The sequence below is a fragment of the Trachurus japonicus genome, chromosome 21, assembly GCF_045865225.1.
Source record: "Trachurus japonicus isolate A0001 chromosome 21, Traja_1.0".
Classification (NCBI taxonomy): Eukaryota; Metazoa; Chordata; class Actinopteri; order Carangiformes; family Carangidae; genus Trachurus; species Trachurus japonicus.
In genome coordinates, this window is record NC_140927.1 from 7,073,738 (window position 1) to 7,217,916 (window position 144,179).

Below are 144,179 nucleotides of genomic sequence, written 5' to 3' on the forward strand. Positions count from 1 at the left end.
GTGAGGGAGGGAGGGAGAGGAGGCTGGTGATTGATATGAGATCACTTTTTTACCAAAATGTTATTGTTGTTGACTTATGGATAGTGGAATAATATTGTACTGTGGAGCTATGGTGCTATCATAGTGAGATTTTGATATCATGTTACCTTATTATACTGCAATAAATAACATGTGCTTGTTATTGAGGTGTTATTGTGAGATTTTGATATTGTTACATCTCTATAGAGAACAAAGAGCTAAAAAATAGTGGGATGATACCGTTAATCTACAGTAAACACTCTGATATTCAAGGATTTTATTTTTCTTTGCCGGTAGGGCCGTGAAATAGGTATCCACTTTTGGTAAATGGTCTTAAAGGGATAGTATCATTTTTTTTAAAGTGTGGTTGTATGATCTCCAAATAGCCCCTAAGTACTTTAATTGCAGTAGAAGACTCTCTGCACTCCTCCCGTTAGCAACGCCAGCCCATAATAGCCCTGCCCAGAGATTTACAACATACAGTGTTGTGAACAGACCCAAAGAAACTGCCTATTTTCACGGCCACACTAAAAACATGCTACTATCGCTTTAAAAAGACTTGAATTTAACTTGAAGAAACCTGCAGGAACCCTGTAAAAATGAACCTTCTTAGTGTGGTAAATGTAAAGATGTCTAAGATGTGTCCATAATTCCTCCAACTTGTTGCTTATTGCAGGTTCTCTTTGGTCACGGTCAGAGATTTTGAAAAGCATTTTGGAGATTGTTCATCGTCATCGTCGTCGTTGAGATTCCTGGAAGTTCATCTATACAACACACACACATCTTTCTCTCTCTCTCACCTCACTTCATCTCTACTCTATCCTTCCTGTTTACATATTTACACTACACCACACCACATCACACCACAATACATCACACTACACCACATCACACTATACTACATCACAGTACACAACACTACACCACACACATCACAGTACACAACACTACAAATTAACATAAGATTAGATTAAATTAGATTTGGAGTAAGTATTTCAGGTTAGGTCAGGGTCACATTAGATTTAATTTGTTTTAGATTTAATTATTTTTGTAGACAGTTGTTTTTGTGAGTTAGTTGTCTCCAGCAGGATGCCGAGGAAGGGGAGGCGTGTCCAGGCGGCCAAGCAGCGGTGGAGGAAGCCCGACCCCCCAGCCGGTGTGCCCAGAGAGGGGTCCAGGACCAGAGAGACCCAACCCCCCTGCTCCCCATCTCCAGCTAACAACGTATGTTCCCATTACAAGACACACACACACACACACACACACTTGTTTTGAACAACACACTGTGTCAAAACTGAGACTGTCTGAGGTTTAATGTGTTTATTATTATCTGTCCTCAGACCTTTGGAACATCACTCCCAGGTGCTCGTTTCTGGAGATCGGATGATGTGCGTGTCGACTTCCGTCCACGTGAGTGTGCAGCTGTTTTATCTTCAAGTATTAAATAACTACATTAATTAATCATCTATTCATATTCTGTTTTGTTTAAAGCTTTTAAACTGCTGGTGTTTTTTTACTTAAAGAAAATGTACATTTATTTTAGATGTTTGCTGTTTTCCTTCATTCATTAATTTTTTTAACCTGTATTTGTTTTGTTTATTTCTAAACAGGCCACGGTACTGGTTACCGTCACAGAGTGAAGTCATGGCCAGTTTCAACCTTCACCGGGCATCGACACCAACTGGTCATGCCACCAGAGTCTCCTGACAAGAAGGTATTATTATTCCTCCAGTTTATGAAGAAAACGGTTGATGTTGGTGAGAACTGTCATGCTAAAGAAATTATGTTTGTTGTTGCAGTTTGTTCTGATTGTCGGAGACTCCCATCTACGTGCCATTGTAGATGGTGTGGTCCGGATGCCAGAGGAACCCTTTTCCTTTGGCTTCATGTCGACCCCAGGGGCTGCTGCCTCTGCACTGCGGACCGAGGTGCTGAACGCTGTGCTTCCTCGGGTCCCTGACGCCGTGTGTCTTCTGGCGCCCTGCAACAACCTCAGAGCCAGCAGGACCATCGACGAAGCTGCCGCTGACTACGCCGAGCTCCTGCTCAGCCTTCACAGCTGCTGTCCCAACGTAAGCTTTTTTCATGTCTTGATTGCTTCTTCATAGTAGTAGTACATTAGCTGGTCTAATTAGGGCCACGGGCAATCGCACCGGGCACTGGTCCCAACAGCTATGAAATAGCTGCAGGGACCAGGGCCACGGGCAATCGCACCGGGCACTGGTCCCAACAGCTATGAAATAGCTGCAGGGACCAGTGCCCGGGCGAAGCCCGGGCACTACTGTTATTGTGTGGATTTTTTCTTCTTATTAGTGTGAATGCTGGAAGCATTCACACTATTGTTATTCGGTTCGGCCATTTTCTGCCTTTCTTTGTCATGTAACTAGTCCTTCATACTTTGTGCTATTTCAACAATTCAAATATCAAAATGTTCAGCCTTTTCGGGACAGGTGTGCTATGTCTTTTCTCTTTTCAACTATTCATACTTTTTGCAATATTCAACTATTTCTGATTTTTTTTTCCCCATAGAGAATGCATTGGAACAGTCTTGAAACTCTTCAAATCTTCTTACTTCTTTCAGCCTTTAAAGCGTCCACATACTTTCAGCTAGAGACTTCATTCAAATTCTGAGCTGTAGACAAACTTCTAATGTATTCATCCTGTATTTACAACTTTTTCATAGCTTGCACCGTTTTTGAGATAAATCCTTTAAAAGCACATGAGGATTTCTGACAAATTTCACACTTTTCAATGAGTGTGTATGGGGTTGGGTCAGAGTGAGTGACATCATCGTTAGAGTGAGAGGGATCGAAAAAACATTCAGGATTTTTTCTGGATAAATTGCCAGCACGGCCACAAATTAAACTCTAGACACATGATTTCCTCACCGGTTTGTAGCCACACTTGTTGTGTCTCATTTAATGTGCTCAAAACAGCAGACAGACTTACAGAATTGTCTCAGTGAGCCTAATTGTGCAGCTAGACCCGCTCCAGTGGCTCATCCACTTCAATATAAAAGTAGGAGCTGATTTTTTTAGAAAAGCAGAAATGCCCCCCTTTTCTACCTTGCGACCCTGAGAAAAGTTTTTGCCCTACAAACATTTAATGCACATCAATGTGCTCAGGAAGGTCTGCTTGCCCAGATGGTCAGGAGGACCACATTCTAATAAGAGGTACGGTTCTCTTTTTCTGGGCTGTTTTGGGAAGCTGCTCAGAGCACAAATCTCTCTGCTCTGCTCTGCTCTGTGTGCAGTTGGTCCAGCTGTTGGGGCCAGCTCGTTATCAAAGTCTATAAATAGAACAGGTCAGGTGCAGCCTGGCCGCTCGTTAAGATGTTTTTAAACACAGCCCCACACACACACATGATAAACCAGACTGACAGAGGGTGTCCACGCACAAACACAGGCATCACACTCACACAGACAGACACACACAGACGCTCACACACAGTCACACACACACACATACACAAACAGACAAACACACAAACACAACACTGTTCCACACAGTAAAATGTAAGCATGGTAGTCGTCATGGCAACTTCTGAGGGCAGGCTGCCAATCAATCAGATCATTAGGGAGAGAGGAGTTTTGTGGCGCTTAACAGTTTTACTTTCTGCACATGTACACGCAGACAGAGAGACCGTCAGACTCACACACACACACACACACAGGTTTTCAGCTCAAATTCATCAGGCTCTCAATTATTTTATACTTTTGATGTAAACATCTCCAACAATTTATATTTTTCTCATGAATTTAAGTTCAGACGTTTAGTCTTTCCAATTCTATTAATAGTAGTACAATTACAGGTGGAGCCTAGGACATAGGATGCAGCTTTTAACATGTGTCCTATCTATCTATCTATCTATCTATCTATCTATCTATCTATCTATCTATCTATCTATCTATCTATCTATCTATCTATCTATCTATCTATCTATACCCCTCCCTATTTTTTAACCCCTCTGTCTCCTTTTTTTCTTTCTTTCTTTCTTTCTTTCTTTCTTTCTTTCTTTCTTTCTTTCTTTCTTTCTTTCTTTCTTTCTTTCTTTCTTTCTTTCTTCTACTCCTTCATTTGTATTTTACGTAACTTTTTATATCCTTCCCTCTCTATCCATCCATCCATCCATCCATCCATCCATCCATCCATCCATCCATCCATCTACCTCTTTCTATCTATCATCCCCCTCTCTCTTTTTCTTCTTTCTTTCTTTCTTTCTTTCTTTCTTTCTTTCTTTCTTTCTTTCTTTCTTTCTTTCTTTCTTTCTTTCTTTCACTCCATTTCTGTCTTTTTACTTCTTTGTTTGTTTGATTGTTTCTTTCTTTCTTTCTATTCCTTTTCTCTTCCTTTGTTTTTACTCCATTTCTTTCTTTCTTTCTTTCTTTCTTTCTTTCTTTCTTTCTTTCTTTCTTTCTTTCTTTCTTTCTTTCTTTCTTTCACTCCATTTCTGTCTTTTTACTTCTTTGTTTGTTTGATTCTTTCTTTCTTTCTTTCTTTCTTTCTACTCCTTTTCTCTTCCTTTGTTTTTACTCCATTTCTTTCTTTCTTTCTTTCTTTCTTTCTTTCTTTCACTCCATTTCTGTCTTTTTACTTCTTTGTTTGTTTGATTGTTTCTTTCTTTCTATTCCTTTTCTCTTCCTTTGTTTTTACTCCATTTCTTTCTTTCTTTCTTTCTTTCTTTCTTTCTTTCTTTCTTTCTTTCTTTCTTTCTTTCACTCCATTTCTGTCTTTTTACTTCTTTGTTTGATTCTTTCTTTCTTTCTTTCTTTCTTCTCCTTTTCTCTTCCTTTGTTTTTACTCCATTTCTTTCTTTCTTTCTTTCTTTCTTTCTTTCTTTCTTTCACTCCATTTCTGTCTTTTTACTTCTTTGTTTGTTTGATTCTTTCTTTCTTTCTTTCTTTCTTTCTTTCTTTCTTTCTTTCTTTCTTTCTTTCTTTCTTTCACTCCATTTCTGTCTTTTTACTTCTTTGTTTGATTCTTTCTTTCTTTCTTTCTTTCTTCTCCTTTTCTCTTCCTTTGTTTTTACTCCATTTCTTTCTTTCTTTCTTTCTTTCTTTCTTTCTTTCTTTCACTCCATTTCTGTCTTTTTACTTCTTTGTTTGTTTGATTCTTTCTTTCTTTCTTTCTTTCTTTCTTTCTGTCCTTTTCTTTTTTCTCTCTTGTTTCAATCTTTCTTTCTTTCTTTCTTTCAACAATTTCTTCAGCTCATTCAGCATTGCTTCCAGCATTCACACCATTTCCATTCTTGGAAATGTTTTTTCTAGTTATTATTAGTGTGAATGCTGGAAGCATTCACAGTATTGTTATTCTGTTCGGCCATTTTGTTTCTTTAAACTTATTATTATTCTGAGTCTTCTTCCCTTTTTCTGCGTTTAACTAGTCCTTCATACTTTGTGCTATTTCAACAATTCATATATCAAAACGTGCAGCTTTTTCAGGACATTTATGCTATTATTTTTCTCTTTCATACTATTTATACTTTTTAAAATATTTAACTTTTTGTGCAATTTTTCTCTCATAGGAAATACATTGAAACAGTCTTCAAACTCTTCAAATCTTCTGCTTCATTCAGCCTCTAATAGCTTCAGCATACTTTCAGCTACAGACTTCATTCAACTTTTAAACTGTTCACAAACCTTTCAACTATTCAGCTATATCTCAGCTTATTGATATCTTCAACAGTTTCAGATATATGTATAGTTTTAAAATCATTAAAATTTCTGACAAAATTCAGATTTAACATGAAAGTCAATGGGACGGAATGTTCGGACGTTGGCAGTTGGCAGAGTGACAGAGGGTCTAAAAATCCTCTCACATTTTTCTCTCTATCCTGTCAGCACGGCCACAGATTACACTCTACACACATAATTTCGGGCATGCTTGTAGACAAGCTCATCCTCGATCTCTTCATGTGCTCAAAAAACCAGAGAGACGAACACAATTTAAACTGGGAGCTTCCGAGTGCAGCCAGGTCCCTCTCTCCTCTCATTGACTCCCATTCAAAAGTAGGCGCTGATTTTCTAAACGTCCCAAAGTTTCCAACCTGCGACCCAATCAACAATTTTTACTCTAGAAACACCAAAGTGACATGGACGCGTTCAGCAAGGTCTTATGGTTCGGAAAATGTAAACCTTTTGCTCGTACTAAGTACAGATTTGTCGTACATTAGATCTGTTTGAGGGTGTCACAGAGCAGTTAAAGCCTATGGTTAAAGCTGCGACCATGCCTTAAAGCCACCAGCCCAACAGTTACATGGTAACCTCAACATGGCAACCTCACCATGGCAACGTCACCATGGCAACGCACACACATTCTCTCTATTTGACTGTCTGTCAGTCACACACACAAATGGACACACACTGACCATACACACATATCCAACACACACACACACACACACACACAAATGGACACACACTGACCATACACACATATCCAACACACACACACACACACACACACACACACACACACACACAAATGGACACACACTGACCATACACACATATCCAACACACATATCCAACACACACACTGACCATACACACATATCCAACACACACACACACACACACTCACCATACACACACATCCAACACACACACACACAAATGGACACACTCACCATGCATACACATCCAACACACACACACAAATGGACACACACTAACTACTACACACACACACACACACACAAATGGACACACACACAAATGGACACACACTAACTACCACACACACACAAACACACACACACAACAAACATACAACCACTTACCAAACACATACACAATTTACACAATTACACGCACATACAACAAACACACACACAAATGGACACACACTAACCATGCACAAACACACGCACACGTCCAACACACACACATTTCATACAGTTGTCAGGTCAGAACTTTTTGTATATCTTTCACACACACACACACACACACACACACACACACACACACACACACACACACACACACACACTTTTCCTACAGTTGTCTGACTGTTTTGTATGTACCTCTCTATCATCCTGTTGTAGTTAATGGACTCGTTGCTGTTAATTTTGTTCTTTAGCTATTTAAACTGAAAATACACATTTCCCCATTTTGGTCATGTTGAACACATTGTTTTACACGTATCCTAAACTACTGAGGCTCTTCTCAACCATTTCACACCATTAAACCCGCTGTTTACATGTTCTACTCCTCAGCTAATGCTCCATCTATATTCTTCAACAATGTTCTTCTGCTGTCAGTTTACAATGTATTTCAGTAGGCATTAACTTTTTTCCTAATTCAGGAATTTTTCAAACTCTTCTTTGACAATTTAAGTAATTTCCAGCCATTTCATACAAAGTCTCACATCTTCTACTTTTAAATATATTCTCAGCCATTGCTTCGGCTATGTTAGTGCTGGTTCATCAGTTGTCCTTCCTGTCAGGTTAGCTGCAGATTTCAACTATTTAACCATTACATTTAAACATGCAGAATTTCAATGTTTTCTTCTCCCTTTAGCATTTCTACTGCTTTTTACCTTTAAAAAGGCATTCATCTCACACTACAAGTTATATGTTTCAGCTTTTTCCCTCCTAGGGATGAATAAAGTATTCCTCTACTCTCTACTCTACTCTAGCATTAGTCTTTTCAACATTGCTTTAGCAGTTTCGTCAACTAATTTAGCATTGATTCAACAATTTCTTCAGCTCATTCAGCATTGCTTCAGCAACAGCGTTCAGCTGCTTTCAGCATTCACACGCATTTTCTGCAGGAAATGCTATCTTTTTCTAGTTAGTGTGAATGCTTCCAGCATTCACACTATTGTTATTCGGTTTGGCCATTTTCTGCCTTTCTTCGTCATGTAACTAGTCCTTCATACTTTGTGCTATTTCAACAATTCAAATATCAAAATGTTCAGCCTTTTCGGGACAGGTGTGCTATGTCTTTTCTCTTTTCAACTATTCATACTTTTTGCAATATTCAACTATTTCTGATTTTTTTTTCCCCATAGAGAATGCATTGGAACAGTCTTGAAACTCTTCAAATCTTCTTACTTCTTTCAGCCTTTAAAGCGTCCACATACTTTCAGCTAGAGACTTCATTCAAATCCTGAGCTGTAGACAAACTTCTAATGTATTCATCCTGTATTTACAACTTTTTCATAGCTTGTACCGTTTTTGAGATAAATCCTTTAAAAGCACATGAGGATTTCTGACAAATTTCACACTTTTCAATGAGTGTGTATGGGGTTGGGTCAGAGTGAGTGACATCATCGTTAGAGTGAGAGGGATCGAAAAAACATTCAGGATTTTTTCTGGATAAATTGCCAGCACGGCCACAAATTAAACTCTAGACACATGATTTCCTCACTGGTTTGTAGCCACACTTGTCGTGTCTCATCTGATGTGCTCAAAACAGCAGACACACTTACAGAATTGTCTCTATGAGCCTAATTGTGCAGCTAGACCCGCTCCAGTGGCTCATCCACTTCAATATAAAAGTAGGAGCTGATTTTTTTAGAAAAGCAGAAATGCCCCCCTTTTCTACCTTGCGACCCTGAGAAAAGATTTTGCCCTACAAACATTTAATGCACATCAATGTGCTCAGGAAGGTCTCCTTGCCCCAGTAGTCACATGGCCACATTCTGATCAGAGGTACGGTTCTCTTTTTCTGGGCTGTTTTGGGAAGCTGCACTGAGCTCAAATCTCTCTGCTCTGCTCTGCTCTGTGTGCAGTTGGTCCAGCTGTAGGGGCCAGCTCGTTATCAAAGTCTATAAATAGAACAAGTGCAGCTGCAGCCTGGCCGCTCGTTAAGATGTTTTTAAACACAGCCCCACACACACACATGATAAACCAGACTGACAGAGGATGTCCACGCACAAACACAGGTATCACACTCACACACAGACACACACAGACACTCACACACAGTCACACATGCACGCATACACAAACAAACAATTCCATTCCATTCTTCATTCTTCCATTCTTAGATAATAATTTAAAATATTTTTTAAATGCAGCCAGGGAGCTCTCTGCTCTGCAGCAGGAGAAGGAGCTCAACTTTGTAACTTGCTGTTAAGTGCTTTTTAATTCATTTTAATTCACCAAAAAATAGTCACAGGTCACAAAAAAGTCCTCTTCTTGCTTGGTGTGGCTAATTTCTGCACTTTCCTTACTTTTTTTTTAAGCATCATTGAAAAATCTCACATTCATCAAAGTCTCAACCTCTTTTGCACAACACCACTGTAGTGTAGGGGTTAGGGTGGCCGTTTGCCAACCCCAAGGTCACTGGTTCGAATCCAAGGGAAGAACTCTTGTTATGTTATGTTGAATTCTGCTCTCCTCCCCCGCCTTCAATTGGTTACAGGTGTTTGTTATCTGCTTGATTACTCATACCAGTTTGCAGCACATCATCACATTACAATGAATGACAACAGTCTTGAAAGCAGTGTGCTCTCTGTAGCCGAGTGGTAGAGTAAAGGCTTTATGATCATAAGGTCATAGGTTCGATTCCTGCCTCAGGCATTTCACATCATTGCTTGAGTTTTGATTCCAATTATTCAGCTGTCATTGGACAGTCTTTGATTCCTCATAGTATAAAGCTCATTGTAACTCAGGTTCTCTGTGGCCGTATGGTTAGTGTGTTAGGTTACCACTCATGGAGTTGTGGGTTCAATTCCTTCCATGGACATGTTTCTTGTATGCCATTCCGCATGTCTTTGTCAATTTATTCTGCTAATTCAGCATGGTTCAGCATTGGGTTTCAGCATTCACACGCATGTTCCGTTAGGAAATGCTGTTTCTAGTTATTCTTACTACTTTCACCCTTTTTCAGACATCTTCTACTCCTTCATACTTTGTGCTATTTCAACCATTCATATATCAAAACGTGTGGCTTTTTCAGGACAAGGGTGCTATGACTTTTCTCTTTTATACTATTTATACTTTTTAAAATATTTAACTTTTTCTGCAAATTTTTTCCCATAGGAATGCATTGAAAACGTCTTCAAACTTTTAAAATCTTCTTACTTCTTTGAACCTCTAAAACTTCAGCATACTTTCTCCCACAGACTCCATTTGTCTTTTAAATTGTAGACAAACTTTTAATCTATTCCCGTATGACTCATCTTATTGATATCTTCAACAGTTTTAGATTGTTGGCTGTTTTAAAATCATTAAAATTTTTCACAAAATCCAGCTTTATAATGGTTGTGTATTGCGCTTAACGAGCAGGGCTTAGAGTGAGTGACATCATCGTTAGAGTGAGAGGGATCGAAAAAACATTCAGGATTTTTTCTGGATAAATTGCCAGCACGGCCACAAATTAAACTCTAGACACATGATTTCCTCACCGGTTTGTAGCCACACTTGTTGTGTCTCATCTGATGTGCTCAAAACAACAGACAGATTTACAGAATTGTCTCTATGAGCCTAATTGCCCAGCTAGACCCGCTCCAGTGGCTCATCCACTTCAATATAAAAGTAGGAGCTGATTTTTTTAGAAAAACAGAAATGCCCCCCTTTTCTACCTTGCGACGGCAAGAAAAGTTTTTGCCCTACAAACATTTGATGCACATTGGCTCGCTCAGGAAGGTCTCCTTGCCCCAGTAGTCATGACCACATTCTGATAAGAGGTACGGTTCTCTTTTTATGGGCTGTTTTGGGAAGCTGCACAGAGCTCAAATCTCTCTGCTCTGCTCTGCTCTGTGTGCAGTTGGTCCAGCTGTAGCGGCCAGCTCGTTATCAAAGTCTATAGTGCAGGTGCAGCCTGGCCGCTCGTTAAGATGTTTTTAAACACAGCCCCACACACACACATGATAAACCAGACTGACAGAGGATGTCCACGCACAAACACAGGCATCACACTCACACAGACAGACACACACAGACGCTCACACACAGTCACACATGCACACATACACAAACAGACAAACACACAAACACAACACTGTTCCACACAGTAAAACGTAAGCATGGTAGTCGCCATGGTAACTTCAGAGGGCAGGCTGCCACACAGGTGTAATCAATCAGATCATTAGGGAGAGAGGAGTTTTGTGGCGCTTATCAACAGTTTTACTTTCTGCACATGTACGCACAGACAGAGAGACCGTCAGACTCACACACCCAGACACACACACAGGTTTTCAGCTCAAATTCATTAGCCTCTCAATTACTTTATACTTTTGTTGTAAACATCTCCAACAATTTATATTTTTCTCATGAATTTAAGTTCAGACGTTTAGTCTTTCCAACTCTATTAATAGTAGTACAATTACAGGTGGAGCCTAGGACATAGGATGCAGCTTTTAACATGTGTCAAATCTATCTATCTATCTATCTATCTATCTATCTATCTATCTATCTATCTATCTATCTATCTATCTATCTATCTATCTATCTATCTATCTATCTATCTATCTATCTATCTATCTATCTATACCCCTCCCTATTTTTTAACCCCTCTGTCTCCTTTTTTTCTTTCTTTCTTTCTTTCTTTCTTTCTTTCTTTCTTTCTTTCTTTCTTTCTTTCTTTCTTTCTTTCTTTCTTTCTTTCTTAACTCCTTCATTTGTATTTTACGTAACTTTTTCTATCCTTCCCTCTCTATCCATCCACCCATCCATCCATCTACCTCTTTCTATCTATCATCCCCCTCTCTCTTTTTCTTCTTTCTTTCTTTCTTTCTTTCACTCCATTTCTGTCTTTTTACTTCTTTGTTTGTTTGATTGTTTCTTTCTTTCTTTCTATTCCTTTTCTCTTCCTTTGTTTTTACTCCATTTCTTTCTTTCTTTCTTTCTTTCTTTCTTTCTTTCTTTCTTTCTTTCTTTCTTTCTTTCACTCCATTTGTCTTTTTACTTCTTTGTTTGTTTGATTCTTTCTTTCTTTCTTTCTTTCTTTCTTTCAATCCATTTCTGTCTTTTTACTTCTTTGTTTGATTCTTTCTTTCTTTCTTTCTTTCTTTCTTTCTTTCTTTCTTTCTTTCTGTCCTTTTCTTTTTTCTCTCTTGTTTCAATCTTTCTTTCTTTCTTTCTTTCAACAATTTCTTCAGCTCATTCAGCATTGCTTCCAGCATTCACACCATTTCCATTCTTGGAAATGTTTTTTCTAGTTATTTTTCATCTTCCGGACGCTTTTTCGATTCGCATCTAGTCGCATCTAGTCATCATATTATATATCAAAACGTGCGGCTTGATCGGGATCGCTGTGCTATTACTTTTCTCAACAGTTTACGAATTTTTCGCGACGTAGTCGCGAAAAACTGCGCAAAAATTTTGCATGTAAGTCAATGGGACGGGCGGAAAAAAAAGACCGAAAAAGACCAATCATTGGAGTTTAACAAACGTCTACTGCTCAGGCATACTTTCACCTAGAGACTTCATTTAAACTTTAAACAGTAGACACAAGTCTTGTGTATTGTCGTATTACTCCACGTTTTGATAGGTCATATAGTTTTTGATCAATCCCTGATCAATGACCATGATCATTTTTGGAGAAATTATGAGATTATAATGGGTGTGTATTGCATGGAATGTTCGTGTCAGAGTGCGTGACATCATCGGTTAGAGTGGGAGAGAGTGAAGAAACATTCTGTATTTTTTCTGGATGAACTGTCAGCACGGCCACAATTTACACTCTACAGACATAATTTTTTCAGAATTTGTAAGACAAACTTGTTATCTCTCATGTCATGTGCTCAAAATATCAGAGAGACTTACAGAATTGACAGAATCAGCCTCTGAGTGCGGCCACGTCTGTCTCTGCTCCTCATTGAGTCCAATACAAATATTTTCTGAGAGGAGCAGAACGGCCTGATGTTTTAAAACTGCCAGCGTCGCCAAAATATTTACTGTAGAAACACCAAATCGTACCGAAATTTTCAGGAAGTCCTTAGAGCAACGTTGATCTGTGTTTTGTTCTGATAGGAGTTACCGTTTTGTCACGCTAAGCCTAAATGTGAGACCGGTGCAGAGGCAGAAAATGGCTCTTTTTCTCCACGTTTCTGTCTGTCTCAGCCTGCGGGGGCCCCTATCGCCGTGGTAACCTCTTTGATCCTCAGGCCAGAGCTCATTAACTTCATAAACAATCCACCTGGCGCTCGTTTAAATGTTTATAAACACAGACACAGCTAAATCAGACTGACACAGGATGCAGCTACTAACTAACTATGTGTCAAGTCAGTCACACACACACACACACACACACAGACTCTAGAGCCAGCTTCATGTGATTAGTCACACACACACACACACACACACACACACCATGTGATTACAGTCTCACACACACACACCATGTGATTACAGTCTCACACACACACACACACACACACACCATGTGATTACAGACACACACACACACACACACACACACACCATGTGATTACAGTCACACACACACACACACCATGTGATTACAGTCACACACACACACACACACACACACACACCATGTGATTACAGTCACACACACACACACACACACACACACCATGTGATTACAGTCACACACACACACACACACACACCATGTGATTACAGACACACACACACACACACACACACACACACACACACACACACACACCATGTGATTACAGTCACACACACACACACACACACACCATGTGATTACAGTCACACACACACACACACACCATGCGATTACAGTCACACACACACACACACACACACACACCATGTGATTACAGTCACACACACACACACACACACACACACACCATGTGATTACAGACACACACACACCATGTGATTACAGTCACACACACACCATGTGATTACAGTCACACACACGCACACACACACACACACACACACACACACACACACACACACACACACACACAACCTAATGTGGTTACAGCTCCTCCATATCAGTGCTTATAGAAAGATGATCATGTGTCTGTCTGATCAGCTCTGTCTTGACCTTAAGATCGTGGGTTTGATTCCCATGTTGACAGAGATGGCACAACCGGCAGTAGCTCCCGTGGCCCATTCAAAATTTCCCGAGAGGAAATGTTCTAGTTAAGCATTAATATATAAACGAATGTGTTAATTCATGTTGAGTAATGCATACATAATGATAACAATTACATTATTCAACTTTTATTATTACTTAAAGCAGAAGTAAGCGATCCGGTCGTTTTGGCTAATGCTGCGTTCCAGGCAGGCTTTTGAAACCGTAAATTACAGCTTCAAGTCACAACTTACGACTTTGTAGCATTCCAGGCAACCCACCCGTGTTTTTCCGACCTGTTTTACCTGTGAAAGTCACTATAACGGCCACTCGTAATTTCCGACCCGTGAAATCGTACCAGTACGTCTTTTATTACAGTCTATGTACCAGATCGAACTGGTACGACTTCACAGGTCGGAAAAATACGAGTTGCCTTGAACGCACCATAACAGTCCTCGTCCCTACGTCACCACATTCACGGCGTCCCTTGGCTGCACACACAGCCCTGCATGCCATTCTCTCTCCTCATTGGATAAAAACTGTAGGATACGAGAAAGGTTTTCTCCTCGGCTCAGAGCAGAGCAGAGTGACTGAGAGACCCGTGTTTCAGACCAAACACTCTATAGAAGTGATTGCTGTCGGAAGATATAACTATTTAAGACTTATATTAACACAAATATATCACTCACTTCTGCTTTAATAATTTATGAACTAACTATAACTTTGAGTAGTAAACATTAATTAACTGCTTACTAATAGGCTACATGAATTAATGTGTTTCCTAATCCTAAGTAATACATAATAATGATTGTTAATATATCTGTAAACAGTAAGGGATAATGTACAGTTCGGAGGTTGTTATGGAGAAATAAACCCCGACAGGTTGAATGGAACCCCAACGTGAAGCTACTGCTACAGCTACAGTATTTTGTTGAGGTCAGCAAATGAGCTGTAGTTCCCTCCTCTACAGCAAGCTTTTTTGTTGTTTCAAGGAACAATATGTTGCAATCAGAGGAAATCTGTAATTTCCTGTGTGCCGGGTGTTATAAGGGGTCATGAAATGGGAAGTGGAGGTAACTCTTCACTCTAGACACCATGGAGACATCAGTGGACAGGCCAATGGATCGAGACTCGCACACCCACAGTAACCCGTTGTTTGGCCTGTCACTCAGCAGAAGTGATCTGTACAGCTTCCAGCCAGAAGGTGAGCACTAAGTGCCAAGTTTCTACTCGGAGAGGGAATTTTAGGTTTGAAACAGTGACTCAAATGTGGCCCATCAAGACTACATTGTAATTTAAGCTGCTGCTGCTAAAATCCAGATAATTATAACCACACACATCAGGCAAAGACGTAGGCTTAGCTGTAAAATAATCGCTTGATTTTTAAAAAAAAATACAAGTGGAACTAGTGAAAGGAAGCTGCAAGCTCACGCTGACACCACAGAGATGCCATGACTCATGTCTCATATGACAGAGAAAAAAAAACAACCGACACAGCAAAACTGACTTCCACTGGGAGCTTTACTTGCAGGTACAATGGATTTATTATATAAAACAAAGCTGTGTTGTCACACCTGTGCTGCTTCAGACACAAATCTGTCTCCAATGTTATGAGGTGCTGATTCAGAGACAGTGCCACATCAAAATGTACACAGGTCAATTTTAACGTTGAAAAATAAGAAATGAGGAACTACCCTATCAAGCTCACGTGCAGAAGAAGACAATAGAAATATGACTGAGCACATGTATTTCAGAAAATGCTTTCATATCATCACTGTTTTAAATAAGATTATCAATGGGTTATAGGAGGTGTGTGTTGTAATGTTTTATTTCTTAGGTCAGTTATTAAAGGCAGCACAGACTGGACAAATGTAAAACTTGTGTTGATCACATTTACATAATCCCTGTTTGGCACTCAGCTACCATTAGAAAGTTAATGTAGTAACAGCCATAACCAGCAGGTAGCAGCAATGATCCATTTTTAGGCACAGCTGATTCCTACTGGAAGTGTCTTAATTGAAAGCGATTAAAGTATTTCACAAGCAGGTATTGTAGAGAAGACAAATGAATTGCAGTACACAGAGTGGGTGTTTTGCATAAAATCAGCCATACTCATTATTACAAAAAGAAAATGTGTGATTTTGTTAATTTTATTTGATGAGCAATACAAAATTGCCCGTAGTGCATGAATGTGAGTCTCTGTGTGTTGTTCAACTCTCCAGGGTGTAACCTGCCCTCGCCCTATGGAAGTTAGCTAATCTGTATGAAAATAAATTCTACAAATTATGTAACTGATATGTGAAGATGAAACTCATTTTGAAATAAACTGAAAAATATAAATCTTCACAGACCACATTGATATCAGCTCATCTGTGAAACCTACAGAGGGAGCAGGAAATTCAGTCAATTTGTCAACTTTCCAGGCATAAAAAGAAATCCCTCTCTATGGACCCCGAGCATGACATTTCTATTGGTTGTCCACATATTTTATAATAGGCATTTTGTAGGTATGTGTACGGGCTAACTGGGATACCTTCTGTCCCTTGGAATCACATTTGCTGCAGGACACTGATCTGGTCTTTTAAACACTACCTGTTTGTGTTTCAGCTGTGAAGCCTGTGAGGCCTAAAAGGCAGTGGTGCTTTATTGGAGTTGTCATTTACCTGATCTTACAGACTGTCCTCAACATCTTTCTCCTTTATGAAGGTATAACTCCATATATAACTATTACATTTCTTAAGTGATACTATGCATAAGGAGAATGAAGAGTATTTTTTATACCAGATTGTACTGGACCTTTTTCACATCATAATGATAGATTATATTGTAAATACATAATAAAGGCAGTTACTAACGTAAAAGTGTTGTCCCAGTCTTCAGGTTGAATGCTTCATTGTCCAATCCCAGGACAGAGAAACTGACATCCAATCATATTTCGCTGGGTGAAGACAACCTCCAAACTCTCATCAACAACAACAGTCAGGAAACCAGGACCCTGAGAGGCCATCTTTCAGCCCTGCAGAGTCAGGTATGCACCGGAAACAGCTTCTGTTAAATTTTGAGATCATATTTTCAATTCATATTCAGTTTAGTGTACTGTACCTCTACTATATCCATTCTATATACAGTATCTCACAAAAGCGAGTACACCCCTCACATTTTTGTAAATATTTTATTATATTATATCTTTTCATGAGACAACACTGAAGATTATGACACTTTGATACAATGTAAAGTAGTCAGTGTACAGCTATAAATTTGTTGTCCCCTCAAAATAACTCAACACACAGCCATTAATGTGAGAAAACAAAAGAAAAATTAAACAAAAGAAAAAAAAAAGAAAAATTCCAAGGCACTCTCTTACCTATAAAATGCCTTTATTAAATTATGGCATGGTCAACATGACAATTAAAAACTCCGACGCGTTTCGGCGTCTAGCCTTCATCAGGGAGTCAAATGAATTAGACTAGAATTAAACAACGAGTCCACGAAGCGCTCCTTTGTTTGAAGATTTTTTGAACACAGCCATTAATGTCTGAACCGCTGGCAACAAAAGTGAGTACACCCCTAATAGTCAGGGGGCTTAGCAAAATTACCGTTACAGAGCGGATAAAAGCGTAAAATATCATATTACAAAATCATCATTATCAATAAAATATTTCCAAAATACCTGCTATTTTTAAGCCTCTAAGCATCATAAAATGATTTAAAAAAATATATGAATACTCACGAAATGTGTGTACATTACATACGTGTGTGTGTGTGTGTGTGTGTGTGTGCTGCATATGTGTGTTTATTACATATGTGTGTATAGCACCTTTCACAGAAATAAAATTCACAAAGTGAATGTAAATTTTTGTGTGGCTACCATTATTTTTCAACACTGCCTGTTACGCCGCATTATGAATTGAATTGATAATGCGGCGTAACAGTATGTAATAATGTAATAAATCTTTGCGTCATTATGTAATAACGCCACATTTTGTAATAATCTGCTACATTTTGTAATAAAAATCTTGAACACAATATGTGATAAACTTAGCCACATTTTGTAATAAGTTGTTAGATTTTGCATCAGTTATTACAAATTGCGGGTGTTGCACTTTTTTTTATGAAGAAAATGTAATAATTTGGTGCATTATGTAATAAACCACCAACACCCACCAATGTGTGGCAGTAGCCTATATGAATATCTACATGGACTGGACCATGGACTCCCAATTAGGGATGCGCATTTAGAATTTTACTTCTGACCGATAACCGACGCTCATTAACTGAATTAACCGATGAACAACGCTCGCAGGGGGCGATCGCTTTTTTTTTTGGGCCGTTAAACATACACGTGCTCTGCAACAGCTGATTGCTGCATCAGCTGATCGCACTCATATGGAGGTTAGATCATCCAATGTTTAACTGTTTTTATACTAAGTGCAGCCAAACACCGGTACACATAGTAGAGCAGATAAGGGGAAAAATACTTCAGTTTGTGATACAAACATGAAAATTGGCATCAGTGCACTCTTTTTAAAAGTTTGGGCGTCCACGCAAAATTTCAATATTTTAATTTTAAACACTTTCAGTGCCGAATTTTTCATCATATGTGGTCATGATGTTGACACTAACATTAGGAACAAATACTTGCCAAAAAAAAAAAGTGCTCATTCCAGAGGCTACTTACACCTCACATTTGCAGCTACATAAAGCTGTATATGCTATTCCAAGCCTGTATAGCATCTGCCACAACAGGCAGACTTGCAGCCACATTTAGTGAGTTGTTCACAACTCTTTGCAATGGGGGAGATGGCTGTCCAGAAGACTTTCCATTCCTCACCAACCTTTTCTCCATGCTTAGGGGTGGCAGTGGCTCAGGCGGTAGAGCGGGTCGTCCAGTATTCAGAGGGTTGACGGTTCAAATCCCACTCTCTCCCAGTCTCTGTCGTAGTGGGCAAGACTTGTGTGAATGTACGAATGATCATAGTGGTGGTCGGAGGGGTCGTTTGGCACACATCACAACATCAGCCACGCTTCTGCCAGCTGTGGCTACACACGTAGCTACACCACCACCAGTGTGAATGTGGTACGAATGAATAATGCTTACTGTACGTGCTTTGGGTATCGGGAATCAATAGGAAAGTGCTATATAAATGCTATATAAATGTAAACAATTAATTAGAAGGTCTGTGTAATTGACTTTGACCATGATAGACTTGCTCTGGCATGAACAAAGATGCGGCTGTGTGCCTCCTTGTGAGAACATGTGTGGGAAACACTGTAAGGTTACTAGTCTACTATGTAGCTTATCTGTGTGGTTACAGAAATTAGAACTTTTTCAAATGCAGTCTCACTCACATCCCGCTAACGTAACTATGGACACAAACGTGTTGATCAATTCAGTCAAATGCGCCTTTACGCATCCGTTTTCAGCACCATGGATAACAAGAGGCAGGGTTAGAGAGCAGTAGATAGCCTTTCTGACAAACGCAATTTCGCTCATTCTGTTCACTTCATTCACTGTGTAATTGCAACAATATCACGTGAACATACCAGGTTAACTTAAAACTGTTAAAGTCCAAATGCAAAGAGGACATGGAGGGAGGGAGAAGAAGAGAGTAAGAGAGAGAAATCATATTTCCCTTAAGCAGATTAATAAGAGGTCCAATACCCATCACCTGCCTTTTTTGATGAAAAATGATTCCAAAGTTCTCTGCTTCCTTTTCATTTTACTTTAATTAGCTCAGCAACACAAATTGCGCTAATAACAGCTCTGACCTCCGTCGTCTCGTCAGGGGGTGCTGGGAGATACCACATTTCAAAATATGGAGGGGGGATACAAGTGTGGGGAAAGATAATACCTAGAGAAATCGATTGTGTTGTTCTGATTTTCATTTGTAGTTAATTTATATGTATTAAATAATAGAATAATCAATACAAATTGACACAGAGTAATTCCATACATTTATTTTAAAAAACTAACATTTACATTTTCCCCTGGAGCCAAGGTGTGGCAGCTGCCATACCTTGCCATACCCAATTGACGCGCATGTGTTAAACAAAAAAAAAATAGATCAAAAGATGACCAAAGGCAAGTACGTCCTTCGCTATAACCTTGACTGGTGGCCATATAGAAGAATGGCGACCATTTCAAAATTTTGAGTGGACACCCAGGAATTTCTTTAAATTAGTCTATAGAGAAGGTATGTACAAAATTTCATAATTGTATCACTAGCTGAAGTATTGAAGATTATTTCAAAATGCGGCGTTATTACATAATGACGTGAAGATTTATTACATTATTACATAATGCGGCGTTAGACTGCCTTAACTGTCTTGGGCATGGAGTTCACTAGAGCTTCAAAGGTTGTCCCTGGAAACCTCTTCCACTCCTCCATGATGACATCACAGAGCTGGTGGAGGTCAGACACCTGGCGCTCCTCCACCTTCCACTTGAGGACATCCCACAGATGCTCAGTAGGGTTTAGATCTGGAGACATGTTGGACAGTCCATCACCTTTACCCTCAGTGTCTTTATCAAGGCAGTGGTCATCTTGGAGGTGTGTTTGGGGTCGTTATCATGGTGGACTACTGCCCTGGGGACAGCTTCTGAAGGGAGGGGGTCATGCTCTGCTTCAGTACGTCGCAGTAGGGTTTGAGGACAGGCATACCCCCCCACCCCTTCAACCTCTGAAGCATTGCTGCAGAGGTTGAAGGGGTGGGGGGTCAGCCTGTCAGTGCTCAGACCATACGCTGCACACTGCATCCAATTGGTCTGCATTTCAAAAGAATCTCACTGTACTGGCTGTATATGTGACAAATAAAGTACCTTTACCATGGCTGTCGTCCCAGAAGGAAACCTCTTCTTTTTTTTTTAAAGTATATTTTTTTGGCTTTTATGCCTTTATTTGATAGCTATAGTATAGATAGACAGGAAAGGGGGAGGCAGAGAGAGGGGGAATGACATGCAGGAAAGGTCTGCCCGATGCAGGATTCGAACCGGGCACGCCTGCGTTGAGGACTGTAGCCCCTACATGGGGCGGCCACCTTAACCACTGCACCACGCACCGCCCCAGAAGGAAACCTCTTCTAAAGATGATGCACAAGAAAGGCCGCAAAGTTTGCTGAAGACAAGCAGACTGGGGACATGGATTACTGGAACCATGTCCTGTAGTTTGATGAGACCCTAACCCTAAACTGGTGCACAGGAGCCACATTGCTTAAATTGTTCTTCTGTTCGGCCATTTTCTTCCGCCTTTTTACGGTCTTCTTCTAGTCCTTCATACTTTGTGCTATTTCAACAATTCATACATCAAATCGTGCAGCTTTTTCTGGACTTTATTGGATGTATTCAAATTTTTCATACTTTTTATATTTTTTCAAATATTCAACTATTTCTGATTTTTTTTTTTCCCCCATAGAGAATGCATTGGAACAGTCTTCAAACTCTTCAAATCTTCTTACTTCTTTCAGCCACTAAAGCTTCACCATACTTTCTGCTAGAGACTTCATTCAAATTCTAAGCTATAGACAAACTTTTTAAGTGTTCCTCTATGACTCAGCTTATTGATATCTTAACTTCAGAGTGAGACAGAGTGCAGCTCATCAACAGACAACAGTCTTTGCAACCGTGTGTACACTGTGGCCTAGAGGCAAAGTCAAAGACTACTGACCATGAGGTTGTGGGTTCGATTCCTACCTCGGTCAAACATTTGTATGGTGATCACTGCTTGCACTATTTGCTAATTCTGCAACAGCGTTCAGCTGCTTTCAGCATTCACACGCATTTCCATCAGGAAATGCTACTTTATCTAGTTATTGTTCTTCCTCTCCGCCATTTTCTTTATACTTATTATTAGTGTGAATGCTGAAAGCATTCACAGTATTGTTCTTCTGTTCGGCCATTTTCTTCCGCCTTTTTACGGTCTTCTTCTAGTCCTTCATACTTTGTGCTATTTCAACAATTCATATATCAAAACGTGCAGCTTTTTCTGGACTTTATCGGATGTATTCAAATTTTTCATACTTTTTATACTTTTTCAAATATTTAAAGCAGATAACAGCGGCACGGCCGTTTCGGCTAATGCTGTGTTCAAGGCAGGCTTTTGAAACCGTAAGTTACAGCTTCAAGTCACAACTACGACTTGGTAGCGTTCCAGGTAACCCGTAGCTCGTGTTTTTACCGTCCTGTTGTCTGTGAAAGTTCCCTATAACGGCCACTCGTAACTTCCGACCCGTGAACTCGTACCAGATCGAACTGGTATGACTTCACAGGAAGGAAAAACACAAAGTACGAGTTTCCTTGAACGCACCATGAGTTAGCAGCCCCCGCCCTTGTCAGGCATCAATTGGTCCTCGTGCTACGTCACCACATTCACGCGCATCCCTTGGCTGCACACACGGTCCTTCATGCCGTTCTCTCCCCTCATTGGATAACACTTGTATCCCACAAGGAAAATTTTCTCCTCGGGTTACAGCAGAGCAGAGTGACGGAGAGACTCGTGTTTAGGCTGAAATACTTCATGTAAGTGATTGCTGACGGAAAATAGGACTATTTAGGACTTATATTAACAAAAACATTCCACTGATATCTGCTTTAACTTTTTCTGATTTTTTTCAGCTTTATAATGGGTGTGTGTTGCGTCTAACGAGCAGAGCTAGAGTGGTGCCAGAGTGGAGAGAGGCAAAAAAACATTCTAGAGTTTTTCTGGCTAAACTGTCAGCACGGCCACAAATTAAACTCTAGACAAATAATTTTCTCCAGTTTTGTAGCCACACTTGTCTTCTGGCTAAAATTCTGGTCAAAAATGCAAAGAGACTTAGATAATAATTTAAAATATTTTTTAAATGCAGCCAGGGAGCTCTCTGCTCTCATTCAGCCCAATGCATTTTTTTCAGAGCAGCAGGAGAAGGAGCTCAACTTTGTAACTTGCTGTTAAGTGCTTTTAAATTCATTTGAATTCACCAAAAAATAGTCACAGGTCACAAAAAGGTCCTCTTCTTACTTGGTGTGGCTAATTTATACTCATTTCTTTTTATTTTAAGCATCATTGAAAAATCTCACATTCATCAAAGTCTCAACCTCTCTTCTCCACAACTCTGTCTCTAGTCCAGTTGGTAAGGTGGCTGCTTGCCAACCCCAAGGTCACTGGTTCAAATCCAGGTTGAGCAATCTTGTTATGTTATGTTGAATTCTGCTCCCCTCCATCACCCTCAATTGGTTACAGGTGGTCGTTAAGAGACGCATTAATTGCTAGTGCCACAGTTTGCAGCACATCATCACATTACAATCAATGACAACATGCTTATGTGTGTGCTCTCTGTAGTAACTTTCCTTACTTTTTTTTTTAAAACAGAAGCCAGTGATCCTCTTATTAAAGGTTTTCTTTGCCCCTCACATACTGTCTCTGTCTGTAGCCTAGTGGTTAGCTTGCTGGGCTGAAGAACCTCTCTTTTCAACAACTCTGTCTGTAGTCCAGTTGGTAAGGTGGCCGCTTGCCAACCCTAAGGTCACTAGTTCGAAACCAGGCTGAGCAATCTTGTTATGTGATGTTGAATTCTGCTCCCCTCCCCCACCCTCAATTGGTTACAGGTGTTCGTTAATAGACGTGTTAATTGCTACTGACACCGTTTGCAGCACATCATCACATTACAATGGCAACATGATTATGTACTAATTTCTTTTTATTTTAAGCATCATTGAAAAATCTCACATTCATCAAAGTCTCAACCTCTCTTCTCCCCAACTCTACTCTAGTGTAGTGGTTAAGGTGGCTGCTTGCCAACCCCAAGGTCACTGGTTCAAATCCAGGTTGAGCACTCTTGTTATGAATTCTGCTTCCCTCCATCACCCTCAATTGGTTACAGGTGGTCGTTAAGAGACGCATTAATTGCTAGTGCCACAGTTTGTAATTTGCTGTTAAGTGCTTTTTAAATCATTTTAATTCACCAAAAAATAGTCACAGGTCACAAAAAAGTCCTCTTCTTTCTTGGTGTGGCTAATTTCTGCACTTTCCTTACCTTTTTTTTTAAGCAGGAGCCAGTGATCCTCTTATTAAAGGTTTTCTTTGCCCCTCACATTCTGTCTCTGCCTGTAGCCTAGTGGTTAGCTTGCTGAGCTGGAGACCTGAGGGTTACTGGTTCAAATCTTGCCTCAATAACAATTATAGTGAATTATTTTCCCAGTCGTCCTCTGTTGACTTCTGATAACTTGCTTCATGTTGAAACTGCTGCTCTCAGCCTGAAATTCACAGACATTTTCATTCTAAGTCATTCAAGCTTGACTCTCAAGCTTTCTTGGTGTTGACACAGTGTGTTTCCAACAGGTGCAGCTCGTTAACTTCAGAGTGAGACAGAGTGCAGCTCATCAACAGACAACAGTCGTTGCAACAGTGTGTACACTGTGGCCTAGAGGCAAAGTCAAAGTCTTCTGACCATGAGATTGTGGGTTCAATTCCTACCTTGGTCAAACATTTGTATGGTCATCACTGCTTGCACTATTTTCACAAAAGTGTCCTCTACTTACTTGTTGTGGTTAATTTCTGCACTTTCCTTACTTTTTTTCTCTCTGTCTTGCTGTTAAGTGCTTTTTAATTCATTTTAATTCACCAAAAAATAGTCACAGGTCACAAAAAAGTCCTCTTCTTACTTGGTGTGGCTAATTTATACTCATTTCTTTTTATTTTAAGCATCATTGAAAAATCTCACATTCATCAAAGTCTCAACCTCTTTTCTCCACAACTCTACTCTAGTGTAGTGGTTAGGGTGGCTGCTTGCCAACCCCAAGGTCACTGGTTCAAATCCTGGTTGAGCACTCTTGTTATGTTATGTTGAATTCTGCTCCCCTCCATCACCCTCAATTGGTTACAGGTGGTCGTTAAGAGACGCATTAATTGCTAGTGCCACAGTTTGCAGCACATCATCACATTACAATCAATGACAACATGCTTATGTGTGTGCTCTCTGTAGTAACTTTCCTTACTTTTTTTTAAAAAGCAGAAGCCAGTGATCCTCTTATTAAAGGTTTTCTTTGCCCCTCACATACTGTCTCTGTCTGTAGCCTAGTGGTTAGCTTGCTGGGCTGAAGAACCTCTCTTCTCCACAACTCTGTCTGTAGTCCAGTTGGTAAGGTGGCCGCTTGCCAACCCTAAGGTCACTAGTTCGAAACCAGGCTGAGCAATCTTGTTATGTGATGTTGAATTCTGCTACCCTCCCCCACCCTCAATTGGTTACAGGTGTTCGTTAAGAGATGTGTTAATTGCTACTGCCACTGTTTGCAGCACATCATCACATTACAATGGCAACATGCTTATGACTGTGCTCTCTGTGGCGAAGCGGCAGAGTAAAGGTTTAGTGATCATAAGGTTGTGGGTTCGATTCCTGGTTCAAATCTTGCCTCAACAACAATTATAGTGAATTATTTTCCCAGTCGTCCTCCGTTGACTTCTGATAACTTGCTTCATGTTGAAACTGCTGCTCTCAGCCTGAAATTCACAGAAATTTTCATTCTAAGTCATTCAAGCTTGACTCTCAAGCTTTCTTGATGTTGACAGTGTTTCCAACAGGTGCAGCTTTGGGCTCGTTAACTTCAGAGTGAGACAGAGTGCAGATCATTAACAGACAACAGTCTCTGCAGCTGTGTGTGCACTGTGGCCTAGAGGCGGAGTAGAAGTCTACTGACCATGAGGTTGTGGGTTCGATTCCGACCTCGGTCAAACATTTGTATGGTGATCACTGCTTGCACTATTTGCTAATTCTGCAACAGCGTTCAGCTGCTTTCAGCAGTCACACCATTTCCATTCTTGGAAATGCTTTTTCTAGTTAGTGTGACTGCTGAAGCAGTCACACTATTGTTCTCAAGCTCATTGTAACTCAGGTTCTCTGTGGCCATATGGTTAGTGTGTTAGGTTACCACTTATGAAATTGTGGGTTCAATTCCTTCCATGGACATGTTTCTTGTATGCCATTCCGCATGTCTTTGTCAATTTATTCTGCTAATTCTGCTAATAATAGTCACAGGTCACAAAAAAGTCCTCTTCTTACTTGGTGTGGCTAATTTATACTCATTTCTTTTTATTTTAAGCATCATTGAAAAATCTCACATTCATCAAAGTCTCAACCTCTCCTATCTACAACTCTACTCTAGTGTAGTGGTTAGGGTGGCTGCTTGCCAACCCCAAGGTCACTGGTTCAAATCCAGGTTGAGCACACTTGTTACGTTATGTTGAATTCTGCTCCCCTCCATCACCCTCAATTGGTTACAGGTGGTCGTTAAGAGACGCATTAATTGCTAATGCCACAGTTTGCAGCACATCATCACATTACAATCAATGACAACATGCTTATGTGTGTGCTCTCTGTAGTAACTTTCCTTACTTTTTCTTTAAAGCAGAAGCCAGTGATCCTCTTATTAAAGGTTTTCTTTGCCCCTCACATACTGTCTCTGTCTGTAGCCTAGTGGTTAGCTTGCTGGTCTGAAGACCTGAAGGTTGCTAGTTCAAATCTTGCCTCAACAACAATTATAGTGAATTATTTTCCCAGTCGTCCTCTGTTGACTTCTGATAACTTGCTTCATGTTGAAACTGCTGCTCTCAGCCTGAAATTCACAGAAATTTTTATTGTAAGTCATTCAAGCTTGACTCTCAAGCTTTCTTGGTGTTGACACAGTGTGTTTCCAACAGGTGCAGCTTTGGGCTCTGTGGCGAAGTGGCAGAGTAAAGGTTTATTGATCATGAGGTCATGGGTTCGATTCCTGCCTCCAGTCCAGCTCCAGTCTCCCTGAAACTGCCAGTTTGCGTCTGCCATTGGTTCACAGCAATTTGAAGGCAGAAAAACTCAGCGTGTCATACTTTCTGCTGGAGACTTCATTCAAATTCTGATCTGTAGACAAACTTCTAATGGCTCATTTATACTCTTTTCTTTCTTTTTTTTAAGCATCATTGAAAAATCTCACATTCATCAAAGTCTCAACCTCTCTTCAGAAGTCAGTGAGCCTCTTATACAGGGATTTCTTTTACTCTTCTCTCATTGAATGTAACTATGGTGAAGTGGTTAGATCAGTGGGCTGATGTACTGAAGGTTGTGGGTTCATTTCCTTCCTTGGACAGGTTTCTTGTATGCCATTCCGCATGTCTTTGTCAATTTATTCTGCTAATTCAGCATGGTTCAGCAATGGCTTTCAGCATTCACACCATTTCCATTTTTGGAAATGCTTTTTCTAGTTCTTCTGTTTGGCCATTTTCTTCCGCCTTTTTACGGTCTTCTTCTAGTCCTTCATACTTTGTGCTATTTCAACAATTCATATATCAAAACGTGCAGCTTTTTTTGAACTTTATCGGCATTACTTTTCTCTTTTTAACTATTTATACTTTTTCAAATATTTAACTTTTTCTGAATTTTTTCAGCTTTATAATGGGTGTGTATTGCGTCTAACGAGCAGAGCTAGAGTGGTGTCAGAGTGGAGAGAGGCAAAAAAACATTCTAGAGTTTTTCTGGCTAAACTGTCAGCACGGCCACAAATTAAACTCTAGACAAATAATTTTCTCCAGTTTTGTAGCCACACTTGTCTTCTGGCTAAAATTCTGGTCAAAAATGCAAAGAGACTTAGATAATAATTTAAAATATTTTTTAAATGCAGCCAGGGAGCTCTCTGCTCTCATTCAGCCCAATGCATTTTTTTCATAGCAGCAGGAGAAGGAGCTCAACTTTGTAACTTGCTGTTAAGTGCTTTTTAATTCATTTGAATTCACCAAAAAATAGTCACAGGTCACAAAAAAGTCCTCTTCTTACTTGGTGTGGCTAATTTATACTAATTTCTTGTAGGGGGTAGGGTGGCTGCCTGCCAACCCTAAGGTCACCGGTTCGAATCCAAGGGAAGAACTCTTGTTATGTTATGTTGAATTCTGCTCTCCTCCCCCGCCTTCAATTGGTTACAGGTGTTTGGTATCTCCTTGATTACTCGTACCAGTTTGCAGCACATCATCACATTACAATGAATGACAACAGTCTTGAAAGCAATGTGCTCTCTGTAGCCGAGTGGCAGAGTAAAGGCTTAGTGATCATATGGTCATGGGTTCGATTCTTGCCTCAGTCATTTCACATCATTGCTTGACTTTTGATTCCAATTATTCAGCTGTCATTGGACAGTCTTTGATTCCTCATAGTATAAAGCTCATTGTAACTCAGGTTCTCTGTGGCCATATGGTTAGTGTGTTAGGTGTTGTGCTATTTCAACAATTCATATATCAAAACGTGCAGCTTTTTTTGAACTTTATCGGCATTACTTTTCTCTTTTTAACTATTTATACTTTTTCAAATATTTAACTTTTTCTGCAAATTAAACTCTAGACAAATTATTTTCTCCAGTTTTGTAGCCACACTTGTCTTCTGGCTAAAATTCTGGTCAAAAATGCAAAGAGACTTAGATAATAATTTAAAATATTTTTTAAATGCAGCCAGGGAGCTCTCTGCTCTCATTCAGCCCAATGCTGAGAGCTCTCCACAACTCTGTCTGTAGTCCAGTTGGTAAGGTGGCCGCTTGCCAACCCCAAGGTCACTAGTTCGAATCCAGGCTGAGCAATCTTGTTATGTGATGTTGAATTCTGCTCCCCTCCCCCACCCTCAATTGGTTACAGGTGTTCGTTAAGAGACGCATTAATTGCTTCTGCCACCGTTTGCAGCACATCATCACATTACAATGGCAACACGCCTATGTCTGTGCTCTCTGTGGCGAAGTGGCAGAGTAAAGGTTTATTGATCATGAGGTCATGGGTTCGATTCCTGCCTCATTCATGTCGTACTTTCTGCTAGAGACTTCATTCAAATTCTGATTTGTAGACAAACTTCAAATGGCTCATTTATGATGCTTTTTTAAGCATCATTGAAAAATCTCACATTCATCAAAGCCTCATCCTCTACTTCATCAGAAGTGTTGGAATGGCCTATTGGATAAGGTTCTTGCCATCCAACCACAAGGTCACAGGTTCTAATCCCACCTGAGCAGTCTTGTTAGTGTGTCAGCCACTTTGAACTTTAACCAATACCACTTGGTCTGGTCACATGATCAAACTTGATAATGCATATGCGCCCCCACCTATTCTCTTTACCTCTTTCAATCTTGGTTTGTGTTAACATGTTTCTTGTTTATACCACTGCACTAAGATTGATTTGCACTGGAACTACAGCTTTGAGCTCGTTAACTTCAGAGTGAGACAGAGTGCAGTTCATTAACAGACAACAGTCTCTGCAACTGTGTGTACACTGTGGCCTAGAGGCAGAGTTGAAGTCTACTGACCATGAGGTTGAGGGTTCGATACCGACCATGGTCAAACATTTATATGGTGATCACTGCTTGCACTATTTGCTAATTCTGCAACAGCGATCAGCTGCTTTCAGCAGTCACACCATTTCCATTCTTGGAAATGCTTTTTCTAGTTAGTGTGACTGCTGAAGCAGTCACACTATTGTTCTTCTGTTTGGCCATTTTCTTCCGCCTTTTTACGGTCTTCTTCTAATCCTTCATACTTTGTGCTATTTCAACAATTCATATATCAAAACGTGCAGCTTTTTTTGAACTTTATCGGCATTACTTTTCTCTTTTTAATTATTTATACTTTTTCAAATATTTAACTTTTTCTGATTTTTTTCAGCTTTATAATGGGTGTGTATTGCGTCTAACGAGCAGAGCTAGAGTGGTGCTAGAGTGGATAGAGGCAAAAAAACATTCTAGAGTTTTTCTGGCTAAACTGTCAGCACGGCCACAAATTAAACTCTAGACAAATTATTTTCTCCAGTTTTGTAGCCACACTTGTCTTCTGGCTAAAATTCTGGTCAAAAATGCAAAGAGACTTAGATAATAATTTAAAATATTTTTTAAATGCAGCCAGGGAGCTCTCTGCTCTCATTCAGCCCAATGCATTTTTTTTACAGCAGCAGGAGAAGGAGCTCAACTTTGTAACTTGCTGTTAAGTGCTTTTTAATTCATTTGAATTCACCAAAAAATAGTCACAGGTCACAAAAAAGTCCTCTTCTTACTTGGTGTGGCTAATTTATACTAATTTCTTTATATTTTAAGCATCATTGAAAAATCTCACATTCATCAAAGTCTCAACCTCTCATCTCCCCAACTCGACTCTAGTGTAGTGGTTAGGGTTGCTGCTTGCCAACCCCAAGGTCACTGGTTCAAATCCAGGTTGAGCACTCTTGTTATGAATTCTGCTCCCCTCCATCACCCTCAATTGGTTACAGGTGGTCGTTAAGAGACGCATTAATTGCTAGTGCCACAGTTTGTAACTTGCTGTTAAGTGCTTTTTAAATCATTTTAATTCACCAAAAAAGAGTCACAGGTCACAAAAAAGTCCTCTTCTTTCTTGGTGTGGCTAATTTCTGCACTTTCCTTACCTTTTTTTTTTAAGCAGGAGCCAGTGATCCTCTTATTAAAGGTTTTCTTTGCCCCTCACATACTGTCTCTGCCTGTAGCCTAGTGGTTAGCTTGCTGAGCTGGAGACCTGAAGGTTACTGGTTCAAATCTTGCCTCAATAACAATTATAGTGAATTATTTTCCCAGTCGTCCTCTGTTGACTTCTGATAACTTGCTTCATGTTGAAACTGCTGCTCTCAGCCTGAAATTCACAGACATTTTCATTCTAAGTCATTCAAGCTTGACTCTCAAGCTTTCTTGGTGTTGACACAGTGTGTTTCAAATAGGTGCAGCTCGTTAACTTCAGAGTGAGACAGAGTGCAGCTCATCAACAGACAACAGTCTTTGCAACAGTGTGTACACTGTGGCCTAGAGGCAAAGTCAAAGTCTTCTGACCATGAGATTGTCGGTTCAATTCCTACCTTGGTCAACCATTTGTATGGTCATCACTGCTTGCACTATTTTCACAAAAGTGTCCTCTACTTACTTGTTGTGGTTAATTTCTGCACTTTCCTTACTTTTTTTTTTAAGCAGAAGCCAGTGATCCTCTTATCAAAGGTTTTCTTTGCCCCTCAAATACTGTCTCTGTCTGTAGCCTAGTGGTTAGCTTGCTGGTCTGGAGACCTGAAGGTTGCTGGTTCAAATCTTGCCTCAACAACAATTATAGTGAATTATTTTCCCAGTCGTCCTCTGTTGACTTCTGATAACTTGCTTCATGTTGAAACTGCTGCTCTCAGCCTGTAATTCACAGAAATTTTCATTCTAAGTCATTCAAGCTTGACTCTCAAGCTTTCTTGATGTCAGAGTGAGACAGAGTGCAGCTCATCAACAGACAACAGTCTCTGCAACTGTGTGTGCACTGTGGCCTAGAGGCAGAATGGAAGTCTACTGACCATTAGGTTGTGGGTTCGATTCCGACCTTGGTCAAACATTTGTATGGTGATCACTGCTTGCACTATTTGCTAATTCTGCAACAGCATTCAGGTGCTGTCAGCAGTCACACCATTTCCATTCTTGGAAATGCCTTTTCTAGTTCTTACTACTTTACTACTACCAGCTTTTTCTGGACAAGAGCGGCATTACTTTTCTCATTTCAACTATTTATACTTTTTCAAATATTTAACTTTTTCTGATTTTTTTGTCCCATTAGAAATACATTGGAACGGTCTTCAAACTCTGAAACTACTGGTCCTACTTTGAACCTCATTTGCTTCCACATACTTTCACCTACAGACTTCATTCAAATTCTAAGCTGCAGACAAACTTCTAATGCATTCATCCTGTGTGTACAAATTTTTCATAGCTTGTACCATTTTTGAGATAAATCCTTTAAAAGCACATGAGGATTTCTGACAAATTTCACACTTTTCAATGAGTGTGTATGGGGTTGGGTCAGAGTGGGTGACGTCATCGTAGAGTGCAGCAGATCCAAAAAAGCGACTGGAACTTTTCTTCTGAAACTGCCAGCAAAGCTACAAATGACACTCTACACTCATGATTTTGGAAACAGTTTGTAGCCACACTTGTCTTCTGTCTCACAATGCCGTCAAAAATGCACAGAGACTCAGAGAATAATTTAAAATATTTTTTAAATGCAACCTGGGTGCTCTGTCTCTGCCATTCAGCCCAATGCAATTTTTTTCACAGCAGAGTAGCAGGAGCTCAACTTTTTAATTCGCTGGAATGGGCATTATACTTTGTTTGATTTAATCAAAAAATAGCCACAAGTCACAAAAAAGTCCTCTACTTACTTGTTGTGGCTCATTTCTACTCTTTTCTTTTCTTTTTAAAGCATCATTGAAAAATCTCACATTCATAAAAGTCTCAACCTCTCTTCTCTACAACTCCACTGTAGTGTAGTGGGTAAGGTGGCCGCTTGCCAACCCCAAGGTCACTGGTTCAAATCCAAGGGAAGCACTCTTGTTATGTTATGTTGAATTCTGCTCCCTTCCGCCACCCTCAATTGGTTACAGGTGTTCGTTAAAGCTATGGTCTACGATTTGGAGCATTGGTAATTATTATTAACATCGTTTATAAAGCGATTATGGTCCTGTGGTCCGATATACACAATATAAATAGCAAAAAGAACCAAAAAAATCCATTCAGTCTATCAGCCGTGGGCCTGCATAGAAATTGACCAATGGGCGCCGCGCGCCCCGTCCGGCTCCCATTGGCTCGTACCCTCCATCCTATCCCCTCGTCTCCCCTGCTCCTCCTCGACCCGCCTCGTCCCCACCCCCTCCGCTTAGAAACTACAAGTAGTTGTAACCGCTCTGAGCTGCTCAGCCACAGACACATGAACCCACCAATTCAGCGCCTGCTGCCCCCCACCCCCGGTCAGTCTGCCGAAAAAAAGCCCCACTAGGATTCAGAGAAGCACAGTACAGAAGCACAGAATGTGTTGCTGCCCGTATTACTAGTACCGGTGCCGCATCGAGTCTCCCTGATCCTCTCCCAGACACACAGCTGCTTCCAGCCGCAGCCTGACCGGGGTGCTCTGTCTGCACCCTGCACACCGCGGCCCTGCTGAGCTACTGGTCTTCCTCCTCTCCCCGACACACAGCCGCTTCCAGCCGCAGCCTGACCGGGGTGCTCTGCACCCTGCACACCGCGGCCCTGCTGAGCTCCTGGTCTTCCTCGTCTCCCCGACACACAGCTGATTCCAGCCGCAGCCTGAGCGGTCTCTCTGCACTGCGGTGCTGCGGAGCTCCAGGCCCCGGTCTTCCTGCTCCTCTTCCCCAGACACAGCACCCTGTGGCCGGTCACCCAGCGCGAGGAGTCTCCCTGTAGCATGAGGCTGTGCTAATGGTTGCTAATGGCAGCGCTGCTCGTACCAGGCACACCGCCTCATTACCGGCAGCTGGTGCACAGCGGCGGCGCCAGCCAGCCCCGATGCCGCCGCTGTGCACCAGCTGCCGGTAACGAGGCGGTATTAGTGGGCTAGCGCCGAGCACAGCCTCATGCTACAGGGAGACTCTTGGCGCTGGGTGACCCAGGACAGGGTCCTGTGTCTGGGGGAGAGGAGCAGGAAGAGTCGGGGCCTGGAGCTCCGCGGCGCCGCGGTGCAGAGAGACCCAGGCTGCAGCGGCGGTGCTGAGTTTATGTTGAACAGGTAATCTTTGGTTTTATTGTGGAAGTTGTGACTGTGAATATGACATTTTACTCCGCATTCAAAGCCGCGTTTGGTTTCTGCAGGCAGCAGGCTTGTTGCTTGCTCTGCTGTGCTCTGTGAGGGGAGGGGGGGGAGGCGTGTCGCGAGGAGGTCCCGAGGGGCGGGCCATACGAGCTCAGAGGGGAGGGGCAGGGGTGTGTGAGAGGTGCTTTTTTCAAATTTTTCTCATCCTCTTTCAAAACGTAGACCATAGCTTTAAGAGACTCATTAACTGCTTGTGCCACAGTTTGCAGCATTACAATCAATGACAACATGCTTATGTGTGTGCTCTCTGTGGCGAAGTGGCAAAGTAAAGGTTTATTGATCATGGGTTCGATTCCTGCCTCATTCATGTTGTACTTTCTGCTAGAGACTTCATTCAAATTCTGATCTGTAGACAAACTTCTAATGGCTCATTTATACTCTTTTCTTTTTTTTTAAGCATCATAGAAAAATCTCACATTCATCAAAGTCTCAACCTCTCTTCAGAAGTCAGTGAGCCTCTTATGCAGGGATTTCTTTTACCCTTCTTTCATTGAATGTAACTATGGTGAAGTGGTTAGATCACTGGGCTGATGTACTGAAGGTTGCAGGTTCAAATCCAGCCCTGACCACTTTACTAGTGAATCATTCCCCCAGTCTTCCTCTGTTGATTTCTGATAACTTTCTCCTTGTTTAAACTGTGTAAACAGGGTTCAAACTTAACTTTTTTGCTCACTGGCCAACTGGCTAGTAAGCTTTAAAAATCTACTGGCCAGAAAGATTTTTTACTGGCCAAAAATTATGTATAGCTGTTTTGTATATTTTTCATCGTGTTGAACTGTTATAATACACTCATAAGCATTTTTAACACATATCATAGCTATTAGCATATTTTTGTGTGGAATAAAGGAGTCAAGTTTGCCTTTTTTCCTTAAAAGGTTTATTTTAGGGATGCACATGGTTAACTGTTTAACCATTAATCTATAACAAGAACTTGACCGAATAATACTACCACTTATTTATATATATTTATTTATTAGCTCCTTATGTCGTCAACTCATGGGGGCGTGTTGACACGTGCAAACTTCCACTGCCTTCAGTCATATTATTTAGTAGCTAAAAGTTTCACAGGAGGACTGACAATGTGCACCGTGAAGGAAGATCAGACAATAGATGTAGCCTACACGGACATACGTAGATGTGCATCACCTGTAATAACGGCGCTGCAATAAAAAAAAAGAAAGAGAAAAAAAAGACGTGGCAGCTCTCCTGCAGCTCCACAGAGGAGCTGTCAGAGGAGCTCTGCTGTTCCTCTCTCTTCAGTCTGGTGTTTGGCTGCACTTTCAATAAGAAAAGTTCCATATGAGCGCGATCAGCAGAGACAGAGCACAATGGATGTGGCATTGATCAGATATCGCAGCGCACATGTGTATTTAACGGCAAAAAAAAAAAAAAAATTGGAGCGATGTTTTTTTTTGCCGTTAAATAAACATGTGCGCCGCGCTCATATGGAACTGTTCTTATTGAAAGTGCAGCCAAACACCAGACTGAAGAGAGAGGAATACACATGTGCGCCGCGAGCGTTGTAATCGGTCACAAATCATTGCTATACGGCATGTTGTGAGCTTTAAGATTTGCACAAACACCGGCTCACAACCCAAGCGTCACAGCCGGGTCGGGAGGAACAGTAACAACAACGAAGTGGTTGGATTTTTTTCACTCGCCAGAGTGGCCAGTCAGCCGGCTTCCTTTACTCGCCAAAGCATCAAAGTTAGTCGCCACTGGCGACTGGCGACCGCTAATTTTGAACCCTGTGTGTAAACTACAGCTGCATTGGACAGTGTTTGATTTATCACGGTATAAAATTCTGCATGTTTTATCTCCCTCTGTGGTTGAGAGGTTAGTTTGCTGGGTTGTGAAGAGTTCTAAAACTTGAACTCGCGTGTTCGTTTGATGAAGTACGCAGGAGACGTTCAGTTACAAAATTTTAGATATTTATTTATAAAAGAATCAACTAGGAAAAGAGATCGTGTACAGAGCTCCGGACCAGACTAAGTTTCCCTGACCAACATGCCGCAGCAGCATCAGTTCACGAAGTCCGATGCTGTCTACTGTCCCTGTCTGGTTTTATAGTTACTGATTACACAAATGCAAGATATGATGTAATTGATGTAATGTGCATCCTCATTGGCTGGAGTCCGTACGCCATGACCTCGTGTCTGACCCCAATCTCATGCTTGGTACTGATCAGCTGTTGATAGCTCCTATTAAACAAGGGACAAGAGAAAGAGAAAAGGACAAGACACGCAACCCCCCGCATTCGTCAGCATTCCCCTGCGTCAGCTGACTATCACAGTTACACTAGGTACGAAGACCAGATATCCCAATTGTTTATCAAACAACCAGTACACTCAGTCCCTGTGTGTAACTGCTACTTCCCCTGTCATGTGTATGTCATTCTCTGGGCTGTAAGAGCAAAACACAGTAATTACACCAATTATAGAAAAGTTGATTACATGCTTCATTATTAAACTGATTGTCACAAGCTTATCATATGTCTAAGGCAAATGTCAATATCCCAAACATTATAGCAATATACGATTTTGGGGTAAATATCACAACAATCCCCCTTTTGATCTCAGACTTTTCTGAGATCAACACCCCCTGTCACTCTGTAAACACCATCACCATCTCATCCTCCTCTCATTCCCCCTCCCCCAGAAGTGGCCTCTGGTAGGGAAGAGGAGGGACGTGTTTCTCCTCCATGGTGGCAGTGATGAGGCGGACACAGAGAAAACGAATACCGGGGACACAACAATACCCACCCAAAATCAACATACGTGTGACGGCAATCAGGGAGGGGATAACGGAGATCACCAAGTTTCGCCATTTACCAAACCAGTTAACAAATATGTCAGTGAATGGATTGTTAATGCCTGGCTGTGGCTGCTAGCCAATCCAACCACATGTTTTTTTCAGTATAACCAGTAACCAATATCCTTACCTGTTAATTTGGCCAAGTCAATTTCAATAACCTTGTGTGTTTCATTTTCTGCCTCGGGTGACTGGGGTGCAGGTGTGGTCGTGATTTCAATTGGTTCTAGTGTCAGCATATTAACTTTGATCAGTTCCATTGTGTCGGTGCCGGATTGATCCACCCCCAGTGCTAAATACACCCAATTTTGTCCGCGTGCCCACAGTGAGTCAGTAGTTTAGTTCGATGCCCCCCATACTAGTGTAAGCCGGTGTCCTGTAGATTCTTACCCTTCTGATTGGTGTATTCTCGTTTTGGTTCGAACCTGTACCTGGTCTCCGTGACCACCCCCTTTTCGTCCCGCCGTCTCTCATAAAAAAGGTAAAACAATTAAATAGCAATGCATGTAAAACCCAAAACATATCCCACTTCTCTGTCCCCATCTTGTAATGATATATTTAACCCTATGAAACCCAAATATAGTAAAACCTAGAGAAAAAAGGAAGAAAACAAAACAAAACTTTTTCAACCACTCAGATGTTTTAGGAGGCCTTTGAGGGTGAAAATGAAGTGTTAGGAACATTCTGTAATATTGCAACAATTTTAAAACACAAGCTCTATATAAAATCTAGGGAAAATCCTCCACACTAATAATAATGTTCTTGGCAATTTAGTAAACACAAAAAATTATGTGAGGCATTCTACTAGCTTAAATCTGACAGATTTAGTCCACTAATGCTGGATCTAAACTTTGACTTCTTGCCATCAGGGCGGGCGTGATATGCAAACTTATGGTTCAAAAACATTGTGAGTGGCTGCTGTGGAACAAATCACACCTCTTTTGCAAAACTCAGTGGCCTAATTTGTGAAACCTCTTGTGAACCAGTGTCTCAGCATCTCATTCACCATTCTCCCCCTTGACACATGGTCCAACCCATGTGTCAATTTAGCAAAGTGGGGTGAAAAAATAGCTGGGGAGACATGGCAGGCCATCAGGGCCTGTCCACACTCTGTCAATTACAGTGCAGCCTGCTTTTCTTCGAGTGACCTTCTCCGCCTGAAAGGCCCTAATCTGCAGTTCTGCCATCTCTGCTGTAGTCAAAACTGGGGGAGTAGAATCAAGGGTTAGTGAGGCACCAAACATCTCATGAGACAATGGCAGCCGTGAGGCTGTTTTTTTGCAGCCATGTCCACTCGTGCATTCCCTAGAGAGATAGGATCAGTGTTGTTAGTGTGAGCTTCACATTTACCCCCAGCAATTTGTTTAGGTAACAACATGGCGTCCAAGAGAGCAGCAACCAGCACATGACGGTGGACATCAGAAACCACACCCCAAGCATATCTGCTGGCTGTGCAAATATTAACAGATTTGCCCTCAGCCAGTTTACACACCTCTGTACAAACCATCCATTCAGGTGCCTGAGATGAGTGTAAAGATGAGCGAGGTCGTGCAGTGACTGTCTCGTGCAGTGTTGTGGCGGCAAAACCTGCAATATTTTTACCCATCTCTGGATCCCTAGAAGCTGAACCATTAATGAAAGATTAAAATCAGTATTTTCAACAGGCACATCTCTCAAATTCGGCCTGGGTGAACAAACAGAAGTTATAACCGCCACACAGTCGCGAGTCTCTCCGTCCTCAGCTGTTGGCAAAAGAGTAGCATGGTTTAAAACAGTACATCACTTTACCTTCATGATGAGCAATTCCAACAGAACAGCATTATAATGAAGCCACCTCGCAGCAGACAGATGTGTAAGCTTTCTGCTCGAGTGGATCAGGGATACTGCATGTGGGACTAGCAAGGTCAAATCGGTGTATCCCACAATATCACATGATGCCATAACTGCTTTCTCTGCAGCAGCTACTACCCTGAGACAATGAGGCAGACCTGCATCCACAGCATCAAGTCCAGATGAAGAATAAGCCACAGGTTGTTGTTTTCCCCATGATCTTGTAGTGGTCCAAGTGACAGAGTCCTAGTTTTTTAGGCCTTCTCCATGAGCAATTGCTGCTGATGGTGCCTCTATTTCAGCATGACGAGCAAACCATTGTCTGCAATAGCTTGTCATGCCCAAACAAACTGCAACAATCAAAAATGCAAACCAAAATTGATTGTTTGAATGTGTGTGGATTCGGTACCGTCGGCGCCCTGGCCTGCACAGCAGCATTTACAGCTTGCAGGTCTTGCACAAATCTCCACTCCGCAGGCTCGCTCTCAGGTCAAATCTTTTGCACTGGAAAAATAGGGGTTCTCCATGGAGAACCAGCACATGGTACAATTACGCCGGCTTTTCAGCAAAGCATCAAACACAGGCCTATTGCTTCAATAGCTTCAGGTCTGAGAGGATCTTGGTTACGGCAACGCCTGTAGTCAGATTTTGGTGTTATGACAACGGGCTCCCCGTTTGTTTTTGTTTGTTTTTTGAAGTGCTTCAGCAGGCACTGTCAGTGAGGCAGCACATTTAACATCATTCCAATATAGCCAATCTAAATGTAAACCATTCCTGTTCTGTATTATTTTGTTCGCAGTACTCTCATGGCGTTGATCTGATTTTTGTTGGAAATTCATGGTACAACATATATTAATTGATCAGAAACTTTACCCCAAACTTTGCATCCTCATTTTTTCTTATGGGTACGGCTTCAGGCCAGCCTGTGTATGCATCTACAGTGACCCACAGATACCTATATCCTTTCCCTCTCTCTACCATGTCAGTGTAATCAATCACCATTTTCTGATCTGTGATAAGCCCCATGTGTGTTTGTGTGTATTGGTCAGGCGTGTATCTAATGCAACAGACCTAAGTGACAAATTAAAGGACTCTGCAGTTACATCTTGTTCTTGTTTATCAGGCTAGAGTCACACTATCTTATCTGACTTTGTGTGTACACACATTAGGTTATGTACGTTCAAGTACAGAACATATGATATCTTAAACCATACAGCAAACTATACAAACACAGTACATAATATCTCAGAACACAGCCAATTCTATCAATTCCCCCTTTTGACAGGATTTCATCCTGTCAATCAAAATAAGGTAGGAACGATATCCCTGTATTGTATCACATCAGCTGGTGGTAGCCATCCCAGCAGGCCCCCAAACTGCAGGTGACCACCTTCCTTAAGATGTAACACAACCAGGCAGGAGATTTTAGGTATCCCCCTTTTGATATAAATCAGTCATATCAACAATCAACTAACTCAAATATTGTGCGTAAGCAGGTCTTCATTGCAAATAGCAGCCTATATGTGAGCGACTATGTGTAAGCTGTTCTTCTTTGCAATAACCAGCAGCAAGCATTTCATCATTGCACACGCATGTGGAAATATTTAAACAGTATCATGATTGGTTAAAAAAAAAAAAAAAAACATTCTTTTAGAACCTTCCTTTACCAAAAAAGAAAACTATGTATCACGCCTCTATGTGTATGCAATAATTATATGTAAGGATGTATTAGACCTTTAGCAGTTCTCATTATTCTTTTAAAGTATGTTCGGGCGTCTCTTCTCATGTTTATCTAACTTCTGCTTTGCTGCTGCCTTGAACTGAGCAAACAGACCAAGTAAACCACCTGTCTTCCCTTCACAATTGCCTTCCAGTAATTCGGTTCACAATACGTCGCACTGTTCGCTTATTTTTGTCTGTTTGTTTTTTGTATGTCCACTGACTACCTGTTGTTTAACTAACCTCCACTGTTCTTTTAAGGACAGGGTCGTCCTTTCCATCTTGGTTTTTCTGTGTGGCACCCTGTTCTGTCACTATGTGTGTGTGTGTGTCACTGTGTTTTGTTTCTCTGTGTATGCGCGTGTGTTTCTCACTGTTGTGGCTTCAGTGAATCTATGTGTGTGTGTGTGTATGTGTGTGTGTGTGTGTGTGTGTGTGTGTGTGTGTGTGTGGCACTGTTTTGTCTTCAGTGATTCTATGTGTGTGTGTGTCTCTCTCAGCGCTGTCTGTGTGTGTGTTTGTGACTGCTCTGGCTTCTTATATCACAGGTGTAATGTTGTAATTATTGTCAAAGTACAGAATTACAATATTCTCCCCAGCACCTTGTTTGTTTGTTTGTTTCTCTTTCACCACCTTCACTCGTACTATGGAATTACTAAACTACCGTTACAGACACACATTCATACATGAAAGCTGAGATATGACGGCTCAGCAGCCGTACTTTACCCGCTCCAACACTTGATCCACTCTCACGAACACATGGTTACATTTAACACATTCAGGCATAGGGCTGGGTATTGTGGCCAATTTCCTGAATCGATTCGATTTCGATTCCTAAGGTTCTAAATCGATTAATCACGATTCGATTCGATTCGATTCGATTTCATTAGAATCGATTCAATCTCCTCTTAAAAAATGAAAATGGCTCAACTCTGTTACAAAATACAATGTTCTTTATTTTTTTCTTTTCACCATAAACGATTCAGCTTTTAAGTGTTAACTTAACTAAATTTGACAGTTTAAACTTGAACTGTAAATAAAACTGTCCCAAGTCTCAAAAGGGCAATTTTGAAATTAGAAAGGAATTGCAAGTGAAAGTGAACTTGAACTGCAACATTCCATCACTGCAAATTGCATTAATTAATTAATTTATAATTAAGGCATTGTTTCTTTAAGTACAAAGTGTCTCAAATCAAGTCTGCAGCAGCTAAAGCTCCCTCCCTCCCTCTTGAGGGAGGAAATGTGTAGAAACGGAGCCCATGGTAAATAAAGTGACAGTGAATGTGTGGAGCGGTTCCTGTGACGAGTCCGGCCCGGTCACGTCGCCTATCTCCAGAGTCCGGGCGTCATGTGTTATGATCCGACGGTCATAAAGTGGAGGAGAAAAGTCGCACTGTGAAAACACGGAGCTGCTCGTGTCCTTTATTCTGCGGTAATACGCTCACCTGCGGCTTGAAGAACATGCGGTTCCTGTAGATGTCTGTGTGTGTGTCAGCGCACCGCTGCCACACACAGACACACACAGCGTTGGAGCGCTCAAGTGAAACAATAACCTGCAGATCACCTGAGCTTGTAGTTTGGTTTGGTTTTTAATCATATCAAACACAGCAATAGCTACACTGCACAGTTACAAAGAGGAAGAAAGAAACTCCGCTCGTAGTTACTGAGTCAGAGCGTCAGACGTAACCGCGCCGCTGCTTCATCACGCACAAGACTAACGGGGGAAAAAAATCGATCTCATGCCCTCTGAATCGATATTACAAAATTTAAATGAAATCGATTCAAAATCGATTAAATCGATTTTTTTACCCAGCCCTATTCAGGCACATTATGCTATTTCACCCAACATCCATGCTTTTAACAATTCAGACACTTAATGTATTTGCACTGACACCCAATTACATTCACACATTAATGCATTAAACTTTACACTATTTTACTCAACAGCCATACTTAAACCATTCAGACTCTCAATACACTCCGACACACAATAATACTAACACATCCATACATTCACTTTGCACTATTTTACACTTACCACACTCTTACTGACACACAATTATCTTAACACATTCAAACATTCACTTTTTACTAATTTGCACTTAACACACTCTTAAACAACTCAGACGCTTCAGTCTCTCGGATCCTCACTGGATATCTCCAATATGGAATTTCTTACAGTGAGTTGAGAATCACAAGCTTAGCTTCCATTACGGAGAAAACAAATTAACACACTCTGCAGCAGTCGCCCTAGACTACCGCCTCTCGCTTGCTCCTCTGATCCTTTAAGTGACCTACTGTGCTCCACTACTCTCGGTCAATAGCGAACGCACCCAAAATATTTAGGGCTACAAACCCCGGGCCTCGCACCCTTGTGGGGGATTCTCAATCCCCCTCCCGGACGACCCAGTCAGACTCCCCGAACCCCGGACTGCCCTCACGCACGGGTCTGCGATCACCAGTTACAGTGTCACGTCGCGTGAGCGTCCTTGTCAGGCCTAGAGTCCCGGATCCAGTCCAGGGTATAAACCAAAAAAAAGAAAGAAAAAAAAAATATATCAAACTTACCCAGAGGGATCCCAAACATTCCCAGAGACTGGTTACAGCCTCCACCGCGGTTCACCACGATCTCTTTTCCCAGATTCTCCTTTACTCTACAGACAATGATCCAGATACAAAAGCCAACTGTCAATTTTGTTTTAAACCCAATGTGCAGATGTTTGGTCAAACAGGGATCTGCTTCCCCTTTGTTTAGTCGAGGCCTCGCAGTTGTCCTTGTGCCTGGGTTGTCTGAGTCAAAGAACTCAAAGCTGAGATAAATCAAATTGTCCTGTTGTTTTTTTTTTTTTTTTCCCAAAATCCTGCCTTCATCACGTCAGGGTCACCATTTGAAGAGTTCTAAAACTTGAACTCGCGTGTTCGTTTGATGAAGTACGCAGGAGACGTTCAGTTACAAAATTTTAGATATTTATTTATAAAAGAATCAACTAGGAAAAGAGATCGTGTACAGAGCTCCGGACCAGACTAAGTTTCCCTGACCAACATGCCGCAGCAGCATCAGTTCACGAAGTCCGATGCTGTCTACTGTCCCTGCCCGGTTTTATAGTTACTGATTACACAAATGCAAGATATGATGTAATTGATGTAATGTGAATCCTCATTGGCTGGAGTCCGTACGCCATGACCTCGTGTCTGACCCCAATCTCATGCTTGGTGCTGATCAGCTGTTGATAGCTCCTATTAAACAAGGGACAAGAGAAAGAGAAAAGGACAAGACACGCAACCCCCCGCATTCGTCAGCGTTCCCCTGCGTCAGCTGACTATCACAGTTACACTAGGTACGAAGACCAGATATCCCAATTGTTTATCAAACAACCAGTACACTCAGTCCCTGTGTGTAACTGCTACTTCCCCTGTCATGTGTATGTCATTCTCTGGGCTGTAAGAGCAAAACACAGTAATTACACCAATTATAGAAAAGTTGATTACATGCTTCATTATTAAACTGATTGTCACAAGCTTATCATATGTCTAAGGCAAATGTCAATATCCCAAACATTATAGCAATATACGATTTTGGGGTAAATATCACAACAGTTGCCAATCATGAGGTCCAGGGTTGTGGACATGTTTCTTATTTATACTACTGCTCTAAGATTTAAATGCACTGGAGCAGCAGAGAAAAGCAAAGCTCTTGAATGATTTGTATCCATCATTTCTTGTCCTGCGCTGCCCACTATTGGACGTCACTGGCAGAATTAACCTCCCCTCCCCCGCCTTCAATTGGTTACAGGTGTTTGTTATCTCCTTGATTACTCGTACCAGTTTGCAGCACATCATCACATTACAATGAATGACAACAGTCTTGAAAGCAGTGTGCTCTCTGTAGCCGAGTGGCAGAGTAAAGGTTTAGTGCTCATGAGGTCGTGGGTTCAATTCCTGTCTCAGTCATTTCACATCGTTGCTTGACTTTTGATTACAATTATTCAGCTGTCATTGGACAGCCTTTGATTCCTCATAGTATAAAGCTCATTGTAACTCAGGTCTTCTGTGGCCATATGGTTAGTGTGTTAGGTTACTACTCATGAAGTTGTGGGTTCAATTCCTTCCTTGGACATGTTTCTTGTATGCCATTCCGCATGTCTTTGTCAATTTATTCTGCTAATTCAGCATGGTTCAGCAATGGCTTTCAGCATTCACACGCATGTTCCATTGCTGTTTCTAGTTAATCTTCACATACATATTTCCAAGGCAATTTAGAGAATTACTTCACAATATGATAGAGAGAAACATTTATTTATTTGTTTATTTCGGGCATGTCAATTAAATCATCATCATCACACTTCATTTTAGTTCAAATAATACAATGCACATGGCCGAAAGGGAAAGCGGGAGAAGCTAAAGCTTATCTAGTCCCGCCCCATAACCCACAGAATAAAATCTTCATCATAATCTTATCTAACCTGACAACAGAGAGGAGCGTCTACCAGGATGACCAAGTTACGAGTAATATTGTTTATTCTGTAGAAACACAGAAATCAATCAATAAATAAATAAATACAGACATTAATAAATAAACAAATACATGTAAAAAGTGCTGAAGTAAATATATAATTAACTGCACAAATATAAATGTGAAATTACATAAATGACATTCTTGATTATCCAAATATATCTCCTTTATTTATTAACAAAATCATTGATTGTACTGTATGGACAGTTATATCATGCTTGTCTATCAGAATACAACTTATGTGAAAGAGGAAAGGTACTTATTTTTATAAGATAGAAATAAGTGTTTCTTTGAAGGTAGATTTCTAGCACTGCTTTGACATCACAGTTAAAAGTTTGTTATTGCCTTGTCAACAGGTCAACGGTCTGTGTGGGGAGGATGGCCAGTTGGTCAGGCTGAGGGCTGACCTGAGCCTTCTCAACACCAGCAACTACAACCTGCAGGGCAGACTGACAACCATCAGCCTCACACCTGGTACGATACTGTGTGTGTGTGTGTGTGTGTGTCAGGACAGTGGGGGCGTGTCCGCTGCAGGCAAAGAAACCACGCCCACTGCATAAGAACTAGGCCTGTAGCCTACAACGTCTCTGATACAACCTAAAAATGTACGTGTTGTCATGAAGTAAAGAATCACAGCAATCACTTATATAGAGTGTTTGGTCTGAAACACGGGTCTGTCAGTCACTCTGCTCTGCTGTAAGCCGAGGAGAAAACTTTCCTTGTATCCTACAACCTTTATCCAATGAGGAGAGAGAACGGCATAAAGGGGCGGTCCTTCTGTGTGTGCAGCCAAGGGATGCGCGTGAATGTGGTGACGTAGGGACGAGGACCAGTAGATCCATGACGAGGGCGGGGACTGCTAACTCCATCGGCTGACAGGAAGTTAGCCAAAACCACCGGATCGCTTACTTCTGCTTTAAGAAGTAAACACAAGTTGGATGTAGCTACTCTGCTCTCCGTCTCATCATTGTTATCGCCCGACATAAGACATAACACAACATGGTGTCAGTGTGGGATCTGTAAACTCAGAGAAGACGAACTAAACCTGAAAAAAAAAGAAGAAGAAGAGAACAAGGGAAACATGCAAGGAGCAGCAGCCGCACAGGTAGCCCCGCCGCTAGCTCCACAGCTAGCCCCACCAGGCAAGTTCGACTTCACGGACGCTAATGAATGGCCGAGATGGATGAAACGCTTCGAACGCTACAGAATGGCATCAGGACTGGACAAGCAATCGGAGAAGTTTCAGGTGAACACTTTTATGTATGTGGCTGGTGACGACGCTGAAGATATCTTGAATGTACTACCTCTGACGGACGCAGAGAAAAAGTCATACAAGCGTGCCACGGAAAGCTTTCAATGCGCACTGTGTCAGCAAGCGGAACGTCATATTTGAAAGAGCATGCTTCAACAGACGGAGCCAGGAGCCTGGTGAGAGTGTGGAGTCTTTCATAACTGCAGTACACACGCTGGCTGAACACTGTGAATTCGGCGCCTTGAGAGAACAGTTAATAAGGGGCCGTATAGTTGTAGGCAGGGTTCAAAATTAGCGGTCGCCAGTCGCCAGTGGCGACTAGCTTTGATGCTTTGGCGAGTAAAGGAAGCCGGCTGACTGGTCACTCTGGCGAGTGAAAAAAATCAAACTACTTCGTTGTTGTTACTGTTCCTCCCGACCCGGCTGTGACGCTTGGGTTGTGAGCCGGTGTCGTGCAGATCTTAAAGCTCACAACATGCCGTATAGCAATGATTTGTGACCGATTACAACGCTGGCGGCGCACGTGTGTATTTAACATGGATCAATTATAGATGTGCATCACCTGTAATAACGGCGCTGCAATAAAAAAATAAAAAGACGTGGCAGCTCTCCTGCAGCTCCACAGAGGAGCTGTCAGAGGAGCTCTGCTGTTCCTCTCTCTTCAGTCTGGTGTTTGGCTGCACTTTCAATAAGAAAAGTTCCATATGAGCGCGATCAGCAGAGACAGAGCACAATGGATGTGGCATTGATCAGATATCGCAGCGCACATGTTTATTTAACGGCAAAAAAACATCGCTCCGATTTTTTTTTTTTTTTTTTGCCGTTTTTTTTGCCGTTAAATAAACGTGTGCTGCGATATCTGATCAATGCCACATGCATTGCCGTTTGCCGTTTTTTTGCCGTTTTTTGCTCACTGGCCAGTTGGCCAGTGAGCAAAAAAGTTAAGTTTGAACCCTGGTTGTAGGCATACGAGATGCTAGGCTATCAGAAAGCTTACAGTTACCAGTTACAGTTCACCGGAGGTAAATGTCATAATATTTTTTTGTTGAGGGGTGGGTCCACTAAAAAAAAAAAGGTCAGCGAGGGGGGGTCATTCAACTTTTTGTCTGGAGGACACTGCAATGCCCACCAAAAACAAAACAAAAACGGGACATTTCAAAGCTGCAAGCACTGATGACAATGAGAGCAATGGCCCCCAAATCACAACGTTATTTTATATTGCTCTGGTCTGCCCTGAGTGGGTTTCGAACCCGGGTCTCCCGCACCGCAGGCGACGATGCTAACCGCTTCGCCAAGAACTAAATGAAAATTTTGCAGGCGGGTTAGCACGTCTTTTATCGGTGAGTGAGTTTAACTTCAGTATTGTACCCCCCTCGGTTTTAGCGTCCAGCAGTTTAGCGGCTAATTCAACTGCAGTGATAACTGTACCGGAGACAACTTCATGAACTACATTTCAACAACTTAATGAACTACATTTGAGGAATAGACGGCAGCTTTTACCTGACAGGAGACCAACGCTTGAGCTACGGTAGCTAACAGTTAGCTGGTTTTATCTACTTTCTCTCTCTCTCTCCCTCTCTTTCTTACACACGCAGGCACGCACGCACACACACACACACACACACACACACACACACAGCCCAGGTTGTCTGGGTTCCAGGGTGCCATTCCGAAGGGCCGCCACTCCGAACGTTTACTTTAATTTGTCGGAATGCCGACCCTTAATTATTTATGGGAAAAGGGTGCCATTACGAACCTGAAAGAAAGGGTGCCATTCCGAACCTGAAAAAATCTTGAATGGTTTACGGCACGGAGTGAATAAGCCTAATTGCGGTGGTAGCGTAGTGGTCAGAGCATCTGCTTTTGACGCGGTGGATCAGGGTTCGACTCCCGGGGAAGATACATATTAACTGCGATTTTATTGGCCTCTACCTAACCTTTTTACTAAACTTAACCAACTCCTTTCTACATTGCCTAAACCTAACCAAAGCAGAGAGCAAGGACATTTATTTTCAGCAGGAGTGCCGCAGCTGCATCAGACTATGGATGTAATGCATCAGACTCGCACCTGGGTGAAACTTTGGAGGCGGAGGGGGAGGGGGAGGGGGAGGGGCCGGTCGGGCGCTGTCCCCGCGGCGCGTCGTGTCAAGCCGGGCAGGAAGTCAAACCATGAGAGAATCCGGTCAATTTTCAAAATAAAACACATTCGGAACGGCGGCCCCTCGGGAAGTTCGAAATGACGGACCTTCGGGAATTTTCGGACTGGCAGACCGTCGGAATGGCGGTCCTTCGGAATGGCGGTCGCCCCCCGGTTGTCTGTCATCTGTCGTAAACCTTGTAATAATACATTGTTGAGTGCAGTTCACATTATTGTTGCTTCGGTTTGAGTGTGGATTAATCGTTAATGGCTTGTTGTGTAATGTGAGCTGGTCCAAAATCGCGATTATGTTATTGATGAGTTGGGTTTTAATAACAGCTGATAAATGGCATGGATTGATGAGAAGGTGTTGCACACATGGTTGTCAAAATGAAATAATGTAGTGTCACGCGCTACGTGATGCGATGTCACGTGTCGATGGCTGGGGGGGGGGGGGCGGTCATGTATCTTTTGATAAGGCTTAATGCAGGGTCATGTTAAAATTTACTGACTCCTACAGGGGGGTCATGTAAAAAAAAAAAAAAAGTCCCGTGAATCCCTCCGGTGGCACTGATGATAAATAACGAACAGTCCCTAAACAGAGTGCAGCAGTGAAAAAAAACAACAGCCAGTGCTGAGAGGGACAGAGCAAGCAACTGGACAAGCAACTGGACAAGTGGAAGTCATTTATAAAAAGAATAGCAGGGGACAAAAAGGGACAAAAGAGAAAAGTGACACACAGTCTTCAGGATGTGGCAGATGTGGAAATTCAAAGAAACACCTGTGGAAAGACTGCCTTGCCCGTGATGCAGAGTGTAGGAAATGTCACAAAAAAGGACATTTTGCAAAGAAATGCAGATCAGGCTGCATTGTTCATGACATTACACAGGTGCAAATGGAAAGTAACGAAAAGGAGGACTTTGCTTTCTTAGGAGAAATGCGCTCAAAAGAAGCCAATGAGTGGACTGAAATGCTACAGTTGAATGGGGATTTTTTCAATTTATTTATTTATTTGATTAGGACATTGCATATTAATCAACATGTCAGCCAGAGCGTCAATGTAAATATGCCGGAGTTAGCATAGTTGCTAATTCACATCCGTTGTCCTAAGCCACCACACCAGGCACCACACCATATGCTTTGTCTGCCCCACGTCGAGTTCCCCTCCCACTACGCGACAAGGTGAGGACAGAACTGGATCGGGTGGAGGCTATGGGGGTGATATCTAAAGTCACACGACCCACCTCATGGTGTGCTGGCCTCGTGGTGGTGCCGAAACCAAAATCAAAGGAAAGACTCAGACTGTGTGTAGACCTGACAAACCTGAACACGTGGGTCCAGTGGGAGAGACATATCCTGCCAAATGTGGATCACTCACTAGCGATGCTGACAGGAGCAAAGATCTTCACCAAATTCGACGCCACGTCAGGGTTTTGGCAGATCCCCCTGACCGAAGACAGTGCTCTCCTGACCACTTTCATCACTCCATTCGGCCGCTATTGTTTCAACAGGCTGCCGTTTGGAATATCCTCAGCCCCAGAACACTTTCAGCGTCGGATGACACAACTTCATGAGGGCTGTGAGGGCATGGTGTGTCATGCTGACGACATTTTGGTGTATGGCAAAGATCAGAATGAACATGATACTAGACTGCACCAGGTGCTGATGAGACTTAGTGAGGAGGGGCTGACTTTGAATAAGGAAAAGTGTGAATTCGCCAAAAGCAAACTCATGTTTCTTGGACACAGCCTCTCGACAGAAGGAGTGAAACCCGACCCAGGCAAAGTCAAAGCCATACTGGACATGCCAGAGCCCACCTGCGTTGCTGATGTCAGACGAGTGATGGGCATGGCTAACTACCTGGGCAAGTTCCTGCCTCACCTCTCCTCATATATACAGCCCCTAACAATTCTTCAGTCAGAGAAGACAGAATGGTGCTGGGGGACACCACAGCAGAAAGCTTTTCAGAAGCTAAAATCAGAACTGAGTTCACCCTGGAGAGTCCTGGCCGTATACTCACCATATGCAGAGACGTGTGTGTCGGCTGATGCATCGTCGTTCGGGATCGGAGCGGTTTTGATCCAGAAACAGCCAGAGAGTGAAGACTGGAAACCGGTGGTGTTTATCTCCAGACAGCTATCTGATGCTGAGAAACACTATGAACTAGAAACTAGAAACACTCAAATCGAGAAGGAGGCACTGGCAGCAACCTGGGCATGTGAACGGCTGCAATCGTACCTGCTAGGTATGAGCTTCACAATCGAGACTGATCACAAACCCTTGGGGCTCTACTTTCGTAAACTAGCGCAGGCGCAGCGGATAAGGCCTGCGCTCCGCGTTCGCTTCGCCAACGAGGCGTGTCCAGGAGCAGTTTGCAATTTTCTTTCGAAGCGCAGTGGGGCGCATCCTGCCTACTTCCCTCCCACCGGCGCAAATGGCATAGAGGGAGGAGAGAAGGCGTGGAGTGGGTTTGACACAGCCGAGTCAGATCTTCACCAATCAAATGAGCTCCTCTCCTCGCCTTTAAATCCGCCGCGCGCGCGAGGCGGACGTTTGATTTCACCGTGGAAGAGGGAGGCAAGACCTCACAGGCAGTTCCAGGCACATTTAAATGGAATTAATAATCACAATAACCCCTATTTGAATCAGCACATACAGATTACAGCATACACATTCAGCACATCTATATCGATTGTCCCGTCACACTGATGACAGATCAAAGGCTGCACAGATGAAAGATGAGGATGGATTACTGCTGTGTTGACACTACACACTGTGCCATTGCGATTATCTGATATATTTATTTATTTACTTATTGATTTATTGAGCTGCATCGTCACGCGACCATAACAAATAAAACTGAAAACAAATAAACTATCATCTCTCAAAGCAAGTGAGACGGGAGGAAACTGATGTTCTGGTCCGGTCCAAGCTCGCAGTGTCCGGTCGCGCGAACAGACCTCACGGGCTGATGATGCAAAAGTAGTCTGGGAGGGAGGAGGTTATGATGTTATCCAGGTTTGCTCTGACATATTGAGAGCTGTTGCCCAGTAAAAAAAAACAAAAAACAAAACACACACACCCCTTTTCCATTAATAAAGACACTCATATTTAGTAACCTATATTTAAACACGTGTGCACAGATCACAACATAAACAAACAGCTGTGCGTAAAGGAGGCATCACGAGCGTCTCTCTTTTTCTTTTTTCTTTAGAATTTACCTGAGAGGGGAGATGTGAATATCTGCTCACTATGATGCCGAGGCTGATTGTGGTTTGCTGTGAGAGATGATAGTTTATTTGTTTCCAGTTTTATTTGTTTTGGTCGCGTGACGATGCGCGCTGGCCCCTAATAAATCAATAAGTAAATAAATAAATAAATAAATAAATAGCTGATCATCGCAACCGGCACAGTGTGTAGTGTCAACACCTGCTCTTGGGACATCCACGGCTGCTTTTTTGTCTCAGTCCCTCCCTGGTTTCATCTGTGTTAATTCAGTCAGGCTGAGTTTCCATTACGCAAGCCTTTGATCTGTCATCAGTGTGACGGGACAATCTATATAGATATACGTGTATGTGCTGATTCAGATACAATAAATAGGGGTTATTGTGATGATTATTATTATTATTATTATTATTATTATTATTATTAATTGCATTTAAATGTGCTTGGAACTGTGGAAACCTGCCTGTGAGGTCTTGGTGATGTGTGCGCACTGCGAGCTGGGCAGTCAAAATACCAGTCCGCTGGCTGCGCTGCGCCTTGCGCTGAGATTAGACCAGGTTGGAGCTGGCGAGCTTTCGGCGCACTCTCCGCGCGGTCTATCTGCAACAAATTGTCACTGCGCCACGGTGAATCTGTCGACACCTCCCCCTGCTGCGCGACCACTCCCATCTCGGCGCACAGCAGTCTGCCAATTTACCGAATCCGCTGCGCACCTTGTTGCACTGGAGGAAAATGCCGCTGCGCCAGCTGCGCCAGGGCTCGCCTCGCTTTGGAGCTCCCCTGAGTTGCGCCCCCCTGAGTTGCGCCAGGAAAATAGGGCCCTTGGTCTCTTTGCTGAGCTCCAAAGCGCTGGATGAGCTTCCTCCTCGTGTCTTGAGATTTCGACAAAGACTGTTGAAGTTCACATACAACATTGTACACGTGCCAGGAAAGCAGCTCATCATGGCGGACACACTGTCACGAGCTCCGGTGGGTCACACAGCCACACAGTCTCTTCCAGCCACTGAAGCAAGGCTGCAACAGCTAGCAGAGAAGCAGAAAGATGACCCTGTCTGCAGTACATTGAGACAGTACTGTCAAACAAAGTGGCCTGACAGAGCTCACTTGCCACCTGATATCGGTATGTGAGAAATTACCTGTCCATGGCTAGAGACCTTCTCTTAAAGGGACAGAGGATCGTCATCCCCAGCTCCTTAAAAGATGACATGCTTGACATCCTCCACCAGGGTCACCAAGGGATATGAAAGTGTCGAGCCAGGGCCCGTCAGTCAGTCTGGTGGCCAGGGCTCTCAACTGAAATAAAGAGAAAAGTGGGAAACTGTCCCATATGCATCAAACACAGGACCACACAGAGGGAGCCTCTGTTGACAACCCCTATACCTGAGAGACCGTGGCAACACGTTGGAACGGATTTATTCATCTGGGACAAGAAAACCTAGCTTTTACTGTAGGGCAGGCAGGATTTTTTAAGTATATTTTTTGGGGCTTTTTTCATACCTTTATTTGACAGTACAGTCGAGAGAGACAGGAAATGGGGAGGCAGAGAGAGGAGAGAGGAGAGAGGATTCGAACCGGTGGCGCCTGCACGAGGACTACAGTATAGCCTCAACACATGGGCCGCCTGCTTAACGCACTGCATCACCCAGCACCCCAGGCAGGCAGGAGATTTTAACAACAGCATATAAATCACCGATTGAATCTGTCCTGACCTTCATCATCACATCCTGGTTCACATTCACCCCCGGATCATCAAACAATCATGTAAAATAACTGGAAAAACTCAAACTCTGCTATCAGAACTCCATAACTAAGCAGTCCCCTTGTCAAGAAAAACATTTAATTCATTCCCACAGCCATACATCCCACATTCTAAACAAAAACTGAACAACTCAAATGCACCACAACACTGATTACGTTGTCAGCACTTTAGTCCGTATGCAGTATACCTGTGTTTTTCTTTCTTATAGCATTAATGCCAGATTCTAGTGTGGCATAAACTGTGAACTTTTTTCTTGTCTGTAACAACATCTATTGCACGTCTGTCCGTCCTGGGTGAGGGATCCCTCCTCTGTTGCTCACCCTGAGGTTTCTCCGATTTTTCCCTGTTAAAAGGGTTTCCATGGATGGAACTGTTTGTAAAAACGGGCTATACAAATAAAATTGCCTTGCCTTGCCTTGCCTTGCCTTGCCTTGCCATATGTACATATAAGCAATATTCTTATGTGTTTCTTTAGGACCTCCTGGTTCTCCGGGCAGAGATGGAAATACTGGGCCACCAGGAGAGAAGGGCTACAAAGGTGGGGCGCATGACGTCTGTCCGACTACCCATTTCTCCGACCATACATTTCTTTATTTTTGCGTCCATTAGTCCTACCTCCCATTTCTCCGACTTAAGTAGCCCTAACACCTTAACACTGTAGAATGGGTAGTCAGAGAAATGAGCCGTCGGACTTTTGGGCAGTTGGACTGACGTATGCTCCCCACAAAGGTGAGTCACCCTTCGTTGCTTCCTCACTTCACATTTAGTGTTTCACTTAGAGGCCAGGAAGCAGCTGCACTGGCTTTCTGTTCAACGCCACCTTAAAAATGTGCTTCTCACAACTAAGTCACAACCTGCACCTATGCATATCTCTAATCTGCTCTACCTTGCACACCTGCCCATCAGTGACGTGCGGTGAGCTCTAGGACAGGGTAGGCAGGCGGGGCGGGGGGTCAGGTCGGCACATCAGCTCACATACATACATTAGATTATCCCTCACTTATTAAAATACAACTCATCAATAACAGGATCACGCTATTGGTGCACCGCTCACAACACCCAACAAACTGTTAAAGGGATAGTTCACCCTAGAATGATATTTCGCTCATTATCTACTCACCCTCATGTTGACTAAGGGCTGGAAGAAGTGTCAGAGTCCTCCGTCCCTTCTCTGAGTTACAGGGGGTCTTGGTGTAGCAGTGCATGTCCATATAACGGTTGTAAAGGGACACCAGAGCTCTTCGTAAAAAAACACACACAAAAAAACATCCAAATACCTCCATGCTGCTCGTATGTAATGTCCGTCTTGTGCTGAAGCCCCAAATTGCGTAATTGGCCCGAAAAAAATTAAATAAGTCTATATTTTAAGCTTGTTTGTAGCGGAAGCTTCTCAAAGCTCCTCTTCCTGGTCCGTCCAAATCTCGCGTGATTTGCGCCGGCGTCAGTGCGGTTACTGCGAATCACGCAAGATTTGGACGGACTAGGAAGAGGAGCTTTGAGAAGCTTCCGCTACAAACAAGCTTAAAATATAGACTTATTTAATTTTTTTCGGGACAATTACGCAATTTGGGGCTTCAGCACAAGACGGACATTACATACGAGCAGCATGGAGGTATTTGGATGTTTTTTTGTGTGTGTTTTTTTACGAAGAGCTCTGGTGTCCCTTTACAACCGTTATATGGACATGCACTGCTACGCTGAGACCCCCTGTAACTCAGAGAAGGGACGGAGGACTCTGAAACTTCTCCCAGCCCTTAGTCAACATGAGGGTGAGTAGATAATGAGCGAAATATCATTCTAGGGTGAACTATCCCTTTAACAATTAATCCACACTCAAACTGAAGCAACAATAATGTTAACTGTACTCAACAAGCTATTATTACAAGGTTTACAACAGACAACCTGGGCTGTGTGTGTGCGTGCGTGTCTAAGAAAGAGAGGGAGAGAGAGAAAGTAGTATAACCTGCTAACTGTTAGCTATGTAGCTCAGGTGGGGATCATCCCTATGTTCCCCAGGTCCTATGTTCCCCGGGTCCTATGTTCCCCACTTTGTATGGGACAGGGGAACATAGGACCCTTTTTCTAAAAAAGGGTCCTATGTTCCCCGCTTTTCCCCAAAAGGGTTCTATGTTCCCCTCTGTGTCCAGACAGGGGAACATAGGACCCTTTTTTAGAAAAAGGGTCCTATGTTCCCCACTTTTCCCCAAAAGGACCCGGGGAACATGCAGTTTTGTACACATACCTGGAAGTGGAGTTGTGAGTGACTTGGCATATTTTTGCCTATTTTTGAGTGAGAAGTTGAGTTGTGACTTTGAGTGAAAAATGTAGGCTAATTGAGCTTTAAACCCTGAAAGGACGCAGTAAACACACTATCCATGCATCCTAGGTACGCACAACACATTAAGTGTTAAAATCATTACCAGGGCAAGAAACCTTAGCAGAAAAAATGAGGACTGAAGTTGGTTTTCATCAAAAAGCAAAATCATTATGGGGTGGTGCGTGGCGCAGTGGGTAAAGTGGCCGCCCCATGTAGAGGCTATAGTCCTCAACGGCCCCAGTTCGAATCCCGTGTCGGGCAGCCCTTTCCTGCATGTCATTCCCCCTCTCTCTCCCTCCCCCTTTCCTGTCCATCTCTACTGATCTATCACATAAAGGCCAAAAATATACTTAAAAAAAAAAAGCAAAATCATTATGTACATTACAGGTCCACTTGATGTTCATAGTAGGGGTTTCACCGAATAGTCGAATATTCAAATATATACGCTGTGAGTCATAGTCGAGTATTCGCCTTTTCCTTTTTTTTCTTTTTTCAAAAGCCCGGTGCTGTAATTTTTTTTTACAGTCTATGGCTGTAATATAGCCGTGGAATGGCATCTACATTAATGCTCTACAGCAGATATGCAGCAGGGGGCGCTGTGGGCGTGTGTGAGACTAGTAGTGCTTGTGGTTCCCAGAATGCATTGCGGCCGGTGAAGCCAAAGCAGCTAAAAGCTGCTAAATCAAAGCAGCTAAAAGTTACCGTGGTAGCACTGTAAATATGTCACTTTTTAAATAGTTTTTCATGAGAGAAAGTAGCCGTTTCGATCCTTAATGTGCGGTTAGTTTATCCAAATGACGCCTGTTTGGACATTTACAGCCTCCCGGGAGCAGCGAGTCACCCTCCCCAGGCTGCAGAGCTGGTCGGCCGTCTGACGTCTGTGACGACGATCGCTGATTAACGTACCCACAGGTTTTAGAGGGTTACCGCCAGCTAGTTAAATTATTTTTTAGGAGATAAATGTTGTTCTCATTGATGAAATCTAACAACTGTATCAGCAACATTAGTTTGAATGAAAAGTGAAGCTTCAGGTGTGTAATGTATTGGACAGAACAGCTGCGCTGTTACCCGGGGCTCTGTACAAAAATCATTTACATTTATATTAATAAATAAATGTTTTACAATCAGTCAACATGACATTTTATTTCTAAATTCTATAGCATGTAACAACGACCGAAGGTGGATATATGGCTATTTAGAGCGGAGGAGTGTCCGACGCAGCTCTGTTTATGACCGGCAGATAAAAAAATATTTATTTTAGAACGTGTTGAAATGAATAGCAAATAATAGTGAGACTTCCTAATGTATAAAATATTAAATACATGTAAATGCTTATCCACAATGGATGACAGCAAATACATTGTGTATTTATGACAGAAGCAAACAGTGTAGGGTTATGGCTGGCAGCTGAGGTGCCGTATGGATTAGGAAAAAAAAAATCTGGCGAATATTCGACTATTCGTCGACTCTTGGGAAGTATTCGGCGAATACTAAAATCCAGTATTCGTCAATGCCCTAGTTCATAGTCAATGTCTTCACTACACAGTCAGTCTACAAATGTGGTTATATTGGCTGATGGGGAGGCTCCGTTTTAAAGGAGGTGGATGAAAGCTGTCCGCTCTTAAAAGAGCATTTCCATCTGTGGGTTTTTTATATACAGTTGTTTTAAAACCATTTTCTTCTCTTGTAATCAGAATGCCGAGATCATTAATTTCCTTTATTTTAAACGACATAGTAAATTTTAGGGATTGATTACAAGTGTTAATCCATTGAAAGAATTCATTCAGATCTTGTTCACTTCCAGTCCACAACAAAAAAATATCATGCACATAACATCTCCATATTCTGATGTGGGACAAGAAAGGATTTGTGGGACCAAAAACCATATCTTGTTCGAATAAACCAATAAATAAACCAGCATAATTAGGAGCCATCCGACTTCGAAAATAGTCACTCTCGAATATGAAAAAATTCCTAGTGAGGACCAGTTTAGCTAAGTCTCTAACACAGTGTGAAAAAGGTAAAGACTGTGGAGCAAGTCGGTGCTTGTAGCCCATCTTCATGGGGAATACAGGTGTATAGGTTTTCACATCCAGAGTGACCATGATAACCTCACCATCAACACTGTCCATGTTCTTAAAGGATAATTACCCCCCCACCCCAGGTAGACCTATAGTGGTCTCAATAGGGTCACTTAACAGAAAAAATGTCTACCTATGTAGACTCTTTGTTAAAACCCCATGTTTTCTCTCTTCCATCGTATGTAAGAGACTCTATAGATATGATAAATACTCTTAAAGGATCATTTCCGTTTTTTACAATCTGGACCATATTTCTAGCATAAAATACGATCATTTACTCACCCAGATAACTTTGGAAGTCGTTCTGACAAAATTAGATCCAGCCGAGAGCCGTGTATCCGTATAATGGAGTCTACAGGGCAGCAGAATGCAGCCTCTAAATAACACATTATCTGCTGCGAAACTCGTTCATTTCACCAATATGTTGTTATGACAGGCTAGTGCTATTCCCCTCCGAGCCCGTGGTGGCATGTTATCAACATCCGGGGTCTGTAGGTTGACCTACTAACCTCTGATCTGGATGATGTCATCTCCGACCGCTGCCTGGCTCATTCTGATAATAATCATTCCGCTTTGGCATTCAGGTCCATTTTTATCTCAGCTTTAGTGAGTCCAGGTTGAGGAGAGGAAGCCTGTGGAAGCTGAACTTAATCCAGCTGCTCATTTTGTTTCTGACAAGTCAGAAACACATAGAAACGAACCGTAGCATTAGCAGTAGCAACAAGCCGCGCCGGGCAGCTGTCGGAGATTACATCATCCAGGTCAGAGGTCAGTAGGTCAACCTATAGACCCCGGATGTTGATAACATGCCACCACGGGCTCGGAGGGGAATAGCACTAGCCTGTCATAACAAAATATTGGTGAAATGAACGAATTTCGCAGCAGATAATGTGTTATTTAGAGGCTGCATTGCACTGCCCCGTGTACTCACATTATACGGATACACGGCTCTCGGCTGGATCTAATTTCGTCGGAATGACTTCCAAAGTTATCTGGGTGAGTAAATGATCGTATTTTATGCTAGAAATAAGGTCCAGATTGTAAAAAACGGAAATTATCCTTTAAGAGTATTTATCATATCCATAGAGTCTCTTACATACGATGAAAGAGAGAAAACATGGGGTTTTAACAAAGAGTCTACATAGGTAGAAATTTTTTCTGTAAGTGACCCTATTGAGACCACTATAGGTCTACCTGGGGGGGACTCCAGAGATTTGTGTATTTTTGGTACAGTATATCACCGGAGTGACAGGATTATGAATTTTCATAAAATCCAAAGTACTCTTATCAAAATCTCAAAGAAATGCTGTAATTTATTTTGAATCTGTGTTTTGAAGAGAGGAGTGGGATAAGACGACAACTTTCTATAGAAAGTAGCATCTTCAAGTTGTCTAAAAATACCAGAAATATAATTTTATATTATATTCTCTCTAGGGGACAGTGGTGTTCCAGGACCCAAAGGTGACATGGGAATGAGTGGACAACATGGAGAACCAGGTTGGTGGGTTTCATTAGGATTCTTTATATCATGTAGTACTTGTTTTTATATGATTTTAAAATGTGTTTTCACATGGAGGATAAATTACATAATGAGGCTCCAACATAGTAAAAAATGTAAAAAAAAAAAAAAAAAAAAAATGCTGCTGCGGACATTTAGAGAACTGACAAAGAAGAACAGACTGTAGCACCCAGACAAAGCAGGACTCACTGCAGTCATCTCTTACTGTAGCTCAACCTCAAAACTGCTTCCCTGTTTCAGGCCAACCTGGACCTCCTGGACCTTCCGGTAAGCTTCCAGTTTTGTTAAACTTCCATGACATTAGAAACCTTTCGTTGAAACCAGGTAGCCCATTATTGAGTCCTCCCATCAGGTTTCTCTGACTTTTCCCTGTTAAAAGGGTTTTCCATGGAGTTTTTCCTCAGTCGATGTGAGGGTCTAAGGACAGAGGATGTTGTTATGATGCCATGTAAAGCCCTTTGAGACAAACTGTTTGTAAAAACGGGCTATACAAATAAAATTGCCTTGCCTTGCCTTACTCTTTCTGATTCCTCTATATAATTCAGAATTCAAAATCAATTAGATTTTTAAAAAAATAAAGAAAGGAAAAGAAAAAACTTTACTCCAGCTGGCTCCACTGGTCAACTTACTGTATATTCAGCGCAGATGTAGGGTTAGGGTTAGAATCAATCTGATGCATAGTGTGGCAGATTTGAAGGCCACAACTTGTCCACAAGAGAATTTTGGCGTTTCTGGATTGTTTATTTGTACAGGGAACCAGTACTGTTCACCTCAATTGTGTTCACTGAGCAGCTCGTGTCTCAAAATAACATGGACCGATAATTAAAGTTATAGAGATCCTAAGCGGAAGCAGGAAGTAACGGCGCCATGGGACCTCAACTCTGAAAAACTCGCCATACAAATGAACGGGACTGAAAGTTTTATTTCGTGATCCGATTGAATTGCGCCATGAGAAAAAAATATGTCCTCTACCTGTTTAAAACATCACGTTTCATGCCGAGAAATCAGCAGTTTATCATAAAACGGCAACAGAAGAATGTATTTTGTGTAAAGACCGCTCCACGGACTACAGATCTGTGTCCCACAAAAAATACGTCACCAACTGACACGGGAAAGGGCGGCATTTGGTGTGTGACGTCACTTACGCGACTTGTAGTCTTTCTGGTTACAGATTCTTCTGAATTTTATTTTACAATAGTTTTACAACAAACTGCTGATTTCTCGGGATGAAACGTGATGTTTTAAACAGGTAGAGGACATATTTTTTTCTCATGGCACAATTCAAATGGATCACGAAATAAAACTTTCAGTCCCGTTCATTTGAATGGATAGTTTTTCAGAGTTGAGGTCCCATGGTGACCGTTACTTCCTGCTTCCGCTTAGGCTCTCTATTACATCGCTCTATTGAATGCTGCTCTCTGATTGGTCCATTGCTGCGTTCTGCACGTGTGTGTGTCTGTGTGTTCCTGTGTGTGTGTTGGGCACTTGGCAGAGGTTCATAAAGAGACCTGATGGGGTATTATCTTGAAATTTTCGACCAAGTCGCAGAGTTTACTTTCACTTTCATCAACTTACCAACTGGAGCTTTAAAGCAGAAGTAAGCGGAATGTTTGTGTTAATATAAGTCTTAAATAGTTCTATCTTTCGACAGAAATCACTTACATAGAGTGTTTGGTCTGAAACACGGGTCTCTCAGTCACTCTGCTCTGCTGTAAGCCGAGGAGAAAACTTTCCTTGTATCCTACAACCTTTATCCAATGAGGAGAGAGAACGGCATGAAGGGCTGTGTGTGCAGCCAAGGGATGCGCGTGAATGTGGTGGCGTAGGGACGAGGGCGGGGACTGCTAACTCCATCGGCTGACAGGAAGTTAGCCAAAACGACCGGATCGCCTACTTCTGCTTTAAATACAGGAAATTTTGTTTGTTCTTAAACCACTCTTTTAAAATATTGCCCTGTACCAGCAGTCAGTGTGTGTGTCTGTGTCTGCGTCTGTGTGCAGGTCCACCTGGTGTCCCAGGGAATCAAGGACCAAATGCAAAGGGAGAGAAAGGAGAGCCTGGAGGCTCAGGTAAGGATCTTTCAGTGCACAATTAACATGACCTAATGAATAATAAGAATAGTTTTAATTCATAGATTTTTTTTTTAAAGAAATGCCTGTAAGTTTATTGTGGTTTGCCAATGTTGTCAACACATCTTGGAGTGTACCCTGATGAAAACCCTGACTACAACTGGGTTTTAGGGTGTGTAAAGCCCTTTGCAACAAACTGTTTCTAAAAACGGGCTATAGAAATAAAATTGCCTTGCCTTGCCTTTAAAGCCAGGGACACACCGGCCCGACCGTCGGGCGTCGGGCCTCGTCAGATGTTGTCGGGAGCTCGTCTGTTTGGTGTGTTCCTCTCCGTCGGGGAGCGTCAGGTCTTGTCGGGTCTCATCGGGGCCGATTGAACATGCTCAACCGGGACTCGTCAGCCGTCGGGAGAGTAGACTCGTCGGGTACTCTGATTGGCTGTGTGCTAGCTATGGCGATTCTGATTGGCGGTGCCCTAAGCGAATCAGCGCGGTGTGTGGGAGGGACGGAAGTGACCACAGTAAACAAACGGTGTCCTAGCCTGTCCTACAGTAAAAATGGTATACAAAATAAAAAGAGGAGTAAAGCAATATATTAAGCGGCAATATATTATATTTAAACATCAAAGATGTTCAATCAAACCCACATAGCTTGAAACAACGTTCAAAACACACACAGCTCACAACTAAGCATATAAAGCCTGCTAGCTTAATGCTAACGTGTAATGTAAAACACCATAGACGGGCTAACAGAAATTAGCATCGGCTATCGCCAATTCGCGGCAACCGAGCCACAGCAGTAAGCTGCTAAAAACTGTTTTAATTTTGGCTTTAGCGCTGTTAACACGTGGCTGGTAAATTGTTTTTGGGAGATTAATGTTGGTCTCATTGATGAAATTAACTGTGGCAGTGGCATTAGTTTGTTTGAATTAAAAGTGAGCAGGGCTGCCTCTGGGCTACGTACTGAAATCACCACATTTACGTAAATAAATAAATGTTTTACAATGAACCGATCAGTCTAATCGTTGATGACTGTTGTTTACATGCGGTTGCAGACACGTGGTGGAGAACGAGCCTGCGGCGCATTACGTGTGTGCATTCCTGGCCAAGCGTACCGTGCCCAAGCACACCTCTCCCAACCGTGCCGGGCCAGGGAAGTGTATCGTGCTCAGGCACGGAACGCTTGCACTCACACCAGCAATAGAATCTGGACTTTAGGGGGCAAATGTGCTTGGGCACGGTACGATTGCCTAGTGTGAGTGCGTCCTTAGAATTGGTCTGTATTTCTATGGGGGAGTCCTCGCCACTCAATCGCTCTGGTCGGCAGTCGGGGCAGTGTGTTTCACTTTTTCCTTTCTCCCGACGAGAGGCAACAGACTCGTCGGCCAAAGCCGTCGGCGTCGGGACGCGTCCGGAAGCGTTGTGGCGGTGTGTTCCTGGCTTTAGGGTATAGCCTTCTGTATTTGAGAACAGAGACAAGAACATCATGAGAAGCTGTTTTCAAGTCACATGTTTCCTAGCCAGTGAACACATGTGGTTTACTTTTGACATTGTAAAGAAGAAGATTCTAATCCACTATATAAAAAAGGGCTCAGGCCATAATGTTGTACTGCTGACTGTTGTCCCCTTTGATTACAGGCCCACAAGGAGACAAAGGTGACATGGGGAATTCTGGCAAAGCAGGTACCTGAGAATGTGAAAGGCTGCGCAGGGTGTATAGCTGTTGATCTGTATAGCTTGTGTGTGAGATACCTCACGTCTTTTTGTTGATTTGTTGTGCACAGGGTCACCTGGAGTTCCTGGGCCCAAAGGAGACAAGGGAGACCGGGGAGATGTTGGTGCAACAGGACCTCCAGGTGAACTGTGTAACATCTGCATTGTCAAGTAGCCCAGTGCTAACTCTTGATTCCTCATCATCAGCTCATGCTGTGATAAATTACATGAATAATGTTTGAGTTCAGTCTTCATTTGTTTTACATGCACATTTTGTAAAGGTAATGATTAATTTAGGATAAAATAATATAAGACACAAATGCTGGCCATCCAGGCCTTTATGTCTTTAAGACAAACCTGAAGTTTGATTTATCTGGTTAGTCTCATGTGGCTCTACTGTATAAATGAATACAGCTGGGTATCATTTGTGTAAAGCTGCAATTGTAGCTTAAAGCTTTGATAAGATGATAAGAGCTTACTGACAGATGAATGTAGGGTTTAAATCAGGGCTTGGTCCATAAATACAGTTAATATGACAGGACAGGACAGGTTGGAAGAGAATGTGCACATGTCATGCTGGGATTTTTGGATCTAAGCTCTGATTTAGAACAACATTCCTCCTGCTGCAAGCAGGTTTCCCTGAGAGTCATCATCACATTAATGATCAGTCATCAGATTGTAGACCAATAGGGTTTAAGACTACGTTTACACGTGCCCGGCTATTTTCATAAACGTCCGTTTTCAGAAAACGTTTCGTTTACACTAACGCGTGTATATATGCCGTCAAGAGCATCAGAATCCCGCACATGATCCCGCATAGCAAGCAACAGCAACAACAACAACAACAACGTCACTTGCCCTCCTTTTGTGTAAAGTTTTTATATTTTTTCATGCGAGAAAGTAACTGTTTAGATGCCAAATATACGGCCAGTTTATCCAGTTGACGGCTGCTTAGAAGTTTGCTCCGATGTTTCTCGGAGAGGTGAAGCTTTTTTTTTTTTTTTTTCCGGAGAAGTGAAGCTCCACCTGTGGAGCAACGACCGGGACATCACAGAGACAGTGGCCGCTCTGCAGAGCTGCTCGGTCGGCCAGCCTCTGTCGTCCTCCCGGGGGACAAAACGATCGCTAATTAACTTACCCACAGGTTTTTAGAGGTTTACCACTGGCTGGTTAAATTATTTTTAGGAGATAAATGTTGGTTTCATTGATGAAATCTAACAATTGTGGCAGTAACATTAGTTTGTTTGAATGAAAAGTGAAGCTTCATGTGTGTGGACAGAAGAGCAGCGCTGCCTCGGGACTCTGTACAGAAATCACTCCATTTAACGTTATATCAATAAATAAATGTTTTACAATGAACACATCAGTCTGCATTAAATTTTATCATTATTATTATTTATTTATTTATTTATTTATGTAATATGGTTATGGTTAATATGGTTACGGCTACCCAAATCTCAGTTTTTCTCTGTTTACATGCAAACGTGCAAACGGAGTTTTCCAAAATCTCCACTCTGGCCGGAGTTTTTAAAAAGCATCGTTTTCAAGGGCGAATTCTCCGTTTGCGTCTAAACTGAGGGTGCAAACGATGGTTAATGTCTCCGGGTACATACAGTGGGTACTAGTTTCATTTGGACGGTTTCACGCGAGATTCACGCATGAGTCACGGGAGGCTCACGCGGATTTTTTGTGGCAGAGTAATTGTGTTTTCACCAGAAGCTGCAATGTGCCCAAACAACCGCCAGGTGGCATCTGTGAGCAGCAGATCGCCACCATAAGACAGCAGCACGGAGCAGTGAACACATACGGGGAATGCAATATAATAATAATACAGTATAGTTTTTCAATGAGAAAAATGTAACGACGGCAGCTATACGTCTCACTCTCTTTTATCGATCCTCTTGTCAGCTCCAAACACACCCATCTGCACCGCGATTATGGACCACAGCGTGGTTTTCCACACAGCAGTTAATTAACTCAGTGGGCGATGCTGCCGGTGTGTTTTTAAAATGAGCCAACTACTGTACAGTAGTGTTCATTCCCCACCTTGTTTGACTGAGAGTGTAGCTGGATGATTTCTCATGAATGAACGGGCAATAGCCTATGTCACTTTCGGGCTGGGCGATAAAACAGGATAGGCTATCCTGAAATAACTTTCCCTCGATAGAAATAGGCTACAAGATGTGTGGATATAGGTTTCATTCATCCATGTTTTGACAGACAACACAAACAACATGTGGCAGGGACGGACTGGCCATAGGGCAATATGGGCAAATGCCACAGACAGCAGCTGCGACCGAAGATGCAGCCGTGCTGATGTGACCGCAAAAAAAAAAAAAGTCAGTCAGGGTCAGCTGGTTTACAGCCGGCGGACTCTGAAACACTCGAGACACAATAACATTATAACGCAAGAAAGGTATAAAAATCTTCAAACAAAGGAGCGCTTCGTGGACTCGTTGTTTAAAAAGAGGTGCTCTTTGGAAAGGGATCAATGATGTGAGAAAACAAAAGAAAAATTCCGAGGCACTCTCTTACCTATAAAATGCCTTTATTAAATTATGGCATGGTCAACATGACAATTAAAAACTCCAACGCGTTTCGGCGTCTAGCCTTCATCAGGGAGTCAAATGGAGTGGGACAGGAACAATGGTTCTTTTATACAAGTGTTTGTCCAATGACAAGTGTCCACCTGGTTGCCACAGCCCAGAGTGGGTGTGGTCATCAGCCCATTAAAGGGACATATCCATGGCCCAGGCCTCAACTAAACTGAATGAAAGAATAAAGGAAAACAATCAGTGATATGTACAAAATAAACATGCCAACAGATACCAAAGAGAAAACATTAGATATCAAATAAGATACAACAGAACAATCAAACAGCATAAGATAAAACAAATACAATACAATAATAAGCAGACAGAAACCAGAGAAAAACTAGAGAACATAACCAACTCACAAGAAAACAGTGAAGTCTAAGTCCTCATTCAGGCCCGGATGTTTTGTAGCCTGCAACTTATAGATCCAAAACACTTCCCTTTGATTAAGTTTTCTTTGTCTATTGCCTTTGCGTATAGAAGATGGAATGTGGTCTATGCCAAATGCTTGCAAGGTAGAAGGATTACTGTTATGGAAGTCAAGGTAGTGTTTGGCCATAGGATAATTAACATTTCCAGTGCGAATTGCATACTTGTGTTCTGCCAATCTGTCTTGGAGGCGTCTTTTGGTTCTGCCTATGTAAAACACTTTGCAGGTGGGACATTCCAACCTATAGATGACAAAGGTAGTTTTACAGTTGATGAAGTGGTTGATAGTATATTCTTTCTGTAATGCAAAATCAAGAAATGTCTTAGTTTGTATAACATTAGCGCAGTGATTACACTGGTGGCATTTATAAGACCCTTTTGGCTTAATGTCCAACCATGTTTTTTGGGTGTCTGGTTTAAGATGGCTGTGAACCAGTTTATCCTGCAGCGTAGGACACCTCTTGAAGCTAAACAGTGGTGGTTCAGGGAAAACTTGACTCAATGTGGTATCGCTTTCTATAATGGCCCAATTCCTTTTTATGATATCTTTAATATTTTCTGCTTCTGTGCTGTAAGTGGTTACAAATGCCACTCTGTCTTTCCTTTCTTTTGGGGTCTGACTTTGTAATAATGTCTGTCTGTCCAGGCCTTTGGCCCTCGTGAATGCTTTCTGTAGGTTGATGTCTTTAAAACCCCTTTCCTGAAAACGTGTAAACATTTCTTTAGAATTTGTTTCAAAATCCCTTTCTTGGTCGCAGATTCTCCGCACCCACTGAAACTGGCCATAGGGAATATTTTCTTTAAGTCTCTTAGGGTGAAAACTCCTGGCATGTAGTGTGGTGTTTCTGTCTGTCGGTTTTCTATACATAGAGGTGTGTAGATTACCTTGATTGTCTTTAAAAATCTTAAGGTCTAAAAAATGTATACACTCCTTGCTGTAATCCAAAGACAACTTGATATTAGGATTAACACTGTTCAGAAAGGAATGAAAATCCAGTAGCTCTGTCTCTGAGCCAGACCAAATAACACAGACATCATCAATATACCGGCCCCACCAAATAATATGATTGAGGAACTTATTCCTTTGATGGTCAAAAACAAAATCTTCCTCCCATTTTCCCAGATAAAGACCTGCATAGGAGGGACTATAACAAGCCCCCATGGCACAACCTTTGATTTGTTTGAACACTTTATCCTGAAATATGAAAACATTGTTATTTAAAGTCCATTCTGTCAGTGTCAGTAAATATCCACTAGGTGGCATTTCAGAATCTGAGCGGGCACTTAAAAAATGTCTTAGTGCTGCCAGGCCTTGTTCGTGTTCTATCGTTGTATATAATGATTCAACGTCCATGGTGGCTAAAAAAGTTTCACCATCTATGTTTTCTAGTTGTTCAAGCCTATTAAGAACATCAGTGGTGTCCTGGACATAGGCTGGAAGTGCAGGTAGAAATGGCTTGATGAAATAATCAATATATTTGGAGACAGGTTCAGTAAGACTGTCATTGCCTGATATCACTGGTCTGCCTGGGGGGTTTATCACACATTTATGTATTTTTGGAAGCATGTAAAAGGAAGGCATTTGTGGATTCTCATTGTATAGAAACTTAAGTTCTCCTTCAGAAATCCAACCATTTTCTTTTGCCTCCAAAAGCATCTGACCCAGTTCAATTTTTAGAGACTCGGTAGGGTTAAATGTTAGAGGTTGGTAGAATTCTCTGTTGTATAGTTGCCTATGAGCCTCTTTAACATACATTTCCTTACTCAACACAACAATGGCACCGCCCTTATCTGCTTTCTTAATGACAATGTCTTCATTTTTTGACAATGTTTCCAAAGCTACTTTTTCTTTCATGGTGAGGTTGAAATGTTTATTTGTCCGTTTGTTCTTAAATAAGTTCTCAATGTCAAAATTTACTTTTTTAGAAAATGCATTCAAAGTAGCACTTTGGACCAAAGGGCAGAAAGTAGACTTTGGTTTGAATTGTGTTCTGGTGTGAATAGGTGCAGGCTGACCTGAGTCCAAGGGTCTCGTAGAAGCCGAGGGGGTCTGTTTGTACCATGCTTTAAGGTGTAGATTCCTGTAGAAACGAAATAAGTCAATCTTTGTATCAAATTCCTTTGCTGAGAAGGTGGGAGCAAAGGATAACCCCTTTGAGAGGACTAGAGTACTTTCCTCTGAGAGGGGTTTACCCGAGATGTTGATCACAGCCTCCTGGCGCTGCTCCGTGTGTATCTGGGCTCTGGGTTTCTTTCTTCCCCTTCGCGTCCTCCTCGTCCCCTTCCTCTGCTCCTTCCTGGTCCGTGTCCCCCTCCTCTCACTCCGTTGGGTCGGTGGGGTGGGTTTTCTCGTTGCTCTAAAAAATCCTGTGATGTCTGGGCTGCAACACCAGCATTGTCGTCATCATCACTGCTGGTGAAGTTAAAGGACACCGTTCTGGGCCGAGCTCTGAATCGTGGGCCTCCATTTGTGTTCCTAGGTGTTTTCTTTCTCCAGTTATAGATTTTTCCTTCCTTGAGAGATACAACAGATTATAAGGAAGGAAAAATCTAGAAGATTTTGTTTTTGACCATCAAAGGAATAAGTTCCTCAATCATATTATTTGGTGGGGCCGGTATATTGATGATGTCTGTGTTATTTGGTCTGGCTCAGAGACAGAGCTACTGGATTTTCATTCCTTTCTGAACAGTGTTAATCCTAATATCAAGTTGTCTTTGGATTACAGCAAGGAGTGTATACATTTTTTAGACCTTAAGATTTTTAAAGACAATCAAGGTAATCTACACACCTCTATGTATAGAAAACCGACAGACAGAAACACCACACTACATGCCAGGAGTTTTCACCCTAAGAGACTTAAAGAAAATATTCCCTATGGCCAGTTTCAGCGGGTGCGGAGAATCTGCGACCAAGAAAGGGATTTTGAAACAAATTCTAAAGAAATGTTTACACGTTTTCAGGAAAGGGGTTTTAAAGACATCAACCTACAGAAAGCATTCACGAGGGCCAAAGGCCTGGACAGACAGACATTATTACAAAGTCAGACCCCAAAAGAAAGGAAAGACAGAGTGGCATTTGTAACCACTTACAGCACAGAAGCAGAAAATATTAAAGATATCATAAAAAGGAATTGGGCCATTATAGAAAGCGATACCACATTGAGTCAAGTTTTCCCTGAACCACCACTGTTTAGCTTCAAGAGGTGTCCTACGCTGCAGGACAAACTGGTTCACAGCCATCTTAAACCAGACACTCAAAAAACATGGTTGGACATTAAGCCAAAAGGGTCTTATAAATGCCACCAGTGTAATCACTGCGCTAATGTTATACAAACTAAGACATTTCTTGATTTTGCATTACAGAAAGAATATACTATCAACCACTTCATCAACTGTAAAACTACCTTTGTCATCTATAGGTTGGAATGTCCCACCTGCAAAGTGTTTTACATAGGCAGAACCAAAAGACGCCTCCAAGACAGATTGGCAGAACACAAGTATGCAATCCGCACTGGAAATGTTAATTATCCTATGGCCAAACACTACCTTGACTTCCATAACAGTAATCCTTCTACCTTGCAAGCATTTGGCATAGACCACATTCCATCTTCTATACGCAAAGGCAATAGACAAAGAAAACTTAATCAAAGGGAAGTGTTTTGGATCTCTAAGTTGCAGGCTACAAAACATCCGGGCCTGAATGAGGACTTAGACTTCACTGTTTTCTTGTGAGTTTGTTATGTTCTCTAGTTTTTCTCTGGTTTCTGTCTGCTTATTATTGTATTGTATTTGTTTTATCTTATGCTGTTTGATTGTTCTGTTGTATCTTATTTGATATCTAATGTTTTCTCTTTGGTATCTGTTGGCATGTTTATTTTGTACATATCACTGATTGTTTTCCTTTATTCTTTCATTCAGCTTAGTTGAGGCCTGGGCCATGGATATGTCCCTTTAATGGGCTGATGACCACACCCACTCTGGGCTGTGGCAACCAGGTGGACACTTGTCATTGGACAAACACTTGTATAAAAGAACCATTCTTCCTGTCCCACTCCATTTGACTCCCTGATGAAGGCTAGACGCCGAAACGCGTCGGAGTTTTTAATTGTCATGTTGACCATGCCATAATTTAATAAAGGCATTTTATAGGTAAGAGAGTGCCTTGGAATTTTTCTTTTCTTTTCTTTTCTTTTCTCGCAAGAAAGGTATAGTTCACTTAGTAGAGCAGCTCTCACTGTAAGCAAAGATTTTATTTCAGTCTGGGATGCCAACGTGCAGTTTTAGTGAACAATGCATTTTCTCTTATCATCATTATAGCCTATATGTGCGGCTATATATACCGTATGTGTGTGTTTGTGTAATGCAGGGGTGCTTTAAAAAAACACAGTTGTCTGGACAGTAGGCATTAACCGACCTCAAAAGCGAGGGCAGGTCCACCGAAGCATCATTCCGGGTGTTGTCTTTGTTGTCACTTTGTTGCCGCTCCACAGAGCACATGGCTACTTAATTATGCACGTGCTGACCATATATGGTTGTGCTGTGCTGAGGCATTCTGGGGGTGGAATATGAGGTGTGTTCATGTCTGCACCATTCTTGGGTCCGGTGTGATTTATCAATGGAATATTGCGGAGAGTTGTGCGTACGCACAGCTTGATTAGTGTTTCCCACAGAAAAAATAAATAAATAAATAAATGTGTCCACGTCTCACGTGTGTTTAGGTGCGGTGCGCCCGCACGCGAGAGAGGCGGCAGGTTGAGAGGCTGACTGGCGGAGATGAGAGATGGTGAAACGCTAGCATGATTATTAATAAAACACCATCTCTGATCTCTGCCCGCACATAGACAGACACAGGTTCACATACAGACAGGGGCGCACGGCAAATGCAGCTGCAGCGCTATTAAACTAGAGCAACAGCAACTCTCATATTTAAATTGTGTTTTATATTGATTTCATATATTTCACTGATTGCAATTAGGCTACAGAATGCTAGTGTGTGTTTTATTGAAAGCGAGGCTGGGTGAAAATCGCTACAGTGGGGTTTATATGCAGCGGTCTGTAGGACCAGCTTAATAGACACAGCAGCGACACATTAGCACCTTCATTTATCTCACCAATAGGTGTGCTTGTGGATACTTCACTCAAGTAGGCTACAGTCCTGCCCCCCACAGAACTTCACACAGCTGTTCAGTCAGCTTTGAACAGAAAAACCGGTTCTTACAGTAGCTAACTCTCCTCACATTTTTCATAAGCCGGAGGACAAAACTGTAGGCTTCATTGTTTCGTTTCATTTCGTTAAGTGAAAATCATCTCTGAATTATGGAACTAAAAATAAAATAGGCCTATCTTTAAAAAAAAGATCCTATGATATTTAGCCTAATTGCATTATTTTTATTCAAATATGACTGAGACCTTTATCTACCTAAACAGAGGGTAACATGAATAAATATCCTGTTTTGTATTTTTCTGGAAACTGTTACATTATGTAACGTGACCGCGGCACTCTCTCCCCCCTCTCTCCCTCCCGAATTGGGCATATTATGATAAATATAACTGTAGGACCTAGATGAAAACAATAATTGAAGAAAAAAATAAGCTATTGTTGGCCCGAGGTATAAATGCCCAGAAATCGAATGTTTCATTTGTGTAAGTTGTAAGCTTCAGAAACCATCACACATGGAAAAGTCACGGACTGAGAGACCTGTAGTTTTAATGTATAAACAAAGTCATTTACTTAAGAAAAACACAAACGTCTGTGTGAGACCATCTGGGTGGTTCTAGTGTTAACATTAGCCTAATGAAGAATGAAGAAAACACGTTACAAATGAACTATGACCGAATTGACAGCAGAAACAGTGTGCACTTATCTCAAGGAAATTTAAATCGAACGCAACTGTAACTTGTAGAGGTGAAACGTCTTCCTAGACGAATAACCAAGTCCAGTTGCATTCGATTTAAATTTCCTTGAGATAACTATGACCGGGAGTCCGGGACAAATGAGAATATCCACAGGCTTAGTGCATGTGCACACGCCGGCCGGAGTCAACTCGCAACAATGTAGCTTTCCCTCGATTAAAGTAGTTCTGTCATCTCCCACTTTGTACCGGATAAGAGACAGCACCCGACAGATATGCTAAATGTTTGGATGCAACAAAGTCACTGTTAACAAAATCAGCATCTAATCTGTCCCTTCAAGAGCAGCTGCTGACAGATGTGCATTATTGCTCCGCTCGTGAGACCAGCAGCATCGGGTCCAGGCTGCTGGCACGGACGTAGCGATCGTGGGCTATGAGTGGATTGTTACATTCACCAGAACTTGCAGAACTCAAACTACTCAAACTTGGAGCCAGACCCGGCCAGGCTACAGGAGAGATCAAAAATATGCAGGGGACCCCCAAAAGGCTGAGAACCACTGATCCTGTTGAACGTAGGCTACTGTAACCACTGTGAAACAATAAAACAACAACATTGATCTGATTGACCGGCGTAGCGGTCCCTCTCTCCATCCAATTCAATTCAATTCAATTCAATTTCGCTTTATTGGCATGACAGTTAAAAGAACTATGTTGCCAAAGCATTAGTAATCAATGACACAGTACAACTCATGAATATATACAACAATATACAAATAAATAAAAAATATACATAAAATGATTTACCCTATGCGTGTGTGAGAGCATGCATGTGTGTGCTGATCAAGTTCTCTCTCTCTCTTATACATAGTCTACATCACATGAAACAAAAAATAAATATGTGTGGTAAGATTGGGCATCATTAGACTGTTGCAAGTTGTTATATACTATATAAAACATACACATATTGTTCTTAAGTGATGAGAGTAACAAATGATAATAAAAAAAAAAATGATAACAATATTAAGTGACATCAATAATGGTTCTGATAGTAACAAATGATAATAAAAAGCAACAACAATATTAAATGACATCAATAGTGGTTCTGATCAGCATTCGTGTACTTTTCTAGTATCGTGGCAGAATGTTACATATTGTGCAGCTAATTTAGCAAATTGTGGATCTTCTCCCAGAAATACTTTTAACAGATCGTCACCTGTTTTCCCTTGGTATGATGGATCTGCTGCAGTTATCTTTTGTATGAACACCTCTCTCTCACTTTGGTACAGAGGAGAAAATGGGCCTCAGTTTCTGTTTCTCCTGAAGAACAGTGTTTACATGTTCTTAGTTCTCTGGGCTTCCACTCTTTCTTATGCCGACCTTTTTCCACCTCTAGTTGACCTCTGGTCAGAGAGCCTATACATTGCCAATGTGTGTTTTTGTTTGGGATTTTGTACACTTATTAGATATTGTGCTGGAGAGTATTCTCTATCCAGTGAGCGATAACATTCCAATTTGTTGATGGTTTTAATTTCATTTTTCCAATTGTTAATATAATTTATTTTGTTCTCTTTGTCGATTGATATTAGGTGAGTTTTGGAGAGATTTTGGAGGTCTTCGATTTTGAGGTGGTAGGTTTCTCTGGTGTTACTCAGGGGGTCTGTCTCTGGGCAGAGGCTGTTACAGAGAAAGGCTCTGTGGTTATAGGAGTCAGGATCAGCTTGTGCTAAGTGCACCTGAAACTTAATTGACCTTTTAATCATGTGTAGAGAGAGAGGGAAGTGTCCCAGCTCTGCTCTACATGCATGATTTGGACAGTTTCTATGGACCTTGAGGATTTCTTTGCAGAACTGAAGATTAAATTTCTCTGTGGGTGTTGTGTCCCACGAGGTGTGCCTCTGTGTCATTAGAGGGCCCCACACTTCACTTCCATACATAAGTATGGGTTTTATTATACTGTTAAATAATTTTAGCCAAATTGTAATTGGAGGATTGAATTTGTATAGTGAGCTTTTGATGCTATAGTAGGCTCTGCGTGCCTTATCTGTGAGGGAATTTATTCCTTTGTTAAAGCTACCGGATGCATTGATAATGATGCCGAGATAATTATATTCCATTGTATGCTGAAGTGTGGTCCCTCTTACTCTGAAAACATGTTTGGATTCCTGCAGCCTGGCCTTTTTTTGGAATACCATGACTTTGGTTTTGTCAAGGTTGATATCTACAGCCCAGTTTTGACAGAACGTCTCCAGCAGAGAGAGGTTCTGCTGTAGACCATGTTCTGTTGGGGATAGTAGAACCAGGTCATCTGCATACATGAGGAATTTGATTTCTTTGCCTTGTAGATCTAATCCTGGGCTTGGGGACTGTTCAAGAAGAGTGGCCAATTTATTGATATAAATATTGAACAGAGTAGGAGACAGGTTGCATCCCTGATGCACTCCTTTTCCTTGTTTAAAGAACTCTGTTCTGTTGTTTCCAATTTTAACACAGCACTGGTTGTCAGAATATTTGGATTTGATTAGATCATATATTTTACCCCCAATTCCATATTGGAGAAGTTGTAAAAATAACCCGTTGTGCCAAATTGAGTCAAAAGCCTTTTTTAGATCTACAAAGCATGCAAATATCTTTCCTTTGTGTTTTCTGTGAACATGGTGTTGGATGAGTGTATGAAGAGTGTATATGTGGTCAGATGTTTGGTGTTTGGGTAAAAAGCCAATCTGGCTTTTAGACAGAATATTATGTTCAGTAAGATAAGTGATTAATCTAGAGTTAAGGATGCTACAGAAGAGTTTACTCAGGTTGCTGTTAACACAGATGCCTCTGTAGTTGTTGGGGTTATACCTGTCTCCATTTTTAAATATAGGAGAAATGAGACCTTTATTCCAAACACTGGGGTAATATCCAGTGGCCAACACCAGGTTGAAGTGTTTTTGCATGGCAAGTTGGAGTTCTAAGTTACTGTGTTTCAGCATCTCTGAGTTAATGCTGTCTATACCGCAAGCTTTTCCATTTTTAAGGGTTTTGATTTTGTGCTGTATTTCTTTAATGGTGATGGGGTGGTCAAGGGCACATTGGTTGTCCTTCACTGTCCTTTCTAGTTCTTTCAGTTTGTCTACTGTTAAAATTTGGTTATGATTCAGACCGTGACACTCTGGATTTTTATAGAGGTCATCAAAGTAATCTTTCCAGATTTTGCCATTTTGAATTGGGTTGGTCTCTGTACGTGGGTTTCTGTTGATGTTTTTCCATATTTTCCAAAAGGTGTTGCCATTTATGGCTTTTTCAATTTTGTTGAGTTCTCCCTCCATATAATGCATTTTTTTCACACTAAGGAGTTTTTTGTATTCTTTCAGGGCTTGAACATATTAAAGTCGTCCTGGTAGGTCATTTGGGTTCCTGTGTTTTCTGTTTGACAGTTTCCTCAGGTTTTGTCTGGATACAGCACATTCTTTATCAAACCAACGCTCTTTTTGTTTCATGCTGGATTTTTTAGTTTGTGAGATTTTTAATTTAGATTCTTTTGCCAAATGAATAAATATTGTGTTTAAGTGATGTGTGGCCAGATTTATGTTTTCTCTTTCAGGCTGATACTGGGTGTTGAGAAAAGTATCCAGCATGTTCTGAATTTGAGCAGAGTCTAGCGCAGCGGTATAGGTAGCAGTGCTCTCTTCTGTCCACTTGTATCTCCTTGGTAAAGGAAACAGCCTTGGCTCAGGATTTGGATTTACGGTGGTTGACAATGACTTTTTCAGAAATAAGGTTATCTGGCTATGGTCCGAAAAGGGCTGTAGTGGTGATACAGTGAATGCATTTATATATTGTGGTTCAATGTCAGTAATGGCATAATCTACCACACTGCTACCTAACACAGAGCATTGTGTGAGTCTGCCCAGAGAGTCTCCTCTGATTCTGCCATTAACAATGTACAGACCCAAACCTTTACACACTTGTAGTACCTGTTTGCCAGTTTTGTTAACCGTGTTATCATAGCTTTGTCTTTGTGTATTTATGCAGGTCTGGTACAAAGGGGGGTATTTGAAAATATGTTTGTTTCCTTCGTAGTTAATGAAGTCTGGCTCTCTACCAGTTCTGGCATTAAGATCACCACATATTAAGATTGATCCTAAACTTTGGTAGAAGGAAATTTCCTTCTGGAGTTCCTCAAAAACCTCCTCTGCATAATAGGGGGAGTTTGAGGGTGGGATATATATTGCGCATAGATAGACATCTCTGTTGTTTTCTAGAATATTTGAGTGAATTTTGATCCAAATGTGATTTGTACCTTTTTTAACTGGTGAGATGTAATCTTTATATTCCCCTTTGTACCATATGAGTAAACCACCTGAATCTCTACCATTCTTAATATGTTTGTGTTTTACAGAGGGTATAATAAGTTCTATATAATCGTTTGGACAGTTAGATTGATTTTGGTTTTGATTCCAAGTTTCATTCAGTATCATTAAATCTACATTTCTAATATTTTTCAGAAAGTCAGGGTTTGTTGATTTCAAACCAAAAACTGAAGAGCATATGCCCTGAATGTTCCAGCTACTTATTGAAAAAGATGCTATTTTCTTTATCTTAACAGAATCGTGTACCACTTGAAAAAATATCCGATCTACAAGCAAAAACAAATGTAATGTGATAAAAAAAATAAAATAAAATAAAAAAATAAAAAAAATTAAAAATAAAAAAATAAAAAAATAAAAAAATTAAATAAAAAATTAAATATGTTAAATGTTAAGTGATTATGAATTATTCAGTGTTGTATATTCTATTAGCTCAGTAATTTAGTATAGAGTAGCGTTACAATGTCTCTTATCTGTTTTAGACTCAGTTCAGTGGGTGAGGTGTTGAGTCTGGCGGCTGCAGCATCGTAACTGTCTCTCTGAGCTGGAGGCTGGATCTGAGTCTGGGCTGGCTGCTGCTTCCACTGCTGCTGCTGCTGCTGCTGCTGCCGCTGCTGCTGCCAACTGGGGTAGTGTGGTGCAGTTGGGTGGTGGTCTTGAGGGGGTGGGGCTGAGGTGTATAGCAGTGGGGCGGTGCTGGGTCCATGAAGAGGTGGGGGTAGAGGGGGGAAGTAGTGTGGTGCAGTTGGCTGGTGGTCTTGAGCTGGTGGGGTTGAGGTGTACAGCAGTGGGGTGGCGCTGGGTCCATGAAGAGGTGGGGGTAGAGGGGGGAAGTAGTGTGGTACTGTGGGATGGTGGTCCTGAACAGGTGGGGCTGAGGTGTACAGTGGCGGGGTGGTGCTAGGTTTCTGAAGAGGTGGGGTTGAGGCAGGTCTGAATCTCCGTGAAGAGCTCTGGCCATTGTTGGTGGTGTCTCTAGTGTGCTGGGACCTTCTGTGGAGGTTCTGGTGGTTGGGTGTGCTCTTGTTGGTGATGTGAGATGTTGATCTGGTGCGGTTGAGAGCTGTGTCCTTAATGTCTTTGATGAACAGCCGCACGCCGCTCTGGTTTAGATGCAGGCTATCATACAGGTGCTGGTGGAGGATCTCTGCATGATGTGCCATATGAACATTTGGTATTCCCATGCAGGCTTTGGATATTTCAGCATTAATTTTGTTGATCTCATGCTGAGGGACATCTCTTCTGGGTAACAGGGTGGATATGGTTATCCTGGCTGTGGGGGCTGCTGAGGTTGCTTTCTCTGCCACCTGTTGCAGTGAGTGACTTATGTCCTTTTTGTGTGTGAGGTCATTAGTCCCAGTGTGAATCAGAATGTGTTTCACACCCTGGAGGTCTGTAGTGGCCAGCTTCTTCATAGCCTCTGAGGTGGTGGGACTCCAAATCATCTTGGATCTTCTGCCTGGGAAGAGACGTTTCATATTGATGTACTTTCCATTGGAATCACACAGAAATATTATTTCTGTGTGGTTTTGTGAAGCAGGTTCTGGTCTCCTTCTCTGGGACCCCTGGTCTGTGGTGCCCAGAGGGAAGAGGGGAGGGGGCATTTGGGGGCTAGAGGCTGAAGATGTCTGAGTGGCAGACCCAGTCTCCTGGTGTAGGGGCTGCTGGATCTCCTGATCCAGGGGCTGCCGGGTCTCCTGATCCAGGGGCTGCTGGATCTCCTGATCCAGGGGCTGCCGGGTCTCCTGTTGCAGTGGCTGCTGGATCTCCTGATCCAGGGGCTGCCGGGTCTCCTGTTGCAGGGGCTGCTGGATCTCCTGATCCAGGGGCTGCCGGGTCTCCTGTTGCAGGGGCTGCTGGATCTCCTGATCCAGGGGCTGCTGGATCTCCTGATCCAGGGGCTGCCGGGTCTCCTGTTGCAGGGGCTGCTGGATCTCCTGATCCAACCGTGTTGCACTGGAGTGGTGGGTTGATGCTAGCTCCTCTATCACTCTTTTGAGTGTTTCTCTCAGTGAACGGTTGTCTTCTTCCAGTTCTCGAACAGCTTGCTGGAGTTCATCTATCTCTGTTGTTGAACTGTGGAGTACATCTCCTTCACTCCTAAATGGCTGTCATCAGACCTCTGAAGATCGCTCAGTGTCTTCTCTCTGAATTCTATGAACTCTCTCTCAAGTATTGAGATACCTTCCTTCAGGACTCTGAGATTGCTGGAGAGTTTGGGTGATTCAGAGTATGGTGTAGGTGGATGTCTGCTGAAGATGGGCGACCTGGTCTGAAGCTCTTGTGGAGGAGGGGGAGAGATTTTTGATGTTGCCACAGTTTTCAGTGTTGGGAAGCTGTTCTCAAAGTTGTCTAAACTGTTCTCAGATCCCTGGATCATAACTGTTCCATTGTGGTATATGTTCACAGTTAAGATGGGACTTGAGCAGTCTGCATCTTCGTAGGCAGTAATCTGTCTGCCTTTACTTATCCCATTCTTCTTAATGTGAGTAAACTGCTCACATATTGCTGTGTGCCAATTTTCAGGATGGTGAGTGAAGAACAATAGGTTGCATTTTACCTTGTGGTTGTTCTTCTTGCTGAAGTCTGATACCAGTGTTTCTGGATTGGCACGTAGCATATTCATTTTGAAGTCTTTCTTCTGCTGTGCTGTAGTGACTTTTGCAGGGTATTGTATTTCACCGCCAGTGATCTGTCCCGGTTGTCTCTGTGTTGCTACAGTAGATGTGTCTGTAGATAAGTTCATCAGTTGCTGTTGCTCAGCTGTTTCTTCACAGTGTTCCATTATCATGGAGGGTTTCAACTGACAGTTGGTTCACTGTTTTCTCAGCAGTTATCTTGACAGAGATACCTTATTTCCCAGACCTGGTCCTGGTGATGTTCTCAAAACGTTGCCAGTCCAGTTGTGATAGGAAAATCTTCTTTCTTTTGAGGTTTTCCTCGATGTAGATTTCCTTCAGACCTTTGTTGTTGTTGTTGTTGCTAGCCAACTGTCAGATGCACAGCAACAGAGTTCTTTTCCTCCAGCTAGCCAGGTAGCAACTTCTTTTGGTAGAAAAAAAACTATGTAAAAATCGTAGAAAAGTCTGGTTTTCTTCTTCAAGTGGTTGAGTGTGCCTTCCAACCACTTTATGTTTGTAAATTTGCTTTGTAAATCAGATATTTCAAAGTGAAAACGCGATAAAAAGTGAAAAATTTTAGGAGCTCATATCTTTTTCCTCTTACTCACAGAATTCCGGAATCCACTCTCTAGCTCTCTCGACCACAGCTGCAAATGAAGTAGCCTATGGCCTATGAACAGCGCTACTCTCCATTGCAGCTACGTTGTGGTCAAACGTGGAATTATCCCAAAATCTTTTGAGCTGCATCTCAATACGATGCTTCCACCTAGTGGCTACAATGTGACCTACAATTTCACGCAACGCGTGAATCACGCGTTACGTGAGGGAAACGTCCAAATGAAACTAGTACCCACTGTACGTACGCCTAAGAGGAGAGATCAGATTTTTGACAATCCACATTTAATCTTTCTTTTGGCTCTTTTATAGTAGTTGTATTACTTTGGGTTTTTAGAACTCCTCTATTTATTTTTGTTGAAAAAAAAAATCAGGACAGTGGGAGGCAGACACAGTTTCTCAGGGGTTAGTGGCATGCAAGACTGTGATTCTCGTCTCAACTCTGGGTTGTCATGGCAAGGCAAGGCAAGGCAAGGCAAGGCAAGGCAATTTTATTTGTATAGCCCGTTTTTACAAACAGTTTGTCTCAAAGGGCTGTACATGGCATCGTAACAACATCCTCTGTCCTTAGACCCTCACATCGACTGAGGAAAAACTCCATGGAAAACCCTTTTAACAGGGAAAAATCGGAGAAACCTCAGGGTGAGCAACAGAGGAGGGATCCCTCACCCAGGACGGACAGACGTGCAATAGATGGTGTTGACTTTCTAATGAACTCAGTCAGATTACTACGAATGAGAGCAGCTCCATCCTGTGTAGAATATATGCTGTCTCTTCGCTTACCTGCTGCTGAGTTTTCAAAATGTCTGTTCTGAAGTTTTCAATCTTTTTGTTTGTAGTTTAAAGTTAAAACAACAGTGATGCCATCAATACGACACACTCATGCTTTCCTCCACAGGTTCACGAGGACCACCAGCTCTCAAAGGACAAAAGGGAGAGAAAGGAGCTATAACAAGTTGTAAGTCTGCACTGTAGAGAACAGAGACAATAGGATTAACGAACAACTGAAATCTTCTACTGCCATTGCCTACAGTAAAAGCAAAATGCTATTGTTAGTATCACATCACCAGAAGCAATGTTAAAAATAGGGCTATCAATCAGTTAAAAATGAATGTTTAATTGTGACTAATTGCACAAGTGTCACTAGTTGATCACAATTAATTGCAAATTACCTCACCACCTTGCCTCGTGTGAATGCGTATGAATGATCATGGTGGTGGTCAGAGGGGCTGTTTGGCTTCCGTCAGTCAGCCCCAGGGCAGCTGTGGCTAGGCAAGGCAAGGCAATTTTATCTGTATAGCCCGTTTTTACAAACAGTTTGTCTCAAAGGGCTTTACATGTCATCACAACAACATCCTCTGTCCTTAGACCCTCAAATCGACTGAGGAAAAACTCCATAGAAAACCCTTTTAACAGGGAAAAATCTGAGAAACCTCAGGGTGAGCAACAGAGGAGGGATCCCTCACCCAGGACGGGCAGACGTGCAATAGATGTTGTTACAGACAAGAAAACAGTTTATAGTTTATGACACAGAATGTGGGAAACATGGAAATGTTAACAAGAGTTGATGAAGACAGCTTGAAGGCAGACTTTGACCAGTGCTGTTTCAGTACTATGGTGTTCTCTGAATCCAGATTGGAAAGCTTCAAAGAGCTCGTTGCTGTGCAGATGTTCGTGTAGCTGCTCTAGGACAACCTTCTTGAGGATCTTAGAGATGTAAGGAAGGTTGGATATAGGTAGTTGGCTAAGACATCTGGGTCAAGAGAAGGTTTGGCTACACATGTAGTTTACCACCACCGGTGTGAATGTGGCATGAATGAATAATGGTTGCTGTACGCGCTTTGGGTATTGGGTAACAATAGAAATGCGCTATATAAATGTAATCCATTATTATTATTATTAGTCATATTTTTCAATGCAAATGCAAATGTATTAAACATTAACCAAAAATCAATATTAATAATAATAATAATAATACAAATCTCCAGAAGCCACAAAGGCACTGTATTGACATAAAAATGTGATCCAATTATTATACGATGCACCACCTGAGTGCATACAAGCTGATTAATTTCTGGCTAATTTAAATCATGGGTCAGGCCATGGAACGCAAAAGTCATGCATTAATCAAGCATTATTGCAGGCTTAAAATGTATGAAAGTAAAAAAAAACAAATATACTCATGGAAGCCACTAGTGTAACTGTTAGATCTCTTCCATCATTAACATGGGGATCTCTGTTGTCACAGCGGATGTGCGACTTGTGCCAGGGCCGTCACGTGGACGAGTTGAGGTCCTGTACCATGGAGTCTGGGGCACCGTGTGTGATGACAGCTTTGATCTTATGGATGCCAATGTAATCTGCAGGATGCTGGGCTATAGGTCTGCCTCTTCAATTATCTCTGTCTCCCCAGGTAAGAGGTGCACTTTACCCATCAGATCATGTTCTCTACCCCATACCATCCTCTAATGCTCAATAATCTACAAACCCTCACAATTAGTTTTCTTAAGTATGAATTTACTGTGGGTTACTGTGGGTAATCTTCTTAGGTCAGACAGCAAAACAACAACATAGAACTTGGAAAATGAGGAAGTAATAATGTTTTATGTCCCAGATGCATCTGTATTCTCTGTTGGGGGACATTATATGCAGTCATTTCGGTAAACTCTGGACTATATCCCTTCAGGACACTTGGATTGCCCTGGACGAGCGGTGTGGAGGAATATTTCAAGGTTTTTGTGTAGTTTTATGGACCTGTTTGAGTCGGGCACGATGCACGCATGTGTCGCATGAACGCGCACCAGGCAAATTAAGATTAGGTTAAGGTTAGGCACATAATGAGATTTAGGGATGGGCATTTCGAATAATTTTCTAACCAAGTATCCTAACCTTGTCGTACCCGGGTAACCGAATACTGTAATAAAAAATAAAATGACGTCATGTCAGACGGACAGAGCGCAGCCGGTGCATAAATGCGCTCTGTCCGTCAGACAGTCCACTTTACTGACACACAGCATCGTCAGACTAAATATCAGGTGGATAATAAGAGTAGAGACTGGAGTTTAAGATGCACATATGGGGCATATGTGCATCTTTATGCCGGGGAATAAATGCGCTGCATGCTCTCTGAGCGCTGAGCGCAGCACATGGGATCAAGAAATAAGTTTGTAGTAAAACATGAACAGGAGAGGGGGCAATACACACCCCTGGGGGAGCCAGTGGAGGTGCAGCTCTGGATAGATAAGAGTGCCATTGACCCATACTGTCTGTGTCCTATTACTTAGGAAATTTAAGATCCAGCCCACAAGATTATTACTTAAATTTAATTGTTCCTTGAGCCTATCTATTAGATTACGTAGAACATGGGTTTGGATTATATTAAAGGCAGACGTGAAATCAATAAATAAAAGCCAAACATGTGTGCCTTTCCCTTCTAGATGTTTAAAGATCATATTTGTAAGAGTGACAGTAGCATCCTCAACTCCTCTGTGTGGCCTATAGGCAAATTGCAAAGGATCAATATCAGACTCTGCCCTCTTTATAATTTCAGATCTCACAAATCTTTCAAAGGTTTTTATTACAGTGGATGTCAGAGCGATAGGTCTGAAGTCATTAAGTACCTTAGGGCAGTTGGTTTTGGGGACTGGGACTACTATGGCATCCTTCCAACATTTGGGGACATGCTGTGTTTGCAGGGACCTATTGAATATGTAGTGAAACATAGGGCCCAGTTCTTTTGAGCATGATTTAAGCAGGCGGCCACAGATTTTATCCAGATTCTGGCTTTTATTTGCTTTCATTAATGAGAAGGCTCTCACAATGTCTTCTTCTTTTATATTAAGATGGCTTGTGGCTTGTCTCCTGTGTTTCTCTACTAAAATCCATTGTGTCAAATCAAGAATAAAAACTATTGAGGGCATTTGCAAGGTCATGACAGTGCTGCTGTTATTTGAGTTGGGCCTACCAATACCCACAATACTTTTCATGCTTGACCATGCTGAGCCCAGCTTGTTTGCAGTCATGTTGTTTTCAGTTTTTTCCCTGTAATCTTGTTTTGCTTTTAATATCTCAATTTTCATATTTTTATTAGCTGATTGTAGCTATGATGCATCTCTTTCCTTCAAAGCAAGTTTTTTGGCCTGTATGCTAGATTTTACAGACTTTGTCACCCATGGTGTGTTATTAGGGTAGATTCTTACTCTTCTGCATGGTATTATCATGTCTCTGCAAAATGCAGCATATGAGCATATTGCATCAGCATCTGTTTCAGCAACTGTTTCAGGATTTGTCTCTGTGTGTCACACTAAGCAATAAGACAATAGCTGCGTTTCCATTACAGATTTTCGCAAAATAAAAGCGATATTTCTGAAACTTCGAAAAAGTGCAATTGCTATTTGCGGGTGTTTCCATTGAAAGGTATTTTGCGAATGAGCCGTAATGCGTCTTGCGTTTCTATGGTGACGGCACAGCGATCTCAGCTGCCGACAGCTGTTGCTGTTATTGTTTTTAACAAAGACAAAAACAGCGCTTGATTACTGAAAGGCAAAGCCCGTGTGGCGCTGCAGCGGCCACAAATAAGGACGCACTCACACGGGCCAGTTGTTCCGCACCGTGCTGAAGCTCTAATGCCCCCCCCCCCCTCTCCCCCGCTGGCCCGCACTCACACCACCTCCAACCCAAGCTGCTCAAGCACGGCTGCCTCCGTTGATATAGAGGGATTATTTGTTTACCAACACGGCGGATGTGCGCTTTAACCTGACTGCAGAAAGAACGGCTTTTTAAACACCAGCGGTGATGAGGCGCTGATGGTTGTGTGTGTGTCCACACACCCGTACTGGTTTATGTGACTTAAGGTGACATGTCGGCGCAGGAGGGAGTGGGAACGTGGATGCGAGCCAGTCTCCTTCAACCATGCACGGAAAAGGGGAATGATAGAAAAGGTTTTTCTAATTTAATGAGAAACAATGCCCAGGTCAGCAATGCATTACAATAAACATGTGGTTCATTTGTCCCCTCAAGTTACATAAACCAACACAGCGTGGACACACACAACTCCGGTGACGCCGGTGACGTGTAGAAAAGCGAAAAAAGTGTTTCCATTACACTTTTGCGATACACGTTTGTATCGATACGTCTCAAAAACCACCTCATGAGAGCGCAAAAACTTTTTTGCGATATTTGAGAGTTTTTTCGAAATGTAGGTGTTTCCATTATCAGTTTTTAATTTCGATATTTAGGTTTTGCGCATTTCAAGGGGTAATGGAAACGCACCTAATGACAACCATGTGGCCTTGACAATACCGACTAATCAAACTGTTAATTGGTCCTTCTGCAGGCTCCGGTAAGATCTGGCTGGATGATCTTCGATGCACAGGTTTAGAGACTGACATCTTCAACTGCCCAAGTTCTGGAATTGAGGAACACAACTGCCAACACAGTGAGGATGCAGGGGTGCAGTGTGTGAACTGAGGACACACATGATAAATACAGTGCTCCTACAGTACATTCCTCAGGGAACACATGCTGTACATCGGAGTACACGTGGCATCACAGTCATTCAGCCTACAGTAACTAGGTTTGTCTTATGTCACATGCTTATTGCTTTGCCTAACATGGATTTAGCTTAATGTTTCCTTTTTAAAAAAATGTTGTTGCTGTTGAAAACAGTGGGAGTATTGTACATGACCTGAGGACATTTGGACACTGACAGGAATGGAGAAGAGTCTGACTGAATTTCATTCATCAGTTGCATTTTGTTTGACCACAATGCCTGTAACCATTGATCAACTGTGTAAGTGTCTCACTGGCCTTTTCTCATGGTGGGTGTACTGTATTTCCTCAGAGCTGCTTTTTCTGTAGACTCACTGTATTCTGAAAATACAATAAAATCATACCACCATAGCAAACATTGGAACTAATATTCTTCTTTTGTGAGATTTTATGTTTTTCTCTGCGCAAATAGTCGGAATAGTTACTCCTACAGAAGGAAGTTGTAAGTAAGCGATCCGGTCGTTTTGGCTAACTTCTTGTCAGCCGATGGAGTTAGCAGCCCCCGCCCTCGTCATGGATCTATTGGTCCTCGTCCCTACGTCACCACATTCACGCGCATCCCTTGGCTGCACACACAGAGAGGACTGCCCCTTTATGCCGTTCTCTCTCCTCATTGGATAAAACTTGTAGGATACGAGGAAGTAGACAAGACGTTTTCTCCTCGGCTTACAGCAGAGCAGAGTGACTGACAGACCCGTGTTTCGGACCAAACACTCTATGTAAGTGATTGCTGTCGGAAGATATACATGCTACAGGGAGGCTGCTCGCGCTGAGTGACCGGGCAAGGGTGCTGTGTCTGGGGGAGAGGAGCAGGAAGAGTCGGGGCCTGGAGCTCCGCGGCGCCGCAGTGCAGAGAGACAGTCAGGTATGGAGACAGAATCCTGACATTAATAGTTGGCATTGAAAACAGAATTTGGCATTGTAATCACGAGTTTTGGCAGTGAAAATAAAATTTGGCATTGTAATAACGATTTTTGGCAGTGAAAATAAAATGTGGCATTGTAATAAAAGTTGTATTGACGCTGAAAAAAAAAGTATTGGCATTGAATAATGTAGTTTTCAATGTCAGTCTTTAGATTTCTTCTTTATGTCCATCTTTTTTCAGTGTGTGTTTTTTTACACTGTATTTCCCCCCCCCAGTCTCACTGGTTTTCAGTTTCAATTTTTTTTTCTTTCGGTTTCAATGTTCTTTTTTTCAATGCCAAGTTACTGTCAGGGTTTTGGCGTGGAGGGGGGAGTGTCTGAGGGGAGGGGCTAGGGACGGGTGAACGCCCTCAGCTGCCAGGATCCCTGGGGATTTTCACAATAAGAGCACCGAATCGCACTGAGATGCTGTCAACTTCGTGAGGTGAGTGAGTCAAACTCTGTTGTGGTTGACGACTTCATCACTGCTTCACTCATGAAGTAGGTCACACGTTATGTTGTTTTTAATTTTTTCGACCTAACTTCTCCAACCAGTGTTTAAATTGTTGACCTGTAGCTAACGGTTAGCTCCAGAAGATAATCAACGCTAGCAATGCTAATTGTTAACTAGCTAGCGGTTGTAGCTAATAAACAGCAGATGCTAACGTTACGTCTTTTGTTATCAGCTCTTTAACTGCACCTCATTTGAATATTTTCTTCTCTAAGTCTGTGAGAAATGTCCTCATTTATGGTAGAAGTGAATAAATACGCGTTTTTGATTTATTAAACGCTAGTTGTGTTCACAAATGTGTAACTTATTACCAGCATCATGTTTGTCCAGGCAGACTACAAAGCAATCTAAACTACGTCTAAATGAAATATCAAAATCATGTGTCCCTATTTGGCAGATGTGGGTCCACCGTGAGCTGATGCATGAACTCATCCTATAACAGCACCAGGATCAGCTTGAAACAGCCAGAGCTGGTAAGTTGAGAGTAACCAGTGAGTAGAGTCCATCATTTACACACATTTAGGGCATTTTGATCATCACATTTCCACGGACACGATTCCCTGTCATCATTTCATCTATTTATAATGTTTAAAGTTTGAATTCAGTGGGGAAGCTTTTTGTCTTCTTCTTTGATGTGGTGCATTTGTGTGGCAGCGTTATAGCGCCACGCCAGCTCCACACAGGCCTGGCACAATACTATAGTATTTTGAGTTGTGTAAATGTAACAGAGTTAAAAGATTATTTGATTCCACTTGCCATAAAAACTCACCACACAACACAAAAACTTGTTTTTCCTATGGTAATTAAATGCATCGCCCCTGCGGATTAGGGTCGTGCACCCCGGGGAGTAGCCGCAGTCGGACGATGCTATTTCCCTGGTAGGTGCACAAGCTACGAGCTCCGCTATTGTTTCATATTAATTACTTTAATTTCAATGCTAAGGGGTGGTTTAAGTTGTATTTCTTAAGCATATAGCTTCCAAACGGTCAAGCACGTCCTTTTCCATATAAAGTGGACGGTGTTTTTGTTTTATTTCTGTTTACAACATGGCTAGGGTTACACGTGGTAGCTAACCTGCACTTTCCTTTCGTTTTACATTTTTCAGCCGTGTATGTGTGTTATGAACTCCCCTGGGAGATGTGAAGTAAGGGAAGTGTAAGGGCCAGGTGAGGTCAAGGTAGACTGATCCACAAATGCACAGCACAAAAACATATCACGAGATGGGAAGTAGCTCACTTGACCTAATGAGTAGGCGGAGTTTGGGTGACTCATATCACATGGGCTGGAAGCGGAAGACAGGCTCGACTTCCGGGGTTTCGACACGAGGAGCGGCAGGTCTTTCCGAGGAGAGACGGACGCTCGAAAAGACCCACACCCACACGCACTGGAGAGACACACCTGAATGAACTAAGAAACCAAGTGCCGAGTCGAGCGAGCTGGCCGGCTGTGGAGCTGCTGTGGCGTGTAGCAGACGGGGACGCCCTGAGCTACGGCCTCGCCGAGTCCGGTCGTGCCGGGTCGTACCGGGCCTAGAAGCGGTAAACTACTGAGCGGGTAAGTGAAGCAACTCCCATGCTCAGGTAGAGACAAACACACATAGACAGGTACACAAACTCACGTCTATGCATACACTTGAGAGAGAGATAACCACAGGAGCAAGCAGGAGGTTTCAGGGCAGGCATAGTTTAATAAACGAGCTGACGTAATATCGTGTTTCATGTGCTAATGCAGTCCCGTTTGTCAACGTGTGTTACAGTTGGGGGCGTCGTCCGCGATTAGGATTCCGACAGGCAGTGGTATTGGTCAGTGTGTGATACTGTTGTATTTTTGAATTGCGTTTATGTTAGCTGGCTTTGTTAGCTTTCAGTTAGCTACTGAAGGAGTAACGGCGTTTAAAGCCGAGTTGGTGGCGTTTAACGTAGCTTGATTGGTCGCGTGTGTGTGGTTTGTTTAATAGATGCGGGTCTCTGGTCTTATGCTGTCGTGTCGAGTGTGATGCGCGTGTTCATCGTGAATGTGAACATTTTGTCCCATGTATTATTAGCCGTGTGGAGACGTCTGTTTTGTAACAGGTGTAGTATTGGCAGTTTAGCAAGTAGCTATATCATCATTCACAGGTTGTGATGATTGATAGTTTAAATTGTTGCCAAAAATATTTACATGCTGTTGCTGAGCAGTAAGCTGGGGTAAATTGATAGGATAAGGAAGTCACCCAGTTTTTTTTTTTTCTGAAAATCAGTGATAATTGTACACGTTGAGTTTTTTTCCCTGTTGTCCCTTACTACATTTGAGACTGACCAAGATGGCAGACTTTGACGTTGAAGCGTTTGGTGAGGAGACAGAAGAAGTACGTAACAAGACATTGGTAAGGCTTAAAAAGGCCCGACTATGGGAAATAGCAAATGAGCTAGAGCTTGAGTTGCCAGAAAATAGTACGAAGGCCAAATTGACCCTTCGCCAACTCCTCCCACAAACGGCTATTGTCCAATCCTACGTTAGCAACCGTAACTATAGGCCTGGCAAGCTTTCCGCAGTGAGTCATTACGTTTGCTTTTGTGGACACATTTTGAGACTAGGACGAAAAACATTTGTTTGTAGAGAAGTATGTTGTTGTTGCTGCTGCTACTATGGCGGTGGCGGCGGCGGCAGCAGCAATATAGAGATGTTCAGATACGAGCGGACATTTTTTTCGACTTGAGCAAGTGTAAATGTGGGGATAACCATATGTTCACCTCCGAAATGACAGCTGTACTTTTAGGGCTTTTACCTGGGCTTTTAGGCGAGGGATCCTCCAGGCAGGGATTGCTTTCACTGACTGATACAGTGGTGGGAGAAAAAAAAACAGCAGCGAAAGCTGTATGTGTTTCACAATCGCCCAAAAACTTAGAGTTTGACAACGTTTCATGACCAGTGAGATGACCTAAGTCTTCGTGGGTTGATAGACGGTAAAATTACCGGTCCTTACTGTTGCTCTGTACATTGTCCAGTCGTGTCGTTGAACAGATGTTTTATCCTCCTGCGCGAGTCACGTCACTGAAAACTATGAATGATCTTTGTGACTTCTTCTCTCTATTATCTCAGAACAGTTTATCCAGAAATTTGCTGATATTTCCTTTGAAATCGATACCAAATACTGCCAGGAGCATGGCTGGGAGTGAAAGCTTGCCCGCCGTAGCAACAGTAACCAAGGGGGCGGGGCTTACGCGAAGGGTCAATTGATGGAGGCCATTTTGTTGCTCTATAACCCCGAGGAGAAAAAGGAGCGAGAGCAACAGGAACGAGAAGACCGGTTGGAGCAAGAGAGACAGGGGTTGGAGCGAGAGAGACAGGAACGTGAAGAGAGGATGGAGCTAGAGAAACAGGGGTTGGAGCGAGAGAAACAGGAACGTGAAGAGAGGATAGTGCGAGAAAAGTTGGAAGTTGAAAAGCTGCGCCTCCGATGCCACGAACCGGGTCGTAGGGAGAAGAAAGACTTCAATTTTGCTGATAATATTCGACTAGTGCCAAAATTCTCACCAGAGAAGGTAGAAACGTTTTTTTGAAATGTTCGAAAAGATTGCTAGGCAACGTGGTTGGGACGAGGAGCACTGGGTTGCTCTCATACAAAGCTCACTTACAGGTAAAGCTCAAGAAGCGTTCATTATGCTTGGCATAGAGGCCAGTGAGAATTATGGGCATGTTCGGGCAGCAGTTTTGAAGCAGTATGCTCTTGTCCCTGAAGCTTATAGGCAGTGTTTCAGGTCTGACCGAATTCAGACAGAGCAGTCCTATGCAGAGTTTGCCAAGCACCAGGCGCTGGTGTTTGAAAGGTGGCTCAAAGCCAGTGAAGCCTATAGTTATGCGGCATTGAAAGAACTCATACTCCTTGAGCAGTTTAAACCAAGTCTGCCAAAGGCCATTCAGACGTATTTGAGTGAGTTGGATCTTTCCTCAGTGACGAAAGCTGCTGAGGCTGCAGATCGTTACGCTCTAATTCATAAGGACATAAGGTCTGATAAACGTGAGTGGCGTGAGAGGCCAGGGCAGAGTAAGTGGACAGGGAACACAGAGAAGCGCCCATTTGAGAAATATGGTAGTGGTAGTTCACGGCCCCCTGTTGGAGAACCTGCTAATGATAAAGTGAGTGGTAACTGGCGCCCCCCAGTGCATGGAGGTGACAGGAGAGGTGATGGCGGTCGCCCTCCTTCAAGATTTCGAAATGACCGGCCATATGAAAAGCTTTCCCAGAGAGATCATATGTCACTATTGTAACAAACCAGGCCATCTCAAATCGCGTTGTCCAGTGCTGCAAAAGAGAGGGGCAACATTTGGAAGAGATGGTCGTGAAGTATCTTGTGTGGGGGCACAGAAAGAACTTTCAGGGGCGGAAGGAGGCCGTGAGCTAGTGTGTTTGGGACTCACGCCTGCCATGCAGCCAGTTTCAGATGTGACCAGCATTGGGCTTAAGCAGTTTGGGAAATATGTGTCAGAGGGAGCAGTCGCTATGGAAAAGGGAACGGCTGAGGCATCGGTGACAGTGTTGAGGGACACGGCTAGTGGCATTTCCATCCTGTTAGCCGGTACTATTGATCTACCGGACACAGCTGCGATAGGGAGGTTTGTCCCAGCTAAGGGTTTTGGTGGCACTGATTACCTGGCCGTGCCTTTGTATCGAGTGTTTGTGAGAACCAAGCATTACACAGGATACGCCGAGGTAGGAGTGGCGCCAGAGTTGCCGGTTGCTGGGGTGCACCTACTGTTGGCTAATGATTTGGCAACTGATGAAACAGCAGTGGCTCCCTGGGTAACCCCCCATCTGTCCCCCACCCCCTGTGAGGTAGCGGAAACTAGGGCTCTTGAGAAAGAATTTCCAGCAGCATTCCCGGTGTGCGTGGTGACTCGGTCTCGAGCAAAAGAAAATGTGGACCCTCCTTTAACTGAGGACACCCCACCGGTTGAATTAGTAGACACAATCTTTGCAAAGTGGTGTGGTTTGGAGAAAGCGCCAGAGTTGAACCAGAGTAATTTAGTGAAGGAGCAGTTACAGGATCTGTCGGAGGAAAAATAAGATCCAAAACAGGGCCAGTTGCGATCAAGGATCTCTTTTATTCCAACATGTAATTAGTACAAAATAATGCGATCGAATATGCTCAAAGGTTATAAAAGTTGTTCATCAAAGTTATAAGAAAAATCCCATCAGAGTATAATAATAGCTCCACAAGGCGATCAGAGTAGACTGAGCTTTGGTGCAGTAGAGTTTATGCCACTTAGAAAAAATGGACATAAACCCGAGCCTGTTCCGGACCAGACTAAGTTCTTATCTCTTTGTCTTCGCTTTTTATTTACGATCCTCCCTTCTATTCAAATGATGGTTGACGATGATGGTTCGACTACGATCTACCCCGCTGATTTGTTCAACTAAAATTACACGACATCGCACGATGCTAATCCCCGCCTTCATGGACGTGTCTTACTATGGCACGTGTTGGGGTTCATCCCAAGTTCAGCTTCATTGGCGCCACACAGTCTTGCTGACGGGCGTTATCTACGTTACCCCCCTTGACTCCCTCTGTAGGCACCTAGACACCAAACTTACGATGCACTCCCACGCATGCGCACACTCTGACCACTCCTCCCTTGCTTCCTCAGCACTCTCTTGGTTTCCTCATGCTCACCCCTCCCTTCTCTGTCTCTCTCTGCTGTATCAGAGCTCAGTGCTTTTCCTTTTTTTTTTTACCCAACATTCCCCCCTGTGAGACTTGCAAAGTCTCATCAAATCAAAAATGACATATAATGCATGATTACAGCAGATGATAAAGACAAAACAATCAGTAAGTAAAGAGTTTCAGTAGGTCAAAACAATATTTTTTCAATATTAACCATAGTGTGTTTACCAGAATCAGTTAAAAGCAGAGACTAAACTAAACTATAACTAAAAACAACATGTATGATGTGAGTCAGACAGCAGTTAGTTGTGACTCATAATGCAGTAGTGGTGGCATTAAAATATTAAAAACCATCAATAAATGTTCAACTATGTATTTAATGTATTTAACCACTGTAAGTTTCACTATTTCTCTATTAATAGATACACATATGTCTTCCGCAGATGTAGTTGTTGGCAAATTGTTTACATGGTACGGCAGTAGATCAAAAGAATTAGTAGGTTCTTGTCTATGTGAGAATATGTCTTATTAGTAATTCTAACATAGTAACAAGTCATTAAGATACTTATGTATTTGCCTTGTCTGAGTATGACAACAGGTATATCAACAGTAAATCAGAGGGAACAGGTGTAATGTCCATCAGCATCAAAGCTCTTCTTCATGGTGTTTTCCTTCATGGCTCTGCCTTCCTGTCACAACTCGTGATTCTCGTGAGCCAATCTTTTCTTGTCCCTTAGCTGATGTAGTTTCTTCATGTGTTGACCATTCTCTGTCATCAGACAGTTGTTTTTTAGTTCTTAGTTCTTAGTGCCTTCATATTGTGGCTTAGCAGTGGCGAGTGTTGACCAGTCTTTCTGCATGCTGCGTTACAGCTTCTGTAGTAGTTGCATTAATCTCAGGATACACAACTGTCATGGTGTAGTCGGTTGCATCTCCACTTGGATCATACATGATGGTGCTGATATATGTAGTAGTGATTCCCAGGTAGGTGTCGGCTGCATCATGGGCGTCCCTTATACTGCGATGGAAGATATGGACTCATCAGCTGTCCCATGTACAATGATCATGGTTGAGGTTGCATTGCCACGTCTAGACCTTAGGCTGGCTCGGCTATGTATGTTCCATAGCGAGGAATCACCCCTGGCCTTGATGGCACCATGAGATGGTTCGCTGGCCTTTCCAGGTATTGCCTGCACTGGTCTTGTCTCGTAGTGGTCTGTCATGGTGTATCTGTCAGTAAGGCAAACAGAAATATAATTAATACACAGAAAAAACATATATAAGTAAAATATATCTTCTCCTAAGTCAACCTAGCTGAACTTAGGGGCCTACACTTTAATATCATATCCAAATCAAAGCAAACATATGACATTAGGGCCTTAAGTTGGTGTTTGAAAGCTGTCATATGTTATGGAGCCATGTTACTGTCTCCATTAGTTGGTCTCTCTGCGAGGTGGTAACACTGGCTCCTCCCAACTAAGGAGCTGCTGCACCTTTTTCTGCAGCCATATATTGTCCTCGAAGGATCATCTGCTCTACAGCAATGGTTAGGAGGAATAAAAACTCTTACCGTCGACTTACAATGTAGTTGATGTTACCAAGATGACCTTCAGTTGTCCTTCACGTCTGGTTTGATTCTCCTTCCTTTACAAAAACCTCAACATACATCCAGTTGCCTGGCTGTAGTCTTTGGTTTGGCTCTGTGATAAGAACTTTTACCTGTTTAAATAAAACTTTGTGAATTCTAGTATTAGTGCCAAAGGCAAAGCATCTTATCAAATTCAGCCCGTGTTTACTGTCAACTATTATTCTATACAGTTTGGATTTCACTATTGACTGAACTGATGGTGTTTGGCATACCAAACCTCGGAACCACTTCTGTACACCAGAACTTGGTTACTGACTTACAGTATGACCTGGTGCTTTTGTTGATACTGCTTCTACTCATCTACAAAAATTACATTTCAATCATGTCAACAAAATCTACCATAAGATGATGAAATGGACCATGACATGATGGTATCTGCGCATAGGCGGCGAAAAGCTATTATATTTAGTGCAAACTTCTACATTCTTGTAGTCTTCTATCCACTGTTTCCACCAAAAATGGGCCCAACCAGTAGGTGTCTGATTGCTTCCCCCCTGGCACAATGGTCCTGACCATGCGCCATCCTAACCGTACACATAAGAAAAAAACAGTGGAAGAACAAAATGATCTGCTTGATTTCGCCGCAAACTCTTGTCTGGTCATCAGTATTTTCATAATAGTACACCTTTTGATCTACACAATCTTTTCTGTGGTAAATTACTATCCTGTGCTTGGATGAGAGAAAAGATAGTTGTTGAGGGTTCACTGCCTGCAATGTGTGATTTTGCTATAAATCATCACATGTATGCATGCATGCATAAATATGTCACCTGTACACAGTAGTGTTGTCACGATACCAACATTTTGGTACCGGTATCGGTACCAACATGTTTTTCGATACTTTTCGATACTTTTCGGTACTTTTCCAAATAAAAAGAGAACACAAAAAATGTCATTATTGACTTTATTTTAATAGAAAATCTTAGAACTATAACATATGCATCAGTACTGAACTCTTCCTAAATTAAATCATTAGTGGTCTGTTTAAAAATGATTATCAACTGCGTTATTTGAGGTCTGAAAACACTGCATCATTTTTTGTTATTTTGACCAGTTGTAATTTTTGGGAGAAATTGTTCTCAGTAGTTTATAGAATGAAACACAAACGTTCATTTTACACAAACACACACCTATTGTTTCCCATATGCAGCGCCACAGAATCAAGACCAAGCCCCCCCCCCCCCCAATCAACGCAATATCGCTCCGTTAATTCATCTCCGCGTAGCGCTGTTCACTCACTCACTCACAGAGAGAGGGAGAGAGAGAGACAGAGACAGAGAGAGAGAGACAGAGACAGAGAGCATGCCAGTGGTGATCCGCGGTAAAAACGAACTTATCAACCAGCTGTTTGCATTAATTAACGAGTCTGTCGCGGCCCGTCTCTCTCGCGCGCGGCGCGCACACACACACACAGACACACACAAACACAGGCACATGGACAGGTGGCGCTGTAACGGTAATAAAAACAACACCTTGCTTCGTTTGTGACTCGCTCACTCGCTCGCCTCGGCTCAAATTACAATGCGGCGACTTCACGCGGCGACGTCACCGCTGCCGGCGGCGCAAAATGAAAGTACCGGTCCCATCTAAGCGCAGTATAGTACCGTTTTAAATGCGTCAGTACCCCGGTACCACTCTAGTACCGGTATACCGAACAACCCTAGTACACAGTCATGAGGAGTTCCATCTACTGGTGTGACCTGCTGGATTTACTGTATTGCACAAGTTCTGGGCTAGTTAACAATGCACATGTACAGTAAAGTATCACCAATTTATGTATAAGGCTGCCAAGCCTTGGTTACAAGGTGGCAGTCTGATTTCAATGTTGTCTAGCTTTATGCTGCAGTATGTAAGTGGTTGCTTTCCTGTTTTAACATTTGGAAAGTTGCTTCAGTCGCATCATACAAATGTAGCTTTGTGATATAATTTTTTGAACTGCTGCTCTAATAAGAGCATGCATGGGTGACGTTTTTCATCATTGTCACACTAATCCATGAACGACTGTATTCTGCCATTCTCAGAGATGAAAGTACTTCTACAATGTGGTTTTGATTACCTTGTGTCCTCCTTTAGCTAAAGCATTTAAACATTTACAAAGTATTTTTATATTGTTCTTTAGTGGTAACCTGACAAGCCAGACTATATCATTAACATGTCTAGTCTGGCAACGACCGGAAGACCTCGGAGTCGGCTCAATCCAGGGGGTGAGATGAAGGCTGTCTTTCAAACTGCCTCTGCACGCAATAGGGTAGCGCTACGACTAATCAGAGCAAAGAGCAGGATGATGTTAGCCTGACAAGCCAATTAAAGTCTATGTCGTCATCGCGTTAAGCCGCCCAACGATTCTCTAAACAGATAGAGCGCTGTGATTGGTGAACACAAGCGGTGTTCGAGACTCAAAAAGTTCCTATGGCTCGTTTCTAGACCCACCTATATTTGCTGCTGCTAGGGTGCGTCTAGATTTCTAGGCTACTTTAGTGGGGCTGCAAACCAACAAATCATCTACATATTGAAGGATTTAGCTATCTAAATCTAAGTGTTGTAGGTCTTGGGTCAGTACTTTGTTAAACAAAGATGGACTTTCTACATACCCTTGTGGCAGTCTGGTATATGTATACTGCGGCCCTTTGTAGGTAAATACAAAAATGTTTTGAAAATCTGGGTGAATAGGAACACTAAAAAAATGCAGAACACAAATCAGTCACCCTCCTGGTTCCACAATTGCCAATTTTTAGCGTCTGTCCGTTGTCTTGTGGGACAGTCTCTGCATCAATGTCCTGGTTGTTGACATTGCCAACATAGTTCATCATTAGATGTGCCGTCATAATCTCCCTCATAAAACTGAATTTGTTGATATAATCTCTTTTGGTATCTCGTCAGGGCTCCTCTTTGTGCTGGTCTCCATCTTCCTGGAGGATTCATTCTGATATCCTCCACTTGTTGTTGTGTAATGCACATATATAAATGGTGCACTTGGTCTTCCTGCAGCCGCTGGATTTGACAATGGAGAGTTGGTGACTTGTGTGGTGGCTTGGGTTGCAGGTGGTTGTGTTTCTGTTACTACTGACTGTGGTGGGCTTGATTGGGTCACTGTCACTACTGGACCTTATGTTTCTTCTTTATCCTTCTTCTGCTTGGTGAGTTCACCAAGCTGCTGCTGGGCTAGTTTGTTTACTAGCTGTTCATTCTTTTCTTCTGCCATTTGCTTTCTAATCACATGCATTAATAGGGATTCCATATTCCCTAGTACCATCTTCACACCTGCTGTACCTTCTTCTAGCTTCCCGATCCACTTGTGTGCTCCTTCAGTGAGGTCTGGCAGTCTGCCAGCCAGGCCAATCATATCCATAAAGGACAATGATTCACGCTTGGTTTGTCCACTGGCTCACGTTGATGGACACACTGAAGTTGCTACTTCTTCATCCTGTTGGTCATTTGGAGTCCGGAAGTCCAAATCTCGTGGGCCCAATCTTTTCCATTTTGCATTTGCAATGGTTCGCTCTTCATTTGCCTTGCATTCATCTCCTTTGCTCCCGCCTCTTCTCCATTCTTCAATAACTTTCGTAATACTTTCTTAAATTCTTCTTCATCTTCATCCAGCTGCTGTATCGTCCTGTTTACATCAGTTTGTGACATCATGGCCCTTTTTTTCTGCTCTACCAGCTGAGCTTAGGCTGTATCCTTGTGTCAGTTTTTTGGAGTGATCTTTGGTTCAGGTGAGAGGGTTCTTGAGGTGTTGTTGATCATTGGCTCTTCAGGGTCATATGGTGGCGGTGATGAGTTTATTGTCCACATGGGAGTCGTCAGAACTCTTTCTTCTTTTGCTCCCACAACCCCTGCCTGTGTTTCAACTCCATCAGGGAAATTTTTTCTCATCAGTGATATCAACAGGCGCCGTGGACACAGGGTTCGTTGTTGTCGTAGTCCTTCTTGTCCAAACCACTGCAGCACTTCTCTCTCTTTTGTTTGCTTGTATTCTCTGTTGTCATTGGAGTCTTTTGCTGCACAATGTTTGATGTCGACTGCCACTTCATCACAACATTTTTCAATGAAGGTTCCAGCTGTAGGCCACTATGCCTCTCTAGACGTTCTCCTATGCCTTTTTACCATACATTTTTTGAACTTGCATCTCATGTTTTTTTTGGTGCTGTCTCTGTATTCCCTCCATTGGGATCAACATCCCACAGTCTTTTTCCTCAGTTCTGCTCCTATGCTTAACTATCTTTGCTGTGGCTCTATTTGCTTTGGTTTGTTGAGTGTGTTTACTTAGTTTGATTTGCGCCTTGTCTATCCACTACTGTTGCCACTTACTGTGGTTTTAACTTTTAGATGGCCTAAATTGTGTCTTTTATTTTTATTATTTATTATTGTTAGTTATAATAGTTTATTTATCAGTAATATTTTTCTTCCTTCTTATTTTATGTTATTGTGATAACAGTGGCATGTGTTTTTATTATTATTATTTTTATATTGGATTTAAATGTTTAACTTTGAGTTTTGCTCTCTCTCTCTCTCTCTCTCTCTCTGTCCAACTTGTGTGTGTCGTTATCAGTTCCCCAATTAGCTCTCCTAGGGATGGCAGTACACAGAGTAGAGTGGATTTATGGTACTTTCCAGACTATCTTGGTACTCCCCCACAGGCCTCTGTTGGCCCGCTTACACAGCAGCTCAGGGAACTCTTTCTGTGACTGTGCCAGATTTAGTAAATAATGTTAAAATAATAAATAATGTTAATGTTATGTCAGTTTTATTATTTTAACTTAATTTTATTTTCTATATTACTGTTTAAAATGTGCTTTTGTCCTAGATAGTTAGATTGTTAAAAAAAAAATGCTTTACTGTTAGCACTGTCAATTCACCACAGTTTTCTCTTTTTACTCTAGTTACTGTGTTTCAATCATCCTCCAAATTACCCCAGTAAGAAACACTACGAACATTAAACCTGTCAGTATTCCTAGGAAAGCATATCCTAGTTCAGTTTGTTCATACAAATTCTCTAATGACTCTATTTTGTCAGATTTACACATACACCAGTGTTTCCCCTACCGTTCTATTGGCGGGGCGGCCCGCCCCGCCTGCACGGGCCCCCGCCCCCCTTGAAAAACCGGACATCAAGGAGCCAATCGCGGTCAAAGCGGACCTGTTGGTCTGATCAAACTGTAGAGCGCTCCACCTGAAGCACCCAAGCTGCCCAAGCAACCAAACGGCACTATTCTCCCTCTGCCATCTGATTTTTAAATACCAGCGCTCACGCCGGGTAGCCTACACACCGGGCGAGGAAGCGCCGCGAATCAGATTCACCGCGGCGTGCACCTCCGCGGCCGGCTCGCGCCCTGCAGCAGTCGTTTTGGCGTCTGGTCTATTTTGTTTAATCATAAAACTGGCGATAAAAGCACCGCTGTTTCACTATTTAACTCATTATCAGCTGCGTCAGCTTTACTTTGAAAGTCCAGTGGATCAGAACGGAGCGTTTGTACGGAGGGAGAGATCAGCTGATCCGCTGCTGTTGACTTTCTCTCTGAGCGTCTCCGCCTACAGTTGTTCTCCTCACCTGCTGAGCGTCAGCGTTCATTATAGGGATGCACATTTTGAATTTTTTTTCTGACCGATAACCGACGCTTGTTAACCGATAAGATTAAGAATCTTGCGGCGCACGGCCAAAAAAAGAAAAAAAAAAAAAAAAAATTTTGTTTCAATTTTTTTTTTTTTTTTTTGCCGCTAAATACACACGTGCGCCGCGACCGCTGATCAGTGCGCTCTGTCTCAGCTGATCAGTGCGCTCTGGAGGTTAGATCGTCCAATGTAGAACTGTTTTTATACAAAGTGCAGCCAAACACCCCACTGAAGGAGCAGCAGAGCTCCTCTGACAGCTCCTCCGTGGAGCTGCAGGAGAGCTGCAGGTGAACAGGCTGGAGAGCAGCGACGTCCTCTTTTTTTTTTTTTTTTTTTTCCAGCGCCGTTGTTACAGGTGATGCACATCTATGTCCGTAGGCTACATTTATTGTCTGACCTTCCTTCACTGGGGCTGCTGCTGCACATACTGTCAGTCCTCCTGTGTAACTTTTTGCTGCGAAATATGACTGAAGGCACGTGAACTCGTGCCAACACGCCCCCATGAGTTGACGACATAAGGAGCTAATAAAATAAATAAATAACCGATAGTATTAATCGGTCAATCGGTTCTTGTTATCGGTTAACGGTTAAACATGTGCATCCCTAGTTCATTATATATTAGACTACAGCCTATATCTTATTTTTTATACAGTCAGTCACCACTGAAAGAAGTTGTCCACTCACAGCAGGACAGATGGATAATCGGTAAAGTTAATAATTTCACTTAATGTGGCCATGAATAAATCAATTTCGATGTTTTGCCTGTTATATTTCAGTGTTGCCCAAACGCAAATCTTGAATAAGTCTTTGTACAGAGACAATATGAAATTTGCTTGTAGCCACAGCACCTAAAAAACCCACTATTTTCATACGCACACTCAATAAAACACACACTCGTAGGCCTATTCTATAATTTCGATCAGTAAAATATATGAAAACAATATAAAATACTAGAGGCCAATGTGTGTGTTTGTAGCCTATTTGTGTTTATTTAATCCAAACAGAGCGCGCGAGAAATGAACACACACACCTTCACATACAACCCCCCCCCCACCCCCCGGACTCATCGACCCGCACCCCCCCAAGACAAAACGGCTAGGGGAAACACTGCATACACTCACACACACATAGGCCTACACACATACAGTATATATATACGTCGTCTAGTTCTATATTACTACTCACTATTAATGCAATTTACACAAGCTGGTTAACATATAGATATATATACACTATTTACAACCGTGCACGAAGTATAGTACCTCACGTACTATACACTCTGGTCAGCAGTCCTCCCAATCACCATGAGAGCGGGATCCTCAGAGATTTTAAACTTAGTACCTCACGTACTATACACTCTGATCAGCAGTCCTCTCAATCACCATGAGAGCTGGATCATCAGAGATTTTCACATTCAGCACCTATTGTACTGCTCTGCTCAACAGACCTCTCAATCACCATGAGAGCTGGCTTATCAGAGATTCTCTAAATTCAGCACCTATTGTACTGCTCTGCTCAACAGACCTCTCATTCACCATTAGAGCTGGCTTATCAGAGTTTCTCTAAATTCAGTACCTGTTGTACTGCTCTGCTCAACAGACCTCTCATTCACCATGAGAGCTGGCTTATCAGAGTTTCTCTAAATTCAGCACTTATTGTACTGCTCTGCTCAACAGACCTCTCATTTACCATGAGAGCTGGCTTATCAGAGTTTCTCTAAATTCAGCACTTATTGTACTGCTCTGCTCAACAGACCTCTCATTCACCATGAGAGCTGGCTTATCAGAGTTTCTCTAAATTCAGCACTTATTGTACTGCTCTGCTCAACAGACCTCTCAATCACCATGAGAGCTGGCTTATCAGAGTTTCTCTAAATTCCCTTATTCAGGTTAGCAGACCTCTCGATGTCTTGAGAGCGGTATCATCAGAATTTAACCTGGAACTTCCCCCCCACTTTGGTATTTTAGATTTATAGCACGCTGCCACTTCGATTAGTGAGAAGAATTTCACTCAGATCTTAACATAGCCGCATGCAAAGCAGTCCATGCCAGTCCAGCAAAAAACCCCAAACAGACTAATAGCCACAATCCAATCACCACATTCAGTGTTGTCTCATTCATTCACTCCGCACCATGGTTTTCTTTTTCTTTTCTTTTTTTTCTATTTTTTCAAACATGCACTAACTTATCTTCAATTTTATATATCCACAGACACAGATTCTAGACAGTGGTTCAGAACAGATAACATACAGATGGAGAGGTTAAAGGGATAGTTCAACATTTTGGCAAATTGGCCCATTGCCATAATCGCTATAGTCATAGCAGTAGGTTTGTTACCTTTATTTGTCAGTGTAAGCTATTTTTAGAATGGAGGAGCGGAGCGGCAGGCTGCTCAGAGCTACGCTATGGAGGCTAAAGGAATTTCTTGGTTTCCCTCATTATACTCATCAAATACAAAATCCCAAAACTCCAAAACGCTTTTGTGGACAAGTTGTGACCTGCACATTCACCACGCTATGAGATAATAATGGAACATTACGAAATGGAGCCGTTTTCGAGGTAAATACAGAGTCTGCTTGCTGAAAAACTGTCCCTGAACGCAACGCGCATCAGCAGTTTTGCATGAATTTACCTCTAAAACGGCTCCGTTTCGTAACGTTCCATTATTATCTCATAGCGTGGTGAATGTGCAGGTCACAACTTGTCCACGACAGCCTTTTGGAGTTGTTGGGTTGTGTATTTGATGAGTTTGATGAGGAAAACCAAGAAATTCCCTTAGCCTCCATAGCATAGCCCTGAGCAGCCTGTTGCTCCGCTCCGCCGTTCTAAAAATAGCTTACACCAACAATTAAAGGTAACGAACCTACTGCTATGACTATAGCGATTATGGCAATGGGCCAATTTGCCAAAATGTTGAACTATCCCTTTAAAAGACATACAAAACATGGAATCTGCACCAAAGCTCAGTCAGTTGTATTTACGACCTAAGGTTTGGGAGTTAACAACAATTTACAGCTAGGTTCTTTAGGGGCAAGCTTATATTTTCTGAGTTATCTTACCTTGGCGGAGACCTGCACTCAGTCACACAAATTTGAGCAGAAAATTAACTGCTTTACCTTTAATTTGTGGCCACAAGTGTGATGAGTTGCAGGTTGTCCACCCTGGCACGTCCTCAGCTGCTCGCAATCCCTCCTGGCTGGCTTCGCCAATTATGTCGGAGGAAAAATAAGATCCAAAACAGGGCCAGTTGCGATCAAGGATCTCTTTTATTCCAACATGTAATTAGTACAAAATAATGCGATCGAATATGCTCAAAGGTTATAAAAGTTGTTCATCAAAGTTATAAGAAAAATCCCATCAGAGTATAATAATAGCTCCACAAGGCGATCAGAGTAGACTGAGCTTTGGTGCAGTAGAGTTTATGCCACTTAGAAAAAATGGACATAAACCCGAGCCTGTTCCGGACCAGACTAAGTTCTTATCTCTTTGTCTTCGCTTTTTATTTACGATCCTCCCTTCTATTCAAATGATGGTTGACGATGATGGTTCGACTACGATCTACCCCGCTGATTTGTTCAACTAAAATTACACGACATCGCACGATGCTAATCCCCGCCTTCATGGACGTGTCTTACTATGGCACGTGTTGGGGTTCATCCCAAGTTCAGCTTCATTGGCGCCACACAGTCTTGCTGACGGGCGTTATCTACGTTACCCCCCTTGACTCCCTCTGTAGGCACCTAGACACCAAACTTACGATGCACTCCCACGCATGCGCACACTCTGACCACTCCTCCCTTGCTTCCTCAGCACTCTCTTGGTTTCCTCATGCTCACCCCTCCCTTCTCTGTCTCTCTCTGCTGTATCAGAGCTCAGTGCTTTTCCTTTTTTTTTTACCCAACAGATCCTACCTTAGCTCTCCTGAGAGAAACGGCAGCAACGGAGGAGGAAAGTCGAGACATGGCTGAAGGGTTTTTTCTTCGGGGAGATGTGCTCATGAGGAAATGGCGGCTTCTTGACAGGCCGGCCACCGAGTAATGGAGTGTATGTGAGCAAATAGTGTTACCCCGAAGTTATCAAGGAGAAGTTCTCAGGATGGCCCATGAGTCTCCCCTAGCTGGACATGTCGGTGTCAGGAAAACGCTAGCTAGGATAAGACGTCATTTCTATTGGCCCCAGCTTCGTAAGGATGTGGTGAATTTTTGTCGGTCTTGTCATGAGTGTCAAGTTGTTGGGAAGCCAAATCAAAAGGTTCCAAAAGCACCTTTGAATCCCATCCCAGTTATGGAGGAGCCTTTTGCTAGAGTGATTATTGACTGTGTTGGCCCGTTGCCTAAGACCCGGAAGGGAAATTAGTATTTGCTTACCATCATGGATAGTAGCACTTGGTTTCCAGAAGCTGTTTCCTTGAGAAACATTAAGGCGTGTACTATCATAGAGGCCTTGGTTAGTTTCTTTTCAAGGTTTGGCCTTCCTAAGCAGATACAGCATGACAGAGGAACTAATTTTGTGTCTGGAGTCTTTCAGGAAGTCATGGCTGGGTTAGGCATCACACAGGCGGTGTCCTCAGCGTACCATCCAGAGTCTCAAGGGGCTCTGGAGCGTGCTCACCAGACCCTAAAAACAATGCTAAAGACATATTGTGTACAGTTCCCTGCAGACTGGGATACGGCAGTTCCCTTTGTGCTGTTTGCGTACAGAGATGCTATAAATGAATCGACCGGGTTTTCCCCATTTGAGCTTGTTTTTGGCCATGAAGTGAGGGGTCCGCTCAAATTGTTGAAAGAACAGTTGACACAGCCACAGACAAATGACAATATGTTACAGTATGTTTCAAAATTTCAAGATCGGTTGCGGGTTGCCGGCTGTGTGGCGAGGGAACACCTGAAAGGAGCTCAAGCTCGTATGAAAGTGCAGTCTGACAAGAGAGCTGTGGACCGGTGCTTTGATGTTGGTGATCAGGTTTTGGCTCTGATCCCACAGCGGACCTGTAGCCTGGGTTCATCCTTTTCTGGTCCATACTCGGTGCTCAAGAAAGTGGGTGATCGGAACTATATCATTAGTACCCCAAATGGGAGGCGAAAAGACCGTTTATGTCATGTTAATTTGTTGAAAAGATATGTAAATCGATCTCCAGCTCCAGCGGTGGTTTGTATGGTTATGAGTCAGGTGCCTGAGGAGAGTGGGGTGGATGATCGGGAGACAGTTGGTTTCCGGCTGAAAAACCTTGCGGCCCTTCAGGCATTAGACTCCCATCTAGCTCATATATCTGCTGGGTGGCAGTCTGCCATCAAGAGGCTGTTGGTAGAGTTTTCACCTCTGTTTAAAGATGTTCCAGGGCGAACTACTTTGGCAGTTCATGATGTAGATGTCGGTGGTTCCTCCCCAATAAAGCAGCACCCCTACAGGCTGCCACCCTCTAAGCAACAAATGTTAAAGGAGGAGTTGTCATATATGTTAGAGATAGGTGCCATTGAAAGGGGGCAGAGCGAATGGAGCTCCCCGGTGGTGCTTGTCCCTAAGCCTGACCAGACCGTTAGACCATGTATAGACTATCGTAAAGTAAATCAGGTGACTCGAGCAGACGCATCCCAAGGTTGGAAGACTGCATAGACCGTATTGGTGGAGCGACGGTTGTCTCAAAGTTAGATCTGCTAAAAGGGTATTGGCAGGTGCCATTAACGACCCGAGCCAAGGAGGTCTCAGCTTTTGTGACGTCTGAAGGATTGTATTTGTGTAATGTGCTTCCATTTGGAATGAAGAATGCACCAGCCACGTTTCAGCGGCTCATGAATGGAGTGACTGATAATATGTGACCCGATCCATCAAAATGAGTCACAGTGACCCAAATTTCAAAGTTGAGATTTTGGTATCAATGGAAAGATTAGAAAATAAGCTTTAAAATGATACCCTAGTCAGAGTCATACATTTGATGGTTTTCGAGATGTGGCCATTTGAATTACGATCTCCTACTCTCTCATTCCGTTCTAAAACCTGAGAAAATAGCAGTTAAAGTTTTTGCCAGTGATGCTGGCATCTGTTCCTGTACCACGTGATTACAGGCAACCTATACGGTCCCTTGTTGTCATAGATGCAGCATTCAATGACCCTCGGAAAGCAGGGAATCTCACAATTCAGATGCTTTTTACAGCTCGTTTCTATCATAAACGGTTCAGAAGTTGTCATGTTTTGTTGACATTTTGTAAAACATGTGCAAGCGTGTACGTTCGGGTTAGCATCGATGCTACGTTCGGGTTAGCATCGATGCTACGTTCGGTTTAGCATCGATGCTACGCTCTGTTAGCGTCAATGCTACGCTCTGTTAGCGTCGATGCTACTCGGTTTAGCATCTGTTTCTGTACCCGTCCCTGCTCGCCATAGAGGCGACATTCAATGACCGTCGGAAAGCGGAGAATCCCGCGATTCAGATGCAGTTTACAGCTCGTCTCTATCATGAACGGTTCAGAAGATATTTCATGTTTTGCACCGAAGCAACACTCATTTTCAGAGGGTTTAAGTTGCAAGTCAACTTTAATCATCATTTACGTGCCTTTTCTCAATTATCTGGACTGTGAAACTTTGGGAGATTGTTTTTGAATGTCATTGCTTTGAAATTAGGGTAAAAAAAATTTTTTGATTTTCTATGGGTTTTCCATGTTATCAGCTGATTATCTAAAAATAGAACGTTGCGACTTCCGACTCATTTTGATGGATCGGGTCACATATGAGCTTTGTAGTCACCTACATTGATGACGTGGTTGTGTTTATCAGTTCGTGGGAGGAGCACCTTGACCATTTGCGACAGTTGTTTGAGAGGCTGAAACGGGCAGGCTTAGTTGTCAACCTACCAAAGTGCGAATTCGGTAAGGGAGAGGTAACTTACCTAGGACACCAGGTAGGGCAGGGGAAGGTCAGGCCACGCAGAGCCAAGGTGGAGGCCATTTTGGGTCTTCCCCAGCCTAAGAACCGACGGGAGGTGTTGAGAATATTGGGAATGTGCGGGTTTTACCCAGGGCCGGCCCTAGCATGTTGGTGGCCCTAAACAAGATTTTTGTTTGTGGCCCACTCTAAGCGCAAACACCAAATCACATACACTGCTTAAAACTGAATACAGACATGTTTGATAGACAGATGTAACAATACTCAGGTGTTTTATCTTCCGCTACTGAGGCCAATTTGTCCTAGAACACTGTATAAAGAAATAATTTAGGCCAAATTTTCTGAAAAATTTCAAATCCCTTGTGAAAACACTTCTTCAGTCATGAGAACAAACTCTTTTGGTGCTTGAAATAGGATATGAATACAGTAGCCTAATAGATAAGTGTAGAAAACAAGTCTAAAATGAAATCTTGTAAAATCGCCTTTTGAGCACAAATGTTGTCATTCTGGCATTCTATTTTCACCAAATGTCTTAAATGTGAGATAAAAGAAGCTGAATATTGACTTCAAAGCTTCATCAGATTTTTTAAATGAGAAATTTGCTTTTTTTCCTCTTCAAACAAAAATATTTACTAAATAAACAGAAAACACACAATTTACATTGTTCATATAATGTGTGTTGTCACTGTGTCTGTGCTGTGTGAAAGGTAAAAAAAAAAGTGTAAGAGCTTAACAGGTCTGTATACAGAGCTGGAGCTGAGTTTAAGTCTGAACTTTCTCATATTTTTTTTAAAATAATCCTGCTCATCAGATGAGTCAAAACTTTCAGCGTCTGAAGTACCGTCATCACCGCTTCTCTCGCTCTCCAAACGATTCTGCGGGTTTGAAGCTCGGTCTCCTCTGCCGTCTCTCACCATGCCAGCCGCTGTAGGTAAACCATGGATTCAACCAATTACGCACAGTGAGAGGGGACGATGCGGGCACCATGCTCTGTTATTGGCTCTCAAACCCTGGCTGTGAATAACGTAGGTCATCGAGGGCGGGTGTATTTGAAAGAGGAGAGCCGTCCCTCGGTCACGGGAGCAGTTAAACCGCGTTTCTACGGCGTAAAATGACCGAAATATAAACAAAAACATATCAAGACCGTCGCGTAAACGCGCGCACCGACCTCAGTGTTAAAATGACTTGAATGAACCCCGGTACCTTTCTGATCATGTGACCCCACCTGACGGCTGAGGCCCTAAACAACCGCATAGAGTGTTTATGCCAGGGGCCGGCCCTGGTTTTACCGTAGATTTGTGCCAAACTTTGCGGCTGTCACAGCGCCTTTGACTGACCTGCTGAAGAAAACAGCGAAGTTTGTATGGACTGATGCATGTGAGAAGGCGTTTGGGGGGGTTAAGACGATCTTGGCCTGCGAGCCCGTTTTGCTTGCACCGAACTTTGACATCCCCTTTAAGTTGGCTGTGGATGCGTGCGACATTGGTGTGGGTGCTGTACTTCTGCAGTGTGATGAGGCAGGACGAGATAGACCAGTAGCCTATTTCTCCAGGAAGCTCAATGTACATCAGAGAGCGTACTCTACGATAGAGAAGGAAGCATTGGGTCTAGTACTTGCAGTGAAACATTTTGAGGTGTATGTGTCCCATTCTGGACGAGAGGTTGAGGTCTACACAGACCACAACCCACTGGTATTTCTTGCCCGTTTCCAGACCGCTGACCCAAGGGTGTTCAGGTGGGCTTTAGCCTTGCAGCCTTATAGTCTAGTGGTGAAGCACGTGGCAGGAAAAGATAACATCCTGGCGGATACTCTGTCACGCATGCCCATCGATCCAACTTGATGTGCCGGGCATTCAGAGAGTGATTGTAGTCTGTCCAGAGATTTTGGGAGCTTATGTCTCGTAGGAACAGGAAGTGGATTGGTTTAGTGGGACTCTGTTGCCTCGTTGAAGGGAGAGTCCCTGATTGTCCTTTTGCCCTGTTAGATTTTAATGTTTTCATGTAAATAGTATGGATGTTGGGGAAGTGGTATAAAGATTAGAAAACCTCTATCAAAAAAATATAAAATGTAATAAAACTCTTCTATAAAAAGATAAAAAAAAAGTGGTAAAAACAAAACGCATTGAAAACATTAGGTGCTTTATGATTTCACATGGTTTAGTTTTTCTTTTATGGGGGGAGGGATGTTATGAACTCCCCTGGGAGATGTGAAGTAAGGGAAGTGTAAGGGCCAGGTGAGGTCAAGGTAGACTGATCCACAAATGCACAGCACAAAAACATATCACGAGATGGGAAGTAGCTCACTTGACCTAATGAGTGGGCGGAGTTTGGGTGACTCATATCACGTGGGCTGGAAGCGGAAGACAGGCTCGACTTCCGGGGTTTCGACACGAGGAGCGGCAGGTCTTTCCGAGGAGAGACGGACGCTCGAAAAGACCCACACGCACTGGAGAGACACACCTGAATGAACTAAGAAACCAAGTGCCGAGTCGAGCGAGCTGGCCGGCTGTGGAGCTGCTGTGGCGTGTAGCAGACGGGGACGCCCTGAGCTACGGCCTCGCCGAGTCCGGTCGTGCCGGGTCGTACCGGGCCTAGAAGCGGTAAACTACTGAGCGGGTAAGTGAAGCAACTCCCATGCTCAGGTAGAGACAAACACACAGACAGGTACACAAACTCACGTCTATGCATACACTTGAGAGAGAGATAACCACAGGAGCAAGCGGGAGGTTTCAGGACAGGCATAGTTTAATAAACGAGCTGACGTAATATCGTGTTTCATGTGCTAATGCAGTCCCGTTTGTCAACGTGTGTTACAATGTGTGTGTGTGTGTGTGTGAGAAAAGAGGAGCTGGACTGACTATAAATGTGGATTTCTCTGCCAGGTACGCTTTGTGTTATTTTATGTTAGTTTTGAGAATGTTTAGGCAGTCGGACGATGCTATTTCCCTGCCGTGTATGTGTGTGTGTGTGTGAGAAAAGAGGAGCTGGACTGACTATAAATGTGGATTTCTCTGCCAGGTCAGTCCATGTGTGCACAATAAACGGCGAGGTTGCCAACGGTGAAGGTCTGACTCGTATGTTAAAACTACACAACGCAAGGATGAGTACCAAAACCGCTACAATGGTGCCGTGACCCGTTCGTGACTTCAGTGCTGCCGGGGTCTGCTCGTCTCCATGGTGACGCTGCGAGCTCGACGTGGGACCTGTGGCTCTGCACGCGACTGCTTCACCTGTGCTTTATTCATTCCCTGGGTATCGTGAGTCCGGTTGCAGCAGAGAACCCGGGTTTGGACTGTGTTTTTTTCCCCTGTGTTTTAAAGTGGCTGTCTGTGCCACGGGAAAAAAAAAAAAAAGAGAAGTTTTTTTTCTTGTGGATTCCAGTAGTGAACATGTTTTTGATATAGTGATGTGTTTTAATGTGTATTAGTGGGGATGTTTATTTTTTTTTCTCTTTCTTTTTCTACTCTTTCATCATATTTGTGGTCCATTTGATGCATAAATCCCCCAAGGTATATATATTTTTTTCTCTATTTGGGATAACTGTCAACAGGACAGAAAAGAAAAAGAAAAAAAGAGAAGAATAATAAATTAGTAACTTAAAGCTGCAAAAGGGCAACATAATCTTAGTTGTAGATTTTGAGATTTTATTTCATTTTTTCAAAGACAATGGCTCAACATAACGTGTCAAGTGTTGGTAGGGGTTCTAGACAGTGGTTCAGTCAGTTTCCTACACTGGATGGGTTTAGTGAAGGCAGACATGTTACATCTACTCCTCACAGTCGCCCTGGGAGGGATAATGCATGTGCCACTGCAGATGTTGGGGTGGATGGGGAGTCTGCACTTTCTGGTCAAGATGTCCACGTTCTCAGTGACCTGGTGAAACAGATAGGGACCAGTATAGGTGAGAACATTGTTTCATGTCTTAAGCCCATTCCAGCTACTGATGCTAACATGACTCAGTCAACCACAACTGATCTTTCTAAAGTTAACTTGACAATTACACATGACAGTTATGAACCACATCCTTTCCGGGGGGATAACACTGATAGGATGTCAGTCTCTGAGTGGGAGGAACCTATGAGGCTTTACCTGAGTAGGAGGGGCATTGAGCTATGTTACCAGGTGGATGAGGTTTTGGGCAAGCTAAGGGGGAGGGCACATGATGTAGTGACCATTGGGCTTCGCAGTCAACCCTCCTTAGACTTAAAGTCAGGCCCTCAACCAGTATTTGACATACTTAAGCAGCACTTTGGTGACTCTGTGACCTCCTTTATGCCCCTTGCTGACTTTTATGACACAAAGCCACGACCCACTGAGACAGCTGTTGACTATTGGATCCGGCTTAACAAAGCCATTGACACTGCTGTGGATGGACTAAAGAGACAGGGAAAGACTCTCGACAATCCTTCCCGTGAAGTCACAGTCATGTTTATCACTCACTGTCCAGATACTGAGCTGTCTCTAGTCTTCAGCTGCAAGCCGCTGGAAGAGTGGACGGCTACTGATGTTCAGGTAAGGCTGGATGAACACCACTGAAAGAGGCGCCTCCAGCAGCGTCAGTCTTCAACCCCAACCGGAAGCCTGCAATCCAACCAGGCTGCGAACGTTTTGCAGTGCCACGCCCAGTCTGCAGGGGGGGCCCCTGCCCCTCAACTAGTTACAGCCGGCAGAACGTCACAGTCTGAAGGGCAGTCGCTTGACCATGTTATCACTCTCCTTGAGCGGTTACTGCAGCGAGAGGCTTCCCGTCATTCCAGGTCACCAAGGTCAGGTGCTGGTGGCCGCAGCAGGTCTCAGGGCCCGTGTTCTGTTTGTGGGGGTGACGACCATGACACTGTGTCTCATTGCAGGAGAGAGCGGCTTTGTTTTCGCTGTTACGCTACTGGACATCAGGCTGTGACCTGTCATAGCGCTCCTCCTTCTGACTTACCTGCTGCTCAGTCTGGTGGTTCCAACCAGCAGGGAAACTAGCTGGCCCACATGAGCAGGGGAGTAGTGTAGGGCCAAATGACGTGTCCCCACGAGATTTTGATGATGTTGATCTTGAGTCAGTATACTCACAGTTCTGCTCCTTAGCAGGTGATAACAGGTGATTATTCAAAATACACAGAGACTGTCTGCAACTGATGACCTGTTTCACACTGATGTGCTGATCCAAGATACTGTAAAACTTAGAGCTATGCTTGACAGCGGCTCTATGGCCTGTTCCTTGAGCTCTAGTGTGCTCCCCCTCCTGAAGCAGAACAATGTTGTTTCCCCTGACTCTGTCTCTCCCACTTCAGTTGTCCTTGTTGGATGTGGAGGTTCGAGAACAAACCCTGTCGGAGTGTGTGAGTTGCAGATGAGGGTGTTTGGCTGTTGCTTCTCGGTTCCAACACTCATCGTGGAGGGCCAAAGTGATGATCTCATTCTGGGCTGCAATGTCATGAAACACCTCATTCGGGCGCTGAAGTACTCTGGAGACTTCGGGGAGAGAACGTCTCTTTCTGGTCAAGTCCCTGTGGAGGAAGGGAGCCTGCTGCAGCTGTTGACCACTGTGGAGACATGGAGAGGTGATGAGTGTCCTGCTAAGGTTGGTACTGTTAAACTCAAGCATGCAGTGACCCTGGAGCCGAACACTTAGTCTGGGGTCGCCTACCTGCCCATCTATGTCTCTCAGCTGGCAGCACGGTGGTTGTGGAGCCAAGTGTGTCAAGAACTGTGCCGCGTTCAGTGATGGTGGGCCGTGTTGTGACACCACTGTGGGGCGACGGATGTGTTCCAGTGAGAGTCATTAACCCCTCCCCCAGACCAGTGACATTGAGACGCAACTGCAAGATTGCTGACGTGTCGCCCTGTGTGGCACTGGAAGACTTTGACACTGACTACTTTTATGTGACTGACTCACCTGATGAAGTGAAATGTACTGTGACAAAGACAGCTGACAAACCTGACACAGCCAGTGAGAAGAGCTTGACTGTTGACTCAGACTGTACAGCCAGACCGACACTTAACCCTATGCTCTCTGACCTTGGACTGCAGGACATTGACATTGACGCAACTCACCTGTCCCCCTTCTGGAAAGCGAAGCTTGTTGACCTGCTGGCTAAGTATGAGTCCATCTTCACTCGCCACAGGATGGACTGTGGTAAAGCCAAAGACTTTGTTCACCGCATCCGACTGAGTGACAGCAAGCCCTTCAGACTCCCCTATCGCCGACTGTCCCCATCACACTATGAGAAGCTGAGGGTAGCTTTAAATGAGATGGAGGAGCGTGACATCATAAGGAAGTCTGCAAGCGAGTACGCATCACCTCTTGTTCTTGTCTGGAAAAAGAACGGCGACCTGCATCTCTGCACTGATTTTCGGTGGCTGAACGCACGCACTGTCCGCGACGCACATCCCTTGCCTCACCAGGCTGATGCCTTGGCTGCCCTGGGGGGGAATGCGTTCTTTTCAACCATGGATCTGACCTCTGGATATTATAACGTGGAAGTACATGAGGAGGATAAGAAGTTCACCGCGCCCACCTCTCCTTTTGGGCTATATGAGTACAACAGGCTCCCGCAGGGACTTTGCAACAGCCCGGCCACGTTCATGAGGATGATGATGGCTATCTTCGGTGATCAAAACTTTTTGTGCCTCTTGTGTTATCTTGATGATATTCTTGTGTTCGCCCCCAATGAACAGCTGGCATTACAGAGGTTGGAGATGGTGTTTGAGAGGTTAAAGGCGCACAACCTGAAACTAGCTCCCAAAAAGTGTCACTTCATGAGACCTTCGGTGAAGTTTCTGGGGCATATTGTGACGAAGGAAGGCATTTCAACTGATCCCGAGAAAGTCAGAGCTATTGTGGAGTTGCAGGAGAATGACTTAATGGTGGAGGGCACTGATGTCCCATCCCCCACCAAGATCAGATCCTTTCTTGGGATGGTTGGGTTTTATCAGCAGTTTTTTGAGGGCTACTCTGGTATTAGCAAGCCTTTGTTCGCGCTGACATCTGGTGGAAAGAGGGTGCGACGTACCAGAGGTAAGCAGGTCCGGCTTACATCTCGGACCCTCTCTTCGGCTGATTGGACTCCTGCATGCAGTGAGGCTTTCAGTAAGCTAAAGCAGGCTTTGTTGAACAATGTCACTCTCGCTCACCCCGATTTCAGTAAGCCTTTCCTCCTGTCGGTTGATGCCTCCTCCAATGGTCTCGGGGCAGTGCTTTCTCAGCTGGCTGATGGTGATGATGTTGCGAGGCCCATTGCGTTTGCCAGCAAGTCGCTGAATTATGCCCAGTCTCGCTACCCAGCACACAGGCTGGAATTCCTCGCACTTAAGTGGGCTGTGTGCGACAAGTTCAGCCATTGGCTGAGAGGTCACAAATTCACTGTATGGACCGACAATAACCCGCTCACTTACATTCTCAGTAAACCAAAGCTGGACGCCTGTGAGCAGAGGTGGGTGTCGAAACTGGCCCCATACGACTTTGACATCAGATACATTCCTGGTCCTAAGAATGTGGTGAGAAGTCTCATACAACACCTTACCATCCCATGGGCAATGGGGCAGTCGAAAGGTTCAATCGCACCCTTGGGAACATGATCAGAGCTCTTCCACCCAGAGCCAAACAGAAATGGCCCCAGCTCCTACGTTCACTCACCTTCTCCTACAATGCAACAGTCCATGAAACCACTGGTTTTGCACCTTTTTTTCTCATGTTCGGCAGAGTCCCCAGATTGCCGGTGGTCATGTTGTTTCAGTCTGTGCTCATGGATGAGCGAGTGGTGGATTATGATGTCTATGTGCAGTGTCTCTGCCGTGACTTGGCAGAGGCTATCAGGATTGCTCAGATTTCAACCACAAAACAACAAGAGAAGCAGACTGAGCTGTACAACCGCAAGGTCAGGGGTGCACCTGTGGAGGTCGGGGACAGAGTCTTGTTGGCTAACAAAGGAGAACGAGGTCAGAGGAAGCTGGCTGATCGCTGGGAGAGTCATCTGTACACTGTTGTGGAGAAACAGAATAACACTCACACCTTCAGACTCAGGAACTGTGCGACAAACCAGGAGAAAGTGGTCCACAGGAACCTCATCATGCCTGTAAACTTTTTACCTGTTCCTGCTGATCCGGAAGATGGTGGCTCTTTTGTCAGTGACCTGACTGATGAGGCTGAGGATGAGTCTGTGGTGGGTGTTGAACATGATGGTTCGACTGTTCTTCCTGGATGTGGACCTGAGGACAGGACTGTCTATTGGATCTCTCAGCTCCCAGCCTCCACCGGAGATCAGTCAACCTCTATGGCTGATGTGGATGGACATGACAAGACCGGATTTGACACACCTGATCAAGTTGACCCTGACAGTTGCAATGAGAACAGGCTTGACAGTTCAGACAAGAGCATTTCTGACAAACTGAACCAGTCTGACCCTTGTGGTTCTGCTGTTAATGCTGACTGTTCTGTTGACTTACCTGACTCTCAACCTTCTGTCTCTCTTTCAGTTGACTTGCTGCCTCCTGATGCTAGGTCTGTTACTGCATCAGAGTCAGGACAAAACCATTCCTGTGATAGTTTGCAGCGAATGCGAACAAGATATGGAAGAGTTGTTAGGCCAGTCGTCAGACTTATTCAGAACATGCACCAGAAAGTTGTTGCTGGCCGCTAGTTTTATTTCTTGTTATGGCCTTACATATGTGTAGGTGATTATTGGCTCAAATATAGCCTATGAGTTCCTTCAATTTTGAGGAGGGTTTGGTTCTTATATTTTTTTGTGATGGTTTGACACCTGTGTGTGACTACTAGATGGGTGTGTCCGGGTGGTAAATTTGTGTGCTGCTTTACTGACATGATTTCTAAGTAATTTAACTTGTATATGGGCATGTTATTCCTATGGGTGTCGGAAGGCTTTGCAACCCTTCCTCATTCTAATTCTTCAAGAATAGTCTCTTGACTGGAGTATTTGGTATCTGTGATATTAGCAGCACTGTACACTTTGAACATTTTTTTTATCCATTACCTCCTCTTGATATGATGTTATTTGTACCTGGTATGTTTGTACTTATGGGAATATGCGGTCCAGTCTCATGTTTTTTTTTCTTTTGGTTTGGTTATATGGGCAAGTGGAGATCAGTAGGGGGGAATGTAACGGAGTTAAAAGATAATTTGATTCCACTTGCCATAAAAACTCACCACACAACACAAAAACTTGTTTTTCCTATGGTAATTAAATGCATCGCCCCTGCGGATTAGGGTCGTGCACCCCGGGGAGTAGCCGCAGTCGAACGATGCTATTTCCCTGGTAGGTGCACAAGCTACGAGCTCCGCTATTGTTTCATATTAATTACTTTAATTTCAATGCTAAGGGGTGGTTTAAGTTGTATTTCTTAAGCATATAGCTTCCAAACGGTCAAGCACGTCCTTTTCCATATAAAGTGGACGGTGTTTTTGTTTTATTTCTGTTTACAACATGGCTAGGGTTACACGTGGTAGCTAACCTGCACTTTCCTTTCATTTTACATTTTTCAGCCGTGTATGTGTGTGTGTGTGAGAAAAGAGGAGCTGGACTGACTATAAATGTGGATTTCTCTGCCAGGTACGCTTTGTGTTATTTTATGTTAGTTTTGAGAATGTTTAGGCAGTCGGACGATGCTATTTCCCTGCCGTGTATGTGTGTGTGTGTGTGAGAAAAGAGGAGCTGGACTGACTATAAATGTGGATTTCTCTGCCAGGTCAGTCCATGTGTGCACAATAAACGGCGAGGTTGCCAACGGTGAAGGTCTGACTCGTATGTTAAAACTACACAACGCAAGGATGAGTACCAAAACCGCTACATATACACAGTCTGAAAGACCTCATCATTCCTTACTGTCCTTTTAGTTAGGGCTGGTTCAGGTAGCTCTGAACCATTTTGTAGCTACACAGCTACAGTATAGGCTTAGCCTGCTGGGGGACACATCACGTTACAGGAAGCCCTCTCTCTCTTTTTGTGTTGTCATTATCTATTGTACTTTGGCCTTGGTCTCACACCCTCTCTGTGTTTTCCACAGATTTCTCTAGAGCTCCACCTGCAGCGCCTCCTTTCCTCTGCCCCTACACCAACCAGCCTGCCCATCAGTACTCCTGCTCTCCTGTGGATGGAGTGTCACTCACCTCAGATGCTTTTGAAGGAGCTTCAACATGTCTGCTTTCTGAGTCCCAAACTGTACCTACTAAGAATGGCTTTCACAGCGAAACACAGCCTGCTTTCTAGTGCAAAGGATAGTACTAAGACACAGACATGCTGGGTGCTAGGATTTCACAAATGTTGAACAATTAATACATTAATTTGGAATTTATATTACCTCCAGAACTTCCATTGGCTCACAATTCCCTATCACATTCAGTTCAAAGTCCTTCTCCTCACCTTCAAAGCCCTCCAGAACCAGGCCCCATCCTAACTCACTGACCTTGTTGGACCATCACACCCCTCCTGGCTGTCAGAAGCGATGCAAGTCATCAGGGGAACTTTCTGGACCTTTCTTTTTTCTTCTTCTTCTAGTTGTTTTTGGAAATGAGTTACTTTGTATTGTTTTGATGCATTGTGTTCATTAATTAAATGTTGTAAGTTGGAACTCAGAACCTGACTCTGGTGTGTTTGTTAACTGCACTGTACTGACTTTTTTTTTTTTTTTTACAACTATGAAGCATGAAACTTTGCTCAGTCCTAACCTCACTGACCTGCACTGAAGAGGCTGTATAACAGACTTATTATTCAAATTTCTTAGCATCTTGTCACTTATTGTAATACATTTATACATCAATTTACTGTAAATGTATTTCATTTAATTACCACCCATGAGCAGTATGTACCCATCCTACAACACACTATTTCTTTAGGCTAGTGGATATTTTATAGCACCCTCCAATTATTGGAGACATTTAGCATTATGATAGGCTTTTGAGTGTGGCAAGAAAGGAGACACTTGCGCAAGTAAAATGATCTCATCTTCGAGAACTGTTGCATTGCTTTACTAACAGAATTAGGCCATGTTGTGTACACCATCACTGATGAATACAAACAACAAAAATACCACAATTATTTATGATGACTTATCTTTCTGTGACCAGTATGAGCTACTGTGCATGTTTCATCAGGGCAATGGACAAAGAATAACCATATCTTCTCTTATCATCATCCAGTAAATTAAAAGGCAGTGTTTACATATGAAAATGAATCAATGCACCCTACTACAACTTACAACTTTTATTGTTGTACACTCAAAGCTGAGCTGAAACTCATGCACACCGGCACCGACGGACAGGTGCGTCGGAGAAGACCTGTGTGGTCGAGAAACATGAACAAAGGCTCCTGCACGCTGTCTTCACTTGCATAGGTTCATTAAACAACATTTCGGTCCTGAGACCGTCCTTGTGAACCTGACAAAACATTGTTTAATAAACCTTTGCAAGTAAAGACAGTGTGCGGGAGCCTTTGTTCATATTGCTGTACACTCAAAATGCATTGGATTTCTTACTTCTTTTTTTTTTTTTTTTTTTTTTTTTTACAATTGTTCGCACATATCAGATATCTTGACATGCTTTCAACTGTGTGGTGCCTGTCTGGAACTCTTTTGCTACAGAAAAATTAAGTTAGGATGTGTTATGGTTAAAGTCAAGGTTCTCTTTATTGTCATCAGACACTTTACATACTGTAACTTGAGTCTTACAGTACTGCATCTCTGACTGCAATATCTCTGATCCGATGGAAGGAGTTGGGAGAGGCTGTTCAAAAGGTGAGAGGAGTCTCTAATGATGCTTCTGCACTTGACAAACAGCATTGTTGTGCCAACTCTGAAGTAGATGGGTAGTGTGACCCTATGATTGTTTCTGCTGACCTCATGACCCTCTTGTCTGAAGCACTGTGTCAATTATTGATTAATAAAAAAATAATAAAACATTCTATTTATTTATTTACTCAAAGTCACCTTTACATCAGGCAGTGGGAGGGGTGTGATGGTCCAACAAGGTCAGTGAGTTAGGATCAGGGGTGGACTGGGACAAAAGTTTGGCCCTGGACTTTTTGGTCCAGACCGGCCCACCATCTGCGCGCGGATATACTAGCATAACTAGCACCGTTGATGTACATACAAACACACAAGCTCTTAATAACACCACTACTAAACGATATACAATATACAACAAAGTAGAGGAATAGTGTGGAATAAGTTAAGTTTGGACAAGATTACATAATGAGTCTGCATGCAATCAGAACTTTGGCTAGTTGGCTAAAGTATGGAAAACAATAGTACAATGATCTGAAAAATGGACAAACACTAATTTTATTTTAGAAAGACAGTACAGCTCAACATAATGTATAGACAAGAAATACTTGTCCAAATTTGAGTAAGGGCACTTTAATAAAAGCAACTAATCAATTAATCAGGATAGTATATGAATATAGTTATTGTTTTCCAATACTTTAGATAACTAGATTTAGCTGTAACACACCACACCATCAGAGTTATTAGCTATAGCTATTTATTATGTCAAGTAAAGTTCATAGCAACCGTTCTGGACCATTTACAGTATTTTAATGAATGTTTATCCACACCATTCTGGAAAGCACATACCTGCTTAACACGGTTATCACTACAGTACCTCCTTCACATGGTGGAGTGTCTTCCTCAACACTTATTTTTTCAGCCTCCTCCTGCACCGTAAGGGCAGTGGTAATGGGAGCCTCACTCTCTTCAGACTCACGTGAAGGACTTGCTGCTGAAGCTGCAGCATCAGTGCTTCTAGCCCTGGCCAGGCCAGGCGGCCCCTGAAGCAAACATCTGCGTAATTGTTGTACTTTTAGCAGTCTGTGCTGCTAGAGCTTTTCTTTTTCTGTTACTTTCCTCAATTTTTCCGCGCCGCCTTTGCGTTTTTTTTTTTTTTACTTTTCTTTTCCGTTTTCGTGCGCTGGTGTGTTGTTTTTTTCTCTCTCTCGCTCTCTCTCTCTCATCATGACTCCTCATCATTTAAAGTGATTGGACGAGGGGGGGTCTAGAACATGCGTGGGTGGGACTCCTGGGCCTCTGTAGCCTCTCATAGGGCCATTGGGCCAGGTAGACAAGCCACTGGGCCAATCGTCACCTCTCTGCTGCGTCTGCAGCTGAGCACTGTGGGCCGAGCCGATGCATGTCTCTCTCCCTGGGCCAGGAGAGTTACAATAGGCAAGGCGAGGCATGGCGAAAAAAAAAGTTAAATGAATGAATAAATAAATGGCCGCCTCTCGGCCCATTAGTGACCGGCCCACCGGGAAAACTCCCGGTACTCCCTATGGCCAATCCGCCCCTGGTTAGGATGGGGCCTGGTTCTGGAGGGCTTTGAAGGTGAGGAGAAGGACTTTGAACTGAATGTGATAAGGAATTGTGAGCCAATGGAAGTTCTGGAGGTAATATAAATTCCAAATTAATGTATTAATTGTTCAACATTTGTGAAATCCTAGCACCCAGCATGTCTGTGTCTTAGTACTATCCTTTGCACTAGAAAGCAGGCTGTGTTTCGCTGTGAAAGCCATTCTTAGTAGGTACAGTTTGGGACTCAGAAAGCAGACATGTTGAAGCTCCTTCAAAAGCATCTGAGGTGAGTGACACTCCATCCACAGGAGAGCAGGAGTAATGATGGGCAGGCTGGTTGGTGTAGGGGCAGAGGAAAGGAGGCGCTGAAGGTGGAGCTCTAGAGAAATCTGTGGAAAACACAGAGAGGGTGTAAGACCAAGGCCAAAGTACAATAGATAATGACAACACAAAAAGAGAGAGAGGGCTTCCTGTAACGTGATGTGTCCCCCAGCAGGCTAAGCCTATACTGTAGCTGTGTAGCTATAAAATGGTTCAGAGCTACCTGAACCAGCCCTAACTAAAAGGACAGTAAGGAATGATGAGGTCTTTCAGACTGTGTGTACACGACTCAAAATACTGTAGTATTGTGCCAGGCCTGTGTGGAGCTGGCGTGGGGCTATAACGCTGCCACACAAATGCACCACATCAAAGAAGAAGACAAAAAGCTTCCCCACTGAATTCAAACTTTAAACATCCTCGTCTCCCCCTGTATGTCTCCACCCTGTTTCTTTTGTTTCTTTGTAAGCGTCTTTGGGTTATTGAAAAGCGCTATATAAATTAAATGAATTATTAATTATTTTATAAATAGATGAAATGATGACAGGGAGTCGTGTCCATGGAAATGTGATGATCAAAATGCCCTAAATGTGTGTAAATGATGGACTCTACTCACTGGTTACTCTCAACTTACCAGCTCTGGCTGTTTCAAGCTGATCCTGGTGCTGTCATTGTCATGTTCGTGTTCCAAGGATGAGGCCGTGTTGATAGCAAGTAACTTAGTTTAATGTCTCACGTTCTCAACAACATACATGTGGCTCAATGCAGTCTTGCTCTACTCTGTTATATAGTACGGTAAGCTGACTACAAACCAGTACTGTCGCCTAGCGGTCAAACATGTAATAACATCCAATCATAACATTCCCCTTTTTCTAAGGTAAAATGCATTAACATGAATCATCACATTAGCTGTGTCAGTTATTTCAACCATTTCACATTCAGCATAACTCTGCAACACATAAGCAGTATAAACAGTTTATATCAGATTGCATAACTCATATCTAAGCCAACACTAGACCATTTAGAACACATTCACAACATCAATCAATATACATTTTGTTCAACATCGTTAATAGGGGTGTCAACAATTATCGATTCGGCGATGCATTGCAATGCGGGACATGCACGATTCAGCATCGATGCGGCAACGTGCCATAATCGATTATGTCACTGTTTATTTTCTGGCCTCAAATAAAGTTGTGAAGTTTCAATTACCTCCGGGGGCATTTCCGGAGCAACGACATGCGCAGCCTGTAGCTACATGCTAAGCGGCAGCAGTAGCAGTGTTGCCGCTGGCTTTCTTTTTCCTTTTTTTTTTTTTCACCCGCGGTCGGGTTGAAAATTAATTAATTAACGCTCATGAGTCCGGCCGTGTTGGGTCCGAGATTCAACAAGCCGGTCGGGTTTTACCGTTACTACAGGCATTATGTCCGTTTATCACCAATAAACACAGTAGAGGAGGGTGAGTGACTGAGCTCAGGCTGTGTAAGACGGGGGTCTCTGATGCAGAGAGAGAGAGAGACCTCCGTGCCGCGTAAAAACAACAACAACAAAAAGTGTCACGACTTCCTGTATCTGGCCCTTCAAAATAAAAGCCCTGTAGTCTTTCATATAGTTCAGTCATTGATTTTGAGTTAATGTTGACAAGACATGGCTCCAAAGGTTTGTTTGTTTTTTCCTGCGACCAATGAAATTTTGGTCGGCTAATTTTTGGGGGCAGCCCTAGAAGTGATTTATGTTTTCTTTTTCAGGTTTGAAAATCCCATATCCAATACCTGTACCATTCAATTTTATTTTATTTAATGACATTTATGTCAAAGATACAGGAGAGTGATAATACATAGCAGCCGATAAAATCTGTTGTTCAATATCTCATGACTGATGAAAAATTTGCCGTGTTGTGTGCAGTAGAATTTTGATGCATTGCAATGCATCGTAGAATCGAATCGAATCGAATCGTTACCTACTGAATCGTAATCGAATCGAATCGTGAGGGCAGTGCCAATGCACACCCCTAATCTTTAACATGCATATTGAATTTTCTTTGTTTATAAGTTCAGTCTATCAGGCTTTCTGATTTCTCTTGTGGACCTTCTTAACTCAGGTTCACTTGGAGTAGGTGTGTGAGAGTCAGTGTTACAGTCCATAGCAGGTGTGGGAATTACCTGAGATTCACCACAGGTTACACTGAGCTCACCAACAGTCCCTTGAGGAGTCTTTAATAGACTGCGACGATTGCGTCTGAGGATTTGTCCATCATCAGTTTTCAACGTGTACGATCTTGGAGCAACTTCTTGCAGGACAGTTGCTTTTGTACTCCATCCATCAGCATCCTCAATCCTGACTGTGTTGTTGGTAGTCAGTGGAGGGAGATGCTTGGTTGTTCTGTCATAGAATGACTTTTGCATCATTTTCTGTTGTCGTAGCTTATGTTCAATCTTTGAGTGATTCTTTTGCTTTAATTTGTCGTTGTGATGACTCGGCAATGTTGTTCGTAGCTTCCTCTTCATCAGCAGTTCAGCTGGTGATAGGCCGCACTGAAGAGGTGATGCTCTGTAGCTCAATAAAGCCAGATAGGGATCCGAGTCACTATCAGCAGCTTTCTTTAGGAGTTGCTTGAGAATGTGAACTCCTTTTTCAGCTTGCCCGTTTGATTGTGCATAGTGTGGGCTTGACGTCACATGCTTGAAATCATATTGCACTGCAAACTTCTGCCATTCTTTGCTGCTGAAGCAGGGGCCATTGTCGCTCACCACGGTGTGTGGGATGCCATGCCTGGCGAAGATAGATTTTGCATGTGTTATGACACAAGTTGACGTTGAGCTTGTTAGTAGCGCCATCTCAGGGAAGTTTGAGTAGTAATCCATTACCACTAAATAGTCTTTACCTCTGAGATGAAACAAGTCCATTCCTACTTTGTGCCATGGTGCTGTTGGCACCTCAGCTACCACCATAGGCTCTTTGCTCTGCTTGTTCCTGTGTTTCTGGCATGTTTCACATTTACTTATAAGTGTTTCAATGTCTTTGTTCAGTCCGGGCCAGAAAACCGTGTCTCTCGCCCTCCTTTTGCACTTTTCGATGCCGAGATGGCCTTCATGTATCCTGTGCAACATGTCCATTCTCAAAGCCCGTGGAATAACAATCCTGCCCTTTTTCAACAGCAGACCATCCACGCTAAGCTCACCTCTGACATGGTAAAATTGTGGACATGAACCAGCTGGCCATCCCTCATCCATGTTCCTCATGACATGCTGTAGCTCAGCATCCGTTGCTGTAGCCTCCGCTATTTGTCTTGACTTTGTGTCAGACACAGGCAGTGTAGCTGACACCATGTTCACGTGACACTGTATGTCCTCGTCTGTCGCACTCACACTGTCGCCTGTAGTTGCTCTGGATAGGGCATCAGCAAGGACTAGGTGTTTACCTGGAGTATATCAGTTCAAAATCATACCTTTGCATCTTCATCATTAACCGCTGAATCCGTGGAGACATTTCGTTCAGATTCTTTTTGATGATGGCGACCAGCGGTCGATGATCAGTTTCAACCGTGAAAGACGGCAGGCCGTACACGTAGCTATGAAACCGCTCCAAACCATACGCCAGTCCCAAACATTCTTTTTCGATCTGAGCGTATTGGCATTCAGATTTTGTCATAGCCCGAGATGCATAGGCTACTGGTTTCCAGTGCTCACCCTCAGGATGGAGTAGAACGGCACCAATACCATCTTTGAAAGCATCTGTAGACACTTTTATCCTCTTCGTGTGGTCATAAAATGACAACACAGGTGCTGTGGTCAGTGTGTTCTTGAGTTTTTGCCACTCATGCTCATGTTTCACTGTCCATTTAAACTCACAGTCCCTGTGCAGAAGCTCTCGTATGCATGATGTCTTTGCTGTCAGATTGGGAATGAATTTACCTATGAAATTCACCATCCCCATGATGCGTAGCACCCCTGTCTTGTCTGTGGGCCTTGGCATGTTCTGTATTGCATGTATTTTGTCTTTATCTGGTTGGACACCACGTGCAGACAGCTTGTCTCCCAGGAAGAGGATCTCTTGAACGCCAAACTCACATTTACTCTTGTTGAGTTTTAGTCCATACTTTTGTATGCGTTCCATAACTCTGTTCAGCCTCTCGTTGTGCTCTTGGGCTGTGGAACCCCATATGATGATGTCATCAATGTAGACTCGAACTCCATCCAAGCCCTCGATGATCTGCTCCATCGCTCTGTGAAATATTTCAGGTGCTGACTTGATTCCAAAAGGCAGTCTGAGAAAGCAGTGTCTGCCGAAGGGTGTATTAAAGGTACAGTACTTGGTGCTGCTTTCATCCAGTTTCAGCTGCCAGAAGCCTTGTGAGGCGTCAAGCTTCGTGAAGTAGCTGGCACCTGACATTTCACTGATGATCTCTTCACGTGTAGGTATTTGATAATGTTCACGCTTTATGCTCTCATTTAGGTCTTTAGGGTCCATACATATTCTCAACTCACCATTCTTTTTCTTTGTGATGACCATTGAGTTGACCCAGTCTGTAGGCTCATTAACCTTTTTGACCACCCCTAGCATGATCATTCTGTCGAGTTCTTTCTTTAGGCAGTCTTTCAGTGGCGCCGGAACTCTGCGTGCTGCATGCACAACTGGTTGGGCTCCGTCTTTCAACTGTATTTTATATGTGAAGGGCAAAACACCAAAACCCTTGAAAACCTTCTGAAAAGTTCTGAACAATTGTGTCCATAGAGTCATTTGTTGGGTTTATGGTTGGAATGATGCGATACACTCTTTTCACAAGCCCCAGTTCTTCACAGGCTCTGTCACCCAGAAGTGATTCACGTCCCTCATTCACAACAAAGAAGAATAGGTGGTGCACTTTTCCTTTAACTGTGACACTCAACCTGCATGTGCCCAAACATTTGATTGGCCGCCCATTGTAGTCTTTCAGTCCAGATTCTTTTCTTTTTATTTGTGGCTTATTTTTCATTGCCTTCACATCACACATGCTTATGAGATTTGCTTTCGCACCAGTGTCCAATCTGGTGACTACAGTCCCATTTATCATTAGAGGAGCTATCCACTTATCTACTCTAGTGACATCATTTACATTGTCTGGTTTATTTATTTGTTCACTTTCACAATTCACCATTCCAACAAAGAACGTGTCACTTGGATCAGGCTCGTCTATTAAGTTTACAGTTTTTCCTTTCTTCCCCTCTTTCCGTTTGGAGAAGCATTGTTTAGCAAAATGATTCTTGCCTTGACAACTGGAGCATTGCTTACCAAACGCTGGACACTGTCTAGGCTTGTGCTGTGAGCCGCAGCGCTTGCAGTTTATCATCATGTCCTCCTGCTGTGCAGGCCGGGTCTGTGTGCGCCATCTCCGCTGATACGACACTGCTCCAACCGCTGCCGCGCTGTCGCTCTGCACCGAGGCGACTGCAGACATCTCGCTGAACGTCCTCACGTGCCTTTGGGACAGCTCACTCGCCTGGCAGATCTTAATGGCTCCTGCCAGCGTCAGCTCCATCTCCCGTAGTAGCCTCTCCCTCCACGCCGAAGACGATCTGGTCCCGGATCATGGAGTCCTTCAGTGTCACGAAGTTGCAGGACTGCGCCTTTAGCCGCAAGTCCGTCAGGAAGCTATCGAAGGGCTCATGCTGCCGCTGTGTACGAGACCAAAACACGTACCTCTCGTACGTCTCGTTCTTCTTCGGAGAACAGTGAGTATCAAACTTGCTAAGCACTACATCCAACTTTTCATTATCTTCAGGACTGTCAAACACAAACGTGTTAAATACTTCTATGGCCTGTGGCCCTGCTATCGTTAGCAGCAGCGCTACCTTTCTTGCTTCTGGCTTTGCCTCAAGTCCCATAGCCGCAACATACAGGTGAAACTGCTGTTTGAATGTGCGCCAGTTCTCGTCGACATTCCCCGTTAGTTTCAAACTTTCCGGTGGTTTTAAATCCATGTCGTTCATTCGAGTTTACTCCTGGTACCATGTCATGTTCGTGTTCCAAGGATGAGGCCGTGTTGATAGCAAGTAACTTAGTTTAACGTCTCACGTTCTCAACAACATACATGTGGCTCAATGCAGTCTGTTATATAGTACGGTAAGCTGACTACAAACCAGTGCTGTCGCCTAGCGGTCAAACATGTAATAACATCCAATCATAACAGTCATAGGATGAGTTCATGCATCAGCTCACGGTGGACCCACATCCGCCAAATAGGGACACACATGATTTTGATATTTCATTTAGACGTAGTTTAGATTGCTTTGTAGTCTGCCTGGACAAACATGATGCTGGTAATAAGTTACACATTTGTGAACACAACTAGTGTTTAATAAATCAAAAACGCGTATTTATTCACTTCTACCATAAATGAGGACATTTCTCACAGACTCAGAGAAGAAAATATTCAAAGAGCTGATAACAAAAGACGTAACGTTAGCTGCTGTTTATTAGCTACAACCGCTAGCTAGTTTGCCTGTAAACAATTAGCATTGCTAGCGTTGATTATCTTCTGGAGCTAACCGTTAACTACAGGTCAACAATTTAAACACTGGTTGGAGAAGTTAGGTAGAAAAAAATAAAAAACAACATAACGTGTGACCTACTTCATGAGTGAAGCAGTGATGAAGTCGTCAACCACAACAGAGTTTGACTCACTCACCTCACGAAGTTGACAGCATCTCAGTGCGATTCGGTGCTCTTATTGTGAAAATCCCCAGGGATCCTGGCAGCTGAGGCGCGTTCACCCGTCCCTAGCCCCTCCCCTCAGACACTCCCCCCTCCACGCCAAAACCCTGACAGTAACTTGGCATTGAAAAAAAGAACATTGAAACCGAAAAAAAAAAATTTTAAACTGAAAACCAGTGAGACTGGGGGGGAAATACAGTGTAAAAAAACACACACAAAGATGGACATAAAGAAGAAATCTAAAGACTGACATTGAAAACTACATTATTCAATGCCAATACTTTTTTTTCAGCGTCAATACAACTTTTATTACAATGCCACATTTTATTTTCACTGCCAAAAATCGTTATTACAATGCCAAATTTTATTTTCACTGCCAAAACTCGTAATTACAATGCCAAATTCTGTTTTCAATGCCAACTATTAATGTCAGGATTCTGTCTCCATAGACAGGCTGCAGCTGCGGCTAGAAGTGGTTGTGAGTCGGGGAGAGGATCAGGGAGACTCGACACGGCACCGGTACTAGTAATAAGGGCAGCAACACATTCTGTGCTTCTGTACTGAATGATGAACACACCAAACAGACGAGGACCCAATGCCCGACTGTTGGGCCGGTTTGTCCCTGGCTTAAGTTGTAAGCTTCAGAAACCATCAAATATGGAAAAGTCATGGACTGAGAGACCTGTAGTTATTACATATAGCCTACAGTACATTAATGACCTCATGTCGGAATGGCGGAACGTTTGAAAAAAAGGAAAGAACCGCAATTCCGACAATGGAAACAGAAATTGTCGAAGTGGTGGGACCTTTTCAATCAATGGAAGTGCCACCATTACGACAACTAGACGTCAACGTTGGAGTGGCGGTATGTCGGAATGAACCGCGGATACCGTTGGGAGGACCATTCAGGAGGTAAAACTAAAGTGGTTTGATATAAAAATAGATGCCAAAAAACTAATCAAGATTAATAAAACCAACACTTCAGCCAGGGGAGGAGGAGGACCGTCCCAGCCACCACTGAGTGCAACAGACCAGCGCATCGCTGGCATCATTGGGGAGACCTCCTTATCAGGGATCATTCCTGCAGGAGATAGCGACATGCCTCCTTTGGAGCGGTCACCATCAAACTCAGAAGGTAAGGTCACACGTGTCATATCACAATACATTCTGAAAACCATCAATTATAGCTTAGTGCTAAGTTATGGGTCCTATAGTTCCACCAAACAAACAGCATGGTGTGCTCTCTAAATTGAATGAATAGGCAACCAGAAATTCTATTTTGTGCTAATGATAAACTTTAAATATATCAATAAATTATTTATTTTTAGTCCTGCAGTGCTGCGAGTCCTTCATCCTTTTTTCACGACAGTACATTTGACTAAGCCTGCCCTTTCCTTATGAGATGTGCATGTTTTTTATTAGATTTTTCAAAGACAACATTTAGCCTACAGCATTTAGGTCATTTAAATTTAATAAAAAAATTCAAATAAATCCACTCTTCAGCCAACGTAAATGTTTTTTTTTTTCAAAGCTATTTATAGATGTTTTTAATTGTTGCAGCCGGCGAGTGCTCTTCCCGCGGCGCAAGTCCTCCACCTGCTGCTCCTGCTCCTTCACCCAGACGCCGAGGCCGGAGAGGTGACCCGGTCCTAACCGAGGAGGTGCTGAGGAACCAAGCGGCCATTGTTACAGTAGGGCAGTTGAACAAATAAACACTACCCTGCAAGACATCAACACCAGCCTTAAGGCAATCTGCCAGGCGCTTTTGCCCCCCCAAAAATAAAATTAACTTTTTTCAGTGTCCCCCCCTGTGTTTGGTTATTCTGGGTAAAAACATTTGGAGCTGTGGAAAATAATAATCAGTGTTGGCTACTGCCTACTGCAAGAACAAAGGCAGTATTAAAATGAATTGATTAACTAAAATAAGCGGGATGTTGGATAGATATAAAACTAACAAATATACGTTTTTGCAACAAAATAAAATGTTCAGAGTAGCTTTTTTTTTTAATGTTTATGGTAGCTTGTGCAGTACTTTTTAAGGTATTATCTATGTCGATGGTTTATTTATTTTTTTATTTCGGTGGTATTTGTATTTGACTGCGTCATTATGTACACACGGCATAGCTACAAAGCGCAGCGTAGACCCTTTGCCTCGCCAGCTATGCTAGTCACTGACAGTCCAGCGAAATGAAAAGAAAAAAGCCCGGTAAAGTTTTTTGACTACCAAAATTAAAGAGTCCGAGAGTCCCATGCAAGAGCACGCCATGAGCTGCAGCAGCAATGAAGCTGACCTTGCTGCTTCCACGACCGGCCCCCGCCCTCCAGACACCTGCGGCCTCCATCATGACGCCGGCTGCCTCCCCCCGGATACCAGCCACTGCCTGCCAATCACCGGCCTACCTCCAGACCAGACGGCGGCTGCCCCCTGTCTTGTCTTCCTATTGTTGCTCAGAATTGCCTAAATTGGCCACAAATAGCCCGGACCCGACCCATCGCTGCAGCAGCTATAATTTATCCATTTATTGCATGACATGTATTTTGTAGTGTGTTGCGTATTTTTCTGAATGTGCGTGTTGTGTTGACCACTGCTGCACAGACAATTGCCCCCTTGGGGATAATAGAGACTGATTGACTGTCCATACCATGTCCACCTTTGGATGACTTGACTGTTGTAAAATGATGCTGCTGAAAGAAAAGGTGTGTGTGAGTGAGCGGTTAAAACGCACACATGACCTGACTGCATGCTTTCTGTGCTCATATAGAGTTACTCTACACTGCCACTCACAGAGATTCACCATAAACAAAACAGATACATAGCTCTTATACTATTGTTTATTTTTCATTACACAGTCTTGCCTGCTCTTATCAGCTGACTCTGTCAGGTCTGTGAAAACTGGACTTGAAAGATCCTTTCTATTCAAGTTGTTGCAGGTCTGTCTGGTTTCATTTGGTTCCCAGATGAGGAAACTGAGATTAGAGATTAATAAAACATAATAAATGCTGCTAATGCTGCCTTTAATCTGGAAGAGTGGGACATTTAATTTCAGAACTGAGCTGCTGTAAATAGATTAGTCCAATGAGAAAGTGAAGTGTCATCACAGCGTAACCTGAACCCTCTAGGCTGGAGAGGTCGGACTTGATTCACAGCTGCTTTGTCTGCCTGTATTTTTCCTCCAGGCGACAGCGCTGCTATGATGTCTCTCTAGAAGTGGCTTACAGGCCTCTGTCCACCATCCCTCAGTCCTCACACAGAGATGGATGGAGAGTGGGTAAATTAAAACTCTAAAGTGCTTGTTATCATTCAGCAGCTGTGTCCCTCGTTTTGTCTTAGAGGCCTCTGCTCTGGGTGAAAGATGGAAATAAACATGGGGGGGCAGGGGGGGTTCTGTCATTCATTAGCCAAGCCACCCCCACCTCACCCAGACCTGCTCCCTGGCCCTTGGATAAATAAATGATTGGAGTGAGGGGCAGGGACTGGGGAGAGGCGTGGAAGGTAACAGAATGGGAAATGGGTAATGAGGGCGCCCTGACTGTCTGCTTCACCTGTGTGAAGCACCTCTGTACTGCCACAGACTCCCTGAGCAGCCAAGACATTTTGGCCGTCATTCAGCCATTACTGAGTCCTTTGAGTCACCCCTACTCCACCCCCCTTTTCCTCTCTCACTGTAACTGGCTCTGCACTGTATTGAGTTGTGCAGTGATGAATAGGAGCTTTCTTCCTGTATTTTCCTCATGTTTATGACAGACAGACATACAGACAGACAGACAGACAGATTCAGAACTGCACATTCAGAGCTGTTTGGAACTGATGATGCCCCTTATCTCTCAGTATTATTGTCTGTGAATAGCCCTGAGCTGGGGGTTTGAGGTATCAGCTTTGCAATACATCCATGACTGAGCAGTGCTATGGGGCAAGCTGCATAGGCCTGCCATGCCATTCTAATGACAAATAATCGATCACCCTCAATCTCCTGTACAGGAGTTAAAATTGCCAACCTCTCTTTTACAGAACTCCAAATCCTCCCACCTTTACCACCACCCGCCATCTTTGTCAGTTTGGTTGTAGTAATTAACTTATTAATATACTATACTATATACTGTATACTTTATGAAACTCATTTATATAAGTGAAAGGCCATCTGGTGCCAGAGGGTGGATTAATGTAAATCCTATTTATAACTAAGTTTTCTTATACTATATCAGACAAGGAAGAACCCGTCCTAGCTCAGTGGGTTGAGCAGGCGTCCCATTTGCAGAGGTTAGTCCTTGCTGCAACCGCCCTTGTTCGAATCCCAAATCTGTTGGCCCTTTGCTGCATGTCATTCCCCCTCTCTCTGCCTCCTTCCTCCTTCATGTATCTCTCAATGATCCTATCAATTAAAGTCAAAAAGCCCAAAAAATATACTTTGAAAAAAAAGAAGAAAGTACTTCTCCTTCATCTGATATGTAAGAAAACCTAGCTATTGAAAATTGGCGAACATAATGAATTCCATGGAACTATTAAATCATATTACTTTGTGTATTAATTAATAACATATTTTAGTATTCATATTTTATCTAATTTTGATTGCCTACTTATGCACAACATTGGTATTCATGAATAGTTGATGTTGACATTAAAGGGATAGTTCAACATTTTGGCAAATTGCTCCATTGCCATAATCCCTATAGTCTAGGAGTATATAGCAGTAGGTTCATTACCTTTAATTGTTGGTGCAAGCTATTTTTAAGAACGGTGGAGCAAAGCCGCAATACACAAGCCAACAACTCCAAAACGCTTTGGTGGACAAGTTGTGACCTGCACATTCACCACGCTATGAGATAATAATGAAATGTTACAAGACAGAGTTGTTTTAGAGGTAAATTCATGCAAAATCGCTGATGCGTGTTCCCATCGGGGGCAGTTTTTCATCAAGCAGTCTCTGTATTTCCCTCTAAAACAACTCTGTCTGGTAACGTTCTGTTATTATCTCAAAGCGTGGTGAATGTGCAGGTCACAACTTGTCCACCAGAGCGTTTTGCAGTTGTTGGATTGTCTATTTAATGAGTTTGATGAGGGAGACCAAGAAATCCCAAAGCTCTGAGCAGCTCGCAGCTCAGCTCTGCGGTTCTAAAAATAACTTGCAGTGACAAAATTAACTAACAACTAATGTTGAACTATTCCTTTAAATACCACCACTAATGTAAACTAGCAGTCATCAATGGTGAATTGTCCAGTTTACAGTGCTGGTGTGAACTGGCTCTTGTTTTCTCCTGTTTATTCTGTCTGTCCTATGCTGGTAACATTCAACTTCCTCCCTGGGGGATAATTGAAGCATATCATGTCATATATCATATTGTAACTGTCCTGTAGTCTCTGATCTATGCAGTGGATAAGTAGTATTCAAATAGTAGGGATAAAAAGACAGAAAATATCCTCTCATTCTTGACTCAGTTTATTTTCCTGAAATGCATATACAGAAATATTACAAAATCACTATGTTGGACACTGCTGCTAGAAATGAAAATTAGCTACATCCCCCAACACCTGTAAGGTAAGGTAAACTGGGCCCAGTTACTTAAGTCTGTGGGGAAAAGAGAAGAGATGCCTGGTAGTGTGCTGCTTCTGTTCTTTTAGCCGTCCTGTTCCTATAAACTGCAGTAGCTAAACGTTTGCTGACTGACTATTGCTGAGTGACTGATTGACTCTTCTCTGAAAATGACCCATCGTGACCTGGGTGTGATTGGCTTTTGGAATTTTTTATTTTTTATTTGAAGTATATTTTGTGGCTTTTTGCCTTTATTTGGCAGTATAGTTAAGAGAGACAGGAAATGGGGAGGCAGGGAGAGGGGGAATGACATACGGTAGAAGGGCAGTATTCAAACCGGGGCTTACTGCAGCGAGAGAGGTGTCTCTACATATGGGCAGTGTTGCCACAGTTAGCTTGAAAAAGTAATCTGACGACTGATTACTGATTACTCCTTTAAAAAGTAATTTAGTTACTTTACTGATTACTTGATTTTAAAAGTAACTAAGTTAGATTGAAAGTTACAGTTACATTCAGCAGCTGCTTACAACACCCCCCGCCGGCTCAACATAAAATGACAACCATGTTTAACTCATTGAGTGCCAGCCCTTTTATAAAATGGTCAGTGCCATGTGCCAGCGTTTTGGGGCATTTTGAGTAATATTTCAAGACCCAACAAATATTTTGTACTATGACTCTGAAAACACCAAAAAGCTCAAAGGAAAGAGGAGACTCTCTATTTAACTAGGGAAAAAACCATTTGTTTGTACCTTGTTCCATTCTTGATTTATCTGAAGTTGAATAGAGCCTGGTTGCACCAAAAAGACCACTTTTTTTCTAGAAAGCTGAGAAAAATGCATTTTTGTAAAAGAGAGTCTCTCAAGAAAAACAGTGATTTATCCGTTTTAATTTTGGCTTCGAACTTTATGGCGTTCTTCAGCCTCTTTGCTGGACACGGCCGCGGCAGCGACTCACCGCGCTGGTCTCTCAGTTCGTCGTCACTATATTCGGGGTCGGTTTCAGACAGCAACTGGTGAAACTGACTCCGCAACCCGCTTTCGCTTCGGCATTTTGGTACTGATCATCTATTGGCTTTATTTTAATAGAAAATCTTAGAACTATAACACATGCATCAGTAAATAATCAGTAAATCAGTAAACAGTTACTGCTGCTGCAGGATAAAATTTCCATCTATATTAATCTGAACTCTTCCTAAATTAAAACATTAGTGGTCTGTTTAAAAATGAATATCAACTTGTTTTCTTTGCATTATTTGAGGTCTGAAAACATCTTTTTTTGTTATTTTGACCAGTTGTAATTTTTGGGAGAAATTGTTATCAGTAGTTTATAGAATGAAACACAAACGTTAATTTTACTCAAACACACACACCTATTCTTTCCCATACGTTCCGTTAATTCATCTCCGCGTAGCGCTCCTTCGCTGTGTTCACTCACTCACAGAGAGAGAGAGAGAGAGACAGAAACAGAGAGAGAGAGACAGAGACAGAGAGAGCATGCCAGTGGCGGTGCGCGAGTCTGTGGCAGCCCGTCTCTCTCGCGCACGCTGACACACAGACACACACACAAACACAGGCACATGGACAGGTGGCGCTGTAACGGTAATAAAAAAAAGCACCTTGCTTCGTTTGTGGCTCGCTCACTCTCTCGCCTCGGCTCAAATTACAATGCGGCGACTTAACGGGGCGACGTCACTGCTGCCGGTGGCGCAAAATGAAAGTACCGGTCCCATCTCAGCGCAGTATGGTACGTTTTAAATGCGTCAGGACCCCGGTACCAATCTAGTACCGGTATACCGAACAACCCTACTGCAGGGACGTGTGGTAGATGGGGATAAGGTGCACACAGCAGTGATCCGCTGAGCCCAGCGGCAGGAGGGGGGGATCGCTTTATAAACGTCCTTGACAATGCCATAGCACCGGTCAAGAATCGTATTGTTCCTCAAGGGGCAAGACACATACTGGAAAAAGTTGCTGAGTGTTTTGTCCAGTGAGCAATGACGTACATCATTGGCACTCAAAGCGTTGGATTTTGATTGACGTACATATACGTCAATGGCACTCGATGAGTTAAGGGCAGCATTTCCTCTACACAGGGGTGTCAAACTCATTTAGTTCAGGGGCTACAAACAGCAGAATTTGATCTCAAGTGGGCCGGACCAGTAAAATAATAGCATGATAACCTATAAATAAAAAGAACCTTGAATTTTTCCCTTTGTTTAAAGCAGAAGTAAGCGATCCGGTCGTTTCGGCTAATGCTGCGTTCCAGGCAGGCTTTTGAAACCGTAAATTACAGCTTCAAGTCACAACTTACGACTTTGTAGCGTTCCAGGCAACCCACTCGTGTTTTTCCGACCTGTTTTACCTGTGAAACTGCACTATAACGGCCACTCGTAACTTCCAACCCGTGAACTCGTACCAGATTGAACTGGTACGACTTCGCAGGTCGGAAAAACACGAGTTACGGGCTGCCTTGAACGCACCATAACAGTCCTCGTCCCGACGTCACCACATTCCCGCCGTGGGGAGCGTGCCTATGTTCCCACAGCCCTATGTTCCCTCAGCCCTATGTTCCCTCTGGACTCTCTCTACCTATCTGGACTCTACCTATCTGGCCTGTCTAGCCTCTACCGGGTCTTTTTACTAAACTTAACCAACTCCTTTCTTCATTGCCTAAACCCAACCAATGGTGGGACCAAAGGGCTGAGGAACATAGGGCCTAATTTTCAGTGACAACAAAAGTTAGAAATGAGGGAACATAGGGCTGAGGGAACATAGGGCTGTGGGCGGCGTCCCTTGGCTGCACACACAGCCCTGCATGCCGTTCTCTCTCCTCATTGGATAAAAACTGTAGGATACGAGAAAAGTTTTCTCCTCGGCTCAGAGCAGAGCAGAGTGACTGACAGACCCGTGTTTCGGTCCAAACACTCTATGTAAGTGATTGCTGTCGGAAGATATAACTATTTAAGACTTATGGCGCATTTCCACTAGCACGGCTCGGCTCGGTACGGCTCGGCTCGGCGCGCTATTTGCGTGTTTCCACTAGCACGTAGTACCTGCAATCAGGTACACTTTTGGTATCACCTCAGCCCTGGTTCCAAGCGAGCCGAAGCGTTACTAAAACATGACGTCAGCCGACTGCCTTCCAACTGATTGGCCGATGAGTGTCGTCACTGGAAGCGACGACCGACAACAGAAATGTTCCTGCTGAAGCCTGTTATTACCAGAGAATTTCTAATATTTAGACTGGCTCTGTTATTACGTGACTTTATTAAGTTTTAATATTTTTTCATGCGAGAAAGTAACTGTTTAGATCCCCATGTGCGGTTAGTTTATCCAAACGACGGCTGTTTAGAAGTTTGCCCCGATGTTTTTCGGAGAAGTGAAGCTCCAGGTCCGAGCAGCGACCGCGACACCACAGAGGCAGCAGCCCCGGCTCCTGACGTGCTCCGCCGGCCAGCCTACCACCGTCACCCCGAGGAGAACAGACCGCTAATTAACTTCCCCGATGGCTTTTAAGAGGTTTACCACCGGCTGGTTAAACTCTTAAATGTTGGTCTCATTGATGAAATCTAACAATTGTGGCTGTAGCAGCAGTTTGTTTGTGGTTAGACAGAAGAGCAGCACTGCCTTGGGGTCAGCCTACGCACAGAAAACACCACATTACATCAATAAATAAATGTTTTACAATGAACCAGGCCGATCTCAGAGCTGGCAAGACTCTCCGGTAAGGCATATTGAACGGTTAAATGCCGTTAACGGGACGAGAGCAGTCAAAACGGCGGTTTAAAGCTAGCTACAGCGAGGGTAGGTTCACTTCCTGTTTACAAAGTAAAAGCACCAATTCTATCGTAATGGCTTTCCTTGTGATAAAAGGCAACGGGTATTTTATTTTGTGAAAATAACCGGAAGTGCGTTGCTCACTACGGCTAGCTTTAGTAACGGCGACTTCGTTGAAACAAAATTGTAAACAGCTGGTATTTTGTCAGTTTTTCAACACGTTGGGGATCTAAACGACTACTTTCTCGCCTGAAAATGTTTCAAATGTTGCTAAAGTTATATATTTACAGAGTTTAGAGCGCTGCTCGGCGCCGTGTAAATGACGTCACGGCGGCACTAGTGATACTCAGTTGTAATGGAAACACAACCAAACCGAGCCGTGCCGTGCCGTGCCGAGCCGTATCGAGCCGAGCCGTGCTAGTGGAAATGCGCCATTATATTAGCACAAATATTCCGCTTACTTCTGCTTTAAGTACATTATAAAGATAGAACTACAGTTAAAGGTTGGGTATGGAGTTTTGTGCCCTGTAACGCCGCATTATGTAATAATGACGCATTATGTAATAATGTAATAAATCTTCACGTCATTATGTAATAACGCCGCATTTTGTAATAATCTGCCGCATTTTGTAATAAAAATCTTGAACGCAATATGTAATAAACTTTGCCGCATTTTGTAATAAGTTGTTACATTTTACATCACTTATTACATATTGCGGGTATTACACTTTTTTATGAAAAAAATGTAATAATTTGGTGCATTATGTAATAAACCACCAAAATGGATGTCTTAATTAGAAAAAAAAGACATTAGGACCATCAGAATAACACTGACTTTAAGCATACCAGCATGCATGAATCATAAATATGAATTAATTTCTAAAACCAGTAGGACGGTCAAATCTATCTATCTATCCCACTGACCAGGTTGAGCACCCAGGGTGCTCAACCTGGGTGCTCCCTGAGGGGCACGCCACCAGATGCGCTTTTCTCCGTGCCGCTCGGCAGGCGCCTCGGCCCCTCAGATGTGTGTGTGTGTGTGTGTGGGTATGTGTATCATGTGTAGCCCGTATGTGTGTGTCGCCTGTGTGAATGTGTGTGTTAAATCTCGCTCGCGCTCTGTTAAGACGAATAAACAAATCGCTGCAGAGCACGAGCCTGGCACAGAGGTGCGCGCTCTGGCGCATCTGGCACAATCTGTTAAAGGAAACTGGCTCCGCTCCGCGGCTATTTCGCGTCCGACGTCTATGTTAAGCACATGTTCTTATTGATATTGTAGCGTCCGACCCAACGTAACTATACAACAACATAACACAAACTTTATCAGACAGCTCTCACTTCTTCCTCTGCACCACCTCACTCACTCACTCACCTACACACGCACACAGGACCCTCACACTCACCTTTCAGTTGTGCAGTAGTATTATTAATAATGAGCGATGAGTATGTAAAATAAAAAAATGTATTATAAAAAAAAACATGACATCATAATACACACATGGAGAGGAGAGTTAAAAGACCATCATACTTTTTACTGGACCTCAATCGACCAAGGGAAAGTGGTATAATCTGATATTTTAGATCGGAGTTTTGAAAAAAGCGTCAAATCATCCAGCCCTCTCCCTCACGTATTTTACCCGGGCGGCGATGCACCATTCTTGGGGAGCGCTCTGGCAGGGCCCCCTCTCTGGTTCTCCGGGCCTGGAGCTTCTGGGACTGGTTCTCGTTTTACAGCTACTGCTTGCAGATGATGATAATTTTTCAGTAGTAATGTAAATGGATCAGCTGGGCAAATTTTGATAAAATGTTAAATCTGGTGAAAATCAGAGGCAAAATCACTTCCAACATCATCAGCCCGATGAAATCCCACAGCTCGACCCCCCCCCAGCTCGCCCCAGCTGCGGCTCCGGGGGCGGTGATCCCAGCCGCCCCTGCCGCTGCTGGAGCAGAGCTGGACCCAGCCTGGAGCTCCAGTCGGACCGTGGTCCATGTCATCCCTCCACAGACGAACATGACCCGGGCGTATTATTGTCGGTGGGCAAGGGAGGAGGGAGAGACGCGGAGCGGTTACCATCCGCGTGGGACCCGCTGTCGGAGGAGACCGCTCTGCTCAGCGGGGAGGAGGAGCAGCGTGTATTATTGTTAATGTTTTTTCTAATTAAGACATCCATTTTGGTGGTTTATTACATAATGCACCAAATTATTACATTTTTTTCATAAAAAAGTGTAACACCCGCAATATGTAATAAGTGATGTAAAATGTAACAACTTATTACAAAATGCGGCGAAGTTTATTACATATTTCGTTCAAGATTTTTATTACAAAATGCGGCAGATTATTACAAAATGCGGCGTTATTACATAATGACGTGAAGATTTATTACATTATTACATAATGCGTCGTTATTACATAATGCGGCGTTACATGCCCAAAAATAAACATTGGACTTGTACAAATGAAATCCGTCTTAATCATCACCTATGGGCTTCTAGTCCTGTGTGGTGGGGGCTGTGTCTGCAGCGCCCCCTCCCCCTGCCTGTATTTTGGTCTTTTGCTCTGTTTTGTTCAGGTTTTGTTATGCACGGGGACGTTTCTGGGTGGAGAGCGAGAGTCACCAGAGAGCATAGATATCTATGGCGAGAGAGTCTGTATTTTCTCTCCAGCCAATGACAGAGCTCAGGTGAAGCTACGTGCAGCAGAGTAGGAGGCTCAGGGTTGCTAGCTGCACTAGCTGTCTCTGATGCTACTGAGTCTCTCTCTCTCTCTCTCTCTCTCTCTCTCTCTCTCTCTCTCTCTCTCTCTCTCTCTCTCTCTCTCTCTCTCTCTCTCTCTCTCTCTCAGCAGCAGCAGTCAGGACTGCAAAGTAAAACTAGAAAATTTCCTCTCGGGAAATTTTGAATGGGCCACGGGAGCTACTGCGGGTTGTGCCATCTCTGTCAACATGGGAATCAAACCCACGATCTTACAGTTTTTCTCGATTGCTAAGACACATTTCTCGAAAGCCTCTCTCCTTTTCTCTAAACTGTGAACACAAACCCCAATTTTCAAGCTACATTCACAAAACCTCAGACTCTTCTTGCAAAACCAAACTTTCACCTCAAAACAGTTCAATCTGTGCCCAAAACTGAACTTTGTTGCCAAATCGTGCCCCGAGTCAATCAAAATTAAAAACACTACTGAGCAGCCACTAAACACTACATAGAAAAATAGAAAACACAAAGCTCAGGACATGAAGCTGTAGAAATAAATGTTTATCGTTCACTGTAGGCTAAATGCATGTTGCAAAACAAAAAACCTGTGCATTTACACTGTAGCACTTCTCTCCTTCCCTTTCTTTCACCCTCCTCCTTCCCTCTCCACATCCATTTCATATCCATCCATTTCATCCCTTTTCCTTCCTTCTTATTTTTTCTTCCCAGTTCATCCCTCCCTCCCTCCCTCCCTCCCTCATCCTTTCTTCCTTCACCCTGTCGTCTCTCATCTTCTCCTCTTGCAAAACAAAAAACCTGTGCATTTAGCACTTGTACATAGTACTGTAAAAAAAAAAAAAAAAAAGAAGTACAAAAACCAGAAATCTTGTACATTTTACACGTAGCACTTGTACAGTACAAAGACAAACAGAAGTCTTGTGCATTTAGCACTTGTATGCAGTAAGCCTATGTAAAAAATAAAGTACAAAAGTACAGAAATGAGAAGTGCACAACTCAGCCACAGCATCATTTCTCTGTACTGGATCAGGCCACAGGACTTCATCCTGAACTAGCTTACAGCATATGTGCCCTCACATCATTGGACATAAGTGTTATCAATTTTGAGTTGTTGTGTTCAACCGGTGAAACTTGTGCTTTACTTGTGTTTGACTTTTGCCACCTGTGCTCAGCATTATGCAACACAGGTGCATCACAATGAAAATGTGTTGGTAAGTTGTGTCTAAACAGGTGAAAAGTGCTGATGGTTTTGCCAAAAGAGTGACTGATTCGTGTGTGTGTGTGTGTGTGTGTGTGTGTGTGTGTGTGTGTGTGTGACACCAACAAGGTTTAACTTTAAAACCAGATTAAATCATGGTTTAAGTTTAAATTCTGTTGCACGTTAACTGTGTTTTAATCACATGAAGGTGTGTGTGTGTTTGTGTGTGTGTGTGTGTGTGTGTAACTGTAATCACATGAAGCTGGCTCTAGAGTCTGTGTGTGTGTGTGTGACTGACTTGACACATAGTTAGTTAGTAGCTGCATCCTGTGTCAGTCTGATTTAGCTGTGTCTGTGTTTATAAACATTTAAACGAGCGCCAGGTGGATTGTTTATGAAGTTAACGAGCTCTGGCCTGAGGATCAAAGAGGTTACCACGGCGATAGGGGCCCCCGCAGGCTGAGACAGACAGAAACGTGGAGAAAAAGAGCCATTTTCTGCCTCTGCACCGGTCTCACATTTAGGCTTAGGGTGAGAAAACGGTAACTCCTATCAGAGCAAAACACAGATCACATTGCTCTAAGGACTTCCTGAAAATTTCGGTACGATTTGGTGTTTCTACAGTAAATATTTTGGCGACGCTGGCAGTTTTAAAACATCAGGCCGTTCTGCTCCTCTCAGAAAATATTTGTATTGGACTCAATGAGGAGCAGAGACAGACGTGGCCGCACTCAGAGGCTGATTCTGTCAATTCTGTAAGTCTCTCTGATATTTTGAGCACATGACATGAGAGATAACAAGTTTGTCTTACAAATTCTGAAAAAATTATGTGTGTAGAGTGAAAATTGTGGCCGTGCTGACAGTTTATCCAGAAAAAATACAGAATGTTTCTTCACTCTCTCCCACTCTAACCGATGATGTCACGCACTCTGACACGAACATTCCATACAATACACACCCATTATAAACTCATAATTTCTCCAAAAATGATCATGGTCATTGATCAGGGATTGATCAAAAACTATATGACCTATCAAAACGTGGAGTAATACGACAATACACAAGACTTGTGTCTACTGTTTAAAGTTTAAATGGAGTCTCTAGGTGAAAGTATGCCTGAGCAGTAGACGTTTGTTAAACTCCAATGATTGGTCTTTTTCGCTCTTTTTTTTCCGCCCGTCCCATTGACTTACATGCAAAATTTTTGCGCAGTTTTTCGCGACTATGTCGCGAAAAATTCGTACACTGTTGAGAAAAGTAATAGCACAGCGATCCCGATCAGGACGCACGTTTTGATATATAATATGTCCTGCAACTCTTCGAGTTGCAGGACTAGTAGCAAATCGAAATCTGGCCGGAAGTGGAAAAATAATAAGAAATTGTTGAAAGAAAGAAAGAAAGAAACAAAGAAAGAAAGGAAGAAAGATTGAAACAAGAGAGAAAAAAGAAAAGGACAGAAAGAAAGAAAGAAAGAAAGAAAGAAAGAAAGAAAGAAAGAAAGAAAGAAAGAAAGAAAGAAAGAAAGAATCAAACAAACAAAGAAGTAAAAAGACAGAAATGGAGTGAAAGAAAGAAAGAAAGAAAGAAAGAAAGAAAGAAAGAAAGAAAGAAAGAAAGAAAGAAAGAAAGAAAGAAATGGAGTAAAAACAAAGGAAGAGAAAAGGAGTAGAAAGAAAGAAAGAATCAAACAAACAAAGAAGTAAACAAACAGAAATGGAGTGAAAGAAAGAAAGAAAGAAATGGAGTAAAAACAAAGGAAGAGAAAAGGAATAGAAAGAAAGAAAGAAACAATCAAACAAACAAAGAAGTAAAAAGACAGAAATGGAGTGAGTGAAAGAAAGAAGGAAAGAAAGAAAGAAAGAAAGAAAGAAAGAAAGAAAGAAAGAAAGAAAGAAAAAGAGAGAGGGGGATGATAGATAGAAAGAGGTAGATGGATGGATGGATGGATGGATGGATAGAGAGGGAAGGATAGAAAAAGTTATGTAAAATACAAATGAAGGAGTAGAAGAAAGAAAGAAAGAAAAAAAGGAGACAGATGGGTTAAAAATAGGGAGGGGGATAGATAGATAGATAGATAGATAGATAGATAGATAGATAGATAGATAGATAGATAGATAGATAGATAGATAGATAGATAGATAGATAGATAGATAGATAGATAGATAGATAGATAGATAGATAAATTCATGAGAAAAAAATTAATTGTTGGAGATGTTTACATCAAAAGTATAAAATAATTGAGAGGCTGATGAATTTGAGCTGAAAACCTGTGTGTGTGTGTGTGTGTGAGTCTGACGGTCTCTCTGTCTGTGTGTACATGTGCAGAAAGCCACAGAACTCCTCTCTCCCTAATGATCTGATTGATTGGCATCCTGCCCTCAGAAGTTACCATGGCGACTACCATGCTTACATTTTACTGTGTGGAACAGTGTTGTGTTTGTGTGTTTGTCTGTTTGTGTATGTGTGTGTGTGTGTGTGACTGTGTGTGAGTGTCTGTGTGTGTCTGTCTGTGTGAGTGTGATGCCTGTGTTTGTGTGTGGACATCCTCTGTCAGTCTGGTTTATCATGTGTGTGTGTGGGGCTGTGTTTAAAAACATCTTAACGAGCGGCCAGGCTGCACCTGCACTGTAGACTTTGATAACGAGCTGGCCGCTACAGCTGGACCAACTGCACACAGAGCAGAGCAGAGCAGAGAGATTTGAGCTCTGAGCAGCTTCCCAAAACAGCCCAGAAAAAGAGAACCGTAACTCTTATCAGAATGTGCTGTCCTGACCATCGGGGCAAGCAGACCTTCCTGAGCACATTGATGTGCATTAAATGTTTGTAGGGCAAAAACTTTTCTCAGGGTCGCAAGGTAGAAAAGGGGGGCATTTCTGCTTTTCTAAAAAAATCAGCTCCTACTTTTATATTGAAGTCAATGAGCCACTGGAGCGGGTCTAGCTGCACAATTAGGCTCATTGAGACAATTCTGTAAGTCTGTCTGCTGTTTTGAACACATTAAATGAGACACGACAAGTGTGGCTACAAACCGGTGAGGAAATCATGTGTCTAGAGTTTAATTTGTGGCCGTGCTGGCAATTTATCCAGAAAAAATCCTGAATGTTTTTTCGATCCCTCTCACTCTAACGATGATGTCACTCACTCTGACCCAACCCCATACACACTCATTGAAAAGTGTGAAATTTGTCAGAAATCCTCATGTGCTTTTAAAGGATTTATCTCAAAAACGGTACAAGCTATGAAAAAGTTGTAAATACAGGATGAATACATTAGAAGTTTGTCTACAGCTCAGAATTTGAATGAAGTCTCTAGCTGAAAGTATGTGGACGCTTTAAAGGCTGAAAGAAGTAAGAAGATTTGAAGAGTTTCAAGACTGTTCCAATGCATTCTCTATGGGGAAAAAAAAATCAGAAATAGTTGAATATTGCAAAAAGTATGAATAGTTGAAAAGAGAAAAGACATAGCACACCTGTCCCGAAAAGGCTGAACATTTTGATATTTGAATTGTTGAAATAGCACAAAGTATGAAGGACTAGTTACATGACGAAGAAAGGCAGAAAATGGCCGAACCGAATAACAATAGTGTGAATGCTTCCAGCATTCACACTAATAATAACTAGAAAATTTCCTCTCGGGAAATTTTGAATGGGCCGCGGGGCTACTGCCGATTTTGCCATCTCTGTCAACATGGGAATCAAACCCACGATCTTAAGGTCAAGACAGAGCTGATCAGACAGACACATGATCATCTTTCTATAAGCACTGATATGGAGGAGCTGTAATCACATTAGGTTACCTGTGTGTGTGTGTGTGTGTGTGTGTGTGTGTGTGTGTGTGTGTGTGTGACACCAACAAGGTTTAACTTTAAAACCAGATTAAATCATGGTTTAAGTTTAAATTCTGTTGCACGTTAACTGTGTTTTAATCACATGAAGGTGTGTGTGTGTTTGTGTGTGTGTGTGTGTGTGTGACTGTAATCACATGAAGCTGGCTCTAGAGTCTGTGTGTGTGTGTGTGTGTGTGTGTGTGTGTGTGACACACTGTAATCACATGAAGCTGGCTCTAGAGTCTGTGTGTGTGTGTGTGTGTGACTGACTTGACACATAGTTAGTTAGTAGCTGCATCCTGTGTCAGTCTGATTTAGGTGTGTGTGTGTTTTTAAACATTTAAACGAGCGCCAGGTGGATTGTTTATGAAGTTAACGAGCTCTGGCCTGAGGATCAAAGAGGTTACCACGGCGATAGGGGCCCCGCAGGCTGAGACAGACAGAAACGTGGAGAAAAAGAGCCATTTTCTGCCTCTAAACCGGTCTCACATTTAGGCTTAGGGTGAGAAAACGGTAACTCCTATCAGAACAAAACACAGATCAACGTTGCTCTAAGGACTTAATGAAAATTTCGGTACGATTTGGTGTTTCTACAGTAAATATTTTGGCGACGCTGGCAGTTTTAAAACATCAGGCCGTTCGGCTTCTCTCAGAAAATATTTGTATTGGACTCAATGAGGAGCAGAGACAGACGTGGCCGCACTCAGAGGCTGATTCTGTCAATTCTGTAAGTCTCTCTGATATTTTGAGCACATGACATGAGAGATAACAAATTTGTCTTACAAATTCTGAAAAAATGATGTCTGTAGAGTGTAAATTGTGGCCGTGCTGACAGTTTATCCAGAAAAAATACAGAATGTTTCTTCACTCTCTCCCACTCTAACCGATGATGTCACGCACTCTGACACGAACATTCCATGCAATACACACCCATTATAATCTCATAATTTCTCCAAAAATGATCATGGTCATTGATCAGGGATTGATCAAAAACTATATGACCTATCAAAACGTGGAGTAATACGACAATACACAAGACTTGTGTCTACTGTTTAAAGTTTAAATGGAGTCTCTAGGTGAAAGTATGC

General features: G+C 42.8%; 1 protein-coding gene across 1 annotated transcript; it reads left to right on the forward strand.

The window, feature by feature from the left end:
- The first annotated feature begins 15,069 nt into the window (after nucleotides 1-15,069).
- Nucleotides 15,070-84,999, forward strand: marco (macrophage receptor with collagenous structure). Its single transcript, XM_085764682.1, has 13 exons — nucleotides 15,070-15,198; nucleotides 16,602-16,700; nucleotides 16,868-17,022; nucleotides 44,828-44,945; nucleotides 53,320-53,382; nucleotides 58,677-58,739; nucleotides 59,002-59,028; nucleotides 60,762-60,830; nucleotides 62,468-62,512; nucleotides 62,614-62,685; nucleotides 79,904-79,963; nucleotides 81,254-81,418; nucleotides 84,341-84,999. The coding sequence occupies exons 1-13, from the start codon at nucleotides 15,090-15,092 to the stop codon at nucleotides 84,472-84,474; spliced, it is 1,179 nt and encodes a 392-aa protein (XP_085620808.1). The 5' UTR covers nucleotides 15,070-15,089; the 3' UTR covers nucleotides 84,475-84,999.
- Nucleotides 85,000-144,179: the final 59,180 nt, after the last annotated feature.

Coding starts and splice junctions, on each gene's coding strand:
- marco (XM_085764682.1), top strand. CDS start 15,090: ATGGAGACATCAGTGGACAGGCCAATGGATCGAGACTCGCACACCCAC. Junction 15,199..16,601: donor GTACAGCTTCCAGCCAGAAG/GTGAGCACTAAG, acceptor TTTGTGTTTCAG/CTGTGAAGCCTGTGAGGCCT. Junction 53,383..58,676: donor AGGAGAGAAGGGCTACAAAG/GTGGGGCGCATG, acceptor TATTCTCTCTAG/GGGACAGTGGTGTTCCAGGA.